At 36.9% G+C, this 144,179-nt stretch overlaps 7 protein-coding genes across 8 annotated transcripts; 4 read left to right on the top strand and 3 right to left on the bottom strand.

Annotated features, from left to right (window-relative positions):
* The first annotated feature begins 1,385 nt into the window (after nt 1–1,385).
* On the top strand, nt 1,386–3,053 carry LOC115950018. Its single transcript, XM_031067272.1, has 3 exons — nt 1,386–1,661; nt 1,797–1,942; nt 2,813–3,053. The coding sequence occupies exons 1-3, from the start codon at nt 1,386–1,388 to the stop codon at nt 3,051–3,053; spliced, it is 663 nt and encodes a 220-aa protein (XP_030923132.1).
* A 14,854-nt stretch (nt 3,054–17,907) lies between these two features.
* LOC115950017 lies at nt 17,908–18,429 on the bottom strand. Its single transcript, XM_031067271.1, has one exon. It carries the CDS (start codon nt 18,427–18,429, stop codon nt 17,908–17,910), a length of 522 nt encoding a protein of 173 aa, XP_030923131.1.
* A 438-nt stretch (nt 18,430–18,867) lies between these two features.
* On the bottom strand, nt 18,868–19,443 carry LOC115950016. Its single transcript, XM_031067270.1, has 2 exons — nt 19,145–19,443; nt 18,868–19,063 (listed from the first exon to the last, which is right to left on the bottom strand). Exons 1-2 carry the CDS (start codon nt 19,441–19,443, stop codon nt 18,868–18,870), a joined length of 495 nt encoding a protein of 164 aa, XP_030923130.1.
* Nucleotides 19,444–54,388: 34,945 nt separating this feature from the next.
* On the top strand, nt 54,389–56,116 carry LOC115950015 (zinc finger MYM-type protein 1-like). Its single transcript, XM_031067269.1, has 2 exons — nt 54,389–55,242; nt 55,342–56,116. The coding sequence occupies exons 1-2, from the start codon at nt 54,389–54,391 to the stop codon at nt 56,114–56,116; spliced, it is 1,629 nt and encodes a 542-aa protein (XP_030923129.1).
* A 7,975-nt stretch (nt 56,117–64,091) lies between these two features.
* On the top strand, nt 64,092–70,559 carry LOC115949634. The gene is made up of 11 exons (XM_031066909.1): nt 64,092–64,355; nt 64,463–64,546; nt 65,723–65,818; nt 65,904–65,976; nt 66,077–66,178; nt 66,299–66,372; nt 66,527–66,634; nt 66,759–66,896; nt 67,770–67,875; nt 68,289–68,497; nt 70,046–70,559. Exons 1-11 carry the CDS (start codon nt 64,287–64,289, stop codon nt 70,112–70,114), a joined length of 1,128 nt encoding a protein of 375 aa, XP_030922769.1. The 5' UTR covers nt 64,092–64,286; the 3' UTR covers nt 70,115–70,559.
* A 10,105-nt stretch (nt 70,560–80,664) lies between these two features.
* On the top strand, nt 80,665–87,396 carry LOC115994882 (protein disulfide isomerase pTAC5, chloroplastic). 2 transcript variants are annotated; one of them, XM_031119196.1, is made up of 6 exons: nt 80,665–81,232; nt 82,113–82,208; nt 82,359–82,496; nt 83,541–83,787; nt 87,024–87,061; nt 87,177–87,396. In XM_031119196.1, exons 1-6 carry the CDS (start codon nt 80,768–80,770, stop codon nt 87,276–87,278), a joined length of 1,086 nt encoding a protein of 361 aa, XP_030975056.1. In that variant the 5' UTR covers nt 80,665–80,767; the 3' UTR covers nt 87,279–87,396. The 2 variants fall into 2 exon arrangements, with proteins under 2 accessions (XP_030975056.1, XP_030975057.1); XM_031119197.1 differs by lacking the exons at nt 87,024–87,061; nt 87,177–87,396 and adding an exon at nt 86,209–87,010.
* Nucleotides 87,397–95,911: 8,515 nt separating this feature from the next.
* LOC115994385 (glutathione reductase, cytosolic) lies at nt 95,912–114,412 on the bottom strand. Its single transcript, XM_031118518.1, has 17 exons — nt 114,075–114,412; nt 113,083–113,248; nt 112,536–112,600; nt 110,815–110,884; nt 110,162–110,233; nt 108,616–108,819; nt 102,401–102,474; nt 102,223–102,306; nt 101,608–101,695; nt 101,409–101,490; nt 100,446–100,519; nt 99,770–99,877; nt 99,588–99,652; nt 98,526–98,639; nt 97,836–97,935; nt 97,064–97,117; nt 95,912–96,428 (listed from the first exon to the last, which is right to left on the bottom strand). The coding sequence occupies exons 2-17, from the start codon at nt 113,221–113,223 to the stop codon at nt 96,333–96,335; spliced, it is 1,491 nt and encodes a 496-aa protein (XP_030974378.1). The 5' UTR covers nt 113,224–113,248; nt 114,075–114,412; the 3' UTR covers nt 95,912–96,332.
* Nucleotides 114,413–144,179: the final 29,767 nt, after the last annotated feature.

Below are 144,179 nucleotides of genomic sequence, written 5' to 3'. Positions count from 1 at the left end.
CCGGCGTAGATCCCGAGTTTATTGTCCACAAACTCAACGTGGACCCATTATTCCCCCCGAAGAAGCAGAAACCGAGAAGAGCGTTAAAAGAACATGTCGATGCAGTAAACCTGGAGGTCCAGCGGCTGAAGGAGGCCGGAGTCATAAAAGAAATATTCTTCCCGAGATAGTTGGCAAACACTGTCGTAGTAAAGAAGAAGAACGGCAAATGGAGAGTTTGTGTGGACTTCACAGACTTGAACAGGGCATGTCCCAAGGACCCATTCCCAATGCCCAAGATTGATCAGCTAGTAGATGCCACATATGGGCACCCGAGGATGAGCTTCCTGGATGCCTTCCAAGGATACCACCAGATTGCCTTGGCGCCCGAAAACCGAGAAAAGACAGCATTTATTTCCCCGAATGCAAACTATCACTACGAGGTCATGCCGTTTGGATTGAAGAACGCCGGAGCCACGTATCAGCGAATGATGACGAGAATGTTCCGAGAAAAAATTGGATGCACGGTTGAAGTTTATATTGACGATATGGTGGTAAAAAACAGAATTGAGTCACAGCACACCGAAGACCTCCGGGGAGTATTCGAGATACTACGGCGGCACAAATTACGCCTGAATGCCGAGAAGTGCACTTTTAGAGTGAGGGCTGGTAAGTTCCTGGGATATCTGATCTCTACTCGGGGAATAGAGGTTAACCCCGACCAAATAGAGGCCGTGAACCGCCTCAAACCACCAAGCAATCCTAAAGAGGTGCAAGTGCTCACTGGAATGTTAGCTGCCCTGAACCGATTCATCTCCAAGTTTGCCGATCGCTGCCGGCCGTTTTATCAACTTCTGAAGAAGTGGAAGGGGTTTCGATGGGACGAGGGATGTGATGAGGCTTTTCGAGAGCTGAAAGAATACTCGGCAAAGGCGCCGAGGTTGACAGCCCCGGAGCCCGGGGAGGATTTGTTTATGTACCTCGCAGTCACCGAACATGCCGTAAGTGTTGTGTTGCTAAGGGACCGGGGAGTATAAATGCCAGTGTATTACGTAAGCAAAACCTTAGTAGATGCCGAGACAAGGTACCTGCCCCTGGAGAAGTTAGTTTTAGCCCTGGTGCATGCCACGAGGAAGTTGCTACATTACTTCCAGGCTCACACGGTGTTCGTCCTCACCGAGTATCCATTGCAGTCACTGTTAAAGAGATCTGACTTCACAGGTCGAATTGCCAAATGGGGGACTCAGTTGGGATCGTTTGACATAAGATACCAACCTAGAAGCTCGGTGAAGGGACAGGTTCTCGCCGATTTCATCGCAGAATTCACACCCAAGAACGACGGCAAGGTAATCTGTAGTGCAGAAATTCGCCCGTGGAGGGTATTTGTGGACGGCGCATCAAATGCTATGGGGGCCGGGGCTGGTATTGTCATAATCACCCCTGAGGGTATACAACTGGAGCACTCCTTTAGATTGGGATTCAAAGCCTCAAACAATGAAGCCGAGTACGAGGCCCTACTGGCCGGTTTAAGGGCCGTATTGCATCTGGGCACAAAGGATGTAGAGATTTACTCGGACTCTCAGCTGGTTGTTTATCAGATCATAGGGGACTTCGAGGCTCGGGACCCTCGAATGAAAGCTTATCTAAGTACAGCAAAGCAGATTATCGGTCAATTCGGAACGGTAAAGATATCCTAGGTAGCTCGGTCACAAAACAAGCATGCTGACTCCCTTGCCACGTTAGCCTCATCGGCTACCGAGGACACGCCACGGCTAGTCACGATAGAACTTATAAGGGAGCCAAGTATCTGTGTGAAGAGTGTTCCCGACCAAGCTGGGATAGAGGTTGCGCAGGTAGCAGTGGCCGGTCTGTGTTGGATGAACCCGATCATAGATTTCCTCGCCGAGGATAAAGTTCCAGAGGATGAGGACGAGGCCAACAAGATTCGCCGGGTGGCTCCCTGGTACTGGCTGTCTTCGGACCGAAAATTGTACCGAAGGTCCTTCGCAGGCCCTTACCTCTTGTGTCTACATCCCGAAAAAGTCAAAGAGCTTCTGACCGAGCTGCATGAGGGAGTGTGTGGCGGACATGTTGGGGGACGGTCTTTAGCACACAGAGCGATGACCCAGGGGTTTTGGTGGCCACAGATGCAGAAGGATGTCGCTGAATACGTTCGGAGCTGCGAACAGTGTCAAAAGCACGCCCTTATGATCCATCAGCTTGCAGGACGTCTAAATCCTGTCAGCAGCCCGTGGCTGTTCGCACAGTGGGGGCTTGACATCCTCGGACCATTCCCCCGAGCAACGAGGAACCGCCGTTTTGTATTGGTGGCTGTAGATTACTTCACAAAGTGGGCTGAAGCTAAAGGCTTGGCTAATATCCGGGATATTGACGTGAAAAAGTTTGTATGGAAAAACATAATTACAAGATTTGGGGTGCCAAATTCGCTAGTAACAGACAATGGGCTACAGTTCGATAGTAATGCTTTTCGGACCTTCTGCAGCGAACTCGGCATCAGGAACAAGTATTCAACCCCGGCTTACCCACAAAGCAACGGCCAAGCTGAAGCAGTAAACAAGACTATTTTGAACAGACTCGAGAGAAGGTTGGATGGGGCGAAAGGAAGATGGGCAGAAGAGCTACCCAGTGTATTGTGGGCTTACCGCACGACCCCCAGGAGGTCCACGGGGGAAACCCTGTTTTCTCTGACATACGGAGCGGAGGCAGTGATACCAACCGAGGTGAGCTTATGCAGTGCACGGGTCGCCGGGTTTGACCCCGTCCAGAACGCCGACCTGATGATGGAGCATTTGGATTGGCTAGAAGAATGCAGGGAGGCCGCGACCATACGGCACGCCGAGTATCAGCAAAAGCTGGCCCAAAGGTACAACCGAAATGTAAAGGGGAGGGAATTTAGTGCCGGGGAACTAGTGTTAAGAAAGGTTATGGGAAACATGCGAGACATAGCTGCAGGGAAGCTTGCTCAAACCTGGGAGGGACCATACAAAGTCACAGCCATCGCGGGTGCAGGGGCCTACTACTTGGAGGACCTCAACGAGAGGCCGCTTCCCTGACCATGGAACGCCAACAACTTAAAGAAATTCTACGCATGATCATCCGTGTAAGCCAGAACTTGTATTTCGTTAAAATTAAGATTATGATGAACTTATTTGTAAATGTTGTTTTTGGCTCCGTGACCGCACACCAAGAGAATTGCAAATAAAGTTCTAAGGACAGAAACCTGACCCTCGGCTCGATCAAAATCGCCGAGCAGGTGGAAACCTTACAAATAAATCTCTAAGAACAGAAACCTGACCCTCGGCTCGATCAAAATCGCCGAGCAGGTGGAAACCTTATAAATAAATCTCTAAGGACAGAAACCTGACCCTCGGCTCGATCAAAATCGCCGAGTAGGTGGAAACCTTATAACTAAATGCTCTAAGGACGAAAACCTGGTTCTCGGTTAAGCTAAAATCACCGAACAGGTTTAAACCTTATAACTAAATGCTCTAAGGACGAAAACCAGGTTCTCGGTTAAGCTAAAATCACCAAGCAGGTTGAAACCCTAACCCTTTACAAATGCTAAGTCCATTAGCGCTCTCGGATTCCCCAAAGCACCGCACAACAGGTTTTGGGGGTATCATTCCATTAAACGGCCAAAACACTGGCATGATCCAAGCAAGGCATACAAATAGATATAAATTCAACAGATTGAAACAGAAAAGGAAAACGGTTTACCAATTAAACAAACAAAGGCAATTGTTCGGTCACCACATCCCGGTGACGTAGACAAATAAACCACCAAATTAGAAATACGATAATAATAAACGTAAAATCAGCTGGGAGGTTGGGTCAGCGGGGTCACTTCCTGCTGGTCGGTCAGGAGGAAAGGCTGGTCTTCACCGAGAAGCTCCTGCACAGTCAGGATGCTAGTGGCTTCCATTTCCTCAGGCTCGACGTGAGCGTCAATTTGTTCAACCAGCTCCCTCATGCTGGCCATTTCCTCCTCGTCAATAGCAGCCGGGGCTTCCTGGACGGCAGGGACAAGGCTCGGAAAGGGAATTTGGCCGGGGTCTCTCAGAGGCGAATCTTCGGGAGCTCCCATTGCTTGGAGAGCAGCGAACCACCCGGCCTCAAAACCCAGATTCCGAGCCCAAGCCACTACCGGCTCTACAGAATTTTCGGCATCAGCGAAACCCTCGTTGTACCATTTTTGCTCCGCGGCCGCCAAGGCTGCCCTGAGGTCAGCTAACTCCTCGGCGTTGGCAGTATTGAGGCTGATGGCTTCAGCTAACTTGACCTCCGTCTCATTCTGTTTGGCCAGGAGCTCCAAACACCTTTTTTCGGCCAATGCCCGGTTCTTCTCCGCGGCAGCAGCCTTTTTCTCGGCCGACTCAGCAGCTTTCAGCTTTTCCTTCGCCGTTTTAGCTGCCGACTCCCGCGCTCCCTTTTCGCGCTCGACTTCCTCGGCGAGATCCCGTGTCCGGCTGGCTACAATGTGAGCCAGTTGGGCAGCCTAGCAAGCACAAAAATTAATAAAGAAGCAGAAATGAATGTATGGAAAGAAAACGAATAAGCTAAGTAATTACCGTAATGGCGTGCCACTCTAACCGGCGCCCCACAGACTCCTCGGATCCCTCCTCGAAGGCATGCACGTCCTCGGGAAGAAGAAGACCTTCAGCCAAAGTTTGGGCAATACGGCCGCCCTCGCCCTTCTCCCACATCCGAACACAGGCGGTTGAGGGCAGTGGCTTGCCGTCCAATAGGAACTTTGGCTTCCACGTTGAAGCCACCTGAGAGGAGGACGTAACCCCCGTGCCAGCTAGGGTTGGCAGCTCACGGATAACGATTCCTCCTGTTGGTTGGGGAGGAGTCTGGACAGCGGCATCCCCCGGGCCCGTGGAAGGTTGATCGGTAACTTTCTGTTTCTTACGGGCCCGTCCGACCTACGAAGAGGGTGGAGGCTGAGGCACTTGACCCCGACCCTGAGAAGGTGGGGGCTGATTGGGTTGTCGGGCATCGGGCACGAACCGGTCTATGGTCATGACCTTCCTTGATACCATCCTTCCACCAGGTTGGATAGCTTCAGCTAGCAAGGCAGCCGCTTCTATCACTTGTTGTTGAGGCTCGGCGGCTGGATTCTCGGGATTGGGCTGCTCTTGGACTTGGTCTTCTTGCTGTATGGCTTCGTGGGCTATCTCTCTGAGGCGCCAAGATACCCGTTCTGCAAACTCGTCTCGCAAAGGAGCTAACTCGTCCGAGCAAGTGAATCGCCGACCAAATTCCCTTGCCTCCCCGGTTGTAAGTTTCGGCGGCAAAAAGTTTACGTACCGGACGTCTATATATGATAGCAGGGGGCTATCAACTAATAGTGCCTGCTTGAAGGGCTACCAGGTAGAATAAACTGGCTCTACTCTGAGGATCAAGTACGAGGCCTGGAGTTGTCCGTCCCAATGCACGTATATCTCGGAACGGAGGATGAAGTTCAAATCCTTGGCGTAGACGGCTCTGATGTCCGGAACAAACACTTTGCCGTCTGCAAAAGAGCAAGTGTCGCATTAGTCTCTAACAATAAAAATTTACTTCAATAAGAAGAAAAGGAGAAGTGGAGGAAAGAAATTATATCAAGGGGATGGTACGAACCCACTTCACGCTGTGAAAGGGGGCAAGGGACGTCCCCGGCAAACCAGTTGCCGCGCACCCTAACGAACTCCTCGGCGGAGTTCCTGTTCGAATCAAGTAGGCATGATATCAACCGTACCCGAGTATCTCTTGTCTTTAGGTAATAGTTGGTGGCTTTGTTCCCACAGAGGCTATACATTTGGTTAATGTCATGGTGGTTTAACTGTAAGTTAAAGGTGTGGTTCAACTTACTGACGCAGCTAACTACCCAGTAAAAGTTGGGGGGAAGCTGGTCAGGACACAGCTCGTAGTAAGTAAGTGTATCAAGAGGGGATCCAAGGGGAACCTGACCCCACCTTCTAAAATTGACATCAAAGGAAAGAAGGCTGTACCCCGCCCTCGGTGGAGTTCAATATCACTCTCATGGCAATAAGCCACATCCACGTCATCGGGAACATTAAATTTACTCCTAAAGGTGGCCAAAGCAGCCGAGGATTCTAGAAGGTAAGAGTAACCCATCTATAACACCTAAAACTACAAAAGGGAACTTAAAGAAATAAAGCTAAAGGAACCAGAAGGGGAAGAAAAACTTACTTTGGGTTCTAAGGAGGAAAAGAACACTGGGCAAGCAAGTAAGCGCATAGAAATTTGGTCGGCAGAGAGTAAGCGCAAAAAATCAGAGGCGAAGGAAAAATGAAATGATGTTCAGAGGGGGACTATTTATAGAGCCAAAAAGAAATGGGGAAAGAAGAAACGTTTAATCAAGCAATAAATGGGCACAATTTACGAGCGGCCCAGCGAATGCCAAACGTAACCAATTCGCGCGCCGCTTCGATTCACGAACCGTCAGGCAATAATGGCGACTGCGCCTGGCGCCGCGAAACGGCGTGTCTTTTGAGATGAATATTAATGAGAAGCCACAGTCATGAGTCCCAGGCTATAAGATTCCCGAGGTCAAAAGGCCCAGACAGCTCCTTGATTCTTCTGGCGACCGAGTATGAATCAAGGGGGGGCTATTGTATGGCACCGAGATCCCAAAGCCCATACTAGCCTTGGGCCCAGGCCCATACAGGCCCTGGGCCCAGGCTCATACCAGCCTTGGGCGCAGGCCCAGCGGAAAGGTCCAGTTACCCCATGCCCTTCTTGAAACTGCTTTAATGTAAAAAACAAGTTTTGGGTATTGAATTCCAAGAGGTGATCGGTTAAACTTTCCCGGGCAAGCGTATGAGCCGTGTCCGGGAAAATCATGATATGCACAGGAAACTGAGTTGCCGAACATAATCGATCAAGCTGGAACTAAGTTCCAAGGCCATAAATGATGCACCGCCCTCTCACCTAAACATCTACTTTAATAAGATAATATTGGACCTTCAGTAGCACTAACGGTGGCTGTAATCATGATCTCCCCACTAACCTTGGCTATAAATAGAAGAAATTTGGGAGAAGAAGGGGTTCAAAAAAAAACTGAGAGAAAACAGTCAAGTGAGAAAGTATTAACTAAGTGTTGCTTTGAGTCTCTCTGCCGAGAACGACCCAGAGTAGGAAATCCTCAAGCCCACTACAAATAAATTGTGAGCCCAAGTGATTTAAGGCCCAGAAGTCTCATACTTGGTCCCTACAGTAATCTATCCATGGAGGTAGAATAATGGTGGAGGAGAAAGACATAGAGAGAGAAACGTAGAGAGAGAGAGAGAGAGAGAGTCAAATATAACACTTTTTTTAGGTTTAGAGATAGATATAAAATATAATAAAAGATGGATAATTAATAAGATCCTAATCAGAATATTAGCATTAATGAGAGTTTTTTTTTTACCGTTGGATCTGCTCAAATCCAATGGTTTAAAAAATGTGTAACTCTTTAGAGTTACACCAGGTGTAACTTGAACCCATCTCATATATATATATATATATATATATATAAAGTACTATTAATTTAATTTTTAGTGAATCCGTCTTTACTTGTGAATGTTAAAACTATCAAGTGATACTTCTTTTTTTTTTTTCCCCCACAAGTACTAAACAAAATTTTAAGTAAAATCTCACAAGTAAATGAGGAAATAGGTCATGTAAAGTTATTGCCTTAGGTCTAAAATTTCATCAAGTCTCTCTACCATCTCTAAAATGGTGTAATCTAGTGGGCAAGGCTCCAACATAGATGTGTGGAATGGTAGATTCATGCAAGGATAGACCTAGGTGAGACCTGGGCCCTCTTGAGTCTAATTTTTTTTTTTAGTTGTTTTATATTTCATTTTTATAGTGATGCTCCCCTTCTCCCTAATCAGACTAGCTAGTCTAATCCAAATAGAAACTATTCAACTCAAAAACTTAATAAAAATATTTACAATGGTGATTGTATTTTAGGTTAAAAAAACTAATTTATCACCAAAGAACAAAAAAATCATGTGTTATTAAAGAAGTTAAAGCTAAATTTTTTGCAACTACAGTAAACTGGTATAAATATCAGTTGATTGTAGCAAGTTGATAAAAATAAAATACAATATTGTATTAAGATTATATCTCTTCCTTCAATTAAAAAACTTAAATTCTCTTTCATGCTTATTATTTTAATGAGTTGTTTATATTATTTTAAATGACAAAGTTTAGCTACAACCCTTTCCCTCTCCCTTGTGTGTGTGTGTGTTTGTTTCTCAAAAAAAAAGAATGGGTAATTGTCCCACATTGCTTAAGAGAGTGTGTTGTGTGTAGTATAACTTGTCACATCCTCCCTTAAAAGTTACTATGGCTTTTGAGTGGAGTTGTGGTGTGTCTTTATGTTAAAACTCATTTCCCTCTCCCTTTTGTGTGTGTGTGTGTGTTTGTTTCTCAAAAAAAAAAAAGTTTAGCTACAAAATTAGTTGTAGCCTTTACTCAATAAAATAAACATTATTACATATTTTGAAAATCTAACAGTTGAATTACATGTTCTTTACGCTCTTAATACACATATCAAATTTTATGTTAATTGGATATTATTTACTATATAATCTATAAACTTATATTTTTTGCATAATTTTAAACTACAAAAACTTGCAATTTAAATAATTTATTGATAACATAGCTATTGATATTAAATTTTCTAGAAATTTTGCAAGCATGGAGAATATAAGAAGAATATGTAATTCAATGGTGAATTCATCAAAATTCACCTTCAATAAAAAGATACTGAGTAAGGTTGTAGCCTTAGACTATAACCAATTTTCTAGCTAAACTTTGTCATATTTAAATGAAGTGATAATAAAAAATAGAACATTTGATATTGGGTGTATTGTAAAGTGAGGTGGTAAAATAGATAAAGTAGTTTTTTGAGGTACTAAAAGCTAAAATTTTTAGCACCACCACTGTGAATGCTCTAACTTCAAAAAAAAAAAAAAAAAATCCTAGCCAACCTAGTATTAAAAAAAAAATTTATTTTGTTTTTGTTTTTGTCTTTGTTGGTAGATGATTGCATCTTAATGTATTTAGAAACAATTATGCCCGCCTAAAATGAGGCTGATGGGCTAGTCCTCACTTGGGCTCACAATCTATTTGTGATGTGGGTTTTGGATTTCCTGACTTGGATAGTTCTTAGTTCAGAGACCCAACAGAACACTCTACTCCTACAGATTCCTCCTCTTTCTCTCTTATTGCTCTCCTTGTGCTCTCTACTCTATGTTCTCTCCAGAAGCATCCCCCCCCCCCAATTTCCCATTCTCGCCTCTTATTTATAGCTCAAGATTAGTGGAGGAGTTATGATTACTCAAGATTATTAGTGGGCAAGGGGGTCCAATTCCATTGCCTTTAAGTGGGTGTTTAGTTGGGAGTGGGAGTAGTGGCTTTGGAACTGGTTCCCACCTTAGGAGGGACGTTCGGCAGCGATATTCCTCAAGGCAATACCGGGTAGTCGAGATATAGCATCCCCGAGCAATAACATTCCTGACCAAGATGCGTCGGCTGGGCAGGTCTCTGGTAATGAACCGTGAGATGTATGGAATAAAATTGCATGTCTAATGGGCTTTGAATCGAGCGTAGAGGTATGAGGTCCGGGCCCATGGCCTTAGCAAGCCTAGGGCCTAGCTTCAGACAAAGGGATTGTGCCCGTGGGCCACACTGTATGGTTGAAGTTCAAGACCCAAATGGGCCTGGGGATCCTATGCTATACATTAACTCCCCCTTGATTTGTGCCCGGCCCTCAAGGACGAATCAAGGACTCTAAGATACAAACTAATCGAGAAGCCCGATGGGCAAATACTAGGCGGATAAAAGCTTCATTAATGCGCCCTTAAAAGGTGTGCTATATCTGGCGGTTTGGTTCAACTGTCATCATTGTCTGACAATTTGTGAATCGAGGCGGCGCGCGTGGCAGTTATAATGGGGATTCGTAGAGATTCCCGTCCCTTATTTATTAAATGCTATTTATTCCTCCTTTGGCTCTTATATATAGTTCCTTCTGAGTCTCTTCTTCACTTTTACATTTTCCATCCTTTAAACTCCTTCTCTGCCAAGCATACTACTTTCATGCGCTCATCTTCCAGCCCAGAACACCATTCCTTCCTAGAGCCCCCAGTAAGTCCTCTCTGCCTTTCCTTTTACTCTCTCTTCTTCTTTCAGTTTTCCCTTGTTCTTAGTTTGAGAAACTTAGTCTAGTAATGGGCTATTCCCACCTTCTATCTTCAGAAGTGTCCTTGGCTAGCTTTAGAGCAGTCTACAATGTCCCTGGAGATGTTGACATCGCCTACTGTCATGTGGGCGATATCGACCTCCATAGGCATACTGGCCTAAACACAATATTTTTCCCCCTTATGGCCATTCTCAAGGGTAGGTTTAGGTTCCCCGTTGACCCTCTCATCATAGGCACCCTTAGATTTTATGGCTTATGTCCTGACCAACTCCCCCCAATTTTTACCGTGTGGTGAGTTGCGTTAGTAGGTTAAACCAATTGTTCAGTATATAATTAAACCACCATGATATTAATTTCATGTATAGTTTGTGCGGGAACATTAAAACCAACTACTACTTAAAAACTAGGGATATGCAGGTACGGCTGATATCATGCCTTCCCGATTCCAACAAAAATTTAGCTGGGGAATTTGTCCGAGTAAGCGGCAATTGGTTTACCGATGAACTCCCTTGTCCCTTCTCACCGCGTGACGTTGGTCGGTATTGAGAATCTTTATTTGCTTTAAGTTTGAATCTTTTAGTTATTTGCATATAAATTAACCGGCCTTTGTTGGTTTGTTGCAGAAGGAAGAAGGTTTCAACCAGATCTCCAAGTTGTACATGTGAGAGATCTCAACTTTATCCTTAGGTTGAAGATTTTTGTGCACATGAATGGGCAACTCCAAGTTCCCACTTGATTCTCGACGTTAATTCGGTATACTCTACCTGGCAAGCATTCAGCTAAGCATTGTTGGTAGATAGCCCTTTGCTCTCGTACATAGACGTTTGGCATGCAAACTTCCTACCCCTCTCGCTGACTACTGACGAAGCTCGGGACCTTAGCCCTCGTTATACTACCATGGAGGACCTTGCCCTAGTTAGAGACGAATCAGCCGAGTGCGTTTCTCAAAGTCATAGGGAGCATATTCCCATTAAAGGGAATGAAGGTCAAGTCCAAGCAGCCGAACCAGAAGTAGCCGAGGGCGAACAAGGAGCGGAAATGGTAACTAGGAGGAAGTTAATTGCTGATCGGTGTTTGTCCGATCCCCGATCATCAGCTCAGCCCTAACAACCTCAAGGCCAAGACCGTACTCCTCCTCCTCCTCCCCCATCTGGCCATCCTAAAAAGAAGCAGCGTGTGAAGGACCAAACACTTAGGGTCTCCAGTGACGTGCCCGCAAAAACTCCCCCCCTCCCCAGCCATCAAAAGGGATCACAATACGGGAACCGATGAATGGTCCCCGTCCTGCTGCCTGGGGCGGCACTGAAGTGGCCTCATCTTCGCTGACTGTGCCCAACTGGCAGCCCACTTTCACACTCGACAACAAGCCCCTACCAGCCTCTGCTAGTATAAGAATCTGGGACAAAGGTGAAGAAGGGCGGGTGGCGCAGAGCCTAGCGCACAGAGTGTTGCTGCCTGAGGACGTCCAGTTCTTCCTAGACAACTTCGAGGAATCCATTGCGCGGCGGCTGCAATGGCACACCACCGCGGTAATTTCTTTTCATTCCTTTTCTCATTTATTTTGTTGCACAAGCGAGAAAAAAAAAATTATTATTATTATTTTATTTTATTTTTTTACTCCTAAGTTTGTTATTGTGGTGTTACCAGGCCGCGTAGATAACCCATATCCTTGGTGAAAGGATGAAGGAGCTTGCCGAGGAGGCTGAGTGGGAGAAGGCGTTGAAGGATGTTGCTAATGCCACGGTGTGGGACAAGGGCAAAGCCGCTGAGGCCATCGAGAAGAAGGCCTAATCCTCGGAGAAGGCCTGGTTGTTGACTAAGAGGAAACTGGCTGATATGGAGGCCAAGCTGGGGGAAACAGAGCTAAAGTTGGCGCAGGTGGAAAGCTTGAACCTGGACCATGTTGATGAAGTGGCCGATTTGATGGCCACCCTTGAGGCCTGTGAGAACAAGTGGTATAATGAAGGCTTCGCGGATGCCGAGAACTCTGTGGAGCCTGTTGTTCACCAAGCTCGAGTCCAAGGATTTAAGGAGGGGTGGTTAGCTGCCATTTAAGCGTTAGGAGCACTCGAGGATTCCCCACTAAGGAATCTGAAACAAATCCCACGCCCGGCTCCTGCTCCTCCCGTTCAGAGCCAGGCTGATGCTGTCGATGATGAAGATACCCCTAGCATAAGAGAGCTGGTGCAAGCAATTGACACCCATGTGGAGACCATTGATCTCGAGGTCACTAGCAACCTCAATGCCCCTAAAAATGAAGAAGCCCAGCAACCGCCTGCCGAGGACGATCCAGAGCAGCACGCCGATGATGCAGCCCTTTTCTTTCCTACCAACCCTGCTACTTAAGTTTTTAACTGGTTTCTATGTTCATCACCTTTTTCTTTGCGTTTACTTTTCTTTTATCTATTCGGTTTGCCTAGTCACCAGGATGTGGTGACAGAACACTAATTTAACTTCTATTTTTCTAAGTCTTACTTTTCTATGCTTAAGTTTTATTTTCCTAGAGTTACCAGGCTATGGTTGTAGGAGGCAAAATTTTAAGCCAATTATAAAATGCCACATCAATATTTAATGGCAAATTCTGAATTAATGTCATTAAATTAATTAAATCAAATGATGACATGTGTCATCCAAATTGACATCGCATTGGCATATTAAAATTTGCCAAGTGTCATTTGGCCCACAAGATAAAGATAAATTTTCTATTCAAAATTTATGAATAATTATCTTTATAAATAAATAAAATAAAGATAAATTTTCTATTCAAAATTGATAGATAATTATCTTTATTAAAATAAATTAAATAGAGATAATTATTTATCTTTATTGATTATTATCTTTATCAAAATATGATATTTATCAAAATAGATGAATAGAGATAATTATCTCTAAGAAGAATTTGGGCCAATCAAAAGTCTACTACATACTTTCAAGTATATCAATTCGAAGTGGAGTTTATCCTCTAAAATCACTATAAATAGAGGACATCCCCTTTCATTTTGAACACCAAGTTTTCAAGAGGCCTAAGCTCTGGAGAAATTTTGTCTCAAGAAACTTTGAAGAACTTGAAGAATCTTTGAAGAACTTGAAGAACATTCGAAGAACTTGAAGAATCTTTAAAGAACTTAAAGAACATTCAAAGAACTTGAAGAACATTCGAAGGGCTTGAAGGACAATAAATCTCTAATAAGCTCGAAGCTAGAGATTTATTGTGAAGACCAATCAATCCATCTTCCAATTAAAGTTAAGAAGATTCTTGTTCAAGTCAAATTCAATGAAGATAGAATCAGAGGGTATTCTTTTGTAAAAGAATCGAAATAGAGATTGTACTTATTATACATCAATACAAATTTATATTTGGAAACCTATTTCTTTTCAATTGTTTGATTTTCTGCAATTGAGAAAAATTTGTGTTTACAATGGTAACAAGACATTTGTTTAATTTTAATTGCCTTTTGCTTCAATTGCTTTATTACTCAACTTTGGAGACCGAGCATTCTTTGAACGATTATTTTATCACTGCTAGGCTATCTTTTTAACACGTCTGACTATGGTTGTTTTTGTTTATCTTTTTTACTCATTATTCCAACTAGCAGGGCAATTCAATCATAGTGTGCCCTTGACTTTTTATAGTGGCTGGGACAAGCTTAAAGAAATTTCCTACGCTGGAAGAATAACTCATTGCAAGTTGTAATTGTTGTGCTTTACCCAATTTAGAAAAAACATTGACTAGATAATTAGGCCGAACTGGGTACAAAGTTTACCAGGTATGGAGTCTTCCATTGTGAGGAACCATTGAACGAATTGACCCCTTGTGATAAATTAACCAATTAATTTAGCTAAGTGAATTAATTAAGTTAATTAACATGCAAATGCGTGGTAGCACAAACAAATCACCAATAAACTAAATATGCAGCGGATAGTAAATAACATGGTGATTTGTTTATAAATTGGGAAAACCTAATAGCAAAAACCCCATCAGGTGATTTTCAAGTCACCACTCCCGAAATTCCACTATTATCACAACAAGCAGTTACAAGTAAAGGAATCCCAGTACCTTATACCAACCTACAGTTAAACCCTTACCCCAATACCCAATTGGACTTGTTCTGTAGTGACAATTTCCCTTTTCAATGCACGGCTCCCAAGTACATGACTAACCAATTGCGCGGATCCTAATACGCAGCTTCAATCACCAACTAGAGAAGGTTGTTGGCTGCAAAGTTCTTCAGTTCATCCACACGATGAAGATCAAGAAGATGCTTGGTCACAAAACCCTAAGGTGCACATACACAGCAACTTCTTCAGAAGAGATGAACAAGAGCTAAACTTTGTCTCCGATCACAATTTGCTTGAACAAACTATTCTTAAAGCTTATGCAACTTGTGAACACTTTGACGGCCCTTAAAATAATAATTTTATATGTCTAGGGTTAGAAGAAAAGAAAGCCCAAACACATAATCCCGGATTAGAGTCAAAATAGAACTGGAATTCTGTTTTTCATAAAACTCGACAAATAGCTGTCTGTCGAGGTGTTGTTGAGCAGCTGTCGAGCTTTAGTGAACAGTACTTCTTCAGTTTGAATCTTGGAAAGATTTGCATGTCTTCATCACTTGGTCTTGAAACACAGTTTCTTGAAGTATTAAACACATCCTAGATCTACCCAAATACAAATAAAGTTCGTTTTGTCAAAGGATAAGCCAATTATATAAAATAGTGACATATGTTCCTAATAAGTGAATCACATATGTCCTAACAACCGTGTAAGGGGAACCGCGTAAGAGCCTTGTTAGAAACATTTAGTGCAAGGTTTTCACTTGCCCGGTGATGAAAATCAAATCGAGGTCAGGTTTCTATCCTTGAATACATCTAGTGCAAGGTTTCCATCTGCCCGGTGATGAAAATCGAGCCGAGGACAGATTTCTTTCCTTGGATAATTTAACTTAAGGTTTCCACTTGACCGATAATGATGATCAAACCAGGATTAGGTTTCTATCCTTAGAATATTTTTGATGTAAGGTTTCCACCTGCTCGGTGATGAAGATTGAACCAAGGACAGGTTTTTGTCCTTAGGGTATTTTTGGACATAAGGTTTCCGCCTGCCCGGTGATGAAGATCAAACCGAGGACAGGTTTCTGTCCTTAGGATATTTTTGAAATAAGATTTCCACCTGCCTGGTGATGATGATCGGACTAGGGACAGGTTTCTGTCCTTAGGATATTTTTGACATAAGGTTTCTACCTGCCTGGTGATGATGATCGGACCAGGGACAGGTTTCTGTCCTTAGGATATTTTTGACAAAAGGTTTCCACCTGCCTGGTGATAGAGATCAAATCGAGGATAGGTTTCTGTCTTTAGAATAGAATAATTTGCCTTAGTCCTCCAAACTTTCCTTGTATTTGCGAGCCGGGGTTAATTAGTTAACAATGATGGAATTAAATACACCTACATGGATAAACATCATCTTCATATTAATTAATAAAATGTACATATAAGATTATATCCAATTTGTAACCCCGTGTACGGATGATCAATAATAGAACTTCTTCAGATTGTAGGCATTCCATGGCCAGGTAGCGGCTTTTCTTATAAATCTTCCAAATAGTATGCCCCTAGGCCCGCGATGGCGGTGACTCTATATGGCCCCTCCCAGGTTGGCTCTAGCTTCCCTGCATTAATATCTCATGTATTCCCCACCACCTTGCAGAGTACCAGGTCCCCCGCTCCAAACTCCCTTTTCCTCACGTCTCTATTATACCTCTAAGCAAGTTTCTGCTGATACTCTGCCAGCCAAATAGTCGCTGATTCCCGGCGTTCTTCCAACAAGTTCAACTGTTTTAACATTAACTGAGAATTCTTGGTGAGGTTGAATCCTACAACTCGAGCACTGCACAGGTTTATCTCTGCCGATATAACTGCTTCCGCTCTATATGTTAGAGAAAAAGGGGTTTCTCCCGTGGACCTCCTCGGGGTTATTCGGTATGCCCACAGAACATTAGGTAACTCCTCTGCCCACCTGCCCTTGGAACCTTCTAACCTCCTTTTTAACCCATTCACAATAGCTTTATTGGTAGGTTCAGCTTGGCCGTTACTCTGCAGATATACCAGGGTTAAATATCGATTTACAATGCCGAGATCGCTACAATACTCACAGAAAGCTCTGTTGTCGAACTGCAACCCGTTGTCCGATACTAGTGACTCTGGGACCCCGAACCTCATCACTATGTTCCTCCATACAAATTTCTTAACATCCACATCCCGGATGTTTGCCAACGCCTTTGCCTTCACCCAATTAGTGAAATAATCCACAGCTACTAAAACAAATCTTTGATTTCCCGTAGCTCGAGGAAATGGACCTACGATATCCAGCCCCCATTGCGCAAAAGGCCAAGGGCTAATAATGGGGTTTAAGCTTCCTGTCGGTTGGTGGATCATTGAGGCATGCTTTTGACACTGTTCACATTTCCACGCATACTCGGTAGCATCCCTTTGCATTCACGGCCACCAAAATCCTTGAGTTTGCTCAATGGGCTAACAAACGTCCTTCCACGTGACTGCCACACACTCCCTCATGCAGCTCGGTCAGAAGTTCTTCAATCTTGCTAGGGTGCAAGCACTGTAGGTAAGGCCTGTCAAAAGATCTTCGATACAACTTCTGATCATTTGATAGCCAATACCGAGCTATTGTCCGATGTATTTTTCCGCTTCTTTTTCATTTGCTGGCACTCAGTCTTTGGCTAGAAAATCGATAATTGGGTCCATCCAACACAGTCCAACCGTTGTTACCATCAAAACATTAACCCCTACATTGATACTCGGTTCTGCTACCACTTCCACCTTTATTAGTCGAGGAATTTCCTTTGCTAATGATGACACTAGGGTGGCCAAGGAATCAGCATGCCGATTCTACCCTCAAGCTACCTGGATCACTTTAACTTTCTGAAAATGGTCCACAATTTGTTTCACCAGCTATAAATACTCCATCATCCAAAGGTCTTTGGCCTCAAAGCTTCCCTGCACCTGGTTGACTACTAATAGGGAGTCCGAGTAGATTTCCACCTCCTTGGCACCTAGATCGGAAACAACTCTCAATCCGACAAGCAAGGCTTCATATTCGGCTTCGTTATTAGAGGCCTTAAAGCCCAATCAAAAGGAATGCTCTAGTTTTATTCCTTCCAGTGTGATACTACGATTCCAGCCCTGGCTCCTAATGCGCTAAATGCACCGTCCATGAACACCTTCCATAGGACCACCTCCACGGAGCAAACCATCTCATCCCCCCTCTTCGAGGAAAACTCCGCAACAAAATCGGCGAGTATTTAACCCTTTACCGAGCTTCTAGCCCTATATCTAATATCAAAGGAGCCCAGCCGAGTCCCCCATTTGGCTATTCTTCCCGTGAAATCGGATCTCTTCAGTAACGACTGTAGAGGATACTCGGTTAATACGTAAACGGTATGAGCCTGGAAGTAGTGGGGTAACTTCCTCGTGGCATGAACTAACGCCAACACCAACTTCTCCAAAGGTAGATACCTCGTCTCGACGTCGACCAAGGTTTTGCTGATATAGTATATAGGTTGTTGCACACCCTAGTCTCTCAGCAATACGGCGCTCACAGCATATTCGAACACCGATAGGTACATGTATAAGTCTTCTCCAAGCTTTGGGGCAGTCAGCATAGGGGCCCGCGTTAAATACTCTTTTAAATCCTAAAAAGCCCTTTCACACTCCTCGTCCCATTGAAATCCCTTCCATTTCTTTAGAAGCTGGTAGAACGAGATTGCCCTCATCGCATGGATCCACGGCCTTTCCAGGATTGCCGTATAAGGAGAGAATGAGGCGACCACTATAAATGCTACTACTACTTCCTTTCCTTCCATATACACTGGAAGGGAAATTTGCCCTTTGGGAATCACCACCTGGCCATCAAACCTGACCAGGCGTGTATTGTATTTCGAGAGGTCTTCGTCCTTTAATCCGAGCCCTTTAAACAAGTCCTGATACATCACATCGGCCCCACTCCCTTGATCTACCATCACCCTCTTCACTATGAAACCATTTATTCTAGCCATCACCACCAATGCATCATCGTGCAGCTGAATTATTCCTTCCAAGTCATTGTCGTTGAAAGCAATGGGCTCTCGTGTGAACTTCATCTTCTTCTCGGATGGTTGCTTACCTGAGCGGTCTTCTACTGGCACTACAGCCAACACACCTTTCCTCCTAGTCATAGCAATGCCCCTCAGGGTAGCATGGATGACCTCGATCACTCCTAATGGGGGTGGGAGAGGATTCCCCCTTTGCTATACACCTTGCCCGGCACCTAAGTTCCCTGAATCCGCCACAAACTCCTTTAAATACCCCGCTTTCACTAGTTGCCCAAGATGATCTTTCAATACCTGACACTGCTCGATGGTGTGCCCCTTATCTCTATGGTAAGTACAGTACAAGTTCTAGTTCCTCCTGGATGGGTCACCCCCCATCTTGTTCGGCCACCGGAAGTATAGCTCATTCTTAATTCGATTTACGATCCTGTGCACCAGCTCCTTGAACGTTACGTTTACTTCCCCCATTTATGCTTCTGGTTCTTGAATCCTTAAATCCATTCGGGGCCTTGACTAAAAGCCGCCCTGCCGAGGACGACTCATCACCGAGGCTTTTCCTTTGCTCTACAATCGGTCATCCTCTAAGCGTTTGTACTCCTCAATGCGCCTCATAAGTTGCCTCATATCCTCAAAAGGCTTCCTCGTCAGCGACTCATGCAATTCAGAGTCCTCGAGAAACCCCATTCTAAAGGTGCTCACTGCAATTTTCTCATTTCCCCCACCGATCTCATTGTAGAGTTCCCAATATCGACTGGCATAGCTGCGAAGGGTTTCCCTTACTCTCATCTTCATGAATAGTAATACGTCTATTGGTTACGGGACCCGGCTACAGGTTACAAACCAAACACCGAACTCTTGGATCAACTCGGCGAAACTGTGAATGAAACCCTTCTGTAACCCATTAAACCATCTCAAAGCAATTGGCTTGAGGTTTGAAGGAAATACCTTACACATCACGTCATTGTGAGTGTGCAAGGACATCATCTGGATGTAGTGGTTGACGTGCTCTACCGAGTCCGTCTTCCCATCATAAGAGTTGAATGGTGGGCACGTAAATCTGCTTGGCATTGGGGCCCATTCAATGTCATCTGAAAATGGCGACCAAGCAGCTTTAAGTAAGGCTCGGCTCATAGCATCCATGGCGGCATTCTTGGGCCGTCGCTCTTCCGGGAATACCAAGTCTCGATCTATGTACTCCCGTGAATGTGAACGTTCCCGATGTCGATGGGGATCGGACTGATGTGTCCCAGCTTTGTAACGACCTCCCCCACTAACAAATCCTTCCTCTCGGTCGTCTCAGTCTCCTCTTTGGTGCCTACCTCTTGCTTCCAAATCTCTTACCAGCTTGTGCAATTGCTCGAGTTCCTCATCTCGCTCGTCAAATTGTCCATGCCCTGAAACTCCCAACATCGTCCGGTGTGTTTGATATGACCCTTCTCCAAGGCCGAATCGTTCTTCCTCTTGCTCATGATCCCTATCTTCATGCCTTTTGTGCCTCCGCTCTTGCCAAGTAAATCCCCGAGAAGACCCCTAGAGGCACTTTTAGCATAACTTCCTGAACATCTTTTAGACATTTCCCAGGTGTGAGTCTCAGTCGAACCACAGTTTTGTAGGAGATTCCCACAGACGGTGCCAATTGTGCACGCCTAAAATGAAGTTGATGGGCTGGTCCTCACTTGGGCTCACAATCTATTTGTGATGTGGGCTTTGGATTTCCTGACTTGGGTAGTTCTTACCCAACAGAACACTCTACACCTACAAATTCCTCCTCTTTCTCTCTTGTTGCTCTCCCTGTGCTCTTTGCTCTATGTTCTCTCCAGAAGCATTCCCTTCCCCCCCCCCCTAATTCCCCATTCTCGCCTCTTATTTATAACTCAAGATTAGTGGAGGGGTTATGATTACTCAAGATTATTAGTGGGCAAGGGGGTCCAATTCCATTGCCTTTAAGTGGATGTTTAGTTGGGAGTGGGAGTAGTGGCTTTGGAACTGGTTCTCACCTTAGAAGGGATGTTCGGCAGCAATATTCCCCAAGGCAATACCGGGCAGCCAAGATATAGCATCCCCGAGCAATAATGTTCCCGACCAAGATGCGTCGGCTGGGCAGGTTTTTGGTAATGAATCATGAGATGTACAGAGTAAAATTGCATGTCTAATGGGCTTTCAATCGAGCGTAGAGGTATGAGGTCCGAGCCCATGGCTTTAGTAGGCCTAGGGCCTAGCTTCGGACAAAGGGATTGGACTCGTAGGCCACACTATAAGGTTGAAGTTCAAGGCCCAAATGGGCCTAGGGATCCTATGCCGTACAACAACGATTTTGTGTATTTTTAATTTTTTAATACTATATAGATGTCTATTTAGAGTTGTTTTTTTCCTTTATACTCCGACCCCTACTAGCTTAAAATCTAGGTCTGTCCCTAGATTCATGATCTCTTTGGGTAAGTGATTTCAAACCAAAACCAATCTCAGAAGAATTGAGGCAAGTGTTTTTGTCCAGTGCTAGTATTAGAAGGTGCAATAAGTAGAAGTTGCAATAATTGAAACTATTGCAGCATTTTTGGAAGAGAATATTGCAGCAATTTTGAAATTTTCTCTTCCAAGGAGCTGAAGGCTTGACAAGATTTTGTTACTGGGTAGAAAAATCTAGAAACATTACTATTAGATTTGCGAATTAGACATTGATCGTAATCTCAAGCTCATTTAAAACTATGGAAGAAATTATAGGGTAGCAGATTAAGTAAGAAACTTATAAGGATGCTACTATGGAGAGTTACTGCAGGAATTTTACCTTTGAAAGGTAGTGTTGGGAAATTTAGACCCCAATTGATATAATTAACAAGTTTTATACCCAAGTTGTTAATTAGATTTATTATGAATAAACCTTATTAAAACAAATAAACATCAATATCATGTCAATATTACGCACATTGGAAAAGTAAATAAGACAAGATATGATGACCTAGAAAAACCAATGAAACAAACTAGTTTCACAGTAAAAAACCTGGAGGGAAACCTTCCCGAAAAGCAATCCTCTACAGTAAAGAGAAGTTTCAGATCTAGTACAAAATCTTTGTCCTTAGACTCTACAATCCCCGTAGATGAACTCATACTAGAAACCTTCTACCACTTCAAAACCTCTGAATTCTTCAATATATGAACACCACCCTTTTTCATAAATCTCAGTACGTGACTAACCAATGATGCATGACTCCCAGTACGTGACTAACACACCAACTTGAAAAAAATGTTGGCTGCAAAGTTCTTCACTTCATCAACAATGAAGATCAAGAAACACTTGGTTACAAAACCCTAAGACGAAAAGACGCAGTGGCTTCTTTCAGAGAAAATAAGGCCTCGGTCACCTTTTGCATATGTTCTCCTTGTATTCTCTTATGTGACGGCCTCTAAAATAAGCCTTATATATGTCTAGGGTTGTGAGAAAAGAAACCCTACATAAATACATAAGCATGGGCCGAAAATCAGATCTGGAAATCTGAATTTCATAATTCTCAATCGATTGAGAGGTGTCGAGAAGCTATCAAGCCTATTTGTTGTGAGCTATTGAGGAGCTATCAAGGAGACAGAAAGTTGCTCGATCGATCGATCTAGCTATTGAGAGGTGTCGAGATTGCGATAAAAAGAAGCTGAAGAGCTCGATAGATATCTTAGCTATTGAAAGGTGTCGAGTAGCTATCGAGTTTTAAAAAATTAGCACTTCTTCATTTATTTCTTGGACAGATTTGCATGGTTTCAATACTAGACTTAAACTCTTGTTCCTTGAAGTATTAAACGCATCCTAGATCTACCCAATTACAAGTAAAGTGTGTTTTGTCAAAGGATTAGCCAATTACATAAAATAGTGACATATATTTCTAACATGTGAAACACATATGTCCTAACAAGTAGATTGTAAATAAAGATAATGATGGAAGTAGGAGTCTAGCTACGTTCTGTGTGGAAAGGAGTTGCAATGGGAGCAAAATGTGCCACTGCAAAATGGCATGGTTTGGCAAGATGGGGGGTCAAAGTTTGCTGGCAAGCTTTACTGCGTCTGCATGGTTGAAATTATCATGTTGATAGCAGATTCCCCAAGTCACTTTCTAGCAGTAGGGACGGACCTAGGTGGGAGCCCGAGCCCCCAAGCCCAAAAAAAAAAATTTAATAGTTTAATTTTCAATAAAAAATTTAGACTTGGACCCCCTTACTTTGTAGCTTGGGCCCCCTCCAAAATCATAAATCATCAACTTAGCCCATGCAAATCTTAAAAAAAAAAAAAAAAATGTAAAAAAAACAATAATGTTCTGTGTATTAAGAAATAATAATCTTTTGTTTTTATTAGTAGATGATTTCATCTTGATATATTAAGAAATAATGATTTTTGTATATTTGTCTTGATTGAAAGTTTCTTAATACTATATGGATGTGTATTTAAAATTTTTTTATTTTTTTTTCGCTTATCTCTGGCCCCCTCTAGCTTGAAATCCTTGGTCCGTCAGGTATATATGATGCCACAAGTGGAGTCCATTTTATTTGCTGCAGCAGCCATACGCTGACACAATCGGGAAGTCCAGGAATTCAATTTTGTTTGGCAAAGAGGTAATTGATCCTGAAATTCTCCCCTATAAAAGATTAGTCCAGATTTGAGATTTCATCAAGTTGCTAGCTTGAACCAGCAGAAGATCAAAGTAACAGTGCAGGGTGAAATGGGATCTGCCACCTAGCTAGCTAGATTATGGACAAAATTAATAAATATTGACGCAGCTTGGGGTCAAGAAGGATGCTAGAGAAACTGGTGGCAAGGTCTATGAAAACTGCTATAATATATATAGCATCTACAGACTACAGAGGTTCTATTGATCGATCAGCAAGCAATTCAAGATGATTTTAACAAAAATATGGTAGAAATTAAGGGATGCCAAAGTTGTTATCCAAGAAATTGCAGATATGTCCAAGCTAGCTATAGTACTAGTAGCCATGTTTCAACATAACCAAAATTTCAGTGGGTTCTCCTAGGTAGGGAAAAGAATCGATCGAGCAGCTCACTATCTACTAGTTCAATGGGCGAATTTAGGCAGGGCTTTCACTTTCAGTGCCTAGCAATCTCCGAAATGCTTTTAGAAGGGACCTGCATGTCTGTCTTTTGCTTTGTTAGCTGTATCTGTATAGTGATGTACAGTTTGTTAATTTTCTGTTTTAATATATATATAATCTTTCATTTTTTAAGGAAAATCAAAGAAAATTGTCCCACTTATATACTAATTAATAATTCACTTATTATTGACTCAACCGACACAAACTTGGAATTGGCAAAATCACTAACAAGAACCAACCACACTAAGGGAACAAAGTAAAACATATACATCACGTATCATCTTAACCTACAAAAATTATTGATAAGTGCTCCAATTATAACAAGCTCAATCGTCATGATTATCAAATCATATCTCATGACTTTTTGTGGTGTCAGATTTCTCGGGCCACGTGCTGGACAACACATGCAGAACTCCATGGCCTACTGAAACTTTTTGCATGTTCAATGACCTTGACTGAAACTTTACCTTAAAGTAATTACTACTAAATTTTAAAAATAAACCTTAATAGTATCACCGTTTTAATTCTTTCCTGAGCAAATATGATAAAAAGTGAAGAAGAGGAAGAACACAAATAGCCTCGTTTGCATCAGTACATTAAGAAAGAGAGCTACATATATATGGTTCTTTTAAGGGATTTTTTATACATGGCTTTCGGATATTGTATTTCATAATTGAAGAAGCAGTAAAAGAAGAAAACTGATCTGCGACCCACCCTGCATATAGAGTATCTACTATCTCTGCTATGCATATAACCAAAATTTATATACATGGCAAGCTTTCAATAATTAAAAGAAGAAGATTATTTTTGTCTATGCATACATACTAAAATATTTTCTTCTTCCAAAATAAGTATTTCATATCAAACATACCAGCATCATCCAGGCATATGTAACACATAGCTAGGTAAGATATCAAGGACATTAAAATACCAGTATCATCGATCAGATTGTTGCTTACTGTACAATCCAAACTAAAGAAGCAAAAGATGAAGATAAAAACCACAAAAAACACATTTTGGCTTACGGGAAGGCAAGGAATATGGTATGCATATAATCTTGTTCTTGGTGCATCTTGCTACTTGTTTGATTCGGGATTCGGACCGCTAGGGACTTCATGCGCAGAAACTTTATATTGTCGATCTGTGACATTCTTGTTGCTACTTTGTTTGGGCTGAAATCCTGTGTTGAATTGCTGTGTTGTAGATGGATGCAAAAGGAGTCGCCTGGCTGCAGATGATGATTGAGCTTTGGGTAACATAGAAAATTCTGTAGGATGATCAAAGAGAGTAACAATCAAGAGAAGCCCAAGAAATAGCAATACAACTAGTGATTTTGTTGAGCTTTCACAAAGTGCTGCCATGCTAGCTCTTGCCATTGATATAGAACTAGTAAATAACCAATAAACCACCCCCCAGTAACCTGAAGGAGATCAATATCCATGAAACAATTGCAACACCCAGTATGGAAGGAAAGAAGGGAAGAAAAATATTAAGAAGAGGATAAAAGTTAATGTGAATGGGAATTGGAATATTGAAGCTCGAAACTTAAAGCTACAATTTGTATGAAACACGCTAGGGACTTTATATATAATGGAGGAGACTCGCCAATATATCAATACTGCCCCTTTTCTTACTACGAAATTTCTGGGATACCCTTAAATATGTTTGATTGGAATAGTATAGTACGGCCTAAATGCAAAAAATCCCCCTTGTGGAGTTCTAATTCTTCTTTAAATTACTTCCTCGAAAAAAAAGAAAAAAAAAAAATCTTCTTTAAATTCCTTGCTGAAGTTTTATCATAACTACTAAATTGACTTCTAACACTAATTTCCGTTAGCTCTTATAGATGAAAAAATAACTTGACCTCACATGATTATATATATATACTCACTAACTGATTCCCATTATCAAACATGTGATGATCACTTGATTTTTCGGTTTATAAGAGCAAACGAAGTTTACTAATGCCAACATTTTGTTTTGTCTAGATGCACATAAGGACAGTTTAAATTGTGATGTTCAAGATAATCAAGGTGATCATTTAAATTAACAAAGGGAAGTCATTTATTCTTTTTTTTAAATTCAGACTTTCATTTATTATATTATCAAAATCCACTAATCATAATTATTGTCACAAATTAGTAAGGTTTATATAGTAAAATTTGTACTATTTTCAACATTTTGCAATCTTTTTATATCAAAAAAATAAATTCGTTTGCTTATTGAGGAGGTGTAAAGTCTTCAACACCAAATAGAATATTATAATTAATATTTTTTGCTTTATAAAACGTGATTCCTAACACATTGTGATAATGGTACACCAAATTGACCAATTCGAAGAACGAAAATTAATTTACCCGTCCCGTATAATGACACATACAGATTCTCACCCAAACACAGCTAGTAGCCTAGTACTAATTTTGGTCAATGATCCAATACGATTTTACGGTATCAAGAAGGTAGGTGAAATTCTAATTGAGAACCCCACAACATTTCAAGCCATGACATTAATTATTATCGTTGGCAAGAAAAATTCTAGCACATATTGAATTACCTACTCACTATCAAATTCAAATTTATATTTACCAAAAAGATGGGATTGATTCCAGTGTAAATATTAATATTTTTTTATGAAGGATTGCTACGAATAAGTTGATGTTTCCTTATATTAATTATTATAAAAAGCTATGTAATTATACTCCTTTTATTAATTGATTATTATGCAATGATTATTAACCTAGCTAAAATTTAAAATAAGACTTTAAAAAAAAAAGTATTTTGTAGTTGTACTTAATTTTATTATATTTAAAATAAAAAAAAAGGGTCTTGTTTTTAACTCTTATTTCACAAATTACAAGGTTGGTAAGGTCATATTTTCAAAGCCTCAAAAACAGCTATTCAAATTTGGCTAGTCTAGTCATGTAGAGAAAAGGAATCCGAAAAATATAAAGTAAAGTGACGGTTGAATAAGATGAGTAGACGGCCAAGGATGGTGGCTTTTTCTTGCTTGGCTGTTTCCGCAAGAAATGTCCCTTTTTTTGACTTGAAGAGGCCTTGGAAAACAACAGCTAATGCGGGGTCTGAATCTGATTTGCCTTTTATCAATTTTTTTTTTTTTTTTTTATAAAAATAATTAAAGATCACAGAGAAAGTAAAGCATCATTGCTCCAATCACTGCTTTCCGTGCTTGTGAAAATCTAGGCCTCTTGTCTCCATGATACTATGCATGGGTCCCCACGTCCTTTAAAACCTGCTACACGATTTACGTTAAGGGTGTTCTGGTAATTACAAAACTCCTTTTCCTTTCCATTGCGGGGGCCCTTTCTTTTTGGTCTAATGTGAATAATACAATTTTTTTCATGTTAAATGTTAATAAGTGCTCCTTTTGGATTAGTTATTTTTTATTATTCTATTAATATATTTCTTTATGTACACCTTTTTTCTAAACACTTTACTCTTTTTTTTTTTCTTTTGACCTAATTTAAATTCTATGTATTCAATTTTCTCCTCCTTTTTGCATTAGTTATTTTTTATTATTGTATTAATTTGATAGTATTATGATTGTACAATGCAAGGTTAAATTAAGAATAATGTAAATTAAACGTTTAATTAATCTTAAATGTATTAACATCACGCTTTTTCTTCTCCTCTCGTTAGGAGTTTTCTTTCTCACCTAGGGTGAGTTTTGCTTCTACCATTTGTTTTTTCTTGACAGCAATCTCTCTACACTATCTCCTTTACCCACTACAAGAAATTTGGTCTTTAGCGACGGCATATAGTCGTCGCTAATGCTTTAAATATCGTCGCTAATTATATTGGCAACGAAAAATGTCATCGCTAATTTTCGTTAAACGAATTTGGTTACAAAAAAGTTTTTTAGCGACGATATTAATGTCGTCGCTAATAGTGACAGTTGTCGTCATAAATATCTCGAGACCCCAAGACGAAATGTCGTCGCTACTATCTCATTAGTAGTGACAAATTTTTTTGTCATCACTAATAGATTATTATAAATGACGACATGTTTGTGGTCATTGATATATCATTACTAGCGGCGACGCTTGTTGTCGTCACAGATAATGATATATAAGTGACCACAAACATGTCATCACTAAAAATTGCATATTAGCGATGATATTGTTTATCGTCACAAATAACGATATATAAGTGACCACAAACATATCATCACTAAAAATTGCATATTAGCAATGATATCGTTTGTCGTCACTAATGATATGATAAAATATTAGCGATGACATTGTCGTCGCTAATAATATTTTACATTTTTTTTTTAATTTTTCATTCTGAATTTTACATGGGTACCTGTTGGGAAATAACAAAGCACAATCCTATGCACATAATAAGAAATAATAAACTACAATTCCACACATCACAGATACTCATAGAAGCATAACAACAGCTCAATCAATAACTACTAATAAGGAAATACAATACCCAAGTTCAATATTATATACAAAATTTAAATTCAAATCTATTGTCTCAAATACAAATCAAATAATAACACATTTTTCAAGAAGATATACAACCAATCTTGCAATGAAATGTATCTCCCCTCAACATCATCAGTAGCCCAAGGCATGCGACATTTTAACCTGAAATAAAAAATATATATATACTAATGTAATAGTCAACTAAAGTAGATGACAAAAATGCGTACAAAATAGTTTTAACATCCAAGTAAAACTTTAACATTTTTATTTTTCAAAAATACCATAGATGAGAAGATATGAAAGCTTTATGTATTTAAAAAAACTTAACCTGTCTTAAAACTCAACTTAATCTTTATCCCCAAGATCTCCAATAGATTCATCATTGCTAGATCAATCTTCTTCTTGATTTGAGCTTGAAACATCATTATCACTATATATTTCTTCTTCATGGTTGGAGTCTGTATCCCATTCCTCATTAGACAAGTCATCATTGATGAACATACTTTCATCAAGTTGTACATATACATCATCAACAGCTATTAAGGCCCTAAATCTATTGCTGGCACATCATCTCTATGTAACAAAGTTGAGTTTTCATCATTTTCTTGTGGAAAAAAATGACAACAACTAATATATGTTGACAGAGAAAAATATTGTAAAGAAATTAAAGTAAAAGAATTTAAAGCAAATAAAAAATCATTAATACATACAAAATATCATATATCTAAAAAAACATATCATGAATTTAAAGAAAAATAATTTAAATGGAGACACAAATAGATTGATAATTAAACAAAAAATAGATAGAAAAAATAAGCCTAATTCTTTCTTCTACTTCCCACCAAAAAGACAGCAATCTAGCATCATAGGAGAACCTTTCTTTTGGAGAATAATAGAAAGGCAACAAACATGTTGAGTCCAGAGAGAGAGAGAGAGAGAGAGAGAGAGAGTTAGTGTTTTTTCCCTACAATGTACAATACACAATTCAAAATACAATTTAAGTTATTTATTGTTCATAGTATGCTACAAAAAAAAGTGTAATCAATTATTACATGAGTTAGATATGTTTGAAAAAAGCAAGAAATAATATAAAATTAGATTCTATACCATATTTTTATCTATAAATGGAGAAATTGACAAGAAGCTCAAAGTAATTCTCCATTAGTTCTACACATACTAAAAAAGATGGAAATTTTGTGAGAGATGAATGACAGAGGAAGTGGTTACATTTAGAATTCAAGAGTCAAAGAATAAAACTAATCCACTTTTTTCGAGTGATCTGTGTTTCTTATTTGTTCCCCCCCAAGATATAAGAAATTAAACTACTTCTCTCATCCCCTTGGTACATTTTGGCCACAAAGGAAATTATTGAAATACTCTAATGGAAGTGGTTTGCAGTTTTAACGAAGATATACGGATATAGTTAAATGCATGTCTTTTTAGCCTATGAATTCACTTTATTTGTCACTTCAACAGCCTATTGAACTACATCAAATTTAAACATTATTCTAATAGCATATTGAGTAGATTAGTATTAAAGAAAGAGCAATGTTAGAAACACAACTTATTGTCCAATTTTTGCCACAACTTGCCACAAGTTGTGGGCTGTGGTAGTGTGGGCTCACAAGTTTTTTCCTACCACTTACAACTTGTCATTTGATAAACTGTGGCAAAAGTTTTGCAATAAATTGTGGTACTAGCATTTTTCTTTAAAGATCTAGTTGATAAATATTGTAAATTCACTATGGTTATCACTTCAATAGCCTACAGCGCCACCATCAAATCTAAACATTATACTATTAGCATATTTAGTACATCAATATTAAAGAACTAGTTGGTGAATACTGTGAACATGATAATTAAATAAAACATGTAGCATTACCAACTAATAGACTCTTACACTTGGAAATTGAATAAATCCATTATGTAATGTGCGGTACACAAATAGTTTTTTTTTATTTTTTTAAAGCAAACAATTTTTTTGAAAAAAAACAATTATTTGTTTCAGTATGGCATTTGATGCACATAAAAAAACATATATGTTCAAGTAAACTATATCCTTTAAGCATTTCTTAAGTATTGAGAATCTATTTCAATATATCCTAATTACGAAAATAATATTAAAAAAATCAAACATAAAAAAACTATTCAATTTCTATTAGATGTTTAACCTTACTTAAAAGAATCAATGAAAACAAATTAGGTTGCAACTGTGTTTTAACTTTTAAAGGGTTTTGAATCTTAGCATAAAGAAATGCAGTACCTGTAGCTACGGTTTATCATATTACATATTTATTAATTTATCATATTATATATTTATTAATTTAATGACAAAAACAGGGAAGAAAAGTCATACCTAGGGCCCACTTGTAGTACTTGGAGCATACCTTAATATCAAATCTGTAAAAAATTGAAAAACAAATCAACTTGATGAATTGATAAACACAAAGAAGAAGAAAAGAAAGAAAAAATACAAACCAACTTAATAAACAAAAAGAAGTAAAGAAGAAAGAAAATTTTACATATTTATTAATTTATCCTATTATATATATATATCTATTAATTTAATGACAAAACTAAAGAAGAAAAGTCATACCTAGGGGCTAGGGCCTACTAATAGGACTTCCAGCAAACCTTAATATCAAATTGGTGAAAATTTGGAAAGCAAAACTTGATAAACGTGAAGAAGAATTAAAGAGGAAAGAAAAACTGAAAAGCAAACCAAAGAGATAAGATTGGCTGAGAAAACAACCAACTGAGTGAACCCAGTGGGGTTGGCCAAGCGGTTCGGCGCTTGGTCTCAGAGTGCTTGTACTTGGCTCGACTAGGTGTGTTCTCTAGTTCGAGTCCTGCTACCTGCACTTTGAAAAAGAATCCCTGGGCCAGTGCTTTACCCCTTCGTGGGCCGACCCGGTACGAACAGTGATTAGTCTCTGGTTGAAAGCTTTGAGGATACACGGTGGGAAACCAAAAAAAAAAAAACAACCAACTGAGTGACTGAGAAAAATATGGGATGATGCACTTCAGATCCGTTACGTTAGGTAGTGCTCTTTTTTTTTTTTTTTTTTTTTTTTTTTTTTTTTAACTGTATCTCATGAGTTATTTTGACAGAAACTATATAATAATGCTAGTAATACAAACTATTTTACAAAAACAATTACAAATTATTGATGTGGTAAGTGATTATTGATAAATAAAAAAGTGATATTAATGGTAGATTTAAATGAAAACTAATAAAAAATTAATTACATCAATATTTTGTAAAAATATTATAAAATAATTTGTAACTGTAGCATTCAGTGAAGTAAAAATATTATAAAATAGTTTTGTTGTGACTTTTAATGGTAAAAAGCTAAAAGTAAATGAGGTTTGCTTTTTGTTTGTAACTTGTGGCAGTGTAACTTCTCTCACACCCACGTGAATTGTTATAAAATTTTGAAGATTTTAAATTTTTTATTTATTAATTTTTTCTAATCCAAAGAAGTTTCAAACGGCATTTTAACTTTTAATAAGTGAAAAAAGTTTTTGTACTATCAAACTTTTTTTTTTTTTTTTTGGGGGGGTTAACACTGTCGAACTTTACTAACTATGGTATTATTATTATTATTATTATTATTATTATTAAAGAAGTAGGAACATCAATTCCCTAATATTATTAATATTACCTAATTGAAATTTTAACTAGAGATTAACATTTTATATGAGATAAAGATTTATAAATTTAAACTTTTTAATAAATTATATGAATTTTGGTTATATATATATATATATAATAGCGGTAAATCCGAAATGGTACACTAGTATTAACTGGTATCGAAATATCTCGTTTCTTTGACCAAACCAGTACGGCCTCCGGTACGAGATTAACTCCCTTGGTAGCATTACTCAAAACTATATCTATTGTGGCATTTGTTTGTCACAATTGGCCATATATTATGAAAGATTTACATTGCCTTCGTAGAAACACAATATTGTGACAACTATTATGCTTCATCACAATAAGGTTTTTTTTTTTTTTTTTTTGCTAATAAATTTTATTGGTGGGGATATAATAATTTGTGAATTGACAAATTTTATTATTTTGGCTCATATATCATGTATTATCATTTCTGGGTTTAATCAATTTGAATATGTATGTTATAAATATATGTTAATTTGATTTATTTCGTTAGTTTTTCTGAATATTATTACATAGTTGATGATTAAATTGGTTATTAGTTGTGTAGGGCCGGGAAACTTATGATCCGGTCCACGCACTATCCGGGCTCAGGGCCCGTGCCGAGGAGGTAGTGTGCCGAGGACGAGTGATCAAAGGCCGAGGGGTTAAGGGGAACAGCTGAGGACGACCCTGTCCTCGGCACTCCAGGGCTCTGATGAGAAGAACAACGTCTTAGTGAAGGCCGCCCCCCAATAATCCCCTGAAGGGGATGTGAGTGGAATAGGGCCCACATGGGGGGGGTGCAAAATAGGTTCAAGGAAAACACGTCCCCTCCACATTAAATGCACTGGCCAATATTCTGATCATATTAATGAGAGAAGACGCTTGGACGGTGTAACCTTGATCCTCACGACTAAACAGAAAAGTAAGAGGGGACAGCTGATGGGACAGGTACAGGACTAAGTACCTGCCTGACCTACAAGTGGATGGTTAGGATCAACCAAGAAGGACTATATAATGTAAAAGTGAGTGTACAAAGGGGTGGCTGGGAAAAATGGCCACAAACCAGAGCTTCCCAGCCCACCTCTAGGAGAGAGACTCCTAAGGCAAAGACGACCTAACCATGTATGCATATCACGAAAAACCCACCACCTAGTGACCAAGGCCTAGCCTTTTAAACCCACGCTCTACAAATGATGTTGTTTGGGCCTTTTTACGTGCGAACCCAACACTGTTACGGTCCGCCACGAATCGTGTCCTTACAATTAGCGCCGTCTGTGGGAAAGGCTTGTGTGTTGGCATAGGCGGTAGGTCGGGAGAGTTCCTTTGTCGTTTCTAACAACTGGTCATAGAGTTTTAGTGTAAAGTTCCGCTAAGGGCTACGCTTCTTGACTAGGGGCTACGCTAGGTGGCGTTAATCGCATGAATAACTCTAGGGGCTTGGCTGAAGAGCTAACTCCCCTAAAGCCAAGGTCCCACGCAAAGAGAAAACTGGGTTTTGGACAAAATCAAGGCATTGCATGGTCCTCGAACTCAAGCCTATGGGGAAACCAACTACTTGGATGAGAAAACTAAGTTTTTGACAGAACCAAGGCATTGCATGGTCCTCGGACTCAAGCCTATGGGGAAACCAATTACTTGGATGAGAAAATTGGGCACTAAGCAAGACTTAGCTACTATGCATGACGTCGAAGATGGTGTCTATATCTTCGTTGAACGAGGGTTAGAAATGAGTCTAAAGGCTCTGCGGGTGCAAATATTCTAAGGTTTTGAAACATGATGATAAATGTATTGCATGCATAAATATTCGTACATGTTAAAACGAATCAACGCAGAATTCATGAACAATATTACGTATCAACGAGGGTAGCTAACAAGTAACCAGAAGGAAAAAGGAAAAACAAGATTTCATCTGTACATAACCAAACGCTTGCAAATCATCAATAGATTAGAAAGTTTTTGAAATAAAAAGAAATAAGTTAAATCGTTAAATTAGAAATGGATACAAAAGCCTAGCCAGGATTTCTACTTTTCTACTTTTGCGCCGGTCACGTCCTGAGAGGAAGAAACGGGATCAGCTTCGACGCCCGGGAGGATGGTCCCTTCTGGGGAAGGCTGAACAGGGTCAGCACTGGTACTCTGGGGGACTACAGCAAGGGGAATTGCCTGTGGTGGCTGGGCAAGTGCGGCTGGCTCCTCTGTACTAGACACCTGAATGCCAACTACGGGCTCAGTAACCTCTTTAGGTGCCTCAGGATCCATATGCTGAGGTATCACTGTCACATCCTGAAGCTCTCCCTCTTTGGGCGCCTTGCTGGAAGAACCGCTGGCCTTTAAGTCTTCCGACGGGGTGACCTCTTCCTCTCTTCCTCGGGTTGATCGTCCGCAGCCACGGAGCTGGTGGAAGTGGCCTCGCGGATGGCCGTAGGGTAGAATATGCTCTCCGCCTTCCACAAATCAAATGAAGCATCCACCCCGGCTCACTTCAATGCTTCTTCCCAAACCTGGGAGCAATAAAACCTGCACACTCCAGGAATCTGCGCCTTAAGGGTGGCTTGGGTTTCAGCCACTCCCATATTATAACCGTCATCCTCGGTCGCATTTTTGGCAGCCTCTGCATCATTCCTGGCAAACTCGGCCTCCTCCTTTGCCCTTAGGGCTTCATCACGAGCATATTCTGCCACTCCTTTTTCATACATAGCCGCGGCCAGCTGCTTATTTAAACCCTCAATTAGGTCTTTGGCTATTCTCAACTGGTCCTCGGCTTCAAGTTTGCGCTTTGTTTGGTCCTCGACTTGTTTTTGGACGCTGGCTAGGCCCGCCGAGACGTTATCCCTCTCACGGATAGTTATTGTTAAGTCAGCCTTGACTTTGGCAAGTTCATCTTCAGAGGCTTCGAGAGTCTTCAAGGCCGTTATGCGCTTCTTGCGTTCGTTCTCGGCCGCCTTACTCCTGTTATTCACCTCTTCCTCCATCCTATAGGTTGCCTGGAGAGCCTGTCAAAAAAGATGAGCGTGTAGTTAGTGACAAATCAGTGGCAAGAGTTAATAAAGTCTTAGGTCTTAAGAAATCTTACCATGCCCAGGTACCTCTTAGTACTGAGGAAGACCTCCTGCATCCTCATTTTCTTCAATTCATCCATGTCATTAGGGAGTAGCATGGTTCTCCCTAACGCGTCTGCCACGTAGCCACCCTCGCCATCTCCAAGGTCCCTTAGGGATGCCGTTTCCAATAGTGGACCCCCGTGAATCATTGGGGCAGGAAGCCAGGCATTCGGCAGGAACTGGGCCTCTATCCCCTTTCCCTTGCCTTGGGTGGATTGGGCTTCAGCTTCTTTGCCCTTACTCTGGTGTCCAATCTTCAGTTGCTTGGTACGCGGGGCCTCCTCCTTCTCCTTGGGAGGTTGGGATTTTCCCCCGTCCAAGACTCCCTTACCCTTGGAACTCCTCTTTCTCTTTGGGTCAGTGCCTTCAGGTCAAGGAGGCCGAGCTGGTTGGGAGGAAGCAGGAAGTGCGGGATGGGGGGATTATGGCTGTGACTTGGTGGAAGATGACCTGATCTGGATAGTCAGAGGCCGAGGTGGTGGGGAAGGAGCTTTGGGTTGTGGCGTTCCCTGCATATCCTTCCCAGGTTGGTCCTCGAGGAGTTCGAGAAGGGGGGTCAGTGGTATTCTCTTGACTCCCATCTCGGCTTGAGAAGAGGTGCCTACTGACGACAATTCCACCTCGGATAAGGCTGGGTCACCTAGGTCACCAAAAGGATCCTCGGATTGGAGGGCTTAGTCAAATACCCCAAAATCTTCCTCGGGCCAATCTGGCTCGCCTTCGTCCTCTACTACTTAGTAAGACGAGGAGGGGCCCTCCTGTGAGGTGTTCTCAGGGACAGTTGGTTCCTGGGAAATTAAAAATCTCGTCTCAACCACGGTAATTTTTGGAAGCCAAGGGCTGCTGGCGCTGATCACGTGCCTTGCGTCCGCAAATGACTTCTGAACAGGGGGGTACCCTAATATCTTGTGAGCAGCTCGGACTTGACCATCTCTGTCATTTACAAAAACTGCTGCTTGCAAAACGGTTTCCAAGTCCGCCCGATTGACTAAGTGAAAATGCCGTGTGTAGACGTGTAGATCTACAAAAAGACAAACACATACGCATGATTAGTTACCAAACCAACATTAGGTTAGAATGCCGTAAAGGGTCATCTCCCTTCCATTCCCAATACCCCACTTGGTTCTCCTTCTACTATAGGGTACGGGTCGCCATCGTGCCATTCCCCAGAAACGATAAGGAAATCCTTATTCAGTCCCTTATTGGAGTCAGGGAGGCACTAGATTAACCGAACCCTTTCATCCCTCGACTTCAGGTAGTAGGTTTTTCCCTTCAATTTTTGGAGATTATAGCACCAGTTCACGTCATGATGGGTCAGTCTTAACCCCATCTTCTCATTTAAGGCGTCCACGCAACCCAAAATCCTTAAAACGTTGCTGGCGCACTGGGTGGGGGCTAAACGGAAGTGCCTGCGGAAACCCCTCGTCACTGGCCCCATAGGAATTCTCATACCTCCCTCTACAAAGGCGAGGACGGGAATTACTACCGCGCCCGTTTCCCTCTTGTAGTGTCATTCCCCCATCTTACAGTGCTTCAAACTTACATTGGGAGGAATCCTATAATCGACGATGAACTTATTCATCACCTCTTCAGTATCGACTAATTTCCTCAGCCTCAATTTAGTCATCTTTGTGATTTTCTAAACAAACCCAACCCGCGACGAGAAAGAAAAGGGAGTCAAAAAGAAATAAACCGAGAAAAGAAAAAGCACGAGTTAATGGAGGAAGGGAACTTACACAAAAGAAGAAAGACGCTTCGGATAGGTTTTTTGTGCTGGAGATAGACTTGAATTTGGACGAAAATCTAGGTGAACCCAGAATATACGCGCTAGAGCTCTTGAGTGCAAAACTGAAGAGACAGATCCTTTCCAAAAGATCTCTTATACTTTCTAGGGTAACTGCACAAGTTTTCCCACCCATAAAAACCAAGGGATCACGACCGTTCGATCTTCATCATACCGTTGAACGTGGGAAACACAAAACCGCCCGCATTTAATGAGGCCACGTTTCGCCTTCCAAGGGCTCTAAGAACGTATCTAGGGCAGATAAAAAGTCTCGGGAACCGATAGGTGACAAGAATGGACAGGCATCAGCAGATATGTGATGTCATCAAAACCCCCCTATCCGTCCGAGGAGTCGGATAGCAGGATTTTGAGGGGCTATTGTAGGGCCGGGAAACTTATGATCCGGCCCACGCACTATCCGGGCTCAGGGCCCGTGCCGAGGAGGTAGTGTGCCGAGGACGAGTGATCAAAGGCCGAAGGGTTAAGGGGAACAGCTGAGGACGACCTTGTCCTCGGCACTCCAGGGCTCTGATGAGAAGAACAACGTCTTAGTGAAGGCCGCCCCCCAATAATCCCCTGAAAGGGATGTGAGTGGAATAGGGCCCACATGGGGGGGGTGCAAAATAGGTTCAAGGAAAACACGTCCCCTCCACATTAAATGCACTGGCCAATGTTCTGATCATATTAATGAGAGAAGACGCTTGGACGGTGTAACCTTGATCCTCACGACTAAACAGAAAAGTAAGAGGGGACAGCTGATGGGACAGGTACAGAACTAAGTACCTGCCTGACCTACAAGTGGATGGCTAGGATCAACCAAGAAGGACTATATAATGTAAAAGTGAGTGTACAAAGGGGTGGCTGGGAAAAATGGCCACAAACCAGAGCCTCCCAGCCCGCCTCCAGGAGAGAGACTCCTAAGGCGAAGACGACCTAACCATGTATGCATATCACGAAAAACCCACCACCTGGTGACCAAGGCCTAGCCTTTCAAACTCACGCTCTACAAATGATGTTGTTTGGGCCTTTTTACGTGCGAACCCAACACTGTTACGGTCCGCCACGAATCGTGTCCTTACAAGTTGAATATATTATGATTTTATAATGAATATACCATTCATATATGTATATCCATAATTTTATTAAGTATTTGTGTATCTTACGATACATGATATAGGTACACAACACATTTTCATCACGTGCCATACATCGATTTGGAATTTAACCGTTGGATTTGAAGAGTGTAATGAAAGGTTAATTCTGATGAATTATGGTTACAATCAAACGGTTGGATTTAGAGAAAGGCGTGGTCAAATTTTAGTTAAAGTTGGTCAAACCCGGTCAAACTTAATGGATGGTCCTGAGACCACTGGACTTGGTGAAATTCATATTCAAATCTTGGTTATTAGGATTGAAGAGTATGGCAACATATTGGTGTTGATGAAATTTAAGACCAATTAGATGGTCAGATTGAGAGAACATAACCATATAGACACACAACACATGTCTATAACACACCATACTTAGATTTGAAATCTAACCATTAGATTTGAAGAGTGCAATGAAAGTTTAATTCTCGTAAATTATAGTCACAATCAAACGGTTGGATTTAGATAAAGATACGGTCAAAGATTAGGTAAAGTTGATCAAACCCAGTCAAACTTAATAAATAGTCCGGACTTGGTGAAATTCATATTCAAATCTGGATCGTTGAGATTGAAGAATATGGTGACATATTGGTGTTAGTGAAATTTGAGACCAATTGGAGGTCAGATTGAGATAACATAAACGTACAGGTACACAACACATGTCCATCACAACCATACTTAGATTTGAAATATAACCGTTGGATTCGAAGAGTGTAATGAAATGTCAATTATGGTGAATTATGGTCACAATCAAACGATTGGATTTAGAGAAAGACACGATCAAAGTTTAGTTAAAGTTGGTCAAACCCAGTCAAACTTAATAGATGGTCCTGAGACCACTAGACTTGATGATATTCAAATTCAATTCTTGATCATTGAGATAGAAGAGTATGGTGACATATTGATGGTGAAATTTAAAACCAAATGGATGGTCAGATTGAGAGAACATAGTCATACAGGTATACAACATACGTCCATCATGCGGCATACTTAGATTTGAAATCTAACCGTCGGATTTAAAGACTGTAATAAAATGTTAACTCTCATAAATTATGGTCACAATCAAACAGTTGGATTAGAGAAAGGCACGGTCAAAGTTTAGTTAAAGTTGGTCAAATCTAGTCAAACTTAATAGATGTTCCTAAGACCATTAGACTTGGTGAAATTCATTTTCAAATCTCGATCATTGGGATTGAAGAGTATGGTGACATATTGGTGTTGGTGAAATTTAAGACCAATTGGATGGTCAAATTGAGAAAACATAGCCATACAGGTACACAATACATGTCCATCACGCGTCATACTTAGATTTGAAATCTAATCGTTGGATTTGAAGAGTGTAATGAAAGATTAATTTTCATAAATTGTGGTCACAATCAAATGGTTGGATTTAGAGAAATGCGCAATCAAAGTTTAGTTAAAGTTGGTCAAACCCGGTCAAACTTAATAGATGGTCCTGAGATCACTGGACTTGGTGAAACTAGGTTCATAAGAAGGTTTTCAGTGGATTATTGGGTATTGGAATTGTTGATAGAAAATGTCAATGAAGAAATAATTTTGAAATATGATGAACATCATGTTAACATTGACTTAGGTAAAGTTGATTAGGCAAAATGATGAAAAAATTATTATTTTGGCTCATATATCATGTATTATCACTTCTAATTTTAATTAATTTGAATACGTATATTATAAATATATTTTAATTTGATTTATTTATTTACTTTTGGTAAATATTATTGCATGACTAAAGATTGAATTGGTTATTAGTTGAATATATTATGAATTTATAATGAATTTATAAATTCATAATATTTATAATGAATTTATTAGTTTGGTAAATATTGACTAATACCTTTTTTTATGACATATGATATAGAAAAATCAAAAATTGATTCACAATACGATTTACATTTTGATAATTATGGCTATTAGTCAATATTTTGAATGGAATCAGAACCTTCTCGATTTTTGTTATTTTATTGATTTCAAGTTTCAAATGGGTAACATTATGGTTTGAGAGTATTCTGAAGCAACAAGCCCTCCCCTTTCTCTCTCTCTCTCTCTCTCTCTCTCTCTCTCTCTCTCTTTTTACGAATTTGAGAATTTTAAATTACTTTGTAGGTTTCAAGGTTATTTTGGTCATTATTTAAGTTTGGGGGTATTTTGGTCATTTTGATGAGGCTAATCGTATTTTAATCATTTCAAATATACTAAAGGAATTTATGTCATTTTAAATATTTTAAGAGGCATTTGGAGGATTTGATAAATAAAAAATAATCAAAATTATTTTAGCCATATATTAGTGACGACAATCTTTGTCTTCATTAAAAGATCTCGTATAGTGATGACCTGATTCGTTGCTAATATATAATTTGCTTCCCTCCAATAATTCCCGCCACTTTTTTATAGTGAAAATTTTTCCCTCCATTATATTTTGGTATATATATTTGCGACAACATGTTGTGTCATTGCTAAAAGGTGATTATCAGAGACGACAAATTATATCATCACTAATAGCCTTCTAATAGTGACGACCAATGTGTCATCGCTAATAAATAAAGAATATATATAATATATTTACTATATATTTTTGGCCACATATCTGCGACAATACACAAGGTCATCACTAAAGATGATTATTAGTGACGATAAATGTTGTCATTAAAATAAACCTTATTTTAGCAACGTAAATGTCATCGCTACAAAATTTAATGTCATTGCTAAAAGTTTCCCTCCATTTTCCAAAAGTAAATAAAATTCCCTCCATGGTGTTAGCGACAACTTATTAGCGACTACCTTTGTGTCATCGCTACTATGCACTTATTAGCGATGACCATATATTATCGTCACTAATGTGTGCCTAATAGTGACGATTTTTTGGTTGTCGCTAAAACATTAGTCGCAAAAGACCAAAATTCTTGTAGTGACCATTCCTCACCACTGTTCTCTATACTGTCTCCCTCCCCCTAACCGTGGATCTCGATGTCATTGAAAGGTTGAAGCGGATATCGTTGACGACCGCTGAAGGGTAGGATATCACCATAACAACCTCCCAGTATGCTCAGGCCTTGGAAAATTGCTCCCTTAGCTTACTTGGTCACTTCCTTACTACCAAAGAGATTAACCTACGGGCTGCCAAGAATTTGTTGAGAACGGTATGGAAATTGGGCAACGATATTAAAATCATGGATGTTAAGGGAAGGTTTGCTTCTGTTCCGGTTTAAACTGGAGAGCCAATTGCAATGGGTACAAGACAATGGCCCTTGGAGCTTCGATAAACACAACTTTGTGCTTTGCCGATGGGAGAAGGGCTTGATCGCTCAAACTGTCTCGTTCATGCATATCCCACTTTGGGTCCAGGTTTAGGGTTTTCCATTCGACCTCCTGATTGAAGCCACCACTCAAGATATCGGCAAGGGGCTGGGCACTATAATCGCAGTGGATAACATAACTTTTGACTCTGATCAGGCACGCTTTCTCCGTATCTGGGTAGAGGTACCGCTAACCCAACCTCTCCATTATGGTGGCCCGTTGTGAATCCTGAAGGAGATCGTTCCTTCATTGCATTCAAGTATGAGCAGATTGTGGGACTATGCTATGCTTGTGGGAGACTCAGGCATGACATGAAAAACTACATTGACCCATAGTTTGATCCCAATAGTAGTGAATGCCCATATGGTGATTGGATGAAAGTTGGGCTTTGGCGGCGTTATGGGACTCCAAACAGAAACTCAACCAACCAGCCTAGGCAATCGGAGGAGCATCATCAGGCAGAGCCACTGAAAGAACAACCACCTACACCTTATTTCAGCCTTAGGGGTACTTCAGAGGTCCCACAGTTGATTGTACCCACGGAATCTAGGCATGAGAAAAATATTCAGACAATTTTAGACTTACCCCATGAGTTGCATGAAATAAAAGGTACTTCCAATAAGGACTTAACCCATAACATACATGTCACTGAACATTAAAGAATTTGCGGGTACACTAGGGGAGTTTGATGAAGAGAACCCATGTCATGCCTTACTTGACCATGATCTGCCACACACCACCACCATTGATACCCCACTGTACCCAACAAAGCAAACCAAGTGGAATAGAGTCCTCCGTCCCTAGGGCCCAATTATGATTAAGGAGAAAATCGTTACCAATAGGGTGGGGCAAAAACGAGAGCACCCTAATACCGTGGTTGGTTTGGCTTAGGATGGAGAGCCAAATAGAAAGAAATTCAAGAGCTAGGAGGTTCACACTTCTACCAATGCATTAACGGCAGCAGCTGCTATCCAACCTCGTCGAGCACAATGATCAGCCTCAATTGGAACTGCTGAGGGCTAGAACTCCTCCACCAAATCTAATTGGGTCGGTTGTGGGTTGGGCACAAACTCAACCCGGACTGACCCATGGACAACCCTAGTCTCTTTGTTATGGATTTGAGGTGGAGTATGTATACAATTATGCACAGTTTAAAAAAAAAAAAAAAATGCACTTGCAAAGTTATATAATATAAAATAAACACAACTCTATTCATTACTGTTTATTTTCTATGAAATAGATTCATTACTGTTTATTGCTCATAAAATCTATTCTAAGAATATGAATATGAAGTTCTTGAATAGTTTTGTAATTTTTATAAGGACAAAGTTTAGTTACAAAATTACTTGTAACTTAAGGCTACAAATTTACTCAATATCTTTTTATTGGAGATGAATTTTGACAAATCCATCATTGGATGACATCTTTTTCTCATATCCTCCATGCTTACAAAATTTCTAAAAAATTAAAGATTAATAGTTATATCATCAATAAATTGTTTAAATTGCAAATTTTTGTAGTTTAAAATTATGCATAAAATATATACTTATAGATCATATAGTAAATAATATTCAATTGACACAAAATTTGATATGTATATTAAGAGCGTAAATAACATGAAATTTAACAATTAGATTTCCAAAATATATAATAATGTTTATTACATATTTACGTTAATTATAAAAAGGACAAAATTTAGCTACAAAATTAGTTATAATCTTAAGCTACAATCAATTTTGTAGCTAAATTTTGTCCTTTTTATAATTAACGTAAATAGTTTCGTATTATGAAATAAATATATAACCATATTCATTACTTGTGGGATTGTTTTTACTGGACTCTCATTTGTACGGTTTACCGATTTTATTGAAGCCATTGTGTCGACTTCCATAAAAAGAGTAAAAAATAAAATAAAATAAATGATGTCAGGTACAACATGCAAAACTACATAGATTCTTAAGAATATCTCCAGCAGCTTCTCTATATTTTTGTATTATTTGGACAGTGAACAATAACATTTACCTTTTACCTACCTACTTTTTCAAATATATATTTCAACTGATTTTCTATCATTTTTTTATCTCATTTAAATATAATTTGTTCCTTCATTATTTATTCATTTTTTAACACACGTATCCCCATACCCCTATCCCCACTCCTTTCTTTGCTAATTTTTTATTATGTTTTATTCTTTTGCTAATGAACAATAGCACATCAGGTTTGGAGAATAACTATTCATTAGTAAAAAACTTTTTGAGTTTTAGGTTCCGTTTGGATTGAATTTATTTTTGCTGAAACTGAAAACACTGTAGCAAAATAATTTTTAAATGTGTGAATAGCGCCGTGGAACCCATTTTTTTTATTTTTAAATACGTAAACAGTACTGCTACAGTGCGTGAACAGTGATTTTTGTCTCTGCACAGTAAATTCATGTGATTTTACTATTCATGCGCTGAAAAAAAAAAAAAAAAAAAAAAAAAAAAAAAAAAAAAAAAAAAAAAAAAAAAAAAAAAAACGCTGAACACAAACGCGCAATCCAAACGGGTACTTAAAGAAGCTGTTGGAACTCATTTTTCCTCTTTTTTCTCTATATTTTGGCTTTACCTACTCTATTGGCACTGTCCCAGCATTTTTACAAACCGCCGTAATGGATAAGCCTGTATCAGCGCTTTTTGAAAACGATAGTATAGGAAATCCTATTACGGCATTTTTCAAAAACGTTGGTATAGGAAGCCAAAAAACGCTGGGATAGGGTTACCGATTTCCCTTATGGGGAAAGACCTATCCCAGCGCTTTTAAAAGCGCTGAGATAGGTCTTTCTCCATAAGTGAATGTAAGGACCTGTCCCAGCGCTTTTAAAAGCGCTGGCATAGGTCCCTCTATTCCAGCGTTTTTCAAAAGCGCTAGGACAGGTCCTTACATTCACTTATGTTGCATGACAGAGGGGTCACAGTTGCGGGGAAATGACATTGAGGCAGGCATACTTTGGCAGCCCGACGATGCATTTGCACAGGTCCTCGGTGCAGAGAGAAGTGGTCGTGTTAAAGGGGTAGGCTTTGGTCCAACCCCCTCTGAAAATTGTGCGAGGTCAATGGATGATAGTACGCCACATCCAGCATCTACTGCAACTGAACAAAAGGTTATCGAGTTGTCTGCTGAAGTAGAAGAAATGCACGCGTTATGATGCTGGAATGAAGGAGAAATGTGCGCATTATGATGCTGAAATGAGGTTAATGCGGAGGATGTTGACTTCATTGTATCCATTGTTTCCCAGTCTGTCTACGGTAAGAAGTTTGAATACAAAGTATGTGCATTTTGTTAATGTTTGTATGGTGATTGATGAGTTGTCAAGAAGTTTCTGTGATGCAAAATAATCATATGAAATTTTGTTTGGAAATGGTTTATGGGTAATTTATGAAGTTAATGGGTTATTGGATAGTATATGATGCTTTTTTGTGTGTCTGTGTGTGTAGGTGATTGGTGAGTTTTGATCTAATGAATTTTGCTGTGAAATGGGCTAATTGGGTGGCTATGTCTTTGGAGAACTTTTTCTATTTACTAAATATTGTTAGTCACCTGCTCTATCCAAATAAAGATTCTTTTTAGTTATTTTACCAAAAAATAATAGTAATAAAAATTCTTTTTGTTTATCATTTATAATTACTTCTTTTACTGTCTAGTGTTTATTTATTTATTAGTGGGAGGGTGTCATGTCAAGTCAGGTTGCATTTTGCTTGGTGTGTTATGACTTTTCTGGACTGATTAGTATTGTGATTGAAGATGAGAATAAAGTGCTGTAATGAGGTGTAGGAATATACCAAGGTTGTAAGTAAATGAGTGATTAGAGAGAGGACAATATGCTCAAGTAGTGGCCCAGAATTTGACAAGAACTTTTAAAGAGAAAATATATATGTGTAGCAGGTAGGAATAGCTAGGCCTGTTCAGGTACCGACCGACACCGAAGAAACCGACCGGCACCGAACCGATCCGACCACTTCACAAGCCCACCGTACCGACCGTCCGACCACTTCACAAGCCCACCGTAGGTGTTCGGCGCAGTGATCGGCGACGATCTGAACAAACCGAGGGCGTCCGGTGCGGCGAGCGGTGGCTGTTTGGCACTCCGTCGAGAAACCGCACCGCACCGGCATATATATATATATATATATATATAAATACACACACTATAATTTAACATGTATGTATCAATGTTTACAGTTTTTTATTTTCATGTTTCAGTAGATTGAAGACAAACCAAAGAAGCCATGAAAGCAAATGCAAGGAATAGGAAGAAGAAGAAAGCGGCGCTGGACTTCACTTAAGGATAGGTTTTCTTTTTTCTTTTTATTATTTTATATATATAAAATCTGGCACTAAAACCACGTCGTTTTAGGACCTGATATTAAATTTTAATACCAGCTCCAAAACGACGTAGTTTTTATAATCAGATTTAAATAAATAAAAAAACCTAAGTTTATTTACCCAGCCTCTCCATATCTCTCGCTCATCGTCTCATCCGCCTGCCTCTTCCAGTCCCAGCCACAAAAGTCTTCATCTCACCTCTCTCTCTCCCCTCAACGTCCGCCACTTGCTGTCGCCGCTTGCTGCCGCCACAACTAGTGCTTGATGCCGCGTTTTTTGGAGTTTCACCCTCTCCTCTCTCCTCTTTGTCACAACACAAAACCCACAACACAAAATCCACCACCATTTCAGCTTTTTATCTTCAAGCACCTCTGTTTTTGCTGCCACCCAGGTCAGATCTTCAAGGTGTTGTCTCTGCCTTCATTTCCCGGTGGTCGATTACTCTATTAGACTTCGCAGGTGAGTCAATCGATGGTTAGATTCAAGAATCTTGAGCTTGTTTGGGTTTTAATATTTGGGTTTGTAATTGGTTTTGAATCTTTTGATATTTAGATTTGATCTAAGTTTTGATTTGTGGTTTGAATCCTTGAGTTTTCTGGGTTTGATTTGGGTTTTAGATCTCTCTTCCTATCTGTGTGTGTGATAGACAGGTGGACACCGACCACCGCACCGACTGGAACCGCCACCGATGTTGCCGGAGAACCGTTCCTCAGGCGCGGAGGCGGCTTGGGATTTTAGGAAACCGAAGATTCCAGTGCGGTGCAGAAACGGCCACAAAAACCGGCCACACCGCACCGTGTACAGCCCTAGGAATAGCTAAGTTACCCATTGAGTTAATCTAGTAATTTTCAGGTTCATATGATCTAATGTCTTGAGTTTAAGTCTTTTAACCGACACTTTAAATCATCCCAAAACAAAACTCTCTTGTAATTACCCCATGTTTATAAGTATAAAATTTAAAAAAATAATAAAAAAGATTTAACAGCAAAGTAATCAATTGATCATTCAGGTGGTCTTACAGTGCTTGATTATTACAACCACCTCAAATAGAGGAAAAATAAAATTATTTGTCCTTGAATTATTGCAAGCAGCAAAGTGAGGTAAACTCATTCATTCCAAAAATGAAATTAAGCTTGTTTAGAGTTTAGACTCAGGCTTATTAATACAATAAGGTAAATTTATGGGTTTTTAGAAGTTACCTTGAATTTAAAGTCACCCCATAAGTATTTTTTTTATGTTGTTTATTAAATCCTCATTTTAACTTACTTTACTTATTAACTGTATTGTGGTTTTGTGACTGGGAGCTTGGAAAACATTTTCCTTTTCTTTGTATTGATGGTTGTTTTAAGGTTATTTGTAAGTAATCACTTATTGAATTTTTTGCATAAATTGCTTACTAATCTCTTTTTGAGAAATTTATTGAGACTAATACCCAATTGATATGCTTAACTAAAATCAATCATTTTGAGTGTCTTTTAATTGCTAATGTGGCACTTGGTAGTAATACTAGTGATATTGTGTGATTTAGCTACTAACTCTGTTGTTTAGTACACTAATCCATTGTGTGTTTCTTAATTCGTAGGATGGTGATGGTGATTCTGCAGTGGATATCGAATCTCCCGGTGCTCAACACTTATCATTTGATGATACGCAGTAGGCGATACTTTTGGCACCTATTTTGGAGTAGTTATTATGATATTTTGATATTTATAATAAAGTTTCAAACTTTGATACATATGTACACATCATAGTTGGAAACTTTATTATAACATTCTAGACAATTAGAATGTATTCTTTTGTGCAAGACATTCTATATAGTTAGAATGTATTTTTTTGTGTAGAACATTGTACATAGTTGTTTAGAATGTATTGTTTTGTTCATAACATTCTAGACACTTGGGATGTATTATTTTGTGTATAAAATTCTAGACATTTGGAATGTAATTATTGATATGGTGTAATTAAATATAAATATATATATATATATATATATATGTTTCTTGGTTTAATGTGGTATGGTATTTGCTATTGAAAAATATGAATTGTAGTTCATTACAGTTGCTATAAAATAGGTATTGGAAAATATGTTTTTTAGGTACATTACAAGTGCTAAAAAAATTTTTTAAAAAAAAAATTTAAAAAGGACCTATACCAGCGCTTTTGAAATCGCTGGCATAGGTCCCATTTAAATTATATTGATTCAAGACCTATGCCAGCGCTTTCAAAAGCGCTGGTATAGGCCTTTTAGATTTTATTCGTTCAAGACTTATGCCAGCTCTTCAAAAGCGCCGGTATAGGTAGTAGAAAGCACTGGCATAGGTAATACCTATTCCAGCGCTTTCAAAAGCGCTGGTATAGGCCTTTTAAATTTTATTCGTTCAAGACCTATATGCCAGCGCTTTCGCTGGTATAGGTTATATTCACATTTACGTAAAGGCTGTCCCGACACAAGTAAAAACGTCGGAACAGGGTCTGAAAATCGCCGGGACCTGTCCCAACGCTTTTAAAAAGCGCTGGTACAAGTCTGGCGACCCTATTTCGACATTCAAACTATGGCGGTTTGAAGCGCCGGGAAAAAAAAACGCTGGGATAGGAATTTTGACCCTATCCCAGCGCTTTTTGGGGCTATCCCAGCGCTTTTCAAAACGCTGGGATAGCCCTGTTTTTTTGTAGTGTGGAAATGCTCTAAGAGACATCAGTACCACATTCCAGGAAAGGAAAATAAACCACGCTGATGTTTATTTATTTATTTTTCTAAAGTACCCTTCAGTTCGCCACTTTTTTCCCTTTTGAAAGAAATCTTAGATTGAAGCACCGTAGCTATAATGGATCCTAACTTTATAGAGTAGAAAATAGGATTGTCCAACTTTAACGTGATCAATTTAGCTTAATTAAGCAACAAATAAGGCACTATATATATATTCATAGTTTCTAAACCGTTGATAAAAGCTACTTGGCACACCTACGGCTTTTAAATCTAATTTTTATTATATAATATATAATATGATATATGATTTGTTTATATACAATTTTTAAATCTTTACTATTTAAAGTTTAACTGTATTTTTGTTAATTTTAATTTCAACAAATAAATAAATAATATTTTGAGAAAAACAAAACTAATCCAAACATAGTAACATACACTTGAGTTCTCACTTCTCACATTCTAAGGACAAGAACTAGTTCTGAACAAACTGCAAGGAAGTTCATGTTGAAAACTTCCACGTGGGCATTTTCCCGGCCGTATGTTAAGGGCGTTTTTATTTGAAGTAAGGGAGCTAATTAGTTGGTTGTTGAGAAAATACTAAAAGATAAGGAGGAAGGGAAAAAAAATGAGAAAAAAGAGTTGCATCTCCATTTGATAGGTAAGCCAATAGCCCACTTCCAATTAAATCTAAAAAAAAAAATCTTTTATGATCAGAAATGCCTATGTTGGATGTTCTTTGTTCAAATTGGTTTTTTTTTTTTAATAATTTATGAGGCCTTTGTTCAATTGATTAATTTCACATGGACATGGACATGCAATTAATTACACAATATTTTTTTCCCCACTCGGGTAATCAAAGCGAGTGCATCTCCCATTTTGGAAATCATAAAATCATAAATATAATGTGAAGCGTAACATTCCTTAACCTTTAAGGTACGTTTGGTATATATGCTGTAATAGCTCCTGTAATGGAATAGTTATTCATGCGTAATAGCAATTCGATTATTTAGTTGCATTTTTATTACATGGATTAGTTATTACATTGAAATAATTATTCTTTAAATTGAAAAATAGCTATTCATTTTTAAAATGAATGTATTAGCTATTCCTTAGTGCATGTAATAGGTTTTAAAATTAATATATTTTCAAAAATATAAAATTTCTTTATACATCATCTTTTACAAGCTTTCTATATGTAACAACCAAACTTATGAATAGTAATAGTTATTCCATTACAATGTCTTCTATTCCCAATAATAAAAATTATTATTCCTAATGTAATCTTTATTCAGTGTAGTCTCTTATTTGAAGAGCTTCCTCGAAAGAAAAATTAGAAAACAAAATTAAAATAAAATAAATTGAGAGATATCCTATTTGATTGGTAGTATAATTAATTTGAGATAGAATTTAAATACAGTTTCTTAGATATTGTGCCTTAAATTTTCAATTAAACTTAATTATATGATTGTATTACTCAATGCATGTGGCATTAAAATCAATCATGTGATTTATTAGTCCATGCAACCATATGAATAGATTTAATTGGAGAATCTAATATATACCGAAACATTGAACTTAAATTTTGTCCTTAGTTGAATAACATATTTCTTCTCAAAAAAAAAAAAAAAAGAACGTCTTAGTGTTCATTTGGAAGTAGCTTACCTAGTTTTCTTGTTGAAAACATTTTATAAAAAGTAATGTAGCTAGAGAAAAGTTAGTCTAAATAAAATAAGTAACTCATGTGGGACTCAAAAATAGTAAAAAAAATAAACAATAAGCTGGCTTATAAATGCATTTCAAATTGACAATTTAATATATATATGCTTCATTTACATAATGGAGGAACACTTTTTCTTTTTTTCAATAATTCAATAGTTGAGGGTTTAGGTTATTTGAACTCTCGATGTCTCTTTTAAAAATTGCAGGAGGTGCTAACCAATTGAGATACAAGATTCTTGGTCAAAAATACCTTATTAATGAGGCCATACTTGGTATTAATGAAGATCACAATCCAAAAATGCTTATGAGAAATAGCTACTACGCGTACATAATATCTTGTTCGTCATGCCAGAACAAGATAGGCTCATACTGTCTTGCAGAAACGATTTTTATGGAAAGAACAAGTTGAATTAAAAGAAACTTTTGTTTTTGTCCAATTTCCGCTTTCAATAAATAAGTGGCTATAGACGTCGTTTCATCCATCTTATCTTATTTTCTAATGCAAGTACTTTCACGACATATATAGCAATAATAGCATACTGATCACATCAAATTGACAATTATACAACCCCCCTCAACATTATCACGATGAGCTGTTAACATTCTTCTCATTCTTTCAACATCCCCCCTCCCCCCCACCCCCCCCCCCCCCCCCAAAAAAAAACTGGCTAACATATGGAATTAGTTGCTAGTTTCACTTTCGTCTTCTTTCTTTTTCCTTTTTTTTTTTTTCCTTTCCTCAATTAGTATATGCTGTTTTTTTTTTTTTTTCAATTTTTAATGAAAATTAGAATGAATATATGATTTAATAAATTATCACTTATTCTAAAAATTCAAATTATTAAGAAACTTTGAATTTAATTATTTAACTAATATTTACATCAATCAATTGATAAATAAAAAACATTACAATCGCAAGTTATGTATCGTAATGATTACATATTACTTACCATGGCTGATGGCTGGCTATTGTTAGGGCAATGAAAATAACAATTTGATACATATAATTTCATTTATTTACCCAAAATAATAATGATAATGATAAGGATAATTCTGGAAATTTGATAAACTCATTCATATAGGCAAAGCTGGCGGTCCTAATGAACCCGTCAACCTTACTTGTACATTCATCAACATAAATGACGATATCATCAAGCCGACGGTTCCACCTCAAGGCCGACGGCTGCGTCTCGAATGAGACAACCAGAATGCATAGACAAGATAAGAAGCTGATGGAAGGAAGCTGAAGGGTATAAGTAAACCTTTGATGGATCTAACATGACTTTGCTTGGCCTCCACGAGTTTATAAGGAAACATCTTGTGCCCCACGACTAACCCTAATCAATGGAGATTCCTACTAGGAAAGGATCTCGCAAGACACGCATATTAATGAAGATCTTCCCTACAAAGAAAGACTCTCTATGCTAAGGAACGGATGTCAACCCTATGCTATTATAAAAACCCCAAAACCCTCACAAACCGAGGTACACATAATTTATCACAACTCTAAAACTCTAGAGTTGCGAAAGTTCTATAACTTAACCTTTAGAGGTTATTTGGCCGGTATCACACCTATACTCTCTACAAGATCTTCTTTGTTTTTGTTTCGCACGTGTTGATTCAAGCACGTGAGGACTGTGTGACTTACTAACGATTTATGACATCATCAAATAATAATATTTCCGAATGGGTTGATACCTCTATATGGTTTATGTGCATAAGAAAATGCAAGGAACCTCACCTCAGTAGTACCGTCGGGTACTAATTATGTAAGTAATATTTCTAATCAAGTTTAATTATATATGACAAAATAAATAATAATAACAAAAAGAAAAGGCAGTAATATATAATAATAATAATTCCATATCATAATTCATAATATCCTTGGTTAAGGTAAGTGGGAGTGGGATTGCGGTCTCTCCATGCTTGCCGATAATTGGCGCTTTATGAATGACAATGACAATGACCTCACCTAATGAAGAAAATTGATCAAAGTATATGCTTTTTGGATTGTGGGAGAGAAAGTGAATGACGTGCCAGGGTGACCCTTTTTGAAATGGAAAAAAGGATGACTGTGTCTGTGTGTATGCATGGGAAAAGCATTTCCACACACGTAAAGCTTTCACGCAAATGCCCATTTAATTAAGTCATCTTTTTGTCTCCTTTTTCCTTCCATGTTCCCATTTTGAGGGGTCCAATTATGGATCACTTTGTAATCTCCCCATCCCCACATATATATATTTTGTTTGGAATGCCCAATGGGCAGTAATTAACTGCATCAGTTTCTTGTCAAATACCAGTTCACCCATATATTAAAATCTGATTGCAGAACCATGATAATGCAGTTAATTAGGTTTTCCCAATTTTTATGTTTTCCTTTTTCTTAGCTAAGATTTTAATTTTAATATTAATAGGCTAAACTAATTAAATGCGAATGTGACAAATTAATTTGAAAGGATTAAATCATGATTAAAACTTGGATATATATATATATGAAATGATTAAATCATGAATTCAAACACTTGGCTGCATTGATCAATAAGATAATAATAGTGTTATTTTTTCAAAGAATAATTAAATTTAAAACAAGGTGTTCAAATTCAATTAGAAAATTTAATATACTTCACCAGGGGTGGAGCCACATAGTGGCTTGGGGGGGCCGTGGCCCCTGCAAAAAAAAAAATTCCCATTAGACTATGAAGAAAAAATAAACAGGCCCCCCCTACCCATTTCTCACCCATTCTCTCAGGCCTCAATCAAAAATTAGGAACACCCTCAAATTAAAAAAAAAAAATATATATATATATATATATATATATATCTATTCTACTTTCAAGCCAAAAAAAGAAAAAAAAAAACCCAAAAAAAATTTGAACTAAAATCTGAAAAAAAAAATAAAAAATAATAATAATAATAATAATTTAACAGAGAAGCCCACGGTGAGCCCAGTAGCTCACTCACAGCAAGCCCACAGATTCTCAACCAAAAAAAAAAAAAAATTACAGAGAATCAGAAAATCGAACCCATCACATCGCTGCAGAGAAATCAAATCGGTGGCAGAGAAATCAAACCCCAATACTGCCTATACAGAGCAAATCAGCAAAAGCAAATCAAACTCAACAGCAAACCAAACACAGAGTGACAGAGGTGTTTATCTAAAAAAAAAAAATCCCCAATACACAAACCAAAACCAAACCCCAGCAAACCAAACCCAGTAACCCACGGTCACATCGCCGCAACGCCGCAACTTGCTTGTCGTCGTTGTCGTCGCTCGCCCCTCATCGCAGATCACAGATCGCTCTGCCTCTGCTCCGGTGCTCGATGCTCCCTCCGGCCTTCCCTCAAGGTATTTCTCTCTTTTTCTCTCTCTCTTTATCTCACTGTCACTGAAATGAAAAATGAAATGATTGTAGATCGTAGACGGTAGATCAGTCATCGGAGATCGCAGACGGCAGATCGCTCTGCCTCTGCTCCGGTGCAGCGTTGCTCATTCACTCGTTGCTTCCTCCGCTCCAGCTCCAGCAGTCCGGCCCTCCCTCAAGGTTTTTCTCTCTGACTCTCTCTCAGTCTCTCTCTCTCTCTCTATCTCACTGAATGACTGAATGAAAAAATTGAAATGAAATTTATGATTTATGAACGTCTCTCTCTGAGTCTCTTTATTCTTTAACTTTAATAGCCTATCTGTAATATGATCTCACTCTTTTATTGGTTGGCTTTTGCTTTTTTTTTGTTTTTGTCTTTTTAAATTTGTCTTTATCTTATCCCTTTTTGTTGGTCAGTGTGTTGGTCTTTAGTGTAACGTGTGTTTACTATGTTGTGATTTGTGATTGGCATTGCGAAATTTTCTGATTGCAGCTGGCTATTGTGATTGGGGCGCATGTTGTGCTTGTCTGTTGTCTGTTGAGTGGGGTGGGGAGGGGCTAGATGGGCTCATGGGGCCAGGTAAACAATAATTAAAGTAATGTAATGTGCAGCACATTACACTGCTTTAATTATTGTGCTGCACATGGAATGTATAATGTTTGGCTCTTTTAATGTAATATGTACAAGGGGCTAAACAATATAACAAATTAAAGCATTATAATTAATGACAAATAAATTAAAGCAATATAGTTTATTGTTACGCTAAACAACAATAATTAAAGCTATATAATTAAATTAACCAATACATTATAAAAGACAAATTAATTAAATTATTTTTGTTTTTGTTTGAGGGGTTATTATTAATTAAAGTTGTATTAAAAATGGGTTGACTGTTTAAATTATAGTGGAAATTTTATTTTTTTCTTAAGTATGAATAACATTCATATAACTAAGCAAAAATTTCTAATTAAAATTTTATTTTTTAAAATTCTTTTCAGGTTAATTTTTGAGTCATATTCTTAAAACTAAAAGAATTATGAGCAAACGAAAAACAATTGATGCATTCTTTAAGAAAAAAGATGTTAGCAATTCAGAAATTAGGACACCTATGGCTGTAGAAACAAATGTTAATACTTCGATGCCTGACAAGCACCCCTCCAAATGTCCAAAACTTCAATCTGAAGAGATAAATCGTGATCTAGGAACACGTAAACAAATATGTGAATTTCCTATCAACAAATAAGATGAAATCCGACGAGCTTATCTCATAGAAGGTCCATACCAACCTAAAGATATAGTCTATCCATACAATGATGATACTCATCGTCGTCGATTTCAACCTTCATGGTTTGTTTCACATAAGGATTGGTTGGAATACTCACCTTCAATGGATGCGTTATATTGTCTACCTTGCTACCTTTTTAGTAAGAAACCAATAGGTAGTCCCGGATCAGATGCATTCATTTCAACAGGTTTTAATAATTGGAAAAAGGTGAAAGATGGAATGAATTGTCCTTTAATTCGTCATGAAGGGAAAGAACCAAACTCCCCACATAAAATTGCTGTGAAATGTTGTGAGGATTTAAAGAATTATTCACGACATATTGACAAGCTAATTGAGAAACAAACATCAAAAGAATTAGAGAATAATCGGTTGCGGCTCAAAACCTCAATAGAGTGTGCTCAATGGCTAGCATTCCAAGCTTGTGCTTTTAGAGGTCATGATGAAAGCCTTGATTCAAAAAATAGAGGTAATTTTATTGAATTGATAAAATTCACATCAACTTTCAATGGCAAAGTAGCTAGTGTTGTCTTGGAAAATGCTCCAGGAAATGCCAAATATACATCACCCACAATTCAAAAGGAGATTTTGCATATTCTTGCTAGTAATGTGCGAAATGCTATTCGTGAAGAAATTGGGGATGCAAAATTCTGCATTCTTGTTGATGAAGCCCGGGATGAGTCGAAGAGAGAGCAAATGGCCATCATTTTGAGGTTTGTTGATAAAGAAGGTTTCATTAAAGAGCTTTTCTTTCATGTTGTGCATGTTAGAGACACTACTGCATTGACTTTAAAGAAAGAGATATGTGCTGTCCTTTCTCGTTACAACCTCCACATTGAAAATATTCGAGGTCAAGGATATGATGGGGCTAGTAACATGCGTGGTGAATGGAATGGATTACAAGCTCTTTTTCTTAAAGATTGCCCATATGCTTATTATGTACATTGTATGGCTCATAGGTTTTAATTAGCTCTAGTTACAGCATCTAGAGAAGTAAAAGATGTTCATCAATTCTTTGATCATTTGGTTAATATTATCAATATTGTTGTTGGTTCTAGTAAGCGTAATGATGAATTGCAACATGCTCAAGCAGAACAAGTTGAGAATATGATTGCTTCTAATGAAATTAAGACTGGAAGAGGTGCAAACCAGATTGGTACTTTGCAACGAGCTGGAGATACTAGGTGGGGATCTCATTTTCAATCTATTTGTAGTTTGATTAAAATGTTTGATGCTACTTGCAAAGTTATCAACACTATCTCTGAGGAAGGGGCTAACTATAAACAACGCGGTGATGCCGAGGGAGCTTATCAGGTATTAACATCATTTGAATTTATTTTAATCTTGCATTTGATGAAAGAGATAATGGGAATTACTAATGTTCTTTGTCAAGCTTTGCAACAACATTCTCAAGACCTTTTAAATGTCATGCATTTAGTTTCAACTACAAAATCACTTATTCAAAAGTTGAGAGATGATGGATGGGAGCCTTTACTTGCTAGTGTTATATCATTTTGTGAGCAACATGAAATTGATATTCCTGATATGAATGCTCGTTACACTAAAGGTCGAGGTAGATATCGTCGTCAAGATGACGATTTAACAATGGAACATCATTTTAGAATGGGCATATTTACAGTTGCAATAGACTTTCAATTGCAAGAATTGAAAAGTAGATTTTGTGAGCTAACAACGGAACTTGTCATTCTTAGTTCAGTTTTAAATCCCAAGGATGCTTTTAGATTATTCAAAATTGTTGATATATGCAATTTGGTTAAGAAATATTATCCTCAAGATTTCACTGAACATGAACAAGAACTTTTGGAGTCTTAATTGCAACATTATGAGCTTGATGTGATAAAACATCCAAATTTTCAGAATATGAGTACAATTTCCGAGCTATGTAGGGGATTAAAAATTTTAGGAAAGTCTAAAATCTATTTTTTGATTGATAGACTTATTCGTCTTGTGTTGGCCCTTCCAGTTTCTACAGCAACTACATAATGAGCTTTCTCAACTATGAAGTTGTTAAAAACAAGACTTCGCAATAGAATGGAGGATGAGCTTTTGGCAAATAATATGATAGTTTATATAGAGAAGGAAATTGCAGAGAATTTCACTATAGAGATGATAATGGATGAATTTTATTCCATGAAAAATCGTCATCAGGCATGATTTGATCCGGTTGATGACCCGACCTGACCCGAGTAATGGGAGATTTACTGAGGCTTAGTCCATGGAGCGGAGGCTTGGGCCGACAAAAAATTTTTGGCCCGTTTTGTAGCCCATTGTGAATCCTGTGCGCAGGATATAAGAGCCGTTTTTTTGGTGATTAGGGTTTTGTCTTGTTGTTGTTTTTGAGAAAGAAAAACACTGTAGCCGCACATTGTAATTTTCTTTGATAATAGTGAAATCTCCGCAACTCTGTGGACGTAGGCAAATTGCCGAACCACGTAAATACTGTCTTGTGCGTGTGATTATTTTACTTTTGGCGTTTCGTTTTCTCTATTTTTTTGTTTCTCACAGGTTTGGAATTTCGGTTGAATTCCCAACATGTTCAAGTATATAATGATATATGAAAGTTGATAATTTTGTATCCAATAGACTTAAGAATTATATTTAGTATATCTCTGTTACAACCCGGCCCCCCCAAGTATGTATTCCTGGCTACGCCCCTGTACTTCACCCAAGGTACATATTGTATATATAAGTTTTACCCTGAAATCATAAAGTGTAAAATCATTAATTTTGTACGCATAGTAGCAGTTTTCCCATCTTTTTTAGACAACATATATAGCAAGGGTACGGAATTATATTTTTCTGAATATAAGTGTAACACATTAGATTGGAGAGCATTTCTCATAAACAGACGTTATTAGTTTGAAAGTTTGAATCTCTTACTCAAGGCTAAAACTCATTTATGGAGAAAAAAAAATGCATTGTGACTTTTAAGTTGGCGTTAAGTCAAGCATTGCACTTTGCATCCTAAATTATAACCCACATTACACTTTGCATCCCGCCGTCAATTATGCCGTTATCTTGGATGACATTATGTAAAAAGATCTAATTATCCTTGTCTTCAATCCCTTAGAAACAAATGAAAAATTATCCTTTGTTAATTGTTACCCTAAACTATAGTCCCAATTATATTTTGTACCATAAATTTTGCTTTTCCATCTAAGATAACAGCAGAATTAATGACGAGGTGCAAAGCGTAACATGAGTTATAGTTTAGGGTGCTAACTGTGCACTTTGAAAGTTTAGAGTGCAAAGTGTAATTGGGGATATAGTTTAGGGTGACAATATGTAATTACCCTCTAAAAAATAAAAAATAATAATAATCGGTAATCATGAAGATGGCTTGTTGAAGGCCGGTTGAAAATCAATTTAGCTAGCATCTAATAAATTCCAAAACTTGTGTATGGCCATTGTCATGCCACATTATAATAAAGTACAACAACACTTGAAGTTAACCCCAATATTATTCTTTTTGGCGCAAACCATGTTAAAAAAGATAAACAAAGGTTTAGCTATGTGTTGTCTGGGCCTTCATGCAAGTCAACTACGGATAAATGGATACAAAGATAGAAGAAATATGATAAATGTTTTGCCTTTTGTATTATATTGGCCTGATTAATAGGAATCCTTGACCATAGGCACAATCAACATGCAAGGACTTTGATTAGTTAAATTTGTAAAAGCAGGGAGGAAAAGGAAGATTAAAAGAAAAACAAACGCCCTCCAAAGGCAAAAGGCTAAGTCTTATCATGCTAGCTGGTCGAATGCATAATTCAAATCTTATCTTATTGGTGTGAAATAGGAATATGAAATCTCACTAAAACTAGATCTTGTGAAATAAATACTCTAGAAATGCTTGTCGCCTAATTACGTCTGCAATGCATAAGACCATGCATCATTTTTTTTTTTTTTGATCAACAGAACACGTCATCTCACAAAATTGCTAGTGACAGTTGGAGACGCAGAGCTCTATATAAACACTAAGAACTACACTCACGCACCCGATGTGGGACACAAGCCCAGATTTTTTTTATCAACAGAACATTCCATCTCACAAAACTGCTAGTGGCAGTTGGAGATACGGAACTCTATATAAACGCTAAGAACTACACTCATGCACCCGATGAAGACCATGCATCATAGATCATAGTGTCTGCTTACATTTACATGCGGTTGTGGCAGTTAGATTTAGAGTGCAAAACACCCAATTCAAACATGAACTACGATATACATATGGCCCAAAAAATTAACTAAAAGTTTCTCACTTTTGAGTCCTACACTCCTACTCAGTGGTCAGTACTCATACTCATTAAGCCAAATTGAATTCCATAGTTTGTGCACACTGCACCATAGTCTAAAACTCTTGTATAATATATATATAGCTCACTTACTGTTACAAGAGAATTTTGGACACGAAGATTTGCTATAGTTAATGTACGAGCTAGAAGAAGTTTCTCGATATAAAAGGACACAATTATGCAAATTAAAATGGTGGGGCAAAAAGATAGATACGGTGTATTTTCAGAAGTTTACTTTTGCTTGCTTTTCTGATCTTTCACGTTGTATCATTAACTTTTAGGGTAATGCTTGTCAATTGTAATTTAATATATGCTCGTGCCGCATTTCCTTTTTCTTTTTTCTTTCCTTTCTTTTCTTTCTTTTCCATCTTTTTCTTTTTCTATTTTCATTTTTTCTTTGAGGATGACGTTTATGATGTTTATGCATGATTTCACTTTATCAAGCATATTTTGTTGATATTTTTTTTCCCAAAAAATCAAATGTTGTAGGTAGTTTACTGAATGAAATTTTTCCTGTATAATTTTCTGGATGATGAGTCATATAACTCATAAGGCCGGGAAAAAAATAGTTGGCCTTTATTGGTTCAAAAGTGGTTTTCAGCTTCATGCCAGTTTGTCTATACTTTAATACATATCAAAGGCTTTGGTCCATGAGATTCTCATTTTCACACAGAAAATGCTATTAAAATAAAGTTAATCAGTAATATTAAATCTTTTCTACCTTGAATCTTGTATTTATTGGAAATAATTATTGTTAATTACTCAATATAGTTCTTTTTTGTTTTTTCATCGCTTTTAATTTTATTTCATATTTTTTTAGTTCGGCTGTAGAATCAAACTTGAAGTATAGATTCAAACTTGCCCAAAAAAAAAAAATGTTGTCATGTGTGTAGTTGGGAAAGGAAAATTAGTAGCCTTGCCAAGGCATGTGATGATGTTATCATACTATAAAAATGGTGTACCGCATAAACACTGTTAAGGATAAATTTTTCACACCACATGGCTTCATTTCATTGGCAACTCGTACCACATCAACATTATTATGGATTTTGGGAAAATCTCTTTTAAAGCCCATATTTACACAAAAAGGCGTCAAAGCCCATGGTTCAAGCTCATAGCACATCATCTCATTTTTGGCTCATGATCCAAGCTCATGAGTCTCATCAGGGGAATTTTGGAAGTCATGGTTTGAAGGGCCAAGAAATATGTTCAGTAAAGCTCTAGTGGTTCAAAGTTGATAAAAGAAAACATGTTGCTTAGCATGTCTTCCCCAATTTCCTGAACTCTAACGGGTCAGTGTGCAATAGGTAACATTTGGTAAGCCTCTTATATCACATAACACTTAAAATGATAAAACTCCTCATACTCTTTACATAAAAATTAATGTCCATCATATAATATAAGTTTAAAAATGTAATTATATCATTTCATATTAATTATATTATTATTTTCATTTACATCAATCCCAAGCACATGGCTAAATATATATTAATATCTCATATCTAGCATTAAATGCTCCCCTTACTCTCCAAGATTTGGTTAAAATACAAAGAGACTATAATTACATCTCTAAAACTTCATCAAATATCAACCAACTAGTCTATTACTTACCGAAATTATATATGGACTAAACATATAATTTTCCAAAAGAGGAAATTTAGCCAAAAATACTAGCAACAGCTCCAGCAGAAGCTGCAACAACTCCAACAGAAGCTACAACAGCTCCAGCAGAAGTTGCAACAGCTCCAGCAGCAACTGCAATAGCTCCAGTAGTAATTTAGGTAGTTGACACGTCCTAAAATGACATCACTTGCCCATTAATGCCCAATCCCAGCAGCTTGCTGTCATACCCAAAGAAGTAAAGGTCTGATAAAAGAAATCATACAATTTTAAGCTAAGATCCTTAGCCTCCAGCTGCAATACCATAAATAGGAAGGTCCGGATTTTTTTTGAAAATAACTATAAAAGCCAAACTATTTTATTAGTTAGCCAAGGTTTGAAATTATTTTGGAATCTAACAAATCGAGTGTTTTATTGTCGATTTTGGGTTATAAATCGAGTACATCATACTCGATTTCCCAGTTGCGCCAGCAGCTGAGCTAGAGGATCTATCCATGTAGGCTTGGAAATCGAGTCTAATAGACTCGGTTTTTGTTCATAGAAATCGAGTCTACTGGACTCGATTTTCGTTCATGGAAATCGATTATGTCATATAGAAATCGAGCCCTAAAGAAGCAACGATGCAAAAACTCAGCAACCCAGGCGCTGATTCTGACCAAACCTAGGTGGCGAAAGCTTCAGGCGATGGAAATCAAATTGGATGTGTGGTTTCTCACCGCTGCTCCAGTGGAAGAAAGAAGCAACGATGCAAAAACCCAACAACCCATGTGCTGATTCTGACCAAACCCAAGCGACGAAAGCTTCAGGCGATGGAAATCAGATCGGACATGTGGTTTCTCGCCACCACTCCAGTGGAGGAGAAGAACACGTTGGAGTGGAGAGTGGGTTTGATTTGTTTTGGATTTGATTTGTTCATGGGTTTTCGAGGCTTAGAAGTGGAGAGTGGGACAGTATTTGGAGAAAGTAAAAAAAGGAAAGGAAGAACAAGAAAGTCGCTCAGTTGCTGAAGCAAAACTAAATTGAGTCCTATGGACTCAATTTCTAGATGTTTGAACTTAAGTCCGTCTAACTCGAGTTCTATGTCTACGTGGACAAATTTCCACGTCAACTGCAGCATGATGTTGAAATCGAGTTTACTGTATTCGATTTAGCAATCCAAAATCGAGTTTGTTACACTCGAGTTGTTAGATACCAAAATAGTTTCAAACCTTGGCTAACTAATAAAATAGTTTGGCTAAAAAACAAAAAAAACTCACTAATGAAACCACTTACTTTATCAAAGACTTTTCCTTATTTGCTAAATTTCTCTTCAATTAATTCTAATCTAGTTACATACTTGGCTCTATATAAAGAGAACCAAGCTATACACTAATTCAACCACTATCCATCCCTCTCTCACCCCCTTATTCTGAAACTTCATTCACTTTGCTGCCATATCTCTAAACATCTCCATATCTTTCTTCATCTCTTTTACAAAATCCTTCTTCTTAGATAACACCTATTACACACACTACTACTCATCTCTCCCACACTTTAATATTCTGAAACTTCATCATTTTGCTAAACAAAAACACTTCTCCATCTCTTTCTCTATTTCTCTTACAATACCTCTCTTCTTAGAAAGCAACATAACCCATGACATAACACAAAAAACCACTCCAACAGTAACTATAAGCTCATGTATTTACTATATTTAACCTTCATATTATCTATCTCATACTTTCATATATTTCACAAATACATTCCTCACAAACTATCTATACATATTTCTCAAATATATTTCTAATCTGTCTTACAAACACCATATCTCACAAAACATATATATATCTTACTATCTCCATACATCTTAAAAGATGTTCAAACACTCTTCCAAGAACATATTATAAAAGCCCTTCTCATGAAAGACATATGAACATCAATACTAAGGCCTTTCTCTTAAAAGGCACAAAGACTTCATATTAAAGTCATTCTCATTGAAGACATACATTTTTAATACTTAAAGCTATTCATATGAAAGGCACAAATTTATAAAATTAAAAGCCCTTCTTATGGAAGACAATATCACTCATACTTGACCAAAAACTAAAAGAGCATTACATAGGGAAAATCATTTAAGTGCATGATTAAGGGGACAAACTTAACCATTTTTCCCTTTCAATTATGAAAGTCACCATGAAAGGACTCATAATATCATACCACATTGCTGGACTCACTTCATCATGTTGCTGAAATATTATGTCCACTGCTATTATACGGCTAGAGCTAAAAACTATGAAAATAAGTCATTATATTTTTATCTCCAAAATTATACTATTGAGTATATTTTAATTTATTATCATTGTATTGTTGTACTTATATTATTCTACTGCTGGAATGTTATCAGCTCACTAACGTTATACGACTGGAGCCACAAATCATATAAATAACAAAGTGATGCTATACAACTGGAGTAAGAAACATACAATATAAGTCAAAATCTCTCTATCTTCAAGATTACATTATTAAGTACATGTTAATTCATTGTTATTGTACCGTTGAATGCAAGTTATTTTAATATTAACTCACTATTTAATAAACATGATCTCACTAATACTTCATTAATGAACATACATATTAACAAATCGATCTACCACCGTTACACATATATTATTTGGACATGAACCACCACTAGACACATATTTTTTAGAAATGAACTACCATTGGACATATATTATTTGGACATGGACCACTGCTGGACATACCTTATTATGTTGAACATAAACCATGAATCGCAGCTGGATTTGGATTATTGGACTCATCCCATTATCGGATATATGACACTTAATTAACCCCTTTCTAATATTGGACATCACTTAATAAACATAATAATAACGTATCAACTCATCATTTAATCAAAATTATCATGTTAAGCATATTATTTATATTTATCATGATTCTGAGACTTTGGGCCTTATCTATTTTGTAGGCTTAAAATGCACTGAAAGCCATTGGTCTATGCGGCCCAATGTCGAGTTCCAGATTGGACTCCCCAAAACAAATCCGGGCCTAGCAAAGTCACACCTCCAACAAAAGACACGTGGCTACGCGTAAAAAACCGCCCCCCGACACACACTATAGGAGCTACTTGGGAAGGAAAATATTTCCATGAGAGAGATATTGCCAAGTGAATAACCACAACCCATGAGAGAGATATTACAAGGGTCACAAATGTTGAAAAAGGAAAACTGCTCAAAGAATTGTATTCTCCCTAAAATGTTACCTTGTTGTCTATAAATAGGCATAAGGTTATTAAGCAACTTCATTCCATTCCTTCCCTTTGGACAAAATTTTGACATAATTTCCACTTTCACTATACTACCATCTACCCATTGGGACCAATAGTGATATCACAACAAATTTTTGACATAACATCTTCAATAAAATTGTCAATTATAGCCTTGTGGTAGATATGTGTGCGGGTGTTAAATAGGATTCATCAATATTATATGTTGTTGCATGGTCAATCCGATAAAGGTTTGATGAAATATTAACACATCAGTTTGTTATAAAAATATAATGAGATTTTGTTATAGAGGTAAAAAGATCTCATATTAAAATAAGTACTTAAAAAATAAAATAACAACACTTTGTATGTTTTTATGCGTAATAATTATGATACATAATGAAATTTTATAATATCATCTATTATCATTTCTCACTTAAAAAGAAAAAAAGAAAAAAAAAATCTTTATCACTTTGGTATAAACTGGGGGCATTGAAAGTTCAAAACACCACCAAAGAGGCCCAAACTCAACGGGCCAACTATTGCGTTTGCGTGGTTGGAAACCCATTCAAATAGAGACACATTGCCAAATGCCAACTCCAACTTTCTCTAGTACTAACCAAAAACAAAAGAGAAACTCCAATTTTTCGGACCCCACACACCGAAAAACAAAACGAAACTTCGTCGTTTCGATTTAAACGACGTCGTTGCGAGCCTAAAGCCGTAAAGAAACCGAAACCGAAACTCGCTCTCTTCATCGTCCCCAGGAAACCACCAGATCAGACTCTCTCCCTCTATCTCTCCAATGGATTTTCGCATTGGCAGCATTTTCTACCTGTTCGTCTTATCCTCTCTTCTCTGCCCGCAATCTAGGGTTTGTTCTTTCTCACTCAACCTCATCTCTGCCTAAATTTACTACGAAATTGGATTGGATCTATTGATTAAATTCTCCGTTTCAATTTGGTTGATTTCGATTTACAGGCTGAAGATACTGCTTCCGTTTTCTTCATCGATAGCTCAACTCGCCAATTTCTTCGCACTCCATCATCTAACGATGTCGTTCAGGTCATTCCTTGTTCTTTTTTTTTTTTTTTTTCTTTATCAACTACGCTACTTTCTTTTTTTCTTTTTTCTTTTTTCTTTTTTCTTACGGAAATGTAAATTCAATCTTAGATTGAACAAGTTGAGTTACATGTGCATCCTGTGCGGTGCTTAGGAATTTTATTGACTTTTTAGTGTTTCGTATGTGTCGTGGTTTAGTTTCGATTTTAAAGAATTAGGCATCAAACTTTGATAATTTTAATTTTTTTTTTTTTTATGCATCAATGCCATTTCTGATCACTCTGTAGTTCATATACCCCTTTTTTTTCATAAAGAAACTTTTTTTTTTTATCATAAATGTTTTGTTGTTGGAGAACAATATCTATATGAAACAGTAATTTTATAATTCAATCTTAAGAAACACTGAGTTTCTGGCATTTTATTAAGTTGCAAATGTATGAAATTTCGTTTTTTATTATTATTTTATAATTCAATAATTGGAGGATGGGGAATCTAGATGTCTCCTTTAGAAACACCAAGAAGTGCCAACCAGTTAAACTACAAAGCTCTTAGCTGAAAGGTATGAAAATTCTTTATTAATGTTTGAAAAAGTAAGAAAATTAGAAAAGGTAGTTTTTCAGTTTATTTATAATCATATACATATATTCATAAAGGGTTCGTTTGGATTTGTCGATTTGAAATCACGGATTTGAAAATCAGTTGTTGGTATAAATTGCTTAATATTAAATTTCATAACACATTATTATGTGAGCTTTTTTAACTAATAGCCTAGTTGTTGGCTTGTAGGACTGTTGCTTTTACTTATCAAAAAATGATTATGTGAGCTTTTGAGATTTTGCTCAAACAATAACACTTTTGAAATTATGGATTTGAATTGACATCTTACATCTATTCATTTCAAATTCACATATTGATTACGCTCAAATCCCTCCGTTAACTTGATAAATAGTAAAAAATTAGGCATCTCATACTTTATTCAAGTTATTAAACTAAAATTGAAATCCAAATCCTTCCCTTTAAACATCTATGTCCAAACAAATCAAAAAATGTTTGAATTTTATGGTGTTTTGGTAGATATCATCTTCTAGCACATGAATTTAGTTATTCACAGCAGGGGACAATCGATGGATGCCTTCATATGATCTTCTCACCATATGTACCCATTTTTACTCTTCACAGCCTGATTCAATGTTGCCCTCAGAAGTTGGAGCTGCAGTATCAGTCTTACTTGGTTTTTCACCACCCTTGACACTTTCAGCTGCTGGTTCATCTAAGGTTATTGAAATTCTTATTAAGTGAAATGGGATTTTCAACTGTCTTCATGTTTGGCTTGGTTCACAACTTTGTTTGTCTTTTGCAGTTGAATGAGGTTCTCAAGCCTAATCCATTTGATAGGCCTCGTGCGGTTTTTATCCTGGAAGTCCAAGGAACAGGTTTTTTGAAATGCATTTTGGACAACTATAACTCTCAGTTTTATTATGTTGTTGTAATTTTGTTGGCCTAGTATTTAGATTAATGTTTTTATAATTTCAGATCCTAAGCTAGTGGTCAACTCAAATAATGCCATGTTCAGCAGTGCGTCTGAGAGAAAGGTTAGTTTTGGTTTGGAGAAAGCTGCTGACATTCAACTTCCAGGTACGTAATCTTTTCTAAACATCTATGATTGGAAAATATAATTTAAGAATATGAGATTTTTTTACATCTAGATCATTTTATCATAATCTGCTGACATTTAACTTGTATGATTTGCCAAAGATGAAAACAAAGTCTCCGTGTTTTCCCTGGATGAATTTTTGGCAGATTATACTGACAAGGAAATTGGTGAATTTGTGAGTCATCACTGATGTTATTATACGTTGGATTTCATTTTCATGCTGTTTTTTCCTTTCTTGTACTGCTTCATTTTGTTCACAACTTCACATCTGGGACCTAGCTTTCTTCTTCTAATACTTTTTTATTTTATTTTTATTTTTTTCTGTTTAGGCATCTTGGATGGATGGTTCTTATATTGCCGATTCCCTGGAGCCATTAAATGGGGATTTAACTATCCCCTTGGCAGATGGTGCCAACATGAATCTCCATATGTCAAAGGTTTACTAAGGATTTTTTTTTCTCTACATGTCTATCCATTTTATTATTGAGAGATGATTCTATTTTTTTTAGTAACGAAATTTCTCGCATTTGATTCAAAAAATTAAATTTCATTTGTTTTCAGAAAGCAGATAGGGATTTTATTGTAAGTCTTCTGTCTCTGATTCGCAATTTTAGAAGGGCAGTAGAGTTGCATGAAGATTTGGCACAAAGTACACGAAGTCCAGCTGAGTTGATAACAGGCTGTTTTAATGGCTTTAAGGTGGTACACCCCGTTATTCTTTTAGTTTTAATCTTTTAAATTTTGTTATGCAATCCAATTTATTGCAGATTTTTATGAGTTTGAATAACAAGAACAACAGTTGCTAGATTCAAGAGGCTTATTCTTGGAAACATCCTTTACGGATTTCACATTTTATTTTCTTATTTTCTGTTAAGTACATTTTATTGTCTTATTAATTAAACTATAACAGTAGACTACACAATGTGGGTAGCCTTCCACTTCCTTGTTAGAAGCGTTCAGTAGGTGACTTTGTACTAGCTGGGAAAATTTGATGTACACATTTGTTCATTGTAGCTTGCAGCATCTTATGTGTAATTTGATCTGGGGTTCCTGAATTTCCTTGCTTCAATTACCTGTGTAGTTGACTTATTAAATATTTGATCTTTGAAAGAAAGTGGCCTTTGCTGTTATTTTTTATGTAATTCTGTGGACCTTTGAAGAATAAAATGATAGGATTCATGTTGAGATGAGCTCAATGTCTCTTGAGGTTTAGAGCAAAGTAAGAACCTCTTCTAGCATCTTTGGTTTCATAAGGCTTTCAAGGGCATTGCTTTATCATGATTGGGGATGAGCCAAGTAGTACCCTCTTTTTAGTTGTTGGGGACTGACTGATCTTTCTTCTCTCTTTGTCTGCTTAACTTAGACTATTGAGATTTGTCAGTTATAATATATCTCTCTCTCTGTGTTCTCTCACTGTGTATATGTGTGTGTCTATTATGCTTACTATTTGTGCTATTATTTATAGATTTTAGCTTCACACACACACACACACACACACACATATATATATATATATTTATTTGTTTGTTTGTTTGTTTATTTATTTATTTATAAATTTCACAATGAAAACAGGCTTTGTCAGAGCAATATGGATCTGATGGTGTTTCTAAGCATGGAGTGGATCTATTGGTAGCTACATTGTCCAAGATATTTGATTCATTCCAAGAAGCATACAAAGGTCAATTATCTTATTTCTTTGAAGTCATTACATGATCTTAAGCTTTAGCTTTGTGGCTTTTGTCATGCCATGCTGCCATGCCAATTTAACTATAAAACTCTCAAATTACCTGATAGGCTTCACATAATGTTATCAGTGTTACAATTTCTTTTTCTGTTTCTACGATAACCTTGGGGTTTGATTAATGTAAAGGAGTGGAATAGTAAACTAGTGGAATTTAAACACAAACTTCATATGAGCAGATCCCTTTTGATGCAACTATGTATTTAGGAAGATTAATGATCATGTGTGATCTCTGCTATCTTTCAAATTTTATTTAGTGATCACCTTTTCTTTTTCCTTATAAATTCAAATTGGTTGAAATTTTTCCCCCCGGGTATCATTTAAATCAGTGGTAATTAATTATATGACAGGTCAAATTGTTGGAGTCATCTTCTTTCGTGGGACACCTCCCACAGAGTCGGGCAAGCTGTTGAATGTGATGTATACTTCTCAGCCATCTGCACGCTGGTTGGTGGAAACAGAAGGCTCCCATAGTGAGTTTGATCCACAAGTGGTGTTGGTTAGGTGGACACTTGCCTGGCTCACCGGAATTATTCTTCTCATTTCAACCTTCATAGGGGTAAGATTGGAAATTAAATAAAGGCTTACTAGCGAGAAGGTATTGGATATCAAATGATACCACGTCAACGGTATCAAATCCAGTAAGTGAGAGACATGTCTGGAAGAAATAACTACCTCACTAACAAATGAAAGACGTGTTAATGGGTAGTTATTTTTGCATACGTTTCTCATTTATTGGATTTTGATATGGATGATGTGGTATTATTTGATACAAAATACTTTTTTCCTTACCAACATGTTTTACACAATTTAAACTGAAAACCAGTACTGGTCAAAAGCTCTATGCAATGCAACCCAAGATGAGTGTGTTCACACATTATGTACACATGCATGCACATATTTTGCTAGAAAAAAGCACAAGTTTCCTTATTCTGTATCTTTAATTTTGAGGGAACTGCCAATGAGCTCTAGCCCAACTGGCACCTCCTCCCCTCATGGGTCCAAGACCCATTGGGTGCATGCTTAACTTACTAATAAAAAATACTTGAGGGAACTAGGAAAAAATAATTGATTGTAAACTAATGAAATGGTTAGGTGCATTCTAAATGAGTCTTATTGAGCTTCTGGTCAAAAAGAAAACCAGCCCTGCATTTGAAATTAACTTGTCACATTCCGTAGTAGTTGACTTAAGGCTACAAAGTAGACTTTAGAATCCGCAGATTGTATCAGTTCCTGATTTGCTACCAGCATTTTCTCTGTGAGATTGTTAAAAAACAAAGGACTAGCAAAAGCAATGCAGTTTAGATGTCAAAATCCAATGCAGTTTCTCTTATTTATCTATTTATTTATTTATTTGTTGATTTATATATATGATCTTGTAAAACTAGGTGACTTTATACATAATTCAACAGTAGTTTAAATTATATTATCGGTACTGTTAGCCATCACTTTGGTCTAGGAAATTCACATAGTACCCAAATATTGAGAACTTCGAATGATTGGATATCCGTGTTTGGCAGTTCTTGTTCTTCTTTGGTAGAATTTATTGATCTTTTAATTTTCAGATTGTAATTCTTTAGAAGTTTCTTTTGGCCAATAAAAAAAATCAAAGGAAAGTCTTAGGTAGTTTTTGATGATTATGTATCCAAGTAGAGGGAATGAAAAAATGTAGAGGAAGACCAAAAAGAACATCAGTAGAAGTAAAAAAATAAGATATGACAATTAGGGAAGTAACAGAGTGTATGAGTTCAGATATAATATTTTTGAGAAGCAGTTCAGATATAATAAAATGGAGGAAAAGAATACATATGGCTGACCCTAACTAATCTGTTGTGGATCCGTTGATGACCCCAAAAATTTGGGACTTAGGCTTGTTGTTTTAATGATTATGTGTACATTGTTTATTTGGTGTCTTTTGATCGATTTTGTGGATCATGTGAGCTTTTTTGCATTTGACTTGGATGCTGCAAGTAGGAGATGGTTAGACCATATTATGGATTTTCTGGATTTTCTATGTTTTGGGCTAGAATGGTATTTAAGTGGATAGCATTTATAATTGACTTGTGGCAAAATCGTCATTAACTTATTTGTCTTTATTTCTCTGCAGGTATACTTCCTTCTCAATATGCCCATCACAAAGGACACCCTTCTGTATTCTAATGTGAAGCTCGACTAAGCCTGAAAAGGATACACTTGATATATCACCTGCCAGATTACACCAGATCGCCAGTGAAACTTATTTTGCATGGGGACGTATTGTAGATGTCTCATTACCAATGTCCTTGTTGTTCATGAATATCTCCCTCCCAAATTGTTCTGTGGTATCTAATAGCTAATAAGATGTTCTCTTTGTTTAGGCGTTGGGGGCTAGATTAATGAGAATTGGGGTTATATAAAAGTAAATTTTTAAGACACAAGGTTGTTTTATGTAAAGCAGGGTACTGGGCACCATAGGGTGGGAGGGAGACAACTGGGAACTTAAGATGATTTTATGATGATGTGCATTTTGGATATATGAGGGTGATTCCGCGTTGAACTGTACTTGACGATGGACTTCTTGATCAACGTTGTTATTTTCTGAGTTTTGAAATAGTGAATAAGTTTGATTTATTTCTCCTCAATGATTAGCATTATCCTTCTTGCATGTGCACGTTGCGTGCAAGCCTCTAAACTAAATCCGCTGTGGGGTGTTCAAACGCCGACCTCAATGGACCGCCAGAGGCGGCCACTTCTGGGGTCAATTGTGCTGATCGGTGCTTAAATGAAGAAATTCAGTGTAGCACTTGGTTTAGGATTTTCCAAACACCCCCTCTCTCCCCCCCCCCAACCCACACACACACGTGTGTGTGTATATATATATATATATTCTTTGTGAATCTAGATTTGCCAAAATCCACTTTTCATGTCAAATTTAGAAAAGATTATTGCTTGACGTAATCTGTTTATTAGATCTTTTTTGTTTGGGATAGGGGATCTGATCCATTCTAGAACTTTGTTTAGTTGTTTGTAGCTAATCTTGGTATTCCTCATTTTAAGTTTAGCATTATTTTGGACATAAAAGATATTAAAGTAAATTGTGAAAACCTGTAAATGCACTTTTTTTCATCACAAACTGCGTGTTTGGTAAATCTTAACAAATACTTGTTGTAAAAAAGTGACTTTTCCAAATACAAAGGAGACCTGCGTTATTGTGTGGCAGTTAAGAGTATTGCAATTGCAGGACGACACAGGATGAATCTAGTTCAGCTTTTTGATATTTTGCTTTTTAAAAAAGTGGTGGTTTGAAAAAGTGGAATATGAAATTGAGCCTTTTTAAAAAATAGAGTGTTCAATAAAAACTGTTAAAAAATGTTTTTTTTTTAAAGTTGAGTATTTAGTTAGCATTTATCATAATTGTGGTTTGAGGTATAAATTACCAAAAAGAACAATATGGATATTTCTTTCATTCTTATGTTTTCAACTTCTTAGGGTCTGTTTGGATACAACTGAAAACTGAAAAACATTGTAACAAAATAATTTTTAAATGTGTGAATAGTACTTTGGGATCCATTTTTAATGGAAAAAAGTTGCTGAAATGTGAAATTTGTGGTTCGTGAACAGTGCACTGTTCACGGAAAAGTCAAACATTTCGGCTCCAAAAAAAAAAAGTAACTAAAACGCAAACGTGCGTCTGGGAAGCGCAAAACGCGCTTCCCAAACACACACTTAATACTAATAATAATAATAGTAATAATAAGACCCCTTTTTTTTTGTCTTTTGGTTATTATTTGTGTCATAATTATTTGTTATTGTTATTAATGACTTCTTATTAATAGTAATTAATTCTTTAATTGTTAATCATTATAGAGCACAAAAATGATCAGTGTATATGGATTAGGTTGGAAGGTTTTTACAATCCAATATAAATTGTGGAGATAGGAGGTCCGAGCAAGCGTGTCATACTATAGGCCATGTCCGAGGACGAATAGAAGCCCGAGGATGGTCAACGGGATTGTTGAACCTGGATCAATGGGCCGAGGACAAAGGAAAAGAATAATGGGTCAACTTTGATTTTCGAGGAGCTGGGCCACCTCGGGAGGGGTTCAAGGAGGTAACCATTATGGAATGATAAGTTTCAGGGAAAGTAGTAGAAAATTCAGTCAACCATGAAAGACAAAATAGTGTCAACCATGAAAGGCTACCACCACCGCATTAAATGCACTACACTTAATGAATTGGCCGTATTTATGGAGAAATGACACTTGAACAATGGTAACTCTACTCACAGCTACCAACAAAGCTTCCAAGAGGTCCTGATGGGACAAGTATCCTAGGGATTTTCTACTAAATCATGGAAGGTTGGGATGAAGGGTTGAAAGACTATATAAGGAAGTGATCACCATGAAAAATGGGGCATGTAATCTAAAAAAAAAACAAAAAACAAAAAGGAGAAGATAGTGTATTCATATAGACTTGAGTTGAATACAAGAACATCTCATCCTCGGACTTGACCGAGGAGCGCTAGTTCCATTAATCCGTGTCTCTAATCTTACTGTCTTAAGTCCTATCAACTGTGATCACTTTTCTTGTAGAGTCGTTCCTTGGCTCGATCCATTCTCTTACAAAATACATTGTTTTGGGCTTAGTGGGCCATTGTCCATTGTTCTTGGTGGGCTTAAGTTCATTTTACGTTCTTACAATTGGTGCTGTCTGTGGGAACTAGGGAAGCACTTGCAGTTTTAACCAACTATGGTGCGTTTAGAACCAAACAGAGAAGAATATGTGGTATCACAACGTGAAGACCAATTTGTTAATTTGGAAAGAAGGAGAGATCGTGAGGTTAACCGAACTCCTAGTGTACGTATAGGTCATACTAACAAGAGTCACTCTAGAACTGGAAGCCATGTCTCACATGGGGAGGAAACACAGAACCTCAGATTGGAGATAGACCATTTGCGCAAAAAATTACGTCGTAAACAACGAGAGGCATCCCTTTTTAGTTCCAGAATTGATTCAAGTGGAGGTAGCAGTTACAGACCAAGGTATAGAACACCCCCTAGTGAATCCTTCTCTCTATCTTCACAATTGGATAGGGAGGAGCGATATCATAGGAAGAAGAATAAAAGCCGTCACCCTAGGAGTATGGGGAATGTTGCAATGTGTAAGGCTTTATGTCAAATTTCTAAATCACCATTTACACGCAAGATTGATAGGGCTAAACTCCCTCGCCGGTTTACACAACCCACTTTTACTATTTATAATGGGAGGACCGACCCAGAAGAGCATGTCAGTCATTTCAATCAGAGGATGGCTACTCACTCTAGGAATGAAACTTTGATGTGCAAGGTGTTTCCCTCTAGCTTAGGACCTGTTGCAATGAGGTGGTTTGATGGGTTGGATGAGGGCTCAATTAGCTCTTTTGAATATCTCACTAGGGCTTTCGGGGCTCGATCTGTTACATGTAACAGGATTCCTTATCCTTTAGATTCCCTGCTATCTATGGTAATGAAAAAGGGTGAAACCCTAAAAACTTACTCGGATAGGCACTGGGTAATGTTTAATGAGATAGACAGAGATTTTGAAGACGTGGCAATAAGGACATTTAAAGTTGGCCTTCCCACCGAGCATGACTTGAAGAAGTCCCTAACAATGAAACCTGAGCAAAGCATGCGCCAACTTATGGATCGAATTAATGAGCACAAACAGGTTGAGGAGGATCAATAGCAAAGGAAGAGGAAGGCAAAGATTGCTCCTCCTAACCGAAGAGATTTCAGGTCGGAAAGATATAATAAAAGTCGACCCAGGAGGGATTTTGCTGGACATATTGGGCATCCTAGTGCGCAGGTGGTTAGTACAATCTTCAAGGAGCCTGTTCATCAGATCCTTGAGAAGATAAAAGTTGAGCCACACTTTAGTGAGTGGCCAAACAAAATGGGAGGTAATCCCACGAGGCGTAATCAGGCTCTTTACTGTCAGTATCACTAGGATCGTGGACACACTACCGAGGATTATAGAACTCTCCGTGATTACTTGGAACAATTGGTCAAGGTGGGGAAGCTAAGACAGTTTATGCATTAGCCCTCTGGGCAAGGGAGTCAGGCTGGGTTGGCATACCAAAGGGAGTCTGTCTTGAGACCATCCTTGGGAACAATTAGTGTTATTCTTACAACCCTAGGTCGGATTAGGGGATGCCCTTTTGGGGTTATGTCCATAACAAGACCAAATACCAAGGATTCAGTCCCTGAGTCTAAACAAGGGAGATTGGAAGTCCGACTAGTTTTGAGCTTTTCTGATGAAGACAAGGTTGGAACTTATCAACCGCATGCTTATGCCTTAGTAGTAACCCTTCGGATTAGAGGGCACGATGTAAGGAGGGTCTTGGTAGACCAAGGCAGTGGGGCAGAGATCATGTATCCCGACCTGACTTGATTTGAAACATGAGGACTTAATTAGTTATGATTCCCTTTCAGTGTGATTTGATGGGAGGACGGTCATCCCAAGTGGCCTGATCAAGTTGCCTATTCACCAACAATCTCCCCCTATGGGCTAGCTACTTTTCCACATCTTTTTAAGGGTTTTTTCTAGTGGAAGGTTCACCCTTATTCTTATGAATTTTGCTTGGTTTGACATCCATGATCTAGCATCTGCTGCCATAAAGATCCCCAAATTACTGTCTATCTCCTTCCTTATCTTCTCTATCATAATATCAAAAGGCAAACCCTAGATTTGCACCCAAAAAGGGGAGTGGGTAAAAAGTGATGTTGTTTGCCGTCATTTCCCTCTTCCATCTTTTAAGCAAGAGGAGATTATTTTCAAAATTCCATGGCCCATTGGTTTCAACCCACCTTAGCTGGAATTCGCTGGCAAACTTAAATTGGAAAATGTCATTCCCAACTTCTACAATCTTCAAATCCTGGCCTATTTTCCAAACGATCCTTAGTGTGTTCCTTAAAGCACATAGGTTCTACTTTCTGTCCGTCAAGAGTTTCCCCATCAGACTTAGAGAGCATTCTTCTATTACTTGTGTTTTATCTTCTTTTGAAATTGAGATCTAGAACTCTTCTTCCTCCATTAGCTGCAAATTCTTCAAAACTTCTATTAGCTCTTGCTCCATGACTGTGCGTATTATAGTGTGATTTCAAGGTTTTCTATGGTTTTGGAGGCCACCTAATCAGAACTAAAAGCTCTGATTTAAGGCCTAAGAGATCTCTCCTATAGAGGAAAGAGAAAACCACTCGAGAGAAAAAACATGAGAGAGAGAGAGAGAGAGAGTTAAATCAAGCAATTTTTCCCTTATTATTTTGGAAAAGAGCAAATATGTCATATTGTTATTCTCTCAGTTAAACCCTAATGAAAGCTTATGATTCTTAAAATATTTTAATGTATAATGTCTAAAAATACTCTCACTAAATTTTAACATCCCAAAAATTTTCTTCACGTATTTTGAGTTTTAAATAGTAGTAATTTTTGGAAAGTTGGAATGATGATATAAAATATTTTATTTGTTATCTAAAGAACAAAGATTTTCTAGGTTTAAATTTTTGAAATTTATAATTTATCTAATGGAAAATTCGATGACACATGCCTTTTGTTATCTTTTTTTTTTTCTTAGCAAAACTCAATTGCTTATTGTTGGAAGATAATAATATCCGTTATCATTCTTAGAAGTTTTTAGTGAGTGAATATATTGCCTTTAGCAAATAAGTACTAAAAAAATATTATAGTAAAATAAATATTTATATGTTAAATAGCTATCCTAATTTTGTGTGTGATTAAAATTCTTATACAAATGAGATTAACTTTTTATGACATAATTATCAAAATTCTTAAAATTAATGTCTCTTTTGATTAATGTGAATCTCTATGTACTTCAAAAATCAAATGATTTATATCTTTTTTTTGTGATATAAATAAAATCTATAATTGATCTTAATCACTACTCTTTTTTCTTAGCAAGGCATGCGTTGTTCTAATTAGTATACATAAATAATGAGAAATCATTACATATTTTAGAAATGTATGATTTAAAAAAAGTGTAAACTCATATTATATATAATTTAAATCTCTTCTAAATATATATATATATATATATATATATATATATAATTATGATTGTTTTTAATTATATACATGTATATGCACGCAACTATATAATAATAAATAAAAAGATGCTTAAAAGCTGAAGTATTACAAGCTCCAGACGTTGGTAATTTCCTATTACAACTTGTTCATCGGTCATGTGGGTAGTCACTCAAAAGGTACGCAGCTTGAAGTTTGTCCATTGCCCTGACCACTGCCTCCATGCAAAAGCGGTCTACCCCATTGCTCACGTGTGGCGCATCCATGTCACCGAATCACCTTCAATCCTTGACCTTGACCGTGGTGGTCTCTCGCTCCTCCCTATGTTATTTTTATTTTTATATTATCAATAATAGTGCAATGTTGTCAATACTTGACCACAATAAGGAAAAAAAAATGTTGACTGTATGGTGTTAATAATCAGGGAAAATACTAGTACACACTTGAAATGCACTGAAATTGGTCTAACTTGAAAATCATCACTTGATTTCAGATTATTTTAAGTGTGTGTAATAGAGTGTTTAAGAAACACTGCTCTAATTATTATTAGGTGTAAAACCCTTTTTCGTCCCTACATTTTCATGCGATTCTCACTTTGGTCCCAAACTTTTTTTTTCACCACTTTTAGTCCCAAAAATAAAAAATGCGATTTCCTTTTTGTCCCTACTGTCAGTGCCCTAACGACAAAGTCTAGGTGGCAAACGGAACACCCTATTAGCTGACGTGACGCAGATGTAGCAATTAAAATATTATTAAAAAATATTATTTGGCTTTTTTTAATGCCACATCAGCATTTTAATTTTTTTTAAAAGCCATGTCAGAAAATTTTTAAAAATAAATTAAATTAAAAAAAAACCTTTAATTTAATTTAATTAAAAATTTTAATTAAAAAAAATTTCTTAATGTTCTTAGTGTTCTTCATTTTACAACTTGTTCTTCATATTCTTCCCAAATCAAACCTAGCAACCAAGAACTCAAACCCATCACAAGATCACAAACCCAGCAGCCCAAGAACTCAAACCCAAATCACTAGGACATAAATGAAAACAAGAAGAAAAAATTAAATTAAATGCTAACAGGAAGAATGAAGAAACCAAGAACTCAAATCTCCAGCAAATCAAGAACTCAAACCCAGCAAATCAAACCCAGCAACCCAAGAACTCAAACCCGAATCTTCAGCAAATCAAACCCACAAACCCAGTAAACAAACCAATCTCCAACAAACCCATAAACCTATCATCAAACCCAGATCCCAAAACCACCACCACCACTACCACAATCAAACCCAGATCCCAAAACCACCGCCACCACCACCAACCAACAGATCCCAAAACCACCACCACCACCACCCCGCCGATCAAACCCATTTCCCAAAACAGCAAACACCATGACTTCGCGAGAGAGAAAGAATCAGAAATGGAAGAAGGAGGGATTTTTTGAGACCCAACAATTCGGGGTAGCGGCGGAGAATGGGTTTGAGTTGGAGGAGCAGTAGCGGCGGAGGAGTCACCGATGTTGATGTCGATGTCGGTGTCGATGTCGATGTTAATGCCGTCGTGTCGCCGTTGATGATGCAGATTGTAATGGACAGAGAGAGAGATAAATAGATCACACTACTTGTGAGTTTGACCCGAGAGGGGGAGAGAGAGATAAGAAAATGAAATTTTGGTTTTATATATTTTATTTAGGTTTTAATGTTTGTTTTTAATTTATTTTATTTCTGGGTTTGTGTTAGATCTGTCTGGGTTTGTGTTTTTGATTTAAGTTTTGTTTTTTAATTTATTTTCTTTTTTGGTTTAAATTTGCTGACATGGCTTTTTATAAAAAATTAAAATGCTAACGTGGCATTAAAAAAAAGCCAAATAATATTTTTTAATAATATTTTAATTGCCACATTAGCGCTACGTCAGCTAATAGGGTGTTCCGTCTGCCACCTAAGACTTTGCTGTTAGTGCACTGACGGTAGGGACAAAAACAAGATCTCATTTTTGATTTTAGGGACTAAAAGCGATGAAAAAAAAAAGTTAAGTACCAAAGTAGGAATCAAGTGAAAATGTAGGGACGAAAATGGGTTTTACGCCTTATTATTATTGAATAGTAATTGATTTAATTCGAAATAATTACACTAAGTAGATTGGATGTGTTACTGTTTTGGACCTTTTCTTAGATTGATTAATCTACTACCTAAAACTAAAAGTAAAGCAACAGTGCTCGCTTTACATGGCACTTACATTGGAGACAGTATGATCCTTGAGAAACAAAGTAGTGCACAATAATGGGCGGGTGAGCTTAATTACTTGTTGAGCTCCATAGTTTAGAAAGAAGGTTTAAGGAGCACATTCTTGCAGCTAAGACCAGTGCGCAGTGCGCAGCTAAGTCCAAGACAAGACGAAGATGTAACTTGCTGAAGGCTCTACCAAATGGTGTGATAAAATTAAATATTGATGCAGCGTGTTTAAATGAGAAGACTATGTAGCTGTGGTAGTTCGGGATGAAAACTGAAATATTATAAAGGTGTGGGCTTGAAGTATAATGTCGTGTAGTCATAGTTTTGCTGAAACTTCTGCCATAATTTGGGCTTTGCAACTAGCTAAAGATAAAAAGTTCCGAAGTATAATTGTTAAGAGTGATTCTAAGCTCTATGGTGATGCCATATATAAGAATTTGGAGGCATGTTTGGAGATTTAGTCACCATTGAACGATGCATTAGTCTTGGCTGATTCTTTTGTGGGTTGTTTTTGTTGGATCAAAAAGGATGCTAACTCTGTAGCTCATGAACTAAACAAGTATGTTTTGTACTCAAATATCTGATATTTTTGTAATTGTACATCCCTTCATCTTGCTGTCATGAAGGCTTGGGAAAGAAATGTATCTCTTTTGTTCATTCAATCAAATATTCACATTTATCAAAAAAGCAACTCGGTTGTTAAGAGTTGTGTGATGAAAGAAAAATTCGGGCAGGTTTTCTTAGAAAATGTCAAAAATAAAGCTTTTCCATCCATGAGTTAAATAGAAGCTATCAATCCAATAAACTAAAGCCCATATATGTTTTACTAGAAGGAAGCCCAAGTCATGAGTCATGTGTGACTTGGTTTCAAGAAAAGAGGGAACCAATACTTCTCCTAAAAGAGACCAATACATTTTTTAGAAAGCCCAAGTATAGTTAAATCCATTCCAAAATAGTAAAAATATATATATATTTTTTGATAAAATACAATTAACACCCTTAAGGTTTGGGCTAAGTTAGCTAGGTTCAAAGCTTTTCAAAATTGATCAACTTGCACCCTAATCACCGTGAGAGAGCAGAAAAAAATGATAACGGTTTAGGGTTCAAGTTAGGTTTAGGGACCAAGTTTGTTAGTTTTGAAAAGTTTTGAACTTGATTTGCATTAGTCTTGAATCTTAGATATGTTAACTGTATTTTACCCATTTTCTCTATGTTTTCTCCTTTTTAATTTGAACGTCAAATTTTCACAGGTTTTTTATTTATTTTTTTATCCTTACATTTTAAACGTTGTCATTTTGGTCCTTGTCATCATCTTATTTAGGACTTTCCAAAGCAAACCAAAACACGACTAAACCATCTGACCTAGTGCCACCCAACTGAAACCAACTTAATCCAAGTAGAGAGGTGGTCGACATTGGATCTCCAGCATCAACAATCGATGGGAGTGGGTTGAGTGGCGGGTTAGAGATTTGAAACCCGATGGAAACTAAACTGATGGACAAATCACGTTGGTAACTGCCATTCTCTTTCTCCCTCTTTCTCTTATTCTCAGATCCATTGAGATCTTGTCAAGATTCGACTAGATCTGGGCTAGATTTGTTGAGATCCGGCGAGATCTCATTTGGTGTCTCCTCCTTCGGTTTCAATTTAAACCAATGTTATGAATACTGTTTCAGACAGTTTTTTTTTAAGGGCAAAAACCAGTACCAGCCAAAATTCCCATTTTGCTTGAACTTGACTAGAACAACTAAAACACCTCGAAATTGACTGGAATTTGACTCGAGGTGGAACGGGTAGTATTACCATTTTAGATTACATACTGGTATGAAAAGTTCTAAAACCAAATTAATAACATTAACTAAAACTGACTCAATTTGAATGAAGAACTGCCTGATCCAAACTAATGGTACTCACAGTGCGAATCCTCTGTTCTATCACCTGCCAAAATTGGGTTGAGTCCAAGTAGTATCCAAACTTGACTCGAACTGATGTGTGGACAATCTTAATCTCAAGAAACACTATTTTTAAACTAGTAGTGTAATATAGCATGGAACAAATGATAATAAATTTAAAAATATAAAGACCAAAATAGAAACTATGAATACTTGAAGATCAAATAGAAAATAGAGAAAAAAAACATAGGGAACAAAAATATGTTTTTGTCGAAAATTAGGCCTCGTTTGATAGAACATCTTAAATACATGTTTTTAGTTTTTAAATAACATTATACGTATTTTCACACATTTTTTTTTTCACTTATACATATTTTAAAAAATTATAAACAAAATTACTCAAACTACTCAAATGATTGGATTGGCATGTGTAGTGCTAGTGTAAGTGTATACAGTTAAAAGTTTTTTGAATTCAAAGCAAGCAGTCTACCCTGGAGTGGACCGAAATTATCTTCCCGCCACCTGGTACCAAACGTGTGGTTCAAAACAACACACAAAAATCCACAAGGACAACAGCGCACCAATTCCAAATATCTTCAACTTCTTTCTTCTTCTTTCGATTTATCTCTCTCTCTCTCTCTCTCTTGTTTCCATGTCTTCCTCTCTCACTCTCCTCTCTCTAAACCCTCCTTTTCACCACAAACACAAACCCCACTCCACTCTCCTCCTATTCCCAATCCCCAAACTACCCTCACTCTCCCTCTTCAAGTCCCACATTTGCCACTCCTCCAGTGAAGAAATCCGATGGCTTCGCGAGGAACAGCGGTGGCTACGCGAAGAGCAACGCTGGCTCCGTGAGGAACAACGCTGGGCTCGCGAGCGGGACTCACTCCTCCGCGAAATCTCTGACCTCAAGCTCAAAATACAAGCCCTAGAAGGAGCGTCATCGGTGTTAGAAGCCCTAGGATTAATGTTGCAGGGTTTGAAGGAGAAAGGCCTCATTGCAGAGACCGGGTTGGAGGAGAAGAAGAAGAAGAAGAAGAAGGAGGTGATTAGGGTTTCGGAGAAGCAGACTCTGCGGAAAGGATCGGAAGGCGCCGAGGTTCAAGCGATGCAGGTCTGCTCGCATTCACTCATACTATGAAATTCACAAGGCGAGTTTTTGTGATTCCTTTATAGAAAATACAACAGATAGATAGGCAAAACAAATATCGTTTTCATTCCTAAAGAAGTTTGCATCAACTTCGTTTTTCACTATTCATTTTTTTGTCCTTCTACTAACTCTCCTTAGCTTTTTATCTTATGTGTGTAAGTGTAACTAGACTAGGTCACATTATTTTTAGCATTAAAGAATTTGACATGTCTGATATGAACCATTACATTTATAAATAATAATAAGGACACACATTAGGCAAATAAGTGAGTCGAAACTCGAAAGTATTGGTTATATGAAAGATCTTTTTAAAGTTTTTGAACAAAAAAATAAACTTTTTTTTCCATCATTATAAAGTTTAAGGATAAAAAGTGTAATGTTTTCAATAGTTTAGGGATGAAACAAAACAAACTTCATTCAAACTGTAGGGACAAAAAAAAATGTTTTAGCCTAACTAATACTTGTGTACAATTATTATTTACATTGCCAATAATTTAGAGGCACTACAATAAAGTTATTTACTTAAGTACAAGTAAATGGGCTTAATTAAGTTGATTTTAATTATACATAAAAATGGTATATTGTACCGCATAAGATGGGCAATTAGCTCACTGATTAGATTCAAATGTAGTTGAAGTTGATTGGACACTTTGTTTTCGTTCGCTATGCACAGTTAGATCTCCAACATTCCCTGTATATATTATATATGTGAATTTCAAAGTTGAAATTTTTATAGGGTTTTCTGCAGTTACCCCATGCGAGCTGTCACAACTCACAAATGCATTACTAACTTTGTAAGAGCATGTCTTATACTTTGATTTGTTCTAACATTTGAGTATGACAGGAGGCATTGCAAAAAATGGGATTTTACTCAGGAGAGGAAGACATGGAATATTCAAGTTTCTCAAGTGGGACCGAGCGTGCTGTAAAGACTTGGCAAGTAAGTTGCAAACATTTATTTGTGGAACTTACTTATAGGAAAACTCTGTAGAATCATCAAGGGTAAAAATAGTCTTTCCCTGATAGAATATTCAATGCTGTATTACTATTCTGTTCCATGGTTCTTACAGTGCTTCATATTGCTTGACAGGCCTCACTAGGTGCCCCTGAAGATGGGATAATGACTGCAGAGCTGCTTGAAAGATTATATGTGGAGCAACAAATTATTGGTGCTGGTTCAAATGTAGATGCAGATCAGAAGGGGAGCACCTTGACTGTTTCGCCAAAGGTACGTTGATATCACCGTTTGCTGCAATGCTTTACCATATTAAGGGATGCATCAACTGAATTCTCACTAGCTATTCTGGTATTGGCACTGAAGCCTTTCAAAGATATGTAGCTATTCTGGTGGTCATGCACTGGCAGATGGATGATATTCTGATACAAAGGAGAAGTATATTTTGCATTATGTAAAGGTATAGTACCTTAGGTGCAGCACATTAGGTTCCCTAGTTAAATTCAAACACTTAATTGCATTATATTTAATTGTTCTTGAAAAAGATAACACTTTGTTTTTTATTGGTTAATGTAACCAAGTATTTGAATTCAATTGAGGAATTGAATGTATTGCACCTAAGGTACTGTACTTAAGTTTTACCCTTTTGAATCATTAGGATTGTTGAAGTAGCAAGCTGGCTGAGGCAAACAAGCTGCAGTTTTTTTTTTTTTTTTTTTAATAATAATTTTAAAGGTTTGACTGACATTCAGGATGGCTTTAGACTGCGTGTAGATGATAATGCAACTTCCTTTCTCTATCTTTTTTTTGGTGTCTTCTTTGCTTGAGATCGATATGGAGAATTGGTTTTTTCTTTCTTTGTTAGTGGCTGGCTTAATAAAGACCAACAGTAAAAGAAAATGGAAAGACATATTGCTCTGATACCCCAAAATATGTAAAATTATTTTCCCCATATTGGTGTGGAGTCTTTCTGAATCTGGAATCCATCTCAAGAACAGCCTTACATATCACAGAGATGCAGGACTCTGCAGTTGTGACCAGTTTTAACTGCATGGAGTATTAGGATTTCACTCGTATGGTTAACATAACTCGGCTCTTCTTTTCTTTTTTTCTCTTTTTTTTTTGGCTTTCTGTTTTTGTTGGATACATTCTATGGTGATGGTAGCATGTTGGGCGGATTAGTGAGTGGAAGGATTACGTCTTTTGAACATCAACCTAAGCAACTCTATTATTAGCTAATGCCAAATAATTTATCCTTTTAACGATACTGACGTTATCGTGTGTGCAAAGATCTGATTAGGCTCATTGTTTTTTCAGGAAGGTGCAAATGGAGCTCCAGTTGCTTCTATAACGGATATTTCAGAAGTTAAGCAGACAGTTGTGAATGAAGAAAGTGTTACAGAAGTGGAGGTATCCCAACATCGAGTTTTTCTCCTAGGAGAGAACCGATGGGAAGAACCCTCCAGACTTGTAGGCAGGAACAAACCAGTTAGTAATAGCAAGACGAAAGATACCACAACAAAGTGCCTTACATGTCGTGGAGAGGGCCGCTTAATGTGCACAGGTACATAATTGTCACAATATAGATCTTTGATAATGATAGTTCTCTGAAAGTGCTCATTGTTGAACCATACACGTGAAATTAATGGCAGAGCCCCAGCATAGATTATTTGGTCAAATATGATATTTTACAACTAAATAAAATGAGAGCAATGTATAAGTATAACTTATACATATTAGATATTGGGCTAATGGGCAATTTAGTAATCTGCAATTACAAAGTGAATAGAGGTTAAATGTCATACACGTGGGAAACTGACCTGGGGATGCATATATATTCTTAACATGTATTTGTGGTTGATTGAATCAGCATTTTTAGAGGCCGGCCTATTTTCTGTCCTGTGGACAGAAGCATCTGAAATAGTACCCACAACATACCTCTTCTCACTATGTATACCAGGACGGAGATTGGAAATGGACTTGTTACCAATGATTTGGTTTTTACATAGGGATACATACCACTTTATTGCACACGTTTCAGACAGAAGGAACTTTATGCTTGCACAGCCAAATGGCACAGCCTGTTCCAGTTTGTTGACCAAATTTTATTAGATGGTTCTAAGGCCTTTGAAAAAAGAAATCAAGCTTATATATGCCTGTGTCATGCATACATGGATAAAAAAGCATAATTAGAAGGCCATACCCAGTGCACAAGCAATAATTTAACTGCTTTAAACATAAGCATATTTTAATTATCAAAAAATGTAAATAAAAACTTTTAAGAAATTTACTTGATTCGCCAAACCATTTTAGGCTGAAGTTCCCAGTTAAATGGACTTCTTATCCAAAAAACTATTTTATTTTGAAAATGGACTTCCTATATTACCACCTGAACTGGTGCTAAATTAAGGTTTGATCATGACGGAATATATTGTTTTTGTCACAAATGTTAACATGTATGGAATCAAGTTTTGGAGCTGGAGCTTGTCTACTATATGAAAATTCTTACAACTGGGATTTGAGATCTTATAATTTCAGAATCAAATGGTTGTATTGTAGGTTAGCACACTGTTAGTCATATATAGCATGAACTGTAACAATTGACCATCTGTAGTCATGTTTTTGTTTTTACTTGGCATGACTCCTTATGCAATGTGGATTGACTTGATGACTCAACCATAATATAATGAGGTTTAACAGATCTGAACAACCAGAATGCAGTGTTTAGATGATTTGATGATTACAACCCATGTGAAAGTGGTGGCAAAGAAAAAAAGATTTCAGGTTTTATTCCTTGTTTTGACAGTGAAGAAACTTTAGTTGTGACATTGAATAACTCTGCTCCAAATGATGTGCAGTTGTTGAGCATTATGAAAGATAGCTTATTCTATGAGGAAATTAGGGGGAAAGATATGGGTATGAACAATGCATGAGAACAAGATCTTGTCACAAAGAACAGGGGTCGAAGTAAGAGTAGAAGGTTTGATAGTCATAGGAAATTTGATGATAGATCAAAAACAAGTGATACATCTCAGCTGAGGGGGTGTAGAGAATGCTTCAATTATAGGAAGATAGGTCATATAAAAATGGGTTTTGAAAAATTGAACAGAAAGGGGTTAAAATCCATAGAATGATAATTAGAAGAAAAAGTGGTAGAGCCCTCTATTGAAGTTTGAAGAGGAAGAGTATAACCATGTTGCAAACATGACATTGAGTGGGTTGTTGATTTGGCAACCTCCCACCATGTAATTTCTACCACTGATTTCTTCACCACATACAAAGAAAGAGACTTTGGTAGTATGAGATAGGTAATTCTAGCAACTCAAAGACTGCGTGGTGATGTGTGGATTAAAACCAATGTTGGTTGCGCATTGACATTAAAGAATGTGGTACATATTGTTGGCTTAGGCTTTAATCTATTTTCTATGCATCCCATGGGTTAGGTAGGTTATTATAGTCACTTTGGTAATGGAAGGTGGAAAAGAGCAAGAGGGAATGCTCGTTGCATTATGTACAAGACACATGTAAAGACTTATGACAATGGGTTAATATGAGAAGATTTTGAGAGGACTCCACAGCTTAGACTTGGAATCAATGGTTCTATTACCAAGAAAGTAAAATTTTTCTATTAAGCCGGCAATAATTTATTGCAATAACATGAAATATTTTAAGGTTGTTGAGTACGAACAACCCTTTTCATTAGAGATTGTCGACCCTCATGTTAGAAGGCCTATTACAGAATGTGGGACTCAGTTTTGGGAATATTTTGCCTTTTGATGAGGGGGAGACAAGTAATTGTATTTTTTATATCCAAGATGAGATTAATTATTTGAAAAATAAAGACATTGGCTTCGATGAGGTTTTTCTCAATTATTATAAAAATTATCAAGTTGTTTAAGCTTTATAGGATGTTGGTTGGCATGAACTTCAGTGAACGGTCGCAATGTGGTTTCCTTTTCTCATGGATTGGAGTTGATTTTTTCAGTTGTTATGAAGAGTACTAGCCCATGAGATATTGGGATTTCAAAAGTGGCAAGAGTCGTGAGAAACCTTATGTCAAGGAGAATTCATGAAACTTGGGTTGGTAATTTCCTCCATGATATTTGATTTCATTAGGTACAATTACTTTGTTTATTTGTAGTTTTGATGAGAAAATTGCATTTTAGTTCTTAGAGAGATAATTTCTTATATCGACTCAAACATTTGAAGTGGTCTATAATTTACTGAGTATTTGGCATAGCTCACACATTCATATGTACAAAACAGTGTGCCTTAGTTTGTCAAGAAGCCATTTGACCTATCAAAATATTAATTTTTAACAGAAAGAGACCATTACCCATAACCCTTCATGTTTGTGAAGTATGAAGCTGTTGAGAGAGTAATGCTGACAGTGACAAAGGTTTACCAACTTTCAATTGGAGGGGATCTCTTTTCCTTCCCTGATGGTAGAAATTGATCCCCGATCACATTCATTGTTTCCAAGTGGTCCTTTTAGTGTGTATGTCAAGCTTTTGAGTGTAAAATTGAAAACATATTGTAAACTATTTTGTTATAGTTGATTTATTCAGAGTTGCCATTGCTTCTTATATGACAAGGTTACAAATTGGACTTTGAGGTTATAATGATTACCAGCCAATGAGCTTTAGCTCAAATGGCACATCCTTTTCCCATATGAGAGGATGGAGGATAAGACCGTGGCTTGAAAATTTACTAGATGTGTGTGAAAACTTACCAATCAAATAAATGACCACCAGCTGCCATTTAGACCACCTATGGCTAACTAAGCTTTGTCTGGTGCAGAATGTGATGGAACGGGCGAGCCAAACATTGAGCCACAGGTAAGAGGGTTATTGATAATGATATACTTGAGATGTCTTTTTTTTTTTTTTCTCTGTCTGATTTATTCCAACATTATTCAAGATTTGACCCTTATGATAAAGTTCCGTATTGCAGTTTATGGAATGGGTAGAGGAGGGAACAAAGTGTCCATATTGCGAGGGCCTTGGTTATACCGTTTGCGACGTATGCGGAGGCAAACAACGAGTTAAGACATGATATATATTTTCTCATCTGCTTCATATGCTATAGTGCGTGTATCATAATTCATGATTGTTTAATTACTATACAACTTACTAAATCTTTTATCTTCTGCTAAATACCATACAACTTGTGATATAGAAGTGGAGGATCGAGTTTTTAATGAGGTACTTACAAGCGGCATGGCAGAGTGTGATGGTGTAAAATGGTCCGTGTAATAAACACTACTCTTTGTTTTTTACTGCCAAAACAAGTCATACAAACAGGGTTTTATTTATTTATTATTAATATCGTTGTTATTAATATTATTAGGTGAAAATGCACTTTTGGTCCTTACATTTTGGGCCTATTTTCAATTTGGTCCCTAAATTGATTTAGCTCCTAGGTCAATCCCTGATTTTCAAAAATTGTTTTTAAAATAGTTCCTACTGTCAACCCAGTGACAGAAAATACTAAGGTGGCAAACGGGGAGTGCTACGTGGCATGTTAGATCTGATGTGGCTAATAAAATAATAATAAAAAAATTATTTGACTTTTAAAAAATAACACATCAGCATTTTAATAATAAAAAATCCATGTTAGAAAATTTAAAAATAAAATAAAATAAAAAAACAAAACCTTAAATCTCATTAAATTAAATAATTAAATTTGTATTTTTTTAATTGCTTTTCATTGTTTTTTTTTGGAAGAACATAAGAACATGTTCTTCCCTAACATAACTAACACAATCAAACTCAACAAATTCTAACACAATCAACACCAAATTCTACAGCAAATCAAACCCATAAACTCAAAAAAAAAAAACTAACTCCAACAAACCCAAACCTAGAAAAATTTTCTTAGGGAAAAACACACACAAAAAAAAAAAAAAAAAATAAAAAAAAAAAAAAACCCAAAAAATTCAACAAAGACCCATGCTCGAATCTCCATAGCTTTTTCAGTTTAAATTTGGGTTTCGTTTGGATCCGTGATTGACTGAAGCTCCATCAATTTTTGGCGTTTTGTTTGGGTCATCTTGCTTCAACGGAATCATCTCCACCGTTGCCCTACCTGCCACAACCACAAACACAGCAATCACAACCCAACAACCTTCCTTTTCCACCACTTCTCAATCTGTAACCACCAACCACAGCCAAACAAAAAAAAAAAAACCCATGAACCACAACCCACACAGCCAAAAAAAACCCATGAACCAAATCAGCCACGACCCACGGCCAAATCAGCCACGATCCATGGCAAAAAAAAAAAGCCACAAACCATGAACCAGTCGAACCCACGAACCGATTAGAACCATCAAAGCACAATCACCCATGACCCATGGCCAAACCGACAGCGACACCACCGAGCACGTCCTCACCCACGAGTCTGACCACCACAAAGTTCAAACCCATATCATAGCCAACAAAAACCCACGAAATTAGACCCACAACCCGCCGAAGCACAACCACAAAATCAAACCCATGAATCGCCAGAGCACAACCACGAAACCACCAAGAACAATCGCAAGTCACGAGAGTGAGAGAAGGGAAATAGAAGGGTAGAGAGAGACAGAAGAGTCAGAGTGCATGAGAGCCAGAGAGAGAGAGTGAGGGTCAAAGAGAAGAGAGGTTATGTGTGGAGGAGAGAAATTATAAGCCATGGGTTTGATTTACTGGATGTTTATGGGTTTGATTTCTTGGATTTATTGGGTTTGATTTGGGGAAGAACATGAAGTATATGAAGTTCATGTCCTAGGGAAGAAGAAGAACAATGTTTTTTTTTTTTTTTTTTTTTTTTTTTTTATTTTGAATTTTTTCAGTTTAATATTTTTAAAATTAATTTTATTTTTTTATTAATTAAAATGTTGACATGGATGCTGACGTGGTATTTATTAATGTTATTTTATTAGCCACGTCAGATCTAACATGCCACCTGGCACTTCCGTTTGTCACCTCAACATTCTCTGTCACTGGGTTGACGATAGGGACTATTTTAAAAACGATTTTTGAAAATCAGGGACTGACTTAGGAGCTAAATCAATTTAGGGACCAAATTGAGAATATGCTCAAAATGTAGGGACCAAAAGTGCATTTTTACCTTATTATTATTATTATTTTGGACTAGGTAAATAGGGGTTAAGATAATTTTTTTTACTAAAAAAAAATCACCATGTAATACGCAGAGGATCAGCCATGTTTGCCAATTGTAGAGAGCATTAGAAGGCACTCCCCAATGCTTCTGTTCCCAGTCCATCTTTGCATAGAAAATAGTCTCCTTTCGGTCAACTAAAACCAGGATTTGCCATTCTTTACCTTTACTAAAACTTTTCCAAGGGCTCACATTATCCTGATTGGTATTTGCTGGTCGGCTGCTCTTGCACTCTTGGTGACATTAATCATCATTCCTTCAAACTGTGCTTTGTTGCGACATTTCCAAATAGTCTAAGAGTACAGCTGCAAAATTTACAGTGACAGACAGTAACGAAACCAGGATTTAAATTTGGAGGGCAAAGTATAAACCATAAAGAAGCTTTAATGATGTTGATATTTGCGGACCAAATAAAGGATAAGCATTATAATCTCATATTTGCATATGCAATCTGGGATCACACTCCAATGAACTAATATCAATTTTGTTGATTTTTTTTATGCTTTGTTTGAGGATTTTCAAAAATTCCATCAATACTAAGGTTGACAATCCTATGTAATCAATAATGCCTTTTGAATTATTTGTATTTTTTCTTTTGAAAATATAAAGAATTGTAGTTAACTTTTCCATGATCGGACAAATCAAATAAGTTATATTAATAATAGGAATTTATATTACGTAATAATCTGAATATGTAAAAAGTAATGTTTTCAATTTTTAATTTCTTTAATTTGAATATGTTTCACTACTTCCATATGTTATAACAGTTCTATTATGCCAAGATTACTTACTAAAAAAATAAAAATAAAAAAGAGAGGGAAACTGCCCCGCACAAGCCGAAACAAAATAAATATTAATAATTTGTTGACACAATAAAATTATTACTAATAACTCATTGGCACAACAAATCAACAAGTTAATCGTAGGTTCACACCTATAGAAGCACAGACAAATTCAAGTCACGCCAATTTCAATATGGTGTTCACTATATTGTATCCCACTACCCATACTTTCCATTAAGTATCTAACACAAATAACACACTAATGCTTCTTTTTTGAATAAATCTAACTCGGGAACACACATTAACATATCACTAATAAGTTATCAAATACTCTCTCTCTCTCTCTCTCTCAATTTGACCTTCACCTTTGTGTGTGGAGCGATCAAAGAGGGTGTCTTGGTGTGGGTGGTTTTAGGGTTTCTCTACAATGATTGGAGATATAAAAAGAGTGTTGAGCGTGAGAAACAAAGAGAAAAGAGGAGGCAGCCTAAACAAGAGAATAAAAAGAGACAAATTTGATGGAGGCTAAAGAGCATAACGTGAAGGAGAAGACCAATTGCATAGAATGACATGCTTCTGATATCTAAGTTTTTCTACTACTCTTTATGTCTTTTTATTCATATTCTTCCATGTATCATGATTCCATGCAAGGCTAAAAATATCAATTAAGTTTGAGAATGAAGCCTTGTCAATGAGTAATGACATATATTTATGAGGTTCCTAACAAGTGGTATCAGAGTTGTTGATCTTGAGACGGGTGAATATGACTGACAAGAAATCTTGAAGGACTTACAAAAAATGGTGAATGAAGTTTTAGAGAAAGTCAAGGCCTTAGCTGAATCTAAAAAGGCCATGAAGGAAGAGCTCTCAAGATTACAAAAGGTTCTTGAGAACATGACAGAAGAGGAGTTACAATCTCTTGATTCAATGGAACTCGAAGAACAAATTAAGTTCCAAGAATCTATTGCTGTTGTTGCAAGCCGGGACATTGATTTTTGTGTCAAAGTAGATGATGATATCCACGTACACGCTGCCTTGAAGTTCAATCCAAAGAACCAACAAAGAAGGTGATGATGATCCAAGATTCTACAATGCATAAAGTTGTTGCTGTTGGTGTGGATACAAGTGATCCAATGGTTTTTTATTGTAGCCAAACTCGTACTTCAACAGATGGGGCTGTTCATGTAATCAAGAATGAAGGCATGAAATTAATAGCCACTAACATTGGTGGTAATGCAAGTGAATTTGAATTAGATGATTCTTTTCTTAGTGGTTGTAGTGGGATAAATGATGGATTCTATAATCAAGCTGATCTTAATTTTTATAAGGACTTGGGTGTGAGTTGGGATCTTAAAGATTGTGAAGATATATAAATTGCTCTCAAGAAAATCTCTCTATCCTCAATATCAGCTTCATGGGAATGTGATCAGTTGGACCCGTTTATAACATTATTTGCAGTTTGTGGACTATCATCTCCTTACCCACGTAAGTTGCATGGCTGGTCATATGTTTGGAAGTTTATGATTAGAGACTTGGTATTTGATAGAAAGAAAGGCCACAACATATAGATTTCTTGGTGCTCCTTTGCTGATCTATTTAATGATGAGATCTACTTGCTCAAGTTATGGATTGTGACAAGGTGCTTGGAAGTAGTTGGAGTGTTCAATGTTCAAGATGCTTTGGAGTATTGGGTTAGTGGCCGGTTTCCCCTCATAAAGATGTCAACTATAACAACACCTTGTGGGAAAGGTGTTTTGAAGGAGGGGGAAATGTTAGGAACCCACATTTGAGTATAGAATGCATTTAGTTAGTTAGTTAGTTGGTTAGTTACAATCTCAAGCATGTTAATCACATTTAACACATGTTGGAATTATTAATGCACATGGGGAATAATAGGACTATTAGAATAAGGCCATGTGGACCAATATAATAGTTTCATGGTTCTATAAATACCTACTTGTAATCATATTTCCATCATTGAAGAATAAACCAATTGATTGCTTAGAGTATTTCCTCTCTCTCTCTCTCTCTCTCTCTCTCTCTCTCTTAATATTTCTCTATGGAGGGTGGCTATCTCAAATTAAGTCAATTTCCTTCAATTCTCTTCAATTCTCCTATAATTCCTATCCATCCCCATTAGGAACCACTGGGTTCCTAACATTTGATTTTATCCATATTGATGTTTTCTTTAACGATTATATTGTTTTTGCTTCACATTAATTGATGAAGATGAAATTCTAGATATGAGTTCAATCATGTTTTTCTCATGATGTAGGATCATCTTAATTGATTGAATGCTTGGTTTCTATTGTTCATTTTAAATTGGATATCACTTGTGGTTTGATTCTAATAAATACAATTGATGATTTGGTTCAAAACTTTTAAGCGAAAAAGAGCATGCTTTAGATTTTTGAAAGGGTTTCAAAGATGATATATGTCGTGCTAATAGGGTTGATTTCTAGATTATTATGTAGGAATTTAGAAAAAAAAATTAAAAAAAAAATAAAACAACAACAACAACAATGATCATGAATGTATGTTGTGAATTAATATGGTGACTAAATGTGATCAACCTATTTTGATCCGACCGATTCTTTCAATTTGGGCCATCATTGATCCTCTCTTTCTCTCTCTAGCCAAATCTCCATGGTTAAGCTTGTTGATGCCCATTTTGACAAGGAGGCCCAATAGCAGGAAGAAGCCCAACAATATGGGAGAAAAAGAGTTAGTAAACTGAGAAGAAAACCATTAAACTTGAGTGGCAGGAATAATGGACCATAAGCCTAAAAAATAGCAAAAGGGCCTCAAAGAAAGCAAGCGGGCCCAAAGGAGCCCAGAGAAAGAAGTAGTAAACCTATGGGCATTATGAGAAATAGAAAGCAAGCAAGAATGGGTCAAATATGCCCAAAGTAATGAATTAAGTGAGTAAGGGGTTGGTGGAAAAGCCCATAAACCCCAAAAGTAAAGGATATGGTAATTTGGGCTAGGGAAGTCCAAAAGACTTAGCAAAAACCCATGGGAATGAAGAATTAGAATGGGCCGAGAATGCCCAAGGAAATGAAATAGGCCAAGGAAACCCGGAAGTGATGAAACGGGTCAAAGAGGTCCAAAATAACATGAATACTAGCCTAATGATAATACCGGGCCACTGGAATTAAGCAAGGGGAAAACATACAGCAGACCCAAAAGAGGCCCAGCAGGCACGAGTCAAATAATAGCATGGCAAGAATAACAGAATGGCATGGTAGAAATGCTAATAGACTAGCAAAAGGGGGTAAAGAATGGATTAGAAAAGGAAAAGCCCACAATCAAACAAGGCTCAGCCCAAGAGGGAAGTAAGACATAAAGAACAAAAACTCAGAGACTTATTCACGCCACAAGAGGTCAAGAACGAGCAGCAGAATGTGCAGACGAGCCTTCAGGTCATGGCAAACACATGAACAGTAGAAAAGCTATGGACACACATGGAAATGGAGCACGCATAAGGTTCAGGCACCACTAACTTGTACCTAACCAATACAGGAGTGGTGAGCCATGGATTAAAGATAAGATAGGGTATGGTTTGGCAGTGGGGAGAAGGAGAGAGCCTATTCTAGGGTTCCCCTTTAACTCTTTTGGGGGAAATGTCTTGCTGAGATGACATACCACCGAAAAGAAGGAAAGATGAGTTGGAATTACTAGGTGTATGCCATGAGGGATAGTGAGAGAGAATGCCCACCCTTATTCGGATGGGAATGCCACAGTAAACAAGCAAACAAAATAAGACTTTTTGTCTGGGAATGGGGTGTGGCACGGCCAGCACAGGTAAGTAGTGGTGGCTGGGCAGCTGACAAACCAGTGGGTGGTCTGGGAAGGACACCCACACCAAGACAAAAGTGGTTAAGGGGTAAAATAGTAAAAAACCAGTCATGGCAGGCAGTATAAAAGGGGCTCAGTCGTGCTCAGTAAAGGGAGACAAAACAACACCACGGAGAACAATGGAACAAGAAAGTAAAAATACAGTAGAAAACTTAGAAAGGAAAAAGAGTTAGAGAGAAAAACAGAGAGTAGGCAAGAGTGTGATAGTAGGCATGAACTAATAGGCTAATCTTTTCTCTCTCTCTAAAAGCCTACCCTCTAGTAAGGATTAAGAAATTTGAGGATAAGCTATTTAGGCCCATTCTCTCAAAATGGGTAATTTTTGTGACAGGATCTTCCTGTGGGATTGCCCACATTGAAGAGTGGTTCCCTTCCTGGACTTAACTCCGTAGGGAAATCAAGCATGACAGACTAACCATTCTTCTTTCCATTTTATTGATTAAGCATCGGTGTTATTTCTATTTCTTTATTATTGCCATCTTATTTATGTGCATTTATATTGATGCATTATCTCATCCTTTATTAAAATCACGATTTGGTATTTCCTGTTTTCTGGCTGACAGTAAGCATTTTCCTTTTGTTGTTGTTATATTATACATGTCTACCATAACTCTTTTGTAACAGTTTCCTCTGTCATGGGCATGTGACCAAAGTTTTAGCAAAGGGGCTTTAGTTTGTGCACAAGTCGGCTTGGAGTGTTGTAGTCAAGCCGGTCCTGACTCTCCTATCCAAAACCATTGGGCCATAGCGTGGCAAGAGGTAGCCCAACCTGCAGTTGCAAAAAAGGCCCACCACAAAGCTTGAACCTCCATGACTGATCATCTTCAAGCTCTACTTTCCACAACTTTTCACCAATTGCTATTAGCGACAAGCATTACTACTATAGCCCTCTGTTCACCAAATTTGGTGTTTTCACAGTCATGGTTCTCACCTTTATTTGATTTGCTCCCCAGATTTGGTGGATTTGGAATTTTGTTAATGGCAAATGCATATTTGAATCATTTCGAAGGGAGGTGTTACTGGGTATGCTTTGTGAATGAAATTGAAACATATTTGCTTTACACATTTTGATGGGCTCGGTGTGAAGTGATTTTTGTTGTGAACGAAATTGAAAGATATTTGCTTGACACATTTTGATGGGCTCGGTCTGACGTGATTTTTGTCTAAATTAAATCAACAACCACACTAGTCGGTATGTGGTTCTCAAAAAAAAAAATTTTTGATCTTTGACCCGTATTTCGTCATCAACAACCAAGAGCGTGCTAGTGATCAACTCGACTTCAATCAATATCTTCAATTCCAATTGGAACCTACACACCCCTACGCACTACATGTTTGGAAACTTGACTCCAACCATCAATAAGAATGTTGACATTAGTCCTTGTTATGTGCAATGCATATAACTCACTTAACCCAACCAACCAAGTGAATCATGCACATTGCACACGACAAAACACATATCATCTTTTTATTAGTAGTTAGAGCCAAACCTTTTCCTTCCAATTATATTTCCCATTCAACATATAGCGAATGTTAGACTGAGTTCTATTTAAGTAAACAGTATATTATATAAAAGCAATCTTTGGAATTAAGAAAGTGAAATTATAGACATTAAGTATGACTCCCCAATTTCACTTCTGGCCATTTTTTTCAACCTGTTAGGAAAAAAAAAATTGAGAGAGAGAGAGAGAGAGAGAGAGAGAGAGATGTGCAAAGGAGCAGGAGAAGATCACTGGTAGTGAGGTGCCATACATCTATTTATTTTCAGGTGAAAAAAAAAAAAAAAAAAAGAAGACAATCAAAAAGCATAACGAGTAAATAGCCTTGTAGCTCAATAGTGTCCCGAAGCCACACATTTATTTATTTCCAAGTGAATCGAGGAAAAAAAATCAACACAACCATAAAATACCAAGGGTCCAAAAAGTATGATTATATTGTCAGCCCTAGTTTGCAAATCTTAAAAAAATGAGGGCACAATCGTAGTGGCTTGAAGTTAAAAATGGCATTCACGCTAGAAGATATAGGTTTGTGGATCCAAATCAATTGATTTAACATATGACATTGTTTTGTGCATTCATCATCTATACTAACACTGCCATATTCTGTAACTCAAAAGTCACTGCTACATCATGACATGTGATGTGATGAGACATTTATTGAGACAAAAACCTACTTAACTTGGCTTTCTGAATTCTGTACGCAAATTTGCTTTCAGCGAAATACCAAACTGTGACCTATGACCATGAGAATTCCTCTTTTAATTGCATATTAGCATTCTTTTTCCTTTCTTCTAATCTTAGTATCTTTACAGATTAGTCTTTGGCTTGCTACCAGCAGAAACACGCCTCGTCACTGACCGCATTGTCACAAATTCCTCTGCTGCAGAAGGATGAATTCCCACCTGTAGAAAAAAGTCAAACTTTATGAGTTACAAGGAGCCATACATTATGAAGAGAGAAAAAATAAAAATAAGAACCCACATGAAGTCAGGGAATTGAACTCTCAAGAAATACAGGATGGGGGGGGAGGGGGGGTGGGGGGGACACAAATTTTATGCTTCAATCGTGGAATAAAAAATATGATCAGAAAAGTCTATCATAAAAAGTGCAAAGATTAGTTCTGGTCAGCACTTCCAGATTATTAAGGAGTGCAGATTGGTCTACCTAGTTATTACTTGTTGTATGAGATAACAGGTGCTCAATCATATCTTCAATTTTACCATATATACCATTTATTTACAGCACAGAGATTCAACATGCAGCACAAAATTATGAGCGATGGAGTTCCTTTGCTAGAATTTGGAAAAACGTACTTGACTGAGAGTTGTACAATATAGTAGGGTAATAGAAAGAAGAGCCACAATGAGGCCACCAACATAGAGCTATTTCAGATTTTTCAGGTTTCTCCCTTATTGTCACTTTGTTACATTTTAAGTGGTAGGTTGAATGGCATGCAATGTTGATAACACCCCCTTATATTACCAGTTCCTCTGGCCAAAAAGGACTAGGGGGTGTAAAGAAAAAAGTTTCAGCTCACCGTGCTGTCAAATTGTGCCTTGGTTGCTCCACACTTCACGGCAACAGCAATGCCCTGTGAAGGAAATCACAAAGAATACCAGGAATTAAATGCACAAGCAAAAAAATAGACAATGAAATAAGAGAAAAAGGGAGATTTTGCATTAACTGCTATGTGCAACTTATTACTTAAAGTCCAGGATCCATAGCCGACCCCAAGATTTTGGGACTAAGGCTTTGTTTTTAAAATTATTTTGGACAATTCAAGGACTGGACATTTCTAGAAATTTCTAGGTGTTCATTTTTTAGAGCTCAGTACAAATTCAAGAATTGTACTATGCCATCCGAGGGTAAAAAAAAGGCACCAGAATTGTGTCTAGCATAGCTTTAGACAACAGCAGCAACATCATAGTTCATAAACATTTTAAAATTTCAAGAAACATTGTCACTTACAACTATTATTGTTAATGATGACTACAGTTTTACATACGACTTTTGCTCCATTCTTTACACCATGTGCCTTCAGTGCCAGGTAAATCTACTTGGCCGAACTTTTTTATAGATGAATTCTATATATCTTATAATCAGCTGAATTCTATTCCCACAGTATCCTCAATATCATTTTTGATTTGATGTGCTAAAAATCCAATTAGTAAGAACAAGAATAGGAATGGCCACTCAATGTGAATGTACAATTGTACATATCATGCAAGTTACCTATTGTATAAAATAAATAAATAAAATTGACAAGCATAGGAACCACTCACTGAAATGGAATAGCTAACAAAGCATACCTGTATAATTTCAGGTGCATCTGGCCCACACATGGATGCTCCAAGAACTTTATCTGTATCAGCATCAACAACAAGCTTCATAATTGTCTTTTCTTGTCGCCTGGAACAGAAAAGAGAATAAAACATGGTGAGTGAGTAGTTATATGAGATGAATCTTCAAACATAAATGCCATCAGAGATACAAATTTTGCAAATATTAGATGTTATTATGACAATGACAGGCCAAAGGTACAAGCTAAAAATTAATTAATTGAAACAATTTAATGTCCAGATTAACTAGAATATATTTAGAATTCAATGAAGATGCTGTAAGATTTTAGTATACACAGATAAGTCCATAACAGTTAACCAGTAATTACTTATCCAAATTTATATACATATAAAATCAACAATATGTCTTCCATTATAGATCTTATGAAATGACACCATCTTTGCTGATGAATATAGCTACCCCCCATATCCTTGATAAGTACATACTCATAGTAAGGAAAATTGATCTTACTTATTTAGCAGAAGAATAGGCAGGGTAAGAAGTAGTAGTAGAGGCAAGATAATAGATAACAAAGTTCAAGTGCTCTAATTCTATCACACATAAGATTCTTTTAGTTTCCAAAGATGAAAGGGTCATCTGCTTCTTTGTTAGATTATAAACTTATGTGGTAAAGACAGACTCCAAATCATGATACATACCCAGAGATAGTGTTCTTCATTGGATTGAAGGTTGATGTGAAAACCAAGACATCACCATGTGCTTCCTCGATTGCCTGCTCTTCACTGAGGCCCACTGCAGAAAGAGGTGGTATGCTGCAAATTGGCAAGAAAATTGCAAATTTAACATTTATAAAGAAAATCCAAATAGCTAATAAGATATTTTACTTCAGTCCCATATGTTCAATATAACTATAAACAACAAAATGGTAAAAGCATTAAAATAATAGTGCTCACAATGTCACACTGTTTACATGCTATGTATCAAATATGAGCATTAATGTTCATACAGAGCAAGGTACTCAACACAGGCAAACTCTAGACAGGATTGCAATTCAATTAATGTTTATAGAACAAGGAACCAATTTAAAATTAGATAAATAACAAAAAATTGCAGATAAAAAATTGTACAATAGGGAGGAAAAAAAAGGTTATTATTGAAGCAGAGAGATTGAATCCACCCAATTCAGCCAGGCTCTGCTGAGAATAATCGCTAAACTACCCTGGTTTTTCAAACCCTAATCTCTCCTCTATAAGATATTATGGTGCCACTATAAGCAAAACTCCATTGTAATTCACTTTTAACAAGTAACATATGCAAGATATTTCTGGTGTTTCAAGGAGAGGGAGACCCAAAAAAACAACCCTTCCTAAATTTCCTCCCAAGATCTTATAGTGCCACTATGAGCAAATCCCTTGTAATCCAATTTTAAAAAGTGACATATGCCAGATATATCCAGTGATTCAAGGAGAGTGAGACCAAAAACCAGCCCTATATAAACTGAACTGTGCATGGTTAGCACACCATTGAGAGAAAGAAAAAGTAGATGCTAAAGCAGAAAAACTCAGAACTTTGTCTAATGTGACATGCCACTCATGGAGCAAACTCTTTCTGGCAAGGAAACAACCAGTGAGGATGATAAATGAGAACAATTTTTCAAGAACCTATGAACAACAATTTTCCTTTCTACTTAGTAATAGACTCTTTCAATAACAATAACCTATTTTAAATGTATTTAACAAGCATCAGAAGATTCATGACACCTGAACACAGCGCAGGCAACATCTTTGTGGTCCGGTTTGCAAGGTTGCCCACCAAAAACAGTTTTCTGCAGACAGAACAAAACAAATGAATACATTGAACAACATTGAAATCAATATTGGAAGAACAAAAGCATAGAAAACTGAATAAAGTAAAATAAAAAAGATCTAAATGGAACACATACAGCAAAGCATGTTCCCTCCATTAAGGCCACAGGGGTAAGATTCATTCGATTTGTAACATCACCCACAGCCCATATGCTAGGTATATTGGTACGTGAGTACTCATCTACCTGCAAGAGAAATGGAGGCAAAGACCTTGACGGCATGAGCGCTTCTCATAGCATACACAATCTTTTTATATAAATATTGAAAGCAATTTTGCCATGCCATCACTAGACAGTCCATTGTAATATAGCAATAGAACAACAACGAAACAGATTGATGAGGTTAAGGTAACATACCAATAAGTAACATATCAACTTTTATATGGTTTCAAACGCTATCATACTTTTTTCATTTACACCAAAAAATAGATTAGTGCTGAACCCCACTAGCCCCATCAGTTGGTTTGGATAACACCCCAACTGGTGCCAACTCCTAACATAAACTACCTTTCTATGCATATGCCATAAATGAATTATAATATAAACCGTCTCTTTTTATATATGTATTAATATTTTGCAAACCATAACATAGTCAAAGAGGGTGCACAAATAAATGAAGACTAAGATGTGTCTGGAATGGAAAATCCAGCACATAACTAACGCTAAAAATCAACCCAATGGATCCCCAGTCAAAGTAGAAACACATTACAATATTCAATGATTATAAGGAGCAGCATATAAGAAAGCTAGTGACCTTCACAGCTCCCGTCTGATCAACTTCCACACCTACAGCTTCCAAATTCAACCGCTTTGTATTAGGAGATCGACCTGTAAAAAAAGAGCAGTCACTCAAGAATTCTGTAAGGGGAAAAAAAATGTTGCAGAATTAAACCACAATACCACATCGAAATTTTATGCAACTTTAAAATCTATAAAGCAAGTAAATATATATATATATATATATATAAAGTAATATGATTAGAATGCTGGCATAGTCCAAGTTTACTGACAATTAATTGTTAAACCTTTACAAATTAGTAAGTTAACCAATCATGACCATTTCAACCAGTTAGCTTATTGGCAGATACAAGTGATCTCTCAAAACTCCTGCATTATTTTGACAGTCTCTAGGACAATTAGTTTACTTATATTCCTAGTATACACATTTGTGCTTTCCATTTGCAGAAAGCTGCAGAATCTTTGTAGGATCAGGAAACGTTTCCCACCAGAGGATTTGAAGACCAGCTGCATGGATTCAACTCATTTTGGCAACCAAAATGCAAAATTATTTTTGAAAGAGTTCTAAGAAATAATAATTTCTCGTGTGCAGAAAAGGGATTCAAAAGTAAGTAAATTTAAAACATCAACATATAATATTTTGATTTTTTTTAAAGAACAAGGACAATTCATATTATACGCTTAATAGCAAGCCATAAACTTGAACTTGGTATTAAATATGACATACAACTTGCACATTTGTGCCAATTATTAATCATAGTTAACAAGCCAAAGCTTGCTTCAGACAACAAATGACAGTCCATGACACCAGGATACCACCAAAGGAATTTCAATAAAGAAAAACAATGATAATTAGAAACTCAAACTCAGTGCAATCAATGTGCCTTTAATCTTTGATGCAAGATTATATATAGTAACCAAAGGCATCATAGCTCCCTAACTTGAAGTGCCTTGTCATTTTAAAAGGGTTTGTAATTACCAGTGGCAAACAGTACAACATCTGCAATCAACTCTTCACCATGATCTGTGATAACTTTTATGCCATCCTCTGTTTTAATCAACTGAAATTACAGAAATCATTATTAGCACAAGTTTGAATGTGAGATATATACAAACACACATGTCAGATATTGTTGCACCAGTATGGATCCATGTAATCCTTACAGAAGTAATATTACCTCTGACAAATTTGCCCTTGGGTGCAAATTAATTCCCCTGCTTTCAAGATTTCTTGCAACCACTGCCCTCATTTCATCATCAAAGCCTCTGCCAAAGAATTCAGAAACAGTTGCATTGGAATCAGTATGGCAGTAGCGAGAAAGAGACACTGACCATAAAGTTGTCACCAGTTCACGGACCCCCCCCCCAGTAGAGGCGAGTCTTGGGTCCAAAAAGAGGGCGCAAAGCCCCCGCTTCTGATTCACGGAATAAGTAAAATAACCATGGTTTTAAAAACCTGACCAGACCGGCCGGTCCGACCGAGAACCGGCCACCAGTCCGGTCCAAGAAAAACCCCAAAACCGGTGAAAACCGGGAACCGGAGGCAAAAATGGTTTCGCCCCTGGTCCAGTTTTTAAAACCATGAAAATAACGTTAAAAATAGTGGTATTCCACTTTCGCCTTTCAGCTCCCACTTATCCTATACTTCCTGGACAAAGCTCCTACTTATATATGTGTGTGTATGTTCATGATTACAGTTTCTTATTACAATGTACAAGAAATTCAGGGCATAGGGAATCAAAGTTGCACAAAGTCTAAATTGAAAAGGCAAGAATCAAATCATCATTTACAACCTTAAAGGAAGTTCCTTTCTGAAAAATAGATCCACGGTCACACCCATCCCATTCCATATTGAAGCAAATTCAACAGCAATGTACCTGATGAAATGATAGGATGATCATTTGAGATTATTGAGCATGTTATGCAGCTGAAAAGTATTACACAACACAGATAAAAGAGACAAAGACACACCCTCCCCCAAGTATCACAGCACGCTTAGGTAACTCCTCCAAACTCAATGCCTCATCAGAGGTTATAGACAACTCCTACAAAATAAAAAGGGGAAAGAAAGGTGAAAAAAAAAGGAAAGAAGAAAATGTGTAAGCAAGAGTAATATCACATCTCACAGATTACATCAACTAAAGCAATGAGTGTCAAGTAGTTTATCAATTAAGTTATTAATTATGTAAAGCAGCAGTTGCAACTGAAGGTCGCCAAGCACCTCAAGGATCAACTTTATAAATCCAACTGGTAGAACTAGAGTACAAACTCAGGAATCCAGGAAAAGGTACATAAACAACATAATCCAGCAAAAACCATAAACTGCACAAGTAAATCACAAAACTAATACTTCAAGCAAAAATCAAGAAATTGAAAATATCAGTCCAAGAGAACCTTTTGCACTTCTATGTGATCAGTATCATTTGGACTTGCGATCACATATGCATTCAACGAAGCATATTATATAACACCTACCAGGTGTGTAGCAGAAAAAAAAGGTCTTAATATGGACACTCCCTGTATAGATGGAGAACATACTCACTTTCATTTCAATAAACTTATATATTTATATATATATATATAGAAACTGTAGGTTTGTTTGAATGATTAGGATTACCAAAACAGAGAAGCAGAGTACAGTACATGGAGGGTAAGTTTAGTAAAAGGAGAAATAAAGATGAAAGATTTGTAAAACTTGAGGGTCAAGATTTACAAAATAGTGAGGGCTTTAAGTATCTTGGATTAAGAATTAAGATATCGAAGATGATGAAAATCATAGAATAATAGTAGGGGTGGCAAAATCTGACATGACCCGCAACCCGACACAACTAACTCGTTTATAAACAGATTATGGGTTGAGGCTAAACAGGATCGGGTCATATTTAGATCGACACGGCTAACCTGTTTAATAAACGAATCGTGTTCGTGTCCAACATGTGAACTTGTCTAACCCGTTTAGCTTATAAATGTATTAGCTTTTGTTATTATTGCTTAATTTTTTGTTGTAATTATATGTTTATTACTATATTTATGGTTGTAACTATATTTTAATTTTAGATATATGGGGATTGATGATAGGTTATTGTCCTAATCAAACAAGTTATTAAATGAGTCATTTGTATTAACCTTTACATCACTTGTTATTTAACGGGTTAAACATGTCGTGTCGAGTTGAGCTATTTAATAAACAAGTCATGTTAGGGTTGAGGATTTTTGACATGTTTGCTAAACAGATTAGGTTCGGGTCAACCCATACAGCCGAATGTTCATGGCTCAACACGACACAAACCCAACCTGCAAACACGAATTGCCACCCCTAAATAATAGTATGGTGGATGAAATGGAGAAGTGCATCACGAATATTGTGTATGATTATTGTGTATGCCTATTGCTAATGGTGGCCTAGGTATTAGGAAATTGACCACTTTCAATAAAGCCTTGTTGGAAAGTGGCTTTGGCGTTTTGGGATTGAGGAGAATAGGCTTTGGAGGAGGGTGGTAGCTTTGAAATTTGGGGAAGAATGGGAAGGTGGACCTCTAAGTTGGGAAGGGGTGCTCATGGTTGTGGTTTGTGGAGAAGCATCCGGAAGGGCTGGGAAGTTTTCAACAAAAATGTCCAGTATAAGGTTTGGGTGGGGGATAGAGTGAAATTTTGGACAGACAAGTGGTGTGGAGATCTTTCTCTCCAATTGGCTTTTCCAGTCTTGTACAATTTTGCTGCAACAGAGAGGCTTCCGTAGAATCATCTTTGATATGTCAGGGAGCAGGGGATGGGAGAACTTGGGATGTTCGTTTCAATCGAGGTCCTAATGATTGGGAGGCAGATGTGATGGTTGATTTCTTTCGATTCTTGGCAGCCAATTTACCTTCAGGGACTGATGGTGATCGGTTGAGATGGAAGATGACAAAAAACGGGGATTTTACCATCCACTCATATTATCATAAGTTACATGGCTCTTCTTCCGTTGTTTTTCCATGGAAAGGTATTTGGAAGGTTAAGGCACCCCAGCGTGTCTCTTTCTTTGTTTGGACAACCGCATGGAATAGGATCCTCATGGGTGATAACTTGCGGCTTAGAGGCTTTGATTTTGTTGACTGGTGCATTATGTGTCGTTGTTGTGGTGAGACAATGGATCATTTGTTGTTACATTGTGGAAAGGCTTATCGGCTGTGTGATTTGTCTTTAGGATTTTTGGGATTTCATGGGTTCCCTCATATACGGTGTCAGATTTTCTATTTAGTTGGTGGAATTGGTTGGGGAAGCATTCATCTTACATTTGGAACTTAGTTCCGTTGTGTTTGATGTGGTGTATTTGGAAGGAACGCAATCAGTGGACGTTTGAGGATTTGGATAGATTTGAGGACCAAATGCTTGCTCTCTTTTCTGGTTCCCTGTTTGATTGGGCTAGGGCTTGGGGACTCACATCTAGTGACTCTCTTTCTCTATTCCTTAGCTCTCTTTCTTTGTAATTAATGTCTTTTTATGTTTTTTGCTTTTCCATCTTTTTTGTACTTTTGATATGCTGGTGCTAATATGCATCTAGCAGTTTTTTGAATATATTTTTTCTTACCTATAAAAAAAAAATGATTATTGTGTATGATTGTAGGATACAATTAAGTTGAAGGGACTAAATGTTGGGCTTAGGGCTGTCCATCAACCTGTCAAACCCGACCCACCCATATGACCCGATCTGACCCGAAAACCCACGGGCAAATCCGAATGCCCAAGCAGGTCGGGTGCAAGTCTGTTTATTTTAAAAATCGGTTTTTCGGGTCAGTCCAGGTCCCTTAACTTCTAAGGAAAACACATGGGTTTCTTCTACGCTCAACCATTTCAGAAAGTTCTCTCTCTCTCTCTCTCTAACCCTAGCCACCTTACTGTCGATGTCGCCTAGTTGGCCAGCCCTATTGCCACTGTTGCACTTGCTGTCCTGGGTTGGGTCTCAAACTCCTCACTCTTGATGAATCCCTCCTCTTATCTACATGAAATCTCCTTTGAGACTATGATCTTAGACTCTGATCTTGTGCAATCTGATGGTGGATTAGGTAAAAAAAAAGTCTTTTTTTTTTATTTATAAATTGTAATGATATTGTGCTGGATGTGGTGATGGTGGGGGAGGGAGTGGTGGTGGTAGTGTGGGTTTAGTCTTATCTTTCTTTTTTGTTTTAGTCTCATGGATTTGGTGCTTTTGGTCTTGGTTTGTGTTATTTGGATTTTGATTTCTTTGTTCTTTGGGTTTTGATTTTGATTTCTATCTTGTTGTGCTTTAGACCCAAAATCACCTAACGGCTCCAACCCGCTCAATCAATGACCCGTGCCACCGGGTCCGACCCGAACATTCGGTCGACCGCGGGTCCATTTTCCACCAATTCAACCGGGTCGGTTGAGGGTCAACCCCAAACCCAATCCAACCCAACCCATGGACAGCCCTACTTAGGCTATTAAGAAGTAAGATGTTAACAAAAGGAATTTAGTTGAAATGAGAATGTTAAAATAGATACGTGGGAATACAAGAAAAGAGAAGATACAATTCCAAGAAATATTTTTAAAGATAGGTAATTGGGCTTGACAAAATAGCCCCAACCCAACTACTAAACCCATCTAAACCTGATCTCTACGAGTTGGGTTGGGTTGGGTTGGGCTGGATTGGAAATTTCTCAACTTAATGAGGTAGGTTGGGTTGACAAAAACCCCAAACTCAACACATGCACACCCCTAATAGTTTCTATCCTCAGTTTACTTACTCAATACACTCCAATTTCTTACATTAGAAAGTTTTCAAAATAACTAACATAGGAAAAATTGGAGAATTTGTCTACTTGTGCCCATGAGCCGTAACAATGAATAGCACCTACGAACAAAACTGCACAAAAGAAAAAAAATAGAGAAGAGGAGCAGAGGAAAAAGAACACTAAGGTCAACGTGCCTTAATACACAAAGCACTCAATATTTTATTGGTAAGCTCTATCTTGTTTGAGTACAATAACAACTTGTATAAGACCCAAAGCTTAACTTCTCCAAATAGAACTAGGACTCCGAGTTTGACTTGCAAACCAAACCTAATTGAACCAAAGCTCATACATAAAAGACCCATAAACTAGATAAGACTTAATAATATAAGCAAAACCCAAGGCCCACGAATATACCTAATTAACTATCATGGACTGTTATTTTGGGCTTTGCTTCAACCATAAGTTTCCAAAGAGGTTATTGCTTCTCAAACCATGCTATGGTTATGCCATCAATAACTCTTCCTTTTTCTATACATCTCCCTTTACTAACACTGCCGTAGGACAAGTCCCTTTACTAACACTAACGTAGGACAAGGGGGAACAAGGTAATCTGATTTAGAACATTAGGGACAGATCTGGTATAGCTTGGGTTTTGAAGAATTAGGGTTAGTTTTTGGTGGGGAATAGGCTAGAAAATAATGGGGATTATAGGGTGTCCAAAGGGACAAGGATTAATAGGGTTTTAGGAATGAAATCAAAAGGTGAAATTCAAGATTTGGGTTGATGTGAACAGTAACCGTGAATAGTAAAATTAAAGAAAATAGATAAATTCTAGGAATCACACCTAGACTTCCTAAGCATCACACCTAGGAGAAGGTTGCATCACACAAACCATAAAAGAAAGCTTCATATCTCTTAAATTCTGAAAACATTTATTATTAATCACTTCAATAGAAAGTACTATAACTCTTTAAATAGAAAACTAATACCTAATCCTAGTTGAACTAGGATTTCTTAAAAACCTAATAAGACTTGGACTTGGACTCCTTAGGCTTTTACTACTAAGACCAACTATATAACCAAACTTATATATAACCCAAAAGAAGATCTAATGGACTGTTGGCATAGCCCATTACAGAGTATTATAAAATTACAAAATTGCCCTTGATACTTAAAATCAAATAAAATATAATAAATCTGTCTTCTCACTGCCTCATGCATCAAACACTCTCTGATCTTCATCCTTAATGCACTTGACACACTTCAATTCTCTTGTTTTTATTTCCCTTGTCTTAGCAAGTTATATAAATATTCTCTCTCCATCCTTCATCACCCCATCATAAGCCTTTACCTCCCAGACAGCCTTTTCTGCTCATCTTCACCTCTTTAAAATTTTCATAAGCAGAATTATCTAAACATCTAGGTAAGCTTCTGTAGCTCTCTTTTTGTAGTAAGTAATAAGGTTTGCAAATAAAATATAATGCATCAAATACACGGGGTATACTAGTTGAACAACACAGCTAAGCTTACTTCTAAGATTACAGTGATTATAATTTAGAGAGAGGATATGTTCCTGGAGCAAACCTCCACTCAAACAATGTTCTGAAAAATTTCTGAGCTTCAATTTATCTAGATTTCTCACCTACCCATTTAGTTTCTTGTAGACAAAATGTTTATTCTCCTCTTAATCATTGTTCCTACTATCTCCATTAATTTCCTTATTGAAGACCCAAAATTCGAAGTGTCCATACAAATTATGTTCTCCTAACCTAACTTAGGTGTAGTTATACATTTTCCATACAGGTTTAGAAAAAAGTTGGAGATTTGGAAAGGACCCTACTTGCTGAAGTGAAAACCAAACATTTAATGGTAATCTACTGGAATTTCATGGTTAGAAGAAACTTAGTTGGGTGCTACACTGCAGAATTTGCTAATTCAAAGTAGTGGTTCATACATGAAACAAACAAATCTTATGAAGGGGATGTTTCGCAAACTAGTTCTTAAGTCATTGAGTTTGCTATGTCTAGTTCAAAAACACCAAATAGAAACTAAAACCAGTTCTTAACTTCCAAGTTGAATTAGTTTTTCTATTTTAGCATTGATTCGGAACCAATATCTGGTTTGCCAAAGCTAGTTCAACTTATAAGTTAGGTAACATGTAAATAACAGCCGCTGATGTGACATAACATTAAAAGAATTCCAAATCAAGCAGAACAGACAGGAAAAAAGTATGACCCTTAGAGGCTGATGCATCAAACTACAAACTCAGATCACATGCAACATTTTTGAAATTCACAGTTAACAGAGACTAAGTCTTTAATAACATTTTCAACAGACTAATACACAGAACATATAAAAGAATACTAAACCTATTACTCTAGCTGCGCATTGTCACAAAGTGCCAATTAATGTCTACTATTGTGAATCCATTAAAACCATTGTAGAACAAAATACCTGGCCAGGAATAGCAGGACGTGTAGCTCTACTGCCAGTTGAAATCAGTATGTGCTTAGCTGTATAGCTCAATTTAGTGCCATCTAGTTGTGTCACCTCAACTTCATTAGGACCAACAATCTTTCCCTCTCCTTCATACAATTTAACCCCAGCATTATTCAATAACCGCTTGTAAATTCCATTTAATCTGACTATTTCTTCTGTCTGCAAGTTTAAAAGAGAAAAAAAATATATATATATATATATATAATTATAATAGTATACGTGTAAACAACAAACTGCTATTGTAATCCAAACTATCAGCAGGACTTGATATACAATTGAATCATAGGAAAGAATAATAAATGAACGGGAAATGTGTGTATAAACACTAAATTCTTCCTATTAAAAGATATGATTCCTCCATCCCTGAAGAACTTCCACACATAGCTTCACAAAGGAAGAATTGTTACCAAAATATAAGCAACCCCAAGACAGGAAATCATCACAGCTACAAAACTAACCAGAGCCATTAATAATAGGAAGCTGGCCACTAATGAGCTATCCAACCTATATCCTTAGCAAAATAGCTTACAAATGGAATATGCAAATTTCCAAAACCACCAGATTACAATACCCCTATTTTGTTTTTGAATAAGTAAAAAAAAATTGCTAATAAAAATAATAGGGGATAGCCAGGTACACAGGTTGTGTACTAGGTAAACCAAGGAAATATAGCAAGCACTCATATCATACCCAGCCCAACATTATAACTGATTGGACTAGTTTGTAGCACCTTTCATATCATCCATATGCAAACCACATTCAAGAAGTTGAAGTTCTATAATACAGATTTATCTGAATCTGGGGTAAAGCTTACAACAACCATATCAGACTTCAGATCGAATATTTAAAAATACTTCTCCCTTAAACATCCATAGTCAAGTATCCCTTAAGAAACACATTTTATACATTTTCTACTAAACTGGGTTAAACAGAGGAAAAATGAAAAGAGAAGTCAAAGCAACAGGGAATCAATCAAAGTGAAAGGCATGAATCAATACAAACTAATCTTCCCATTCTTTATTTTATTTATTTTCTTTTCTTTTGAAGAAAACTGACAGATTTTCCCCTTCTTCATTGAGACTACAATAACAACTTTGATCTAAACAATCAAGAGGCAAGGTGGCAAACTGACAAAATCATGATCTCAACAAATGTTCAAACAAACCTAAACTTTGCTGCAGCCAGGCAATCACAAGTTAAATCATATAATCAGTCACAGAAGTAGGCCAGTTGGCAATCTTTCACTGATCCATTGCTGGTCCATCAACAGACCCAGTTTCACATTTTCAAAAGCCAACTAGTTCTTTAACTTGTCATATCAAGCTTGCCAATATAAATTTATTTGCCATATATAATAGCAAGTTCTATAACACCAAACCAAAGCTTAGCTCTCTAGCTGACTAGCAACCATCTTGACTTTTTGACTGGTGTAGTAACTGTTAGTTTCATTAGGTAAAAGAGAAACATGAAAACAGTACCAAACATAGAGCAAAAAAAATACCTTCTTATGCAAAAGCTTCTTCCAGTTGAAGTCAATTTTCTCACTCACTTCCCACCCATAATTCCTGGCGTCCTACAAAGCCAAAAGAGCGGATTCAGCAAACCAATTAAGGTCAACATATAAACAAAATAAAAATCATGATAACATTATACTAAAACAAAAAAATTGGTACATCACAAACATGGGGATTTTTTTTTCCTATAAATAGTAAACAGAGGAAGCACAATGTGCCAAACAAAAATTTTATTCCATGGCACACTTTCTAGAAAAGCTTGGAGCCATTGTATAGCTTGATGAATCCAAGAACAAATGAAATTTCCATTACATCCTAAAGGCACATATCACCCTTCTACTGAAGTTTCCCTATCAGAAAGGAACATCAGACAACTAGAGCTGATTGTTTTATAATAACTATTAATCATAAAACAAAATTCAAGAAATTGAACTTGATCCATGTTGATAGAAAAATTGATAAGTTAATTGTCTAGATACAGTATGATGATTGCAATGAAGACAGTCAAAAGAAAATATTTCACAAACCTTTTTTTCATTTAAAGTTTTGCCACTTAAATGAGTAATCAATATAAGAACACATGATTTCAGCAGGAGTTTTCATTAATTCATTGTACTATTGATACATATTATATTCTCACCTCAATTTCACCTCTAAAAGATGCTCCATACACCAAAATCTTTTTGGGAACACAACCACGAATGACGCACCTATAAAACCAAAAGATGAGTGTTAGAATATTAGAGTAGGTAGCTAGGAAGCACGGACACGGGTACAGGTACAAGTATGACACGACAACACAAGCAATTTTTGAAAAATTATAACATGACATAGCGGGTACGACACCTGTATAACAGGTATAGCACCCCGAATGAAATGTTCGTACTTCCTGGGTACATAGTCTAGTTCAAACCCTATTACCACTCTACCTCTCATTTAAAATTTACAAAATCCCATATGTTCATCAAAGGGGAGTTTGGACCCACATGTGAGGTAGAGTATTAAATTAATAGTTAAAAGATTAAAATCATCATTTCCTAACAGTTTAACCTTCCGGGAAATTGGTAATTTATTAGGGAGAAATCATTTTCATAAGGTCTAAACATAGAAGTCACTACATTTCAACATCAAGTCTAAACATCTGACTAGCAATATTATTCAAACTTCACTATGTGTAAAAAAATGCAGCAGAACTAGGTAGTCTAATGAGGGTTTTCTGAACATAAATTACCACTTTCAACCAAAGTTATTCCATATTTAACAAACCAATGATTCATAAGCCATTAGAACAATATGAGTCCAGAATTGACACCTAGGATTCTCAGCTGCATAACATCAACCATTTATGTAAGATATCTGCAATTTCATATATTATTCTTTCTTTTTTTTCCTGATATACAACTACCACCTTTACAATTATGTTGAACATCCAAATCAACCACTCCAACAAGAAATCTTTTTAATTGGTAAGTTATGCATGCACCTTGAATCCTTGATAGGTTTCAAACCCAAGACCTTGCTCTTACAAAGGCAGGTGGTGCCATTTCAGCTCAATCTCATTGGCAACTCCACCCAAAAATTTATATACAACTTAGAGAAGCTGATTTCTCATTTACTTTGACTCAAATCAATCACTATTATAAGGAAGGTAATCAATCAACAATTCATCATTATCAAATTAAAATTGGTTAAGTCTTATTCAGAAAATGCAAAATAAAAAACACACAAAGCAGCTACTACCTGCAACATGTTGGACATAAAAATAGCTAAGAAACATTGTCTCATGACCAGGTAAACCTCTCAACAGAGAATGAACTACAAGGGGGTAAACAAAATTTTCCCAACATCAACAGTCGGCAGCACCACCTTAAAAGTCCTGATGCTAGTAATTAGAAACTAGTATCAGATTTGTATATGCCCACCTACAGAGTCTTTTTAACCTACTTCACTAAGAAAATGATAACTAAATAACATAAAAGTGCAAACAAATCACTAATGATTCCTGCATCAACTTACTAAAATTCCTAGAACCAGTGAAAAAGTTCTTCACGATGATTGATGTGGGAAACATTAGGAAAAGGAAAACAGATAAAGTTGCTACTGCAACATGAACTGATTCTATATTCCAATGTCATGTACAAAGCTATGCTTTAAGTTAAATCTCTCACCTATTGCAGACAAAAGTGAATCCATATTGTTAATAAAGATACTAGAAATTGTGTATCAACAAAGTGGTTAAAGCAAGGTAAATATCACAACTAAAATAGTAAAATTGGAACTCAGGAACTGCAGTGCATGGGTTACAAATTAAGTTGGGCAACCAATGAAGAGCATTAAAGATTAGATTTTGTTTCAACTTACGTTCCACCAACTCCTCCAATAACTTCTGAGCTGATTGGATGAAATGGAAGCTCACAAATCCCAACCTTGCAACAGGATTACCAAAAGTTATAAGTCATCATTTAGTTATCAAATGCTTCCATTAGAAAGGGAAATGAATGTGACAACGAAGGGAAGAGCAAAGTAGAATTCAGATACAACTAAAATTACATTCCACAAGAATTCGAGACAATCAGATCGATTAGTACCACCACAATAAGCAACAATAAGACAAACAAGTCAATCAAGAATCTTTATAAAAACAAATTATAACTGGTTCTTTTAGATCTCATAAAATAAACTAATGTAACAAATAACATTCAAATCTCTCCCTGCCCATTTAGTTAATGATGCTATAACATCAATGAAAAAAACAATGTCAAAAAAATAAAATAAATAAATAATAAGACAAATTAGAATACCTAAAATACCAAAAGCCAAGACAAACCAATAATTTTTTTTTTTTTTTTGATATGTACAAAACCATAATTATTCTTACAGCTTGTTGTTCAATATCCTAGGGCTATACCTTGGCTCCATAAGTAGCTGAAAATCTAGAAGCACGAACACCACCACTTCCGGCTCCAATGACAAACAAGTCAAAGTCATAGTGAGCTTCTTCCTCATTAGGTTGGCTCACCTCCCCATCAATAAGCATCTTTCTTGCCATGATTATATAACAAACTGAACTGAATCTACACCAATCACAAAATCAATGTTCAATCATTACCACATGAAACAAAAAGGCATAACACTCTGTTTTGCAGAGAAAAATCACACACGTTTTGTCGCTTTTGGTTCACAAAAATCAGAAAGCACCTCAACTAGATTATATTTTGGCGTTCAACCAAAATGTTAAAGATTAAAAAATAAATAAAGAAATTCTTGAATTTGTCAAATATGCATATATCTAATAATGAATAAATTTAGCATTCAAGTGCTTTCGCTGCAATCTAAAACAAACCACTAAATTTAATACGTGATCAAATTTACCCTGTTTGGTTGCCGAGAAAACTAAAGGAAAATTAAATCACACAGTAAAATGTTAACTTTTACAGATAAAACGCTATCCTACTTTGCGAATCAGAACCAAAAAATAAAATAAAATGTTTTCGACCAGATTTTATCTCCGAGCTCAACCAAAAAATGAAAGATTCAAAAATTACTTTTATATGTACATTCTCCTTCTCCACATGGAAAATCTGCATATCTAACAATGGATGAACTAAGCATTCAAGTGCTTTCACTGCGCAATCTAAAACAAACAACTAAATTTCATACTTGATTAAATTTGCCCTGTTTGTTTGCCGAGAAAACTGAATGAAAATTAAATCACACGGTAAAACTCTATCCTACTTTTCCGAATCAGAACCAAAAATAAAAGCACATCAACCGAGCTTTCAGTTCAAAACGGAAAGTGTACAGTTTTCATTTTCTGAAAGGAAATTTTTTAATTTCTTTGTCATTTTCCAACACTTTCCAAGCAACCAAACGGATCAAAAATCGCGAAATCTCTCTCACCTGTGCGCGAAGTTGGAGATGGCAAAGCAATAGTTGCTCTTAGGTTTTTATACGGACAGAGTGCTGTGCTTGTGTGATTAGGAAATGAAATGAAATCTCTCTATTCTATATATATATATATATATATATATATAAAGTGGGTGATTAGGAAAGCAAAGGTATGGCACTAATTGCAGTTTAGCAAAAAATGGCACTAATTGCTGAATATTAATATTTTATTATGGGGTTTGAATGGAGCTCGGGGTTTGAAAGGAGGATGAGAAAGCGAAGTTGGGGCTTTGATTTCAAATATTCCATACCGTCAGTCATACAGATGGCACATTCAACAAAAGCCCAATCAATCTATTATGCGTGAAGTTTAGTTGTCTGACTCATGGTTATCTTATTATTCTTATGCCCTTCTGCTTTCTCCTTTTATTTTTCAGTCCTTTTGTTTTGAGAAATTGCTGAAACTGCTAATGCTGTTTCTTTTTTGGAGAAAATACTGCTGTTTCTTATATTTCGAGATATGGCCCTACTTTTCCCCATGGTATACTGCTTTTTGGCCAAGTTTAAAATTGTTCATATTTTGACTCTTTAAATTTTAAAAATTTTATTTGTGTCCTTCATATTTGATTATGTATTCCTATTGGCCCTACTGTTATGTCAACTTCTTTTTTTTTTTTTTTTTAGTAATCCGCTAAACCAATGAAATCTCCAAATTCTATATCATTTTAAATATAGTATTTTATGAAATAGGTATTCATGAAGAGCACTTACTAATTAAATTACTAAGTGAGTACCGGTTAGCTCAACTGGTAAAATTTTTTATGGTTATATAAGAGATCTGGAGTTCAATCTTCGCCTACACCAAAAACTGATTAGTGTCTTGATCTAATAATAAAAAGTTATCATCAGAAGCGAACGCCATAGGTTGAAACTTTCTCAAAAAAATAAATTAAATTACTAAGAGAAATAAATAATAGTCATTACGAAAATAAAATCGACAAATGAAGAATCAAAATATAAATTTTAAAACCTAAAATATCAAAATAAAAATAGTTCCAAATTTTAAGGACCAAAATTAAAATAACATCAATTTTTAAATTAAAAAAATTTAATTGTACTTTTCTTTTGACAAATAAAGATATTCAGATCTTTTCGAATTTCTAACTATTCTCTCGAGTATATGCAGTCCCTTCGTCCCACACATACTACGTTATTAGAGCACTAGCATTGGAGGCTGTTTACCACCCCCCCCCCCTCCCAAGTTGCTTTTTTACCACCTAGACTCTTAAAATCATGCAACATCTAGGTACGTAAATCCAATTTTTTTTTCCATCCTCGCTACAATAAGTATGGGTATTTAGAACTTACTATAGCAAGTATGTATAATTAAAATAATATTATTTTCTTTCGCTCTCCTTTATTTCTTCTCACTCTTTAACTCTCTCTTCTCTCTTCTTCTTTTTTTCTTCTCTCACTCTCACTCTCCGTCTCTGACTCTTCTCTCTTTTTCTCCAACTCTTCTCTTCTCTCTCTCTCTCTCTCTCTCTCTCTCTCTCTCTCTCTATTTTTGTGGCAGTGGATTGGTGAGGCTATGGGTCTCGCGATTTGGGTGGTAGTGGGTTGAGATTTTGGGTCGGTGGGTTGTGATTTAGGTTTCAGTGGTGTTGGCTGGTTGATTTCTTGTGGTAGTTGGGTTGGTGGTTTCAATTTGGTTCTAAGTGAGTTGTCTATTGCTTTATGTTGGACTTTTTTTTAAAAAAAAAATTGATTTATAATTTGTAGGTAAATATTACCTTGGTGATGCTGGTTATGGAAATAGACCAGGAATCTTGTCTCCTTATCGAAGTGTTCGATACCATTTGAAAGAATTTTAGTGATCATCCACCTGAAAATGCAAAAGAATTATTCAACTTTCGTCATTCTTCCTTACGAACTACCACCGAGCAAGAGTTTGGAGTTATAACAAAACGTTTTCATGTCTTGGATGCAGAACCATTTTAGTCTTTTATTACACAAGTTGATGTAGTTTTAGCATGTGGTGTTATTCACAATCACGTCATGGGGGTTGATCCTATGACCCAATTATATGAGATGAAACATGTGAGACAGAGTCTAGTGCTCGAGTCCAACCAAGCTGACATGAAGCTATAGTGGAAAGTAGAGAATGGAATCATAAGAGGGATGAGATATGTCAAGCAATGTGGGCAAACTACATAAACAGGAGACGTGTAGATTTGTTCATTTATGTTGTTGGCTTTATTTGAATCCTGATGCATGGGCTATTTTAACAACTACAACCTTATTGGCTTTGTATATGGTAGATAACAAAGCATAAGTAGATATCCTTTACAGTTTTTAAAATGCAACAATTGATTATTTTTGTGGGCAAACAGTTAAAATTGTAATTTGGTTCCTCAAATTCTTTTGCCTGTATCATTTGAAGACTAGTTAACATGGCTTTGCATTGTTTTTGGATGATAAATTTTATGTTCCATAGCTTTTGTACTATTTTTGTAATAATGTTTTAGCTTGTTAATATCATAATGGTTGTGATTCATTAGATTGTCTTTTTGGCTATGATTATAGCAATGTCCAAGAACAAGGGGAAAGAAGTGCTAATAAACAAGGTGAAAGAACCAATCAAGGAGAAAGAACCAGGAACTCAACTTAGATGGACACAACCAATGTGTGACATGCTATTTAAAATCTTGGTTGTTGAGGCTGCGAAAGGCAATAAGCCCTCAAACAAATTTAAGCCTAAATTAATATAGAGTGTCATTCATCACATGTGCATTACCGTCTTCGCACGGTTAGAAAAGAGTGGAAAATCATTCAAGATATTCGAGAAAAAAAAAAAAAGTGGATTTGGTTGGGATGATAATTTGAAGATGATCAAATGTGACTAGCAAACTTATGATGATGAAGTGTTGGTATGAAATATATATTAATGAGTTTTTTTTTTTTTTTGGGGGAACAATAATGATTTATAAATGTATTATATTAAATCATCCAATTTATTGATGTTGTCGTATTCCTTTGAATAGGCTTATCCTGATCATGCGCAATATTTAAATAAAAAAAAATTGACAAGTATGATGAGATGGCTATTGTTGTTGGTAAGGACATGACAATTGGTGGCTTTTCAAAAGTAATGGAGTAAACGTTCTTAATCGGATGAAAATGAGACCCCACAAAATGACATCCAAAATTCTAACGTTAAAGGTGACTTTGATACATTGTCAAAAAATGCCCTTGTAAGTGCTTCCAATTGAACTTCATCTAAGGGAAGGAGCCATAGAAAGAAAACTTATGCAACTATGGATGAAGATAGTCCTTTTAGTGAGATATCTAAACAACTCAAACAAATTGCAATAGTTGTTACAGCTATTAGTCATGGCCCAGTTAATACAAATGAGCTTCATAAAGTAGTGATGAATGTTGAAGGCTTTGAAGAAGACATGCTTGATGAAGCTTTTGATCATTTGGTTAATGATGAAAATGCAAGAAGGGTGTGGCTAAAAATGACAGGATGAGAAAGCATTGGTTGGAGAAATTTTTAAACAAAACCTTCTAACTTGAAGTTGCTAGATATGTTTTGTGAACCATGTTAGTGGTATTATGGAATTCTTTAGGTTATTAATCATTATGGAACAATTCCATATTTTGGAAGGTTATGTGTTAATGTTAGCTTTATTGTCGTAGTCTTTGGGTTTTGTTATTGTAAGTGTGCTTATGGATGGTTATGCAACCTTGATTGACATAGTTTGGAATGGTTATGGAATAATGTTATATTTTGGATGGAGGTAATATTATGATAATCTTAGTTATGAAAGTAATATATCTATGTTATGGTTGATTTGTTATATATGTTTACAGGTGCATTGAATATATATTCATCTAAGGATTATATCTATGTTATGAATGACGCTTTATCAGCCCTCTTGACATTCCTGGTTTTCTCGGGCTGCTGTATGATTGGATTTTGGAGGTAATTTTGTCACCATTTGATGATTATCTGTCTAATTTAATTATGTATCTATAGTGAATAATTGTCATATGTAGAATTTGTACGTTTGGTTTTTTTTTTTTTCCCCCTCTTATGTCTGGTTAGGCTTTCATAATTCAGAATCATATGTAGAATTCAAGAGAGGCACAATTGAGTTTTTGTTGAAATTTTACATATACGTATATGCAGTTATTGGGATAGTGAGTGATTGGGGGGTTTATGTTTCAATTTGCTTAAAGATTTTGGGAATTTCTAACATATTTATTATGATTTTATTATATTTATTTTATTTTTCCAGTGTAGAATTTGATTTTCAAGAATCAAGATAGTCCTATTTGTACTCCTTATAGTCCAAAAGTGTTTTGTCCTCAATCACATCGGTTTCAAGGTCATATTCTAACTTATTGGATCTTGCTTCTAGAGATTCTCCTTCTCTAACTTTTGGTTGTGAGAGGAGGAGGTTTTCTCGAATGGCAAGTGTTGCCGGTGTACTATCCGAGCTAGATGATGAGATCACTGGCTCTAATGCTCCCTCATCCGTCTCTATGTATTTTTTGGAAGTTAAAAAAAATGTTTTAATTTTTTTAATAGTTTTTTTTTTCTATTTTATATTGTGTCAAATACTAGAAAATATTTTGCATAGCATTTTTATGTATATGGCCAAATACTATAAAATGAAAATATTTTCTTGCAAATATTTTACATGTAAAATATTTTACCTCTACAAATATTTTACATCAAAATAAACAAAGCGTTAATCTATTATGAAACTGTAAAAGTGGAATTTTATTTTTCGGTCCTTTTTTTTTAAGTAAAAAGAGAAATTTATTGTATGGTCCATGATTTTCGGAAGGAATTGCAAATTTTAAATTTGAAAGGGTACAGAATTTATCTTTTGAATATGGAGAGAATGGTTGGTAGTAATGATGACGTAAAGGCCGATGGTTATTAAGGTTGACGAGTGAACGACGTGGACCAAATCAAGGATTGGGGTACAGTGTGCCACCTCCAGGTGTAGGCTCCACTCCATGCACTCTATTGTTTGGTTGTTTTTTATTTTTTGTTTTTTTTTTGTTTTTGGGAAACCTTTTTGTTTTTCTAATCTTTCCTCAATTGCTATTTTTCTTTTATCCGATGTAATATCTTTGTCATAAGTTCAAAATTATTTATCATAGAAATTAGAAAGTAGATTTTCTAGCATTTCTTATTACACTACACGGTTATGGATTTTCTTATTATAAATAACAATATTAAATTATTAATCCCATCTTGTTATATTTGATAAGAATTGATTACTTGATGATAAGAGGGCTTTGCTTCTCCTTCTTCTTCTTCACACTCTTTAACAGTTTCAGAAAGAGGGTTCAAATTGTGAATGGTTGGGTGGTTGCCCCTCTCTAAACCCAATGATTTCATCAACTAAGCCCTTCAAATCAACCACCCATGACCCTTCTCTTCTAAACCCTATACCCAAAGATTACTTGATGATAAGAGTAGAAGACACATATTTTATTGTTGAGCTTTCATTGTCATGGACCATATCACGTGATCGTGAATTTTTTTTTTCTTTTGCTTTTTTTAAACTATATTAGCCCAATTCAAAAGGTCAATTCTTTATTAATACAAAAGAACAAAAAAAGAAAAAAGAAGAAGAAAGATATCAATCCTAAAAGTCTTGATTACAATGTTGTAATTATTGAATTATCAACTAAATAAAAATAAATAAAGGGATTTGTATATTGTTAAGATTAATATAGTTATGAATATGGACATATTTCTTAACTAACTTGACAAATATTTAATTATTTTCATTAATTTAAGTACACAAAATTTTAAAATTAATGATTACATATGATTTTCAATTTTTTTTTATTCTTTTGATTTAATTATTTTTAGAAAGTTTCAATTTTCAACCTATGACGTCTGCTCTTGATAATAGCTATTTTATTATTAAACCAAGACACCAGTTAGTTTTTGGTGTCGGCGATGATTAAATTCCAAATCTCTTATTCAACCATCAGAGACTTTACAAGTTGAGTTAACTGGAACCTACTAATTTTGTTTTCTAATCAATTGTTTCTCAAATAAATTTTAGAAAAAGTATAAAATTCATTTTAAATACTCCACTAAGAAGTAGAAATGTTGCAACCACTTACAAGATGCCATGTGCTACTTAGTAGGTCCCATTGTCATTATTTAGAGTCCAGTGGAAATATTTTAGGTGTTTCTAAATAAAAATTATAAAGAATACTTAAGGACTAATCACATGTCGAAATATGTTGATATTTAATTTTAAATGTTGTAAGTAGTTTATTTAAAAGCTTTTATGTGTTATTTTAAATTAAAATACTTTAACTAATCAAATAATGTCATTTGTCCATTGAAGAATAAGATATAAGTCCCTCCATTCAAATCATGACATATCTCACCGCTCATAGTCAATCATGTGTTATCGCACTTCCTTAAAACTTCTATAAATAGAAACTCCTCTCAACCTTATGGGGGAGATTTAGAAACATTTAGAAATCTCGAACCTCCAAAATTAAGCTCCAAAGTCTCACAAATACAACAAAATAAACTAGACCGTCTTGGTATACCGGAAGATCAATTTTACACTTTTAACTTTTAGTTGATTGAAAATTATATGAAGGGCTGAAAACAAAAGGGAAAGGGTTGACGAGTTGCATACGACAAGAAAACAAAGGAACCACTTGCAAGGACATAAAAATTGACACGTATCTTGGAATATTTTAATTTAAGAGATGAGAGAAATTTGACACGTATGTCGCACTTGATCACCAAATCGAAATTATAATCGAGAATTCATTGGTGTATACAAGAAATTTCAAACATGCAAGTACAACGAGATTAGCATCACTATTGCGATTTTGATCAAATGATTGATGATATATTCATCCTTATTGATACTAACATGAAAAACATGGTGATTGTTGACTGTAAGCTCGGCTGTGATCTGCTTCTCACAAAAATAAATAAATAAATAAATGCTCGGCCGGTGACCTGGGTCACATGCTCACAGTGATCTAGTTAAAGAGAAAGATATTAACACAGAAAAATTTCACAATACTTTTAATAATAATTGAATTGACAAAGTTTTATTGATTCTTATCTAAATCCATCATTAACATCACTAAAAGTTAGAGTTGTATTTTTACCAAATTTTTTTTTAATTTTGTCTCTATTTTAACATAGAGATATAAATATATTTTTGAACAAAAAAAATGAAGATCTTAAAATGGAAAAACCTCATAAATAGTAATATAGAAGATAATAAATAATAATAAAAAGTTAAACCAATCTGTGAAGTCCGCTGGAGTGGGAAATGTACCTAACTTGTTTTCCGTCTTTGTTCATAAATTTATTTATGTCACCTCCCAAAAGGACCTAAGAGTAAAATAGGAAACCCTCCAACTATACGATTTAGGTAACCGACCTCTGAGGTTTTTAAAATAACATTGTAGTCTCATATTTACCTTCCAAGTTCTAACGTTTTCATCTTCTTCTTTTTTATTTTTTCCCTCTCTATCACAAACACCGGAATTTATGGCTCACCAGAATTGTCACACCAAAATTTGCACACCATTTCACATAATTTTTTTTTTTTTTTTAAATTCAGGAAAATTGAGTGAAATTTTTGGTGGGTTTTTCGGTGTTTCTAACCTTGCTCGTTTTTCATATTCTACGAGGTCAACAACTTGTAAATTAACAAGATACGATGGTTTTCCTCTTTTAACTATTCTTTTTCTTCTAAATATGAAAATTTATTGTTATGGTAATTACCAACGATTATATTTGAATATGATATGAAAACATTCTAATGTTAAATTTAAATATGAAATACAATTTAATGTCAATTACAAAATATATATTAGAATAAAAATTAAAAAATTGTGAGGCTTAAAAAGTTGACGTGGCATTAAAAGGTCAATCAAAAGTTAATATGTTTCGGTTTTTATAAAGATTGAAGATTAAAGATTTTAGATGAGACAAAGGTGGCAAGAACTGAGGTGGTAATTATAGCTTAAAAAGGCTTGGTCATAGCAGACATATATACCAGCATTAAGGACAAGAGAAAGTCTGTTACAAACTTTAGAGGAAATGATTCTCCAAAAAAAAAAAAAAAAAAAAACTTTAGAGGAAATGACTACAACTATAGTTTGTGACTTTGTGTGTTGTCATTTGCCAAAGATATGGATGTAGTTAGGGGTGGTAATTCGTGTTCACGTGTCGAGTTTGTGTTGTGTCGATTTATGAGTATTCGACTATATAAGTCAACCCTAACCTGACATGTCTATTAGACGGGTTAGTATTCCTTAACCCTAATACAACCCATTTATTAAGCGGGTCAGTCGTGTTGACCTATTTATCAAATTTTCTCAAAAAAAAAAAAAAAACTAATTTTAGTATTAGCCAAATTGATATGAACTATGAAAAACCAAACAAATAAATATTTTAATATAAAATTCAAAACTAACAAGTAACTGCATCACAAATTATCATTCAAAACTAAAACATATCTCAATAACACAAATAATCAATTCTAATATGTTAAAGAAAATAAATCACAACAATTAATAAGTTTATATACCTAGCGTTTGAAGGGTATATTGGTAAAATGTCATGTAATCAAGTCAAACAAGTTTCATGTGATGGACACTAACCCAACCCGTTTATTAAACGGGTCAATCGTGTTAACCCAAATATGATACAAACCCATTAAGCCTCAACCAATAACCTACTAATTTCATGTTGTGTCATATCGAGTTCGTGGGTCGTGTCCAATTTTGCCACCCCTAGATGTAGTCACATAGACGCTTTATTTTACAACCTCTGTTAAACCTCACAACAATGGCAAAACAGTCATTTTCTGACATAAAGGCAAAATTATAATTTTAACCATTCAATCATCAAATGCAAAATAAATATAAGAGATCTAAAGATTAAAATGATCTATCATATGCTCAAATCAAATTATCGGATCAAAAGTTATAGCTACATATAGTTTTCATGGTTAGCATGCATCTGTACAATTAAGGTGATTCACATGTGATTACCACTAATTTCATGGTTAGCATGCATTTGTACAATTAAGGTGATTCACATGTGATTACCACTAATTAATTACAATTGGTCTATAAAAGATTAAAAATAAGGCGAAAATACACTTTTGGTCCCTACATTTTTTGCCTATTTTCATTTTGGTCTTGTAGACACTCGATTTTGCACCCATAATTTAATCAAGGAAGATGACTAAAATGACCAATCATATACCCAAAATTCATGATTGCATTACATGCATTAATTCATTCATTGCATATCATAAAAATGATCTTGAGATTCTAACGGTCGCAATAGTATGCCTGATTTCCAAATCAGACTGTCAGATTGAAAGATATCACATGATCAAGTTTGCACGGCCTACATGCATTTTTGTTTGGGTGGAATTAACCACACATGATTAATTTAAATTCATTTTGATTGGCTAGACAATTTAAATTAATTAAATAATTTTGTGATTGGTTGTTAGTGAGTGTTAAAAATAGGCTTGCTTGCATAGGAATAAAAGAGGATAATCAGATAACTACAAAATGGTGGATAATCAAGACTTTTTGGAGTATTTATCTACAGGATAATCATTGCTTAAAATACCTGAATTATCAAAAAAATAGTTTAATATTTAGAATATGGATTAAAAATGTGTCTATGTGCAAGTATCGGCTTAAAAATCTCAAAAAAGGAGTCTTAAACGGACCAAAACTCAAACGAGGGACCGGCACCCAAAAGGGACATTTGGCACTTTTGGAGTGCTGATTGCCACTTTTCAAGTGCTGATTGGCACAAATTCGGGCCTCGGCCTGAGGGCACTTAGATCGAGATAAAACACATCCTTTTCAATTTTTTAGAGATAAGGACGCATCTCAATTTGTGTTTTGATCATTTAGCTATTTTTTCAAGCCTTCCAGCCTCTATAAATCGAGGAGGTCTCTTAAAATTCGGGGGACTTTTCACGCTCTCTGATTTCCCCTCTTTCTGACTCCCCTTTTCTATTATTTTATCTCTTACGTTAAAGATGTTCTGGAGGCTCTAGCCTTAAGAATTTCTTTTTTGTAAGCAAGGTATTTTAGGTTTCAAAGATAATTGAATAAATTTCTTTGAACCTTAAAATATTCCCTCAATAAGAAGAGTACGTCCATGCAAGAGGTGGTTTTTCTTTACCCTTTTTTTTTTTTGTTTTCTTTTATTTTGATGATGCATGATGTAGATATTCTTTTAGTTTCAATTTCTAATGTTCATGTCATAGGTTATTAGTATTTTTGTTGAAATATGTTCTTAATACTTTTGTTGTCATGATTTACCTTTCGAGTTTCAAAAATCTACACAATATCACATTTTTTTAATGCAAAAACTGATTTATATATTCCTTAGATGCAGATCCGAATTTTTTCTAATACAAAAATAGATTTGTATCTTCCTTAAATACAGATTTAAATTTTTTTATACAAAAACAAATCCGTATCTTCCTTAGATGCAGATCTGAATTTTTTTCTAATACAAAAACAGATATATATCTTCCTTAGATGCAGATTTGAATTTTTTCTAATACAAAAACAGATCTGTATCTTCCTTAGATGCAAATTTGAATTTTTTTTCTAATACAAAAACAGATCTGTATCTTCCTTAGATGCAGATCTGAATTTTTTAAACACAAAAAACTGATCTATATCCTCCTTAGATGTAGATCTGAATTTTTTTAAACATAGCAGATTTTGAAATAAAAAAGGAAGTCATAAGTAGTGATGTTTTGTTTGTTTTGTTTGATGCAAGTAGCATAGGTTTATTTCATGAGTGTAGTCCTCTTCTAAAAAATCTTTTTCTTATTTTGCATAAAAAATAGATATGATTTTTCTAGTTCTCTACAAATCTAGATTTTCTTATTTATAAAACAGGTTTGATTTGATTTTTTTTTTTTTTTTTTACATACAAACCAAAAACCAATTTTTTTACTTTGTCCCAAAATAGATCTAATATTTTTTTAAAAGCAAAAAGCCTTGTTTTATCTGATAAAACAGATCTGATTTTTCTTCACCAAAACTAATTTTTTACCTATACCAAAACAGATCTGTTTTTTTTTTTTTTTTTTTTTTAATGAATCAAATCATTTTTTTTTAAATTATTTACAAAAACATATCTAAATTTTTTTTGAAAGAAAATGACACATTCATAAATAGATTTATGTGACTTAGTTTAGAGTTAAGTCTATCATGTATGCAACATATTATACATATCATGCATTATTGGTTATTAGAGTCTAGAAGACCAGACTTTGTTTGGGCGGAATAGGTGCCTAACACCTTCTCATTCCGTAACCCAACCTCCGAATCTAGTTTCTTTTGGATAGGTAGACCTAGGCTTTATCTTTCTTGTTATTTTTTGGGTTGTAACTAGGACAAAAAGCTATGTAATTTTTTGGGTAGTTTGTAACTAGGACCCAAAGCCTTGTAATACTCAATTTATCAGGTTTGTACTTCTTTTATTCAATTAATGATAATGGAACATTTTATTCATGTAAAGTTGTATTTAATTTTTTCTTACTTTTTTGTATTAAAAAAAATAAGTGGTGACTCCACACCACTTACCCAAAAAGAGAGGTGTCTTGAAAAAGCACCCAAATCTCTTTTTTGAGAGCTCCTGAATTTCCCTGGTCTCTCACAGGTCCCTAATGTGATTTCGCACCTATCTCAATCCCTCAAAACAAAAAAAAGCATGTCCATTTTGGTCCCTACCGTCAACCCACTAACAAAAAATTCATATGTGGTAGACAGAATGCACTATTTGCATAGTAAATACTGACGTAACTAATAAAAAAAGCCAAGTCAGAAAATAAAAAAATAAAAAATAAATAAACATTAATCTTATTCGATTATAATTTGTTTAAATTAATCTAATTAAATTCTAAATTTTTAGACAGAATTATTTTTATTTTATTTTTGTTTAAAACATAAATCTGAAGCGAAAAAGAAAATAAAAGAAAGAGAAAAAGAAATTGTCTTTAAAACTTTTCTTATGAAACAAAAAAACCCTTAAAAAACAATGTTAAAAACTCAACATTGTATACATATATACATAGATATGGCCAAAATGGGAAATTAACCCAGATTTTCAAACATTATAATTAGTAGGCCATGTTTTCAAACTATATTTTTTACTAGCATCTCGAGTCTAAGAGACTCGATTTTGGCCTATAAATTGAGTCTCAAAGACTCGATTTCCATGGTCTAATCACGTCTGATGTGACATTTTTTTTCCATGTGATGACCACCTGAAAATTGAGTCTCTAAATCTCGATTTATAAACCAAAAAAATTTAAAAATTTTTTAAGTCTCATGTACAAGCCGAAATACCCAAAAAAAAAATTTAATAAATCCCAAACACAACAATCCCAATCCTAGAGACTCAGATCAAAGGGAGAGAAAGAGCTCACCTCACCAATGCGGCCTGGGGCTCGCACGACTTGGGTTGCGCATGGCTTGGGGCTCGCATGGCCTGAGTCGCGCGCGGCCTAGGTCTCGTGTGGCCTGAGTCGCGCGCGGCCTAGGTCTTGTGCGGCCTGGGTCGCGCACGGTGGTCTGAAGTCGATTTGAAGCCACCCACTCCAATCTCGATCTTTTCTCTCTTTCTGTTTTTTTTTTTTCTCTCTCTTTGGGTTCTTCTCTGATGTTTTGGTGGTTCTTCTCTGATGTGTTTTTAGTTTATAAGGGTTGTAAATCGAGTCTTAGAGACTCGATTTCCATGTGGTCGCCACGTGGAAAAAATGGCCACATCAGACGTGATGAGACAATGAAAACTGAGTCTCAAAGACTCGATTTATAGGCCCTAAATCAAGTCTTTAAGACTCGAGATGCTAGTAAAAAATATAGTTTGAAAACATGACCTATTAATTATAATGTTTGAAAATCAGGGTTAATTTCCCTGAAATGCCCATAGATATAGAGAAGCCCAATCTAAAAATACTGTCCTCAACCATTGAGAAATTCATCGGAGGCACCAATACCACGTCCCTTTCTTCCTCTTCCACTATCAATCCCATATCATTGTCATCTTATTCAACCGATATGACCAAGTCCAAAGATCCAAACTTTCCAAGCCTAAATATTGATTGTTGTGGTGGTAGTTTTTGACTGATTTTCCAAACCCATTAACAAAATCTTGGTTCCCACATCCAAAGATTCAAATAGTTTGACCCAGATCATTGTGGTGGTTGTTGTGAAACATAGATCGACGGTAGTGGTGAGAGGCTAAGATAAAAAAACCATGGCCGAAATCGATGGTGGTGGTGGTGGGTTTGATCGGTGGTGGTATGTTCTTTTTCTCTTAATCTCTGACTTTCTCTCTCTCTAAACCCATCTCTCTCTTGATTGTTTAATCGATGGTGGTGGTGGGTTTGATTGTTTGATTGGTGGTGGTGGTGGGTTTGATTATTTGATTTGTGGTGCTGGTGGCTGTGTTTGAGATTTTTTGTTTGGGTTGGCATGTTGTATTTTTGGATTGATTTGGTACTTTATGGCTTTGGGATTTGATGATTTTGTTGGGGTTTGAGAAAATGGGGCTTTGAGATTTATGATTTTGTTTTTGAGTTTTGTGTGTTTGTTTCCCAAGAAAATTTCAGGTTTGCTAGTTTCTTTTCTAGGGAAGAACATGTAGTTCATGTGTTTGGGTGTTCTTATGAAAAAAAGTGAAAAGTTAAAAAAAAAAATTAATTAGATTAATGTTTATTTTTATTTGAATTTTTTGACCTGACTTTTTTTTATTAATTTAAATGTTGACGAGGCATTTAAAAAATGCTAAATAAAATTTTTTATTATTATTTTATTAGCATTTATTATGCAAACAGTGCATTCCGTCTGCTACATATGAATTTTTTGTTAGTGTTTGTTTCCCAAGAAAATTTCAGGTTTGCTAGTTAGTTTGCTAGGGAAGAACATGAAGTTCATGTGTCTGGGTGTTCTTATGAAAAAAAGTGAAAAGTAAAAAAAAAAAATAATAATAATTTAATTAGATTAATGTTTATTTTTATTTTTATTTGAATTTTTTGACCTGGCTTTTTTTTATTAATTTAAATGCTGACGTGGAATTTTAAAAATGCTAAATAAAATTTATTATTATTTTATTAGTCACGTTAGCATTTATTATGTAAACACTGCATTCCGTCTGCCACATATGAATTTTCTGTTAGTGGATTGATGACAGAGACCAAAATGGACATGATTTTTCGTTTTAAGGGACTGAGGTAGGCGCGAAGTCAAATTATGAACCAAAACGAAAATAGGCCCAAAATGTAAGGACCAAAAGTGTATTTTTGTCTAAAAATAATTGATTAGATGGCATAATTTTATTGGATTTTCATGATAATAATTGTAAGAATGCATACATATCATAGACGATCAAATTACAAACAAAAATAGATGGCATAATTAATATGAAAACAAAATCAGACATGAAGAACCAAAATAAAAGCAATCACAAAATTTAAGGACCAAAAGTGTACTTTATTCATTTATTTTTTAAACTTTAATGGAAGATTCAACATAATAACAAATCTTTCATAGGAATGCATTCAAGTAGTAGAGTTACACTATCTTAGTTATTAGGTTCAATGAAGTTATTCTTATCCCACTTTTTCTAGATAAAAAAATTTACAATATGACTACACTTTCATAATAGTTCATTGATGTCAATTTTGCATTTTATAGAGAGCATTCACATCTGCTCGTGCAATTTTTTTTTTTTTTTGGTCTAAGTTAACATAAGAATTTTATACTTTTTCTATTTTATATAATTACTTTTCAAAATATACAATATCAAATTTTAAATTTTTTTTTAATGTTTCTCTTTTTATATACACAACCACCATCATTCACTCTCTTTCTTCATCCTCAAGATAAATAAAGAAAAAAAGAAAGAAAAAATAATGCCAATATTGTGACCGTAGCAAATTTGTAAATTTACACAATTATATACTTATTGATATGGATAATTTTTAGAAAAAAATGCATAAATTGACACAACTCAGTGGTGTGAGTGCTCTCAACCAAAGAAAATTATTGAAAAATTATTTTTTGTGGGCAACTAAAAAAAACCCAACAAAACAAAAAATATTTATAGCTTTTTAAGAGTGAAAAACATTGTTCAAAATTCCACATATTTAACAAATCACCGCAGAATCTCTTATCAAGATTCAAGAGTGATTGGCTCTCTCCTCTCTGTAGGAGCTTTCCCTCTTGGTTCCTAACGAACTTTCCTTCCCCTGGGGCAGCCTTAAGGGTATTGATTTTTTATTTTCTAGCTATTTTTATCTAGCTATTTCTTTCTTGTTCCTTTTCTGTACTCATGGTGGACGGTGTAATCAACGATTTGGAGAAAATGAAGTTAACGGCGGATGAAAAGGAAGTAATTGAGATATCAGAAGAAGGTAGAATGGCCAAAATAGAGAGTTGCAATCTGAGCCTCATTGGCAAATTCCTAACATGTAAAGTTTTCAACAAAATGGTAGCAAAGAATACCATTTGTAGAGCATGGGGTTTGGATAAAAAGCTGCAAATTCTGGATGTCAGCTCAAATCTATTTCAGTTTAAATTTACCTTTGAATTTGACATAACTTGTATCCCGAGAGGGGGCCATGTACTTTTGATAACCAACTCCTCATGATTAAAAGGTGGCATAAAGGGATGACTGTGGGGAACATAAAGTGGGAACATGCGTCACTTTGGGTTCAAATTTGGGGGGGCCATTTTGACATGGTATCCCTTATCGTAGCGTCAGAGGTTGGAAGTAGACTAGGGGTTATGGAGGAGGTTGAGAAAAGACGACGATAGGAAGAACATAACTTGTTTATGCGGGTTCGTGTTGCCCTTCCCATCACAAAACCACTTTGTCGTGGAGGTTACATTGTAGGAACAGATGGTGAACGCACATGGGTTAAGTTCAAATACGAGAGATTGCCTATGTTTTGCCATTGTTGCGGTCTTCTGGGGCATGATTTGCGTCACTGTGCAAGTCACTTTGCAGAGGAAAAAAAGGGTGGAGATGTCGAATATCAGTATGAAGATTGGCTAAAGGCATTGGGTAGTCACCCAAGAGCACTACAGAAGCATGACAAGGATCGAACTTATGGCTCTCATGGTGATACAGTGGATGAGCAACAACCAGAGATGGTTGACTCAGCGGCAATAATTGTGCTTACTGCTGAAAACCAAAGGGAGAGCATTACAGATGAAATTGGAAACGATGAGATTCATGGGAGCATCCTGATGGTTCAGGAGATTGCTTTCGAGAATCTAAAAAAAAAAATGGCACAGTCACGGGAAGTGTTACTCCTATTTCTGAGGACAATGTGGATAACATTAATTCAAAAATAAGTGCAGATGTGTGCCCTAACCTAACGGATGCTACAGTTGTACAGGAACTTGGGCTTGATGGGCTGGTCACTACTAAGCCCAAATCCATGTGGGTGAGACTCACTAGAATGGACTGTGGGCTAGGTGGGACTGCTAGGGCTCCTAGCTTGCCAACCCTAGGAAAAAGAGAGTCCATGCATAGCCTGTATGAAGAGAATGATGAGTAGAACGTGAAAAGAGGAAGGGTGGTGTTAGGACATATGTGGAAAGTGTCAGAAACATATGTGACAAAATGCACTTTACTTGTAATTGGGTAGATCTAGGATGAGTTTAGTACTTCAAGAAACAAATGTTCAAGTTTGGTATTGAAGTCATGTAAGTTTGACCAAAAAACAAGGGAAGAAGTGTTGTTTATTAAAACTCGACAAATGCCTCGACAAAATCATATCTATCAAGGTTTAATGATGTAGCTCAATAACAGCTCGACAGAAGCTGTATCTGTCGAGAATTACGAAATTAGCATTTTCATATTTGATTTCACGCATATCCATGTGTATTTGTGTAGGATTTCTTTTCTCACAACCCTAGACATATATAAGGATTATTTTAAGGGCCATCATAAGGGATGCAAAGTGATTGTCGTGCATATTGTGACCGGAGACAATTTGCCCTAGTTCATCATATTCTCTCTAGAAGCTACTGCGTCTTTGCGCTAAGGGTTTTGTGATCAAGAAGCTTCTTGATCTTCATTGTTGGATGAACTGAAGAACTTTGCAGCCAACATCTTCCTCAAGTTGGTGTGTTAGTCATGCACTGGGACCCGTGCATCATTGGTTAGTTACGTACTGGGAGCCGTGCATTGAAAGGAAAGATTGTCACTACATTACAAGTCCAATTGGGTATTGGGGTAATGGTTCAACTGTAGGTTGGTAATAGGTACTGGGATTCCTTTTACTTGTAACTGCCTGTTTTGATAATAGTGGATTCTCAGAAGTGGTGGCTTTAAATTCACCCGGTGGGATTTTGTCTCGGTAGTTTTCCACATTTGTAAACAAATCACTAATGTCAAATTTATTTTCCATTGCATTTAACTTAGTTGGTGATTTGTTTGTGCTACCACACTTATTGCATGAAATTGAATCTAATTAATTTAACTTGGCTAATTAATTGATTAATTTACCAAAAGGGTCAATACATTTTTGGCCTATCAGGTGGAAGTCATAGGAGCAAACTCTAATGAGATATTGGCGGGGGTGGAGAGCCACCCTTGCCGGAAGCAATGAGACTTCTAAGTTGGAATTGTCAAGGGCTTGAGAATCTTTGAACAGGTAGAATCCTTTGCAAAATTGTGAGGGAACAAGATCCCATGGTATGTTTTTTAATGGAGACTAGATTGGATAGAGAAGGTTTTGAAAAGCTATATGAGGATTTACATTTCCAGAATTGAATTATTGTGAAACAACCAGATTCGGGGGGAGGCTTGGCTTTATTGTGGAAATCAAATGTAAGTATAGAGTTATAAATTTTTCTGCAAATCATATTCTTGTTACAATGAAGGAGGGAGGTGGGTTTGTGTGGCATTTGATAGGCTTCTATGGCTAGCCAGAAGCAACTCAACGTTCTAAGTCTTGGGCCTTGCTTAACCATCTTAGGACAATGGTGGATGGACCTTGGCTATGTATTGGCGATTTCAATGCTATCCTTTATGCTTTTGAGAAACTAAGTGACCATGCCAAATGAGTCAGGTTGATTCTTTTCATGAGCACTTGATACTTATCAGCTTGATGACTTGGGCTATCAAGGCTACGCGTATACCTAGAACAACAAAAGGCTGGGTGATGCGAACACGAAGAAGCACCTCAACCGAACTGTGGCCATAAAAGATTGGACAGATAAGTTTCAAATGAGTAAGTTAATCCATCTCTCCTCACATGCATTAGATTACCTTCCCATTCTCCTTCAAACACAGAGTTATAGGAAGCAAAGAACATTTTGGAGTAAAGGTTTTAAATTTGAGGAGGCTTGGTTGCTGTGGGAAGACTGTGAGGCAGTGGTTGAGGGTGCATGGAATATGAATGAGAATGAGGTGCTCGGGTTGTCCCAAATAAAACATAAAATTGAGGCATGTGGAGCGAAGTTGAGGGCTTGGGGTGGTGCAAAATCAAACCCAAATATTGAGGCAATTAAACAGCTTCAAAAACGGATAGATAATATGATTTTAGAGGAGGTTACAGAGGATTCTAGAGTAGAGTACTTGGCTATCTCAAAAAATTGGATAATTTACTCCTCAAGTAGGAAGGTTTTTAGGCTCAAAGATCTAGAATTTCAGGGCTCAAGCATGGAGACAAGAACACAAAATTTTGCCACGCCAAAGCTTCACAACAGAGAAGAAGGAATCATATTCAAAGAATAAAAAACTCTGAAGATAGCTGGGTTGAAGATGTAGAGGACATAGCAAAGATGGCGCATGATTATTTTGATAGTTTGTTCAATGTAGGTACATGTGACCAGATTGATGAGTGCCTAAGCACGGTGGCTGACAAAGTCACTCCTAACATGCAAAAGATCTTGTACAGTGATTTTAATGCTGATGAAATTAAGGCGGAGTTGTTCTAGATGGGACCAATAAAGGCTCCAGGACTTGATGGTATAAATGCTCTTTTCTATCAAAAATTTTGGCATGTTATGGGTGATAATGTTGTTACTGCGGTTCTGGACTTCCTAAATTCTGGTTGCATGACCCCTGACATTAATCATACTAATATTATGTTAATTCCAAAAGTGAAGAATCTTGAGAAAATGCCTGATTTTAGATCAATCAGCTTATGCAATGTTATCTATAAAATTATTTCCAAGGTATTGGCTAACCGGTTGAAGTAGATTCTCCTTCATGTTATTTCCCCCACCTAGAGTGCATTTGTACAAGGGAGGCTTGATAATGCCTTAAAATTTATACTTGTTATATATTTATGTGGGCGTTATCTTCTTATTACTATGCTTAATTTGTATAATTAAGCCATGATTTGCATTAGTCCCTATTATTTATCTTTACATAATTTCTTGAATAAGATGTCATTCATTGCATGTAATTTTCTACTTTCAGGAAATCATGTGAAAAAGATGAGTTTACAGGAGTTTGTGAGAGAATGGAGGCCAAACTAGAATTAAAGAGGAGCTAAAGGACCATACTTAAATGTCTAAGGAGGTGAAGCTAGAGTGCTTGGGTCGTCTACCATGTTTGGAAGCTTCAAATAAAGAAAGAAATCAAAGAGATAGAATCTGAAAAGAAAAAAATCAGATTTGAGCACTGATCAATATCTTGGGCGTATCTCTCTCCTCAAAAATCCAATGGACACAAGACTAGATGGATTGGAACCGTGACTTAAATATCTACAACTTTTCAGATTTGAGTTTTTCAAAATTCACAATTTTTGAAGGCCGAAAATAACTCAGAAGTTACTGCTGTAAATCTGGACGAAAATTAAAATAGAAAAAGTTTTATTTTCTTTGGACACTTTGATGTTAGGGTTTTGAATGGAGAGCAGAATGAATTTTGGAGAAAAAACCTTGTATTTTCCTCCCTCTAATGGCAGCCTAAACTCTTTGCTAGGGCTAGGGGTTATGTTTCTTCTATACGGTATGAATATTCAATGTGATTCTTTCTAGGATTTTATCAACGACATATTTGATTGTTCAATTAGATTTCTTTTGATGTATTAGTTCTTTCATGCTTTCAATAAGTTCAATCATGTTTTTTTATTATTGTTTAGATGAATTTCTAATAGTTTCAAATAGAAATCAAGTTTTAAAGTGAATGAGTTTTTCTGAAAACTTTTCTAACCGCATTATTAATCTAGGTTATCATACGTTCTTGAATTGTCTTAGTTCAACCGAATCATAAGTTGTAAGGACCGGATTTGGGTCTCTAGCCCAAAAGGTATATGGACTTAGGCCCAAAAAGCCCGATACAATGAATTTGTAGAGAGTGGGTTGGAAAACTAGGCTTTAACGAGTTGGACAACAAATATAACAGGTTCAGGAGATAAGAAAAGGAAGATAAACTTATTCAAGTTAAAGAAAATTGTCCTCGGCACAGTCCGAAGAGATTTGTTCTTATATATTTCTTTCAAGTGTGATTACAAAGTTAGTTCTTAATGGCTATAGTGTTTCTCCTTTTCTTTCTTGACCCCCCCATTTCTCAGGGGTCTTTTACATTATATATATCCCTTCGAATGATCTTGGCCCCCCTTTTGTTGATCTCCCAAGCCACCACTTGAGTGCTTGTCCCATCGAACACCCCTACAAGCCCTCTGTGAGTTGGGGTGACCAAGATGACACTGTTCAGGGGTCTTCTCCACATAAATGCGGCTAGAGAGTTAGCTGCAAAACATTCAATGCGGTGGTAGCAGTTTTCTCTTAGATATTTCTAAGCTCCCACCTCTCCTGTACATTCGTATTGCACGTGCCTGTCAGTGGCATTTCCTAAAAGGTCACCTTGAACAATAGGATATACATTTGATTGGTGTTTTGTTTATCCGAGGAGATACTCCTTCTCTGACAACTTCTTTAACCTTTCCATTTGCAGCCTACCCACGAGACTCTGAGCTTAACACCCTTACTAATGTTTATTCGTCCTCGGACCAACCAACCTCCTCGGCCAAGGCCTAAGGCACAATATATAATTTTGGGCCCTTATCCCTACAATAGCCCCTCAGAACTCCGGTTTTTTCCCTCCTATTCAAGGAGGAAAAGTGGAGTTTTGATTTTTAAGAGTTAAGACCATTTATTAATTTGATTTGCACACATGAGAACAACGTCTTGCGTGCCTCATAGCTATTCCTGACGCTTTGGAGCCCACGACGCGTCATTAATTGCTCTAGGCGGCGTTTTGTTCCTTGCATCCTACAGTGAGATGCAGATCTAACAGTAGGCGTTCTTTCTTGAATTTTGAGTGGGATAACTCCCACTCAATTCCACCTTCTATATAACGTGCTTGGAGGGTTTGCTTTCTCCTTACTTTACAAATCTTCAAGCTCTCAAGAAATTCATAACTCCCAAACCTTCAAAGCTTCCCAAATTTCCAAAGTATCCAAGTCTTTTTCTTTGAAAAATTCAATCCTTTAAGAAGTACCAGAAGCAACTAACATACTCATTCTTGTAAGTTTCCTCTCTTCTGGGTCATTTTCTTCTCGGCCGGTCTCCTCGGCCTTATATTCTTTGTTTCTTTCCTTTGAAAATTTCTTTCACGTCCCTTTAGTTTGCCTGGATGGGCAGGTTCAAGAACCTTGTAGATTCTCCAGTCAGTATGGAGGGCTTTAGGGCTACATTTTGCAGGGATTAGCCCTACATTATTGTCCCCTAGATTGGATAGACTTTGATAGGAGAGAAGGGGAGGTTGTCATTCCTATGATCGTTTTTGTAGAAGGAGGAATGACACTTCCCATGGGTAGGGTGACCCGAGACTTCCTAATCAACCACAGATTGTGTCCCCACCAGTGTGCTCCCAAATTGTTTAGAATTTTAGGTTGTGTTGATGCTCTTAATGAGCATATGAGTTTGAGACTCACCTGGCACAATGTTGTCCACATGTACAAGTGCCACTCGCTGGCTGACTCGAGTATTACCTAAAGTCCAGATCGCCCGTCGTTAGGCTCATCTTGTGCCTCCCTAAATTCAATAAAGGCATGAAGGATGACTTCCTGATAGCCTTAGGGGCATGGAATGATGGTCTTCACTGCCTAGTCCGAGAGGAAGAGCCAAGTGGGATACCCTAGAGTTAGGTCCTTTAGTGTGAAATTTAGATCTTTTAGTCTTACAAATTTTTATATATATTTTGTTCTCCTTCGATGATGGGTTTTAGTAGTCTGACCATTACCTACTCCTCGGCTGTTTTTGCAGATAAAAGGCACGTAGCCCCCTGCCTCAGCTTGGTCAACGTCAACAACCTTAATAGAGTCCTCAGATCCGAGGTGTTCGTAAGTGATGATAGGCAGCTGAGGGCAGTGCACCTTATCCTGGACTTTCAGCCTATCTTGGACATTTTCCAGGACGTGGGTTAAGCAATCAGAGCAGGTGACCCTAGACTCCGAAGAATAGACATTTCTATTCCTGGATTTCTTGCCTGTGAAGATATTGTGCCGGTTGGGATTCCTCTTGTCCCCATTCTCCTTGCAGAAGTGGCTCTAAGAGAAGAAATTGCCTCCTCGCGGCTATTCCTTGAGGAGGAGATAGACAAGTTTCATCTCGAGGAAGAGAAGGAACAGGGAGAACAAATAATTCCCATATCGGACACCGAGGACGAACCTGACAGGTTCTCAGGTTTTCACGCCCCAATCCTAGTCATAGCTCGTCCGGACAGCTCATCTGAGGAAGAGGAGGACGAAATGGTTTAAAACTAGAGGAAAGGTCTGAGGGACCTTATGGCTGGGAGAAACAAGGGGTCCACATCAAAGGAAGTTACCAAGTCCCAGATTCCTTCTAGTCTCCCCCTTCTCCCACCACTGACCTCGGCTTGCTCCCCATTCCTAATTTCAAGAAGAAGAGAAAGGAATAGGAGCTAGAGGAAGGAGAGGTGGTGCTTCAGAAGGGGGCTAAATAGCAGAAAACTGCTAAGGACCCCAAGGACAGAAGGGCCACCTCTGCAGATAGTAGGGAGGAGCTCAGTAGGGCCGAGGTGCGCATTCCGCAGTGCGCATGGTCTCCTTGGCTGGAGGTGGATGGCGCTGCCATTCCCTGGAACTCCTCTATCAGGGAGTTCCAGAGAGGGCACTCTGCCCACATTGCTAAGGCGTTGGAGCAGCCTCTTCTCCTGCCCAAGGACATGGATGCTTTGAGGCGTGTGAGGTAGCTGGACCTCTTCTTGTCCCTAAAAAGGGACCTTACTATGGTAAGTTTATAATCGCATCTTTTATTTAATTATTAATATGCCTTCTCTCTTTATTTTTTATTTTTTTGACATGGGTTTGTTTTATCATCTTTGTGCAGATTTCCTAGGAGGTCTTTGTGGCTGAGGAATGGGTCAAAGAGGCCCGAAATAATGCAAGGAACGAGGCCCACCTCCGCCCCGAGGCTAAAAAGTCCTTGTGGGCCGCGAAGTAAGAGAGCAAGGAGCTAGCCTCCAAATTGATTGCTGAGGAGAGGGGAATGAGAAGTGCTGAGGCTAAAGAATGCCCAGGACCAAGCTGAAGACCAACGCAAGTTGCTCTATTAAACTGAGGTAGAGTTGGCCACCCAAAGGCAGCTGGTCCTGGAGCTGAAGACAGACTTGCAAAAGGCCAAGGAAGCAGCTCAGGCAGAGAAGGAAGCTGCAGAGGCATCAAAGCAGGCGTCCTACCTCCTCGGCGTGGAGGAAACTTAGATCAGGCTAGCCGAGGTATGCAAGGATTACTGCAAGGTAACATGGAAGAAAGCCCTCAACCTTGCAGGAGTCCTTGCAGACTCGGAGTGGAGGAAGCCTGGGAGCGTATTTTACCACCCAGATATTCGTGAAGTCCCAGTTGCCATCCCATCTCCCTCTGCCCTTGCTTTAGAGTCTTCAGGGTAGCCTTTGACTGCTCAGGCTACTTTCCCCCTCCCTGAGGCTTCGAAAGGATCCAGCCAAGTTGGTGATCAAGGCCAAGGGGCTGAGGTGGCCAATGATAAAGGCAAGGGTATGGAGACCAAGCCCCCCTCGGAGGCTAAGGATACTGCAAAGGCCAAGGAAGCTACAAATAAGGCAAAGGAGACCGAGGCCAAGACCAAAGAGATTGATTCTAAGGCAAAGACACCTTTGCCTCTCAGCCGAGCCAGAAAGAAGACCCTCTTCCTCCGAAGACCAAGACTTAGTAATTAGGATTTTCTTTTGTAGTTTTCTCTGTATATTTTCTTTTTTGTAGTGGCATTCTGCCATTGAACACAATGTACTTCCTCTTTTATTTAATGAAAATACTTTTTCTTTTTACTCTATGTGCCTTGACTTTATGTGTCTTTACTTTAAGTGCCTTTGACTTTAACTCTTTTGCTATCCTTTTAATAAAAGCTAACGGTAACACATTATTGATAATTTAGATAAATTAGACAAAGTACCAACAATAAAGAGAATTATCACATACTTGTACTGAGAATTGAACCTTCTACAGGGAAGGCAGAATCTTATAGAGATGAATAGTATACATTGTAAGAAATAAACAAGGTAGGTAACTCTTATTCTGCTTAACACTTAGATAAAAATCCAAGAACCTTGACTTACTTAAAGCCAGTGATCCAAGGAGTTGGGTATAACCTGGGATTTGTTTGACACTTAGGAAAATAAGTGGATGTCACAGAGTGTAAATTTACTCAAAGCATGTGGTCTGAGGAGCCAGGCATGACTAAGGTTCTGTTTAACACTTACAAAGATGTCATAGAATGTTAATTTACACAAAACATGTGGTCCGAGAAGCTAGCCATGACTAAGGTTCTATTTAATACTTAGAAATGTGTTATTAAGTATTAATTTACCCAAAGCATGTGGTTTGGGGAGCTAGGCATAAGTAAGGTTCTGTTTAATACTTAGAAAAATGCCATAGAGTGTTAATTTACCCGGACCATGTGGTCCGAGAAGCCAGACATGACTAAGGTTCTGTTTAACACTTAGAAATGTGTAATTAAGTATTAATTTACCCAAAACATGTGATCTGGGGAGTCAGGTATGACTAAGGTTCTGTTTAATACTTAGAAATGTGCCATAGAGTGTTAATTTACTCAAAGCATGTGGTCCGAGAAGCCAGACATGACTAAGGTTCTGTTTAACACTTAGAAATGTGTTATTAAGTATTAATTTACCTAAAACATGTGGTCTGGGGAGCCAGGCATGACTAAGATTCTGTTTAATACTTAGAAAGGTGTCATAGAGTGTTAATTTACCTAAAGCATGTGGTTTGAGGAGCCAGACATGACTAAGGTTCTGTTTAACACTTAGAAATGTGTCATTAAGTATTAATTTACTTAAAGCATATGGTCTGGGGAGCCAGCATGACTAAAGTTTTGTTTAATACTTAAAAAGGTGTCATAGAGTGTTAATTTACCCAGAGCATGTGGTCCGAGGAGTCAGGCATGACTAAGGTTCTATTTAACACTTAGAAATGTGTCATTAAATATTAATTTACCTAAAGCATGTGGTCTGGGAAGCCAGGCATGACTAAGATTCTGTTTAATACTTAGAAATGTGTCATAGAGTGTTAATTTACTCAAAGCATGTGGTCCGAGGAGCCAGGCATGACTAAGGTTCTGTTTAACACTTAAATAAATGTCGTTAAAATATCAATTTACTCAAGGCATGTGGTCCGAGAAGCCAGACATGACCAAGGTTCTGTTTGATACTTGGAAAAATAATAATATGAAGTTCTACAAATAATGTAATGAACGAGAATATGACAAGGAAGACTTTCATTAATAGTAATACATTTTCAAGTTATTTACATTCCAGGAGCATGGCACAACATTCTTATCTAGGTCTTCAAGATGATACGCACCTATTCCAGCCACTGAGGTGATGCGGTATGGCCCTTCCCAATTGAGCCTTAACTTTCCCCATGCTGGGTTCTTTGCCGTACCCAGAACCTTTCTTAACACCAAGTCTCCGGGCGCCAGTGGCCTTAGCTTCACATTGGCATCGTACCCTTGTTTGAGCTTGTGCTGATAATAGGCTAACTAGACCATGGCATTTTCTCTACGCTCTTCGATTAGGTCTAGGCTCTTTCCTAACAGCTCATCAATGTTGCTCAAAGTGAAATAACTAATTCTCAGTGTTGGGAATCTAGTCTCTAGAGGAATAATAGCCTCAATTTCATAAGTCATTGAGAAGGGGATCTCTCCAGTGGACCTACGAGGTGTAGTCCGGTATGTCCAAAGGATGTGTGGCAATTCTTCTACCCATTTTCCCTTTGCGTCGTCCAGCCTCTTCTTAAGCCCACTCACTATGACCTTATTGACAGCTTTAGCCTATCCATTCCCCTGGGGGTATGCCGGGGTGGAATACATATTCATTATGCCTAGGTCACAGCAATATCTCCTGAAAGCTTTGCTGTCAAACTGAAGTTTGTTGTTCGAGATAAGGGTGCGAGGGATTCCAAACCGAGTGACTATATTTTTTCAAACGAATTTCTTAGCGTTCACGTCCCTTATATTCGCCAATGGTTCAGCTTCAACCCATTTGGTGAAGTAGTCTGTGCTGACCAACAAATATCTCTTATTCCCTATTGTCCTAGGGAAAGGACCTACGATGTCCAAACCCTATAGGGCAAATGGTCAGGGGCTGGATAAAGAATTAAGGACACCTCCTGGTTGGTGGATGTTTGGTGCAAATCTTTGGCATTGGTCGCACTTCTTCACATACTCTTGTGCTTCCCTCTGCATATTTGGCCACCAATAGTCTTGAGTGTGGGCCCTGTGAGACAAAGATCTGCCCTTGTGTGGCTTCCACAAATCCCTTCATGTAATTCTTCCAGGAGTAACTCAATTGCTTCAGGGCGTATGCATAGCAGATATGGGTCAGAAAAATATCTCCTATACAATTTCTAGTCCTCAAACAGCCAAAACCGAAGAGCCTTTCTTCGCACCTTGTTAGCCTCTGACTTCTCCTCGAGTAGGACATCCTCCTTAAGGAACGATACTATGGAGTCCATTCAGTTAGGTCCCACCCTAATCTGATGAATGTGAGTCACATTTCTCCCTACTTCAGTAGGCTTACACGAGTCCTCCACAAGAATCACCCGAGGTAAACTTTGTGCCGAAGAGATTGCCAGTGTGGCAAGAGAGTTAACATGTGTATTTCTATTTCTAGGAATTTGTGAAAAATTAAAAGACTCAAATGCAGGCTGCAAGTGTGTCTAACCTGGTTCAAATACTCCTGCATTCTGAAATCTCTAGCCTCTAGCTCTCCCCGGACTTGGCCCACAACCAGTCTTGAATTAGAGAAGATTTCCACTGCCTTTCCACCTATTTTCTGAACCATGGTCATCCCTACCAGCAGAGTTTCATATTCAGCTTCATTGTTGGTGGCCGAAAAGTCTAATCTCATGGATTTCTCAATTATGATCTTCTCAGGAGATATCAGTACTAGCCTCACTCCAGATCCTCTGTGGTTTGCAATGCTATCAGCGTATACCTTTCAGGACAAAGGTTCTTGTAAAGAGATTGCGCCAACTGATTTTTCATCTATGTTTTGCTTTTCTACTCCCTCTTCTAGTGGGGTTTCGGCAAACTCGGTTACTAGATTGGCGAGGACTTGGCCCTTGATGGAGGTGCAAGGCATGTACTTGATATCAAAAGCCCCTAAGATCGTACCCTACTTGGCAATCATTTTTGTGTAATCAGTGCTCTGGAGTAGAGATCTAAGTGGAAGCTAGGTCAGGACAATGACCGTGTGTGATTGGAAGTAGTGGGGGAGCTTGCGCGTGGCATGCATAATTGCTAAAATGGCCTTCTCCAGGGGTAGGTAACTGACCTCAGCTTCATGTAGCAACTTACTCACATAGTAAACTGGTCTCTGCACACCGCTATCAATCTGTACCAACACTAGGCTTACCGCATGGGAAGCCACTACGATGTAGGTGAACAAAACCTCGTCCACCTCGGGCCTGGACATAATGGGGGGACAAGATAGATATTCCTTCAACTGTTAGAAGGCTAAGACACACTCCTCAGTCCATTCAAATCCCTTCCACTTGTTCAGCAGCTAGAAGAAAGGTTTACACTTGTTTGCTGACCAAGAAATAAATCAATTTAGAGTAGTAGTCATCCCTGTTAACTTCTGGACTTCTTTGGGGTTCCGAGGTGGTTGTAAATTGTTGATTGCTTTAATTTGGTTAGGTTGACTTCAATTCCACGATGCGTAACCATGTAGCCTAGGAACTTGCATGATCCCATGCCAAAAGAGCACTTGGAAGCATTAAGGCGCAACTTGTATTTCCTTAGTATCCCAAAAATATCCCCGAGGTCTCCCACATGCTCGGAAACCACCCTACTCTTCACCACCATGTCGTCTATATAGACTTCAATATCCTTGCCCAATTGTGGCTCAAACATCTTAGTCATCATCCTTTGGTAGGTTGACCCTGGATTTTTCAAGCCAAAAGGCATCACCTTGTAATGGTAGTTTCCAATAGGAGTGACAAAAGTTGTCTTTTCCTAGTCATCTAAGGCTAATTGTATTTGATGGTACCCTTGAAAGGCATTTAAAAAGCTCATCCGAGGGTGGCCTACAGTCGCATCCACTAGTTGGTCTATTCAAGGCATAGGGAAAAGGTCTTTTGGACAAGCCTTATTTAAATCCGTGAAAATCTACACACACTTGCCACTTCTCACTTTTTTTCTTCACCACCACGGTATTGGCCAACCACTCAGGGTAAAAAACCTCCTTAATAGCCACAGTCTGCTTGAGCTTCATCACCTCGTCTTTGACAGCATAAGAATGATCCTTGGATGAGCACTGAGGAGGTTGCTTTTTGGGGGTAGCAGATGGATTGACATTCAAATAATGGCAGATGAAGCTCGGGTCCATATCTGGAGCTTCGTAAGCACTCCACACAAACACATCGATGTACCTCCTGAGAAATTTTATCAGCTCTTCCTTCTCTTGAGGAGGCAGCTGAGCTCCAACCTGAAAAAACTTCTCTGGATTATCCCCTGCTTGCTTACTCCCAAGTGCAATAAATCGTAGCAATATAATTCTCGAAGTACCGAAGTCGAACCACAAGGAGCGGGGTAAATTCAAAGACAATGTAATTAAAAAAAACAATTTGGGTAAAGAAGAAAAGTACTTTTACTTGGTGATTGTTAACAAGAATAATAATAAAAATTGATTTAAGTCGATAAAGTAAATACTAGGGCATCGGGGTGTTTTCCTATATCGATATGAAATTCTTTGTGATCTAAGAAAATATATATTTCATAATTGATTGTTCTTATACAATTAAACACTTATGATTCGGTTGAACTGAGATAATTCAAGAACGCATTATAACCTCAATTGATAACGCGGTTAGAAAAGTTTTCAGAAAAACCCATTCACTTTAAAACCTGATTTCTATTTGAAACTATTAGAAATTCATCTAAACAATAAGAAAAACATGATTGAACTTATTGAAAGCATGGAAGAACTAATACATCAAAAGAAATCTAATTGAACAATCAAATATGTCGTTGATAAAATCCTAGAAAGAATCACATCGAATATTCATACCGTATAGAAGAAACATAACCCCTAGCCCTAGCAAAGAGTTTAGGCTGCCATTCGAGATAGAAAAATACAAGGTTTGCTCTGCAAAATTCGTTCTGCCCAGCCTCCCTTCAAAACCCTAATGTCTAAGTGTCCCAAGAAAATAAAACATTTACTATTTTAATTTCCGTTCAGGTTTACAGCGGTAAATTATGAGTTAATTTCGGCCTTCAAAAATTGAGAATTTCGAAAAACTCAAAACTGGAAAGTTGTAGATATTTAAGTCACGGTTCCAACCCATCTAGCATTGTATCAATTGAATTTTTGAGAAGAGAGATACGTCCAAAATACTGATCAGTGCTCAAATCAAATTTTTCCTTTTCAGATTCTGCTTCTTTGATTTCTTTCCTTATTTGAAGCTTCCAATCATTGTAGACAATCCAAGAACTCTAGCTGCACCTCCTTAGACATTTAAGCATGGTCCTTTAGCTCCACTTTAATTCTAGTTTGGCCTCCAT

This window comes from Quercus lobata, chromosome 6, assembly GCF_001633185.2.
Source record: "Quercus lobata isolate SW786 chromosome 6, ValleyOak3.0 Primary Assembly, whole genome shotgun sequence".
Classification (NCBI taxonomy): Eukaryota; Viridiplantae; Streptophyta; class Magnoliopsida; order Fagales; family Fagaceae; genus Quercus; species Quercus lobata.
Note: the sequence above shows the minus strand (reverse complement) of the source record. Positions and strands in the feature narration are given on the sequence as shown.

What these genes read in the sequence shown, in the direction of transcription:
- LOC115949634 (XM_031066909.1), top strand. Translation starts at nt 64,287, where the DNA reads ATGGATTTTCGCATTGGCAGCATTTTCTACCTGTTCGTCTTATCCTCT. An exon ending in TGCTGACATTCAACTTCCAG is followed by an intron (nt 66,179 to 66,298) that starts GTACGTAATCTT and finishes GATTTGCCAAAG; the next exon opens with ATGAAAACAAAGTCTCCGTG. An exon ending in GCTGTTTTAATGGCTTTAAG is followed by an intron (nt 66,897 to 67,769) that starts GTGGTACACCCC and finishes CAATGAAAACAG; the next exon opens with GCTTTGTCAGAGCAATATGG.
- LOC115950017 (XM_031067271.1), bottom strand. Translation starts at nt 18,429, where the DNA reads ATGACTAGGAGGAAAGGTGTGTTGGCTGTAGTGCCAGTAGAAGACCGC.
- LOC115950016 (XM_031067270.1), bottom strand. Translation starts at nt 19,443, where the DNA reads ATGGATGCTATGAGCCGAGCCTTACTTAAAGCTGCTTGGTCGCCATTT. An exon ending in ATCCAAGAGTTCGGTGTTTG is followed by an intron (nt 19,064 to 19,144) that starts GTTTGTAACCTG and finishes AACCCTTCGCAG; the next exon opens with CTATGCCAGTCGATATTGGG.
- LOC115994882 (XM_031119196.1), top strand. Translation starts at nt 80,768, where the DNA reads ATGTCTTCCTCTCTCACTCTCCTCTCTCTAAACCCTCCTTTTCACCAC. An exon ending in CCGAGGTTCAAGCGATGCAG is followed by an intron (nt 81,233 to 82,112) that starts GTCTGCTCGCAT and finishes TGAGTATGACAG; the next exon opens with GAGGCATTGCAAAAAATGGG. An exon ending in GTGCTGTAAAGACTTGGCAA is followed by an intron (nt 82,209 to 82,358) that starts GTAAGTTGCAAA and finishes ATTGCTTGACAG; the next exon opens with GCCTCACTAGGTGCCCCTGA.
- LOC115950015 (XM_031067269.1), top strand. Translation starts at nt 54,389, where the DNA reads ATGGATGCGTTATATTGTCTACCTTGCTACCTTTTTAGTAAGAAACCA. An exon ending in GTACATTGTATGGCTCATAG is followed by an intron (nt 55,243 to 55,341) that starts GTTTTAATTAGC and finishes TGTTGGTTCTAG; the next exon opens with TAAGCGTAATGATGAATTGC.
- LOC115994385 (XM_031118518.1), bottom strand. Translation starts at nt 113,223, where the DNA reads ATGGCAAGAAAGATGCTTATTGATGGGGAGGTGAGCCAACCTAATGAG. An exon ending in CAGCTACTTATGGAGCCAAG is followed by an intron (nt 112,601 to 113,082) that starts GTATAGCCCTAG and finishes TCCTGTTGCAAG; the next exon opens with GTTGGGATTTGTGAGCTTCC. An exon ending in AGAAGCTTTTGCATAAGAAG is followed by an intron (nt 108,820 to 110,161) that starts GTATTTTTTTTG and finishes TTAAACTTGCAG; the next exon opens with ACAGAAGAAATAGTCAGATT.
- LOC115950018 (XM_031067272.1), top strand. Translation starts at nt 1,386, where the DNA reads ATGGGGGCCGGGGCTGGTATTGTCATAATCACCCCTGAGGGTATACAA. An exon ending in TTATCGGTCAATTCGGAACG is followed by an intron (nt 1,662 to 1,796) that starts GTAAAGATATCC and finishes ATCTGTGTGAAG; the next exon opens with AGTGTTCCCGACCAAGCTGG. An exon ending in ATTCGCCGGGTGGCTCCCTG is followed by an intron (nt 1,943 to 2,812) that starts GTACTGGCTGTC and finishes AGAAGAATGCAG; the next exon opens with GGAGGCCGCGACCATACGGC.